At 46.9% G+C, this 144,179-nt stretch overlaps 1 pseudogene; it reads right to left on the reverse strand.

Moving 5' to 3' along the window:
* Window positions 1–11,060: 11,060 nt before the first annotated feature.
* LOC140912858 (up-regulator of cell proliferation-like) lies at window positions 11,061–90,431 on the reverse strand (annotated as a pseudogene).
* Between the last annotated feature and the right edge of the window lie 53,748 nt (window positions 90,432–144,179).

Consider the following 144,179-nt stretch of genomic DNA (forward strand, 5'->3'; position numbering starts at 1 on the left):
GATGAAGGAATTCATCAGCTATCGCATCTATTAAAATCTGAACCCTATTATTATTACTAGCACTTGTCCTCCAGTCTATATCTGGGAAGTTAAAGTCTCCCATGAGCGCACAGTTCCCATGAGTATTTACTTCATTAAAAACATTAAAGAGGTCTCTATCCATAGTGTGGAAGAAAACATGAGTTTTTCATTGTGTCCTCCACCGCTTGGGTCACCACCACTGCTGCCTCTGTGTCTGTCTTTCCCTTCTCACCTCAGTCCTTCTCCTCCAGCAGAACTCCCCCTCAACCTCCCCTGTCTCCAGCTCTGGTGGCTGGCTCCTCTGCCGCTGCAGCCACCTACACTCCTTCCGGCCAGATGAGGGATTTCAAAACGTTCTGAAGAGTGCGCAGAAATGGGTAGAGGAGCTTCACACTGAAGCTATTTCCCCACCCATTCAAGAATACAAGAGTCACCAAAGAAGACGACATTTTGTATATGAGGCACGGGAGAATCTCATAAGAGACCCCAAACAACAATTCAAAGCTGAATTCTTTAACCGGGTGCTAGACTGTGCGATACAATCCGTTGTAGAACGTTTCATGCAGCTCAAGGATCACAGCAGCATATTTGAGATGTTGTAGGATGTTCCCTCCTCACTGTACTGTACTCCTCACTGTACCTGAAGAAGACCTAAACCAGCAATGCAGGGCACTAGAGACCGTGTTGACACATGACGACATGTGCGATATTGATGCAAGTGATATAGGTGATGAACTGAAAGCCCTTTTCAGATACATTCAACAGGATCAACTCCAAAGGCTGTTCTGGAATATACGTGCACAAATAAGATGACCACCATCTTTCCAAATTATTTTGTGGCTCTGTGCATACTTCTAACACTTCCTGTAACAGCTGCCAGTGGAGAACACAGCTTCTCCAAGCTGAAATTAGTAAAATCACATCTACGCTCCACAATGACCCAGGAGAGGCTAGTCGGCCTTGCAACCATCTCAATAGAGTATGAGTTGGCCCAGACTGTGGACCTTGAGGAAGCAGAAGCAGTTCAAATCTCTGCAACTAAGAAGGCACGGAAGCACCACTTTGATTATTCAAACATCAAAATGCCAGTGTTAACTTTCAAATGCCTGAACAGCAAATGTAACTTTTCTTGTCTGCATAGTAAAGTGTACTGACAATTTTTGAACAAGGCATTTAAAGTTGTTAGTTCTCCTTTATTGGGGTAGGTAGCAGAGCAGTACCACGGGCGGAGTAGAACAGAAAGAAGGCAGAATTGAGACCTTTCAAAGTTTTGGCCCAAGCAAGGGGGCATGGGGGTGTCATTTGAGCTCCCCGCCTGATAGGGTGACCAGACAGCAAATGTGAAAAATCAGGAGAGGGGGTGGGGGGTAATAGGAACCCATATAAGAAAAAGACCCAAAAGTCGGCACTGGCCCTATAAAGTTGGGACATCTGGTCACCCTAATGCCTGAGGTGCCAAAATGTTGTGGGCCGGCCCTGCCGGCAGGTGCAGTGTATTGAATAAAACAAACACATACAAAACAGGATGTGATTGAAGAGAATTAGTCATTAAATAACTTATTTCTCTTCTGTTTATCTTGATGGAGGTATTAAATCAGGAATCACAGACTCTGCGAGCCCCAAAGCTGTGGGAGAAAGGTGGCATAAATCCCGAGTTGGAATTAGACTTTCAACAAACCAGAGAGCCGGAGGAGACAGACCTTCCCCAAGACAATGTCCTCTTATCGCCCTTTGTTCTGTAGTGGCAGTGAACATGGTTAGAAGAGATTGGCACTGCCAGGTGTGAATGGGGCTTGTGAGAGTGAACTATTTTCATTGTATTCTGCAGATAATATCGCTCAGATTCAAAAGGAGATGCCGAGTTAACTCGAGCTACACCTCATGCATTGCCCTAACTCGACTCCTGTCCACACAGAAAAACCCTTAAGATGTGCTGCTAATAACTCAAGTGAGCTGGCCCCTCGGGGCACAGGCTAAAGCCTAAGTTAGCACAACTCACCAGCTAACATGATCTTTCTGTAGTATGGATGCACGCTAGCTGCACTTGAGTGCTTCTAATTCTCCAATGCCTTCCCCCTCTTCCCCCTGTGTCCCAAGAAAGGACAGACAAGTTCTCCCACCATCCACTGGGAAAGAATCCATACAGTGGCTCAGCTCACTGCTGGGCAAAGAGCCTTGGGATGAGCTCCTAAAAGTCTCAGTGCCCCACCTGAGTGAGTGCAGTGCCAGTCTGGAAACAGCAGGACCTTTGTTTATTCACAGTGTGGCTCTTCTCATGTGAGAGAGGCTGACTCAAGCCCAGTAACTGAGTGTAGAAAACTCAGGTTAACTCTGCAGTGAAGACAAAGCCTCAGATCTTTCAGCTGACAGGGATCTATTCTACCACAGTGGTTCTCAACTGGGGGGTCTGTGGCCCTGTTGGAGGGGGGGGGGGTCACAACAATAAAGAGAGACTGGGAGTGGCTACGTCATTATGGAAGGTAGCCTATTTCCCCTTGTTTTTTCCTACCCACCCCCCCGACGTTCTGGTTAAACTTGGATTTAAACTTGGAGAGCGGTCAGTTTGGATGAGCTATTGCCAGCAGGAGAGTGAGTTTGCGTGTGTGGTTTTTGGAGGGGGGTGAGGGGATGAGAGAACCTGGATTTGTGCAGAAAATGGCCCACCTTGATTATCATGCACATTGTGAAGAGAGTTGTCACTTTGGGTGGGCTATTACCAGCAGGAGAGTGAGTTTGTGTGGGGGGGTGGAGGGTGAGAAAACCTGGATTTGTGCTGGAAATGGCCCAACTTGATGATCACTTTAGATAAGCTATTTCCAGCAGGACAGTGGGGTGGGAGGAGGTATTGTTTCATGATCTCTGTGTGTATATAAAGTCTGCTGCAGTTTCCACGGTATGCATCCGATGAAGTGAGCTGTAGCTCATGAAAGCTGATGCTCAAATAAATTGGTTAGTCTCTAAGGTGCCACAAGTCCTCCTTTTCTTTCTCCCTACACATTTACTGTAATAACTCTAACTTCCCTTTTAACTAGAAATCCCCCTGCATTCAGCTTCCCTCAGTGCCGTTACAGCCTCTCCCACCCCAGCAGTTACCGAGCTGTGGCCCGTTGTGCCTGGGCACCCCAGCAGGAGCCACCGAGGTTCAGGGCTCCCTGGAGCCTTTTTACTGCCCCAGCGCCCCCATCCCCTGTGCTGAGCTGCTCGGAGAGTGCAAACCTTTCTTCTAGACTGGATGGATGTTCTTCAAACTGTTATTAACATGAAAGATCAGTGAACTGAGGGTGTGTCTGTGTCTCTCCAGCCTCTCGCTCTCCAAAACAGAGGACTGTATGTTTCTGAGCGTGTCTTCTCTCAGTTCGGAGACGTTCCTTCACATTCCCAGGCCAGGCCGTGTCGGTAGCAGTCAGAGAGACGGGGGTCAATGGCAGCAGGAGGGGATGGCTCTCTTTCACTGAATGAGAATGTGGGAGGCTTGCAACCCATGAAACAAAGAGCTAAAAATAATGAGGTGTTTTATGAAAGGGGCCCCCGCTGTTACCCCAGCATTATGACTGAGACTGGGGTATGAATGAAGCCCAGTTTGTCCTCCCTTACAGGGGGGATCCCAAGCGTGTGACAAATGATCCAGACCTCTCCCCTGGAGCCCCACAGAGGGGGAGCTGCAGTGACTGGGGCCTCTTGTACCCAGCTCTTGCCCCACCCTGCGCAGCACCAGAGCCTCCCGCTTCCCCTGCCGGCTCTGGGGCTGGGCCCAGACCCCTCCCTGACCCTGCAGCCTGGGCTCCCAGCACAGCCACAGCCCTGCCCAGCCCTGAGGAGCCCTTTATAGCCCCCCCGGCACCCAGGCCAGCCCCTGATTGGCTGTTCCATTATCCTCTGTGCAAATTAGCTCCCACCCCCGAGGCTAATGAGGGCCCAGGTGGCTGTAAGGGGGGAGGGGAGCTTGGCATGTCCTGGGGTGACAGTTAAACCGACACAGCAGAGTCACCCTGTGGAGCTGGGGGTCACTAGGGAAGGGAGGGGGCAGTTCAGGGGGGGGCTGAGGTGCAGGAGGGGCTGCAGGGGTCAGGAGGTGGGTTCAGGGGAGCAGAGGGGGTTGGGGGTTCATACAGGGCTCATTAGGGGGACTGAGGAGGGGGCCAGGATGGGGGAGGGGCAGAGTCCAGGCATGGGGTAGATTTGGGGGGCAGAGTTGAGGGGATTGTTGAGGAGGGGGAAGTTCAGGGGCAGTTTACAGGGGTCAGTGTTGGGGAGGGGGAGAAGTTCAGGCTGACTCCCTCCCTCCCCAAGGCAGGGCTGTGGGGCACAAACTGGCTTTATTAGCAGGCAAGGACTTTCTCCTCCTCCCAGCCCCATGCGGTTTGGGGCTGGGGGCACAGAGGTTGGAGCAGGGGAGGGGTGTTATCAAGCCAAAGGGCGGGGGGTTGTTTGCTTCAGGGCAGGGAGCAGAATGGGGCGGGTGCCGTCCAAAGGGCAAGCGAAGGAGATGGAAGCAGGAGGCGGCAGGTGGCAGTTCAGGGGGCATGAGGGGCAGGAGGGGGAAAAGGCTTTTTGGGGGTGACTGAAGGGCAGGAGGTGCAGGGCGAGGCAGGGTGTCAGGAGGCGGATTCAGGGGAGTAGAGAGGATTTGGAGGGGTTAGTAGAAGACCCATGGGGAGATTTGTGGGGGGAGGGTGTGGGAAAGGTCAGATTACAGGAACTGTTGCTGCTTCCCCCTGCCCCCCCTCCCCCCAAATCAGCCCAGCTGGGCCCCTCTGCCCTGGGGTGGGGAACTCGCACGATGGGGCTGCTTGCACTGCAGCCCCAGCCCCTGCTAGGGTGCCCAGATAGCAAGTTTGAAAAATCGGGACAGAGTGTGTGTGGGGGGTAATAGGCACCTATAGAAGAAAAAGCCCTGAATATTGGGACATCTGGTCACCCAAGCCCCTGCAGCGTCCCTGCCCCAGGAGACCTGTTGCCCCATCACCCCCAGGCCGAGCTGTGGGAAGGGAGACCTGAGCCGCCCCAAGGAGGGAGGCCGGAGAGCCTCAGTGCAGCAGCAGGGGAGAAGAGCCCAGTGCTGGGAGCAGCGGAGAGACAGAGCCCATATGTGAGGTGTAAGAATTGGATGGGGAGAGGTGGGAATTAATGATCACCTGGAGAGTGGGAGGCCCTGAGTGGCAACACTAGGATTGGTCGTGTTCTGTGTGTTTATTTTTGACCTGGAATAATGGACTAAAAACTTGAGATAGGAAAACTTGCCCGGGCCACCGAATTCTTTTGTTTGGGTGGATTGTGAGGAATTTCAAAAAGAGCTTGATAATGTCAGGCAACATTCAATGTGTCTGTGCAAGGTGCTGCCTTTCAAGAAGGCTGACTTAAGAAAATTCAGGGAGTTGGTAGGTAAGATCCCTGGGTAGCAAGTCTAAAGGGAAAAACAGTTCAAGAGTTGGCAGTTTTTCAGAGACATTATTATGTGCCTGTAGCAAGGCGAAGGCTCACCGGCATAGCGCCTCCTGCTGGTCATCTTGGAAGTTAGCTCTTCAGCACTGGGAGCCCCCTCTGCAGGCTGGTGTCTTGCCTGCCTTAGGGCCCCCATATCCCTCCTGGACCGCAGTGCCCTTTTACCTTGGGGTGCTGCCCCCTAGCTGTACCCCCACACTCTGGGTCTCCCCTCCCAGGGGAACCCCCAACCCTCTAAACCCACCTTGCCTCAGTGGCTACTGCCAGTCATCATCTAGCCCCTGCTCACTGGGGCAGACTGCAGTCTGTAATGGCTACTCATCATTGGCGAGGGGGTAGGACCTGCTGCCTTTGCCTATCCCCAGGCTGCCCCTCTGCCTCCCCAGTACCTTTCTTAGGCCTTCAACAAGGCCTCAGCCTGGGGATTTAACCAGGCTGCTGCTCCCCAGCTCCCTTTGCCCTTCCCCAGCACTGCTCCACTTCAGGTACATTGCTCCCAGGCAGCTAGCCCTTCTCCCTCCAGGGCTAGAGTGATACTCCTCTCACTTCTGGCCCCAAGCCCTCTTATAAGGGCCAGCTGGACCCTGATTGAGCTGGCCACAGCTGTGGCTGCTTCCCAAATCAGCCTAGCCCAGCCACAGCCCTCTCTAGGGATGCTTTTAACCCCTGTTTTACTGGAGTGGGGCAGTTGCCCCACTACAAGGCCTAAAAGCAAACTATTCCACTGCATAGGAAAGATAGGAAGTATAGCCAGAGACCATGCTGGCTTAACCAGGAGATCCTCAATGATCTAAAAATCAAAAAATTGTTGTACGTAAAGTGGAAACTAGGTCAAATTACGACAAAGGATGAACATAAATAACACAAGTATGTAGGGACAAAACGAGAAAGGCCAAGGAACAAAACAGATCATAGCTAGAGACTTAAAGGGTGACAAGAAAACATTCTACAAATACGTTAGAAGCAAGAGGAAGATCAAGGACAGGGTAGGCCCATTACTCAATGAAGAGGGAAAAAACAATAACAGAAAATGTGGAAATGGCAGAGGTGCTTAATGACTTCTTTGTTTCAGTGTTCAAGAAGAGGGTTAGTGGTAATTGGACATCTAGTATACTGAATGCCAGTGAAAATGAGGTGGGATCCGAGGATAAAATAGGAAAAGAACAAGTAAAAAATTTAGACCAATTAGATGTCTTCAGGTCACCAGGGCCTGATGAAATGTATCCTAGAATACTCAAGAAGCTGACTGAGGAGATATCTGAGCCATTAGTGATTATCTTTGAAAAGTCATGGAAAACGGGAGAGATTCCAGAAGACTGGAAATGGGCATCTATAAAAAGGGAAATGAGGACAACCTGGGGAAATACAGACCAGTCAGCTTAACTTCTGTACCTGGAAAGATAATGGAGCAAATAATTAAGCTCTAAATTTGCAAACATCTGGAAGATAATCAGGTGATAAGTAATAGTCAGCATGGATTTGTCAAGAACAAATCGTGTCAAACCAACCTGATAGCTTTCTTTGACAGGGTAACGAGCCTTGTGGATGGGGAGAAGCAGTAGATGTGGTATATGTTGACGGTAGTAAGGCTTTTGATGCAGTCTCACCTGACCTTCTCATAAACAAACTAGGGAAAGACAACTTAGATGGAGCTACTATAAGATGCGTGCAAAACTGGTGGAAAACCATTCCCAGAGAGTAGCTATCAATGGCTAACTTCCTGTCAGGGTGGTTAAGCACTGAAATAAATTGCCTGAGGGGTTCTGGAATCTCCATCAGTGGAGATTTTTAAGAGTAGGTTAGACAAACACCTGTCCGGGACGATCTAGATAATGCTTAGTCATGCCATGAGTGCAGGGGACTGGATTAGATCAGTGGTTCTCAGCTGGGGGTCAGTGAGCCCTTTCAGGGGGGCCGCGGAGCCCCACGGCTGAAACCTGGAGCCCCAGTGCTGAAGCCTGCCCCCCCCTTCCCCCTAAGCCAGGAGCGGTGCGGGTCTGAAGCCAGTGGGCCCCCTGCTCTAGTTAGGAGCGGCGCGGGGCTGAAGCCCGCGGTGCCCTCCCCATCCCACCCAAGCCAGGAGTGGCACAGCCAGAAGCTAGGTGGGGCTGAAGCCGGCAGGGTCCCCACACCCCCTCCAAGCCAGGAGCAACGCGGTGCTCGAGCCGACAAACCTCCCCTCCCCCACAAGCCAGGAGCAGCAGGGAGGCTGAAGCCAGGAGACCCAGTGACTTGCCCCTGAAGCTGGGCATTGCACTGGAAGCCCCCCTGCCTGCATACAGCCCATAGCTACCCCCTGCCTGCACCCTGAGCTACCCCCTGCCCATACACAGCCCTTAGCTATCCCCTCCCTGTACCCTGAGCTACTCCCCTCATTTCACACAGCCCCTAACTAACCTCCTGCCCGCACCTGAGCGGTTTTAAAACTTTTTGAACTGAGTCCCCCCTTTCAGTTACATTTTTGGTTGCATCCCCCCAGAGCCCAGACAAGCTGGGTGCCCTCCTGAGCGAGTCAGGGGGTGGAGATGGCACATCCTCCCTGGACCCTGCTGTGTGGAGCTGGGATGAGCCATGCCAGGCCTTCCTTACCCCCCCGCCACCAAAAAAAAATTGAAGTAAAACTATGCCTATGCCCAAGTGTGTCCCCCTGGCCTGGAGCCCACGCTTACCCCCTGCCGGGCCCTCTTGTTCTTATAGGATGTTGAATGGGGCCACAGCAAGAAAAAGGTTGAGAACCCCTGGATTTGATGATCTCTCAAGGTCCCTTCCAGTCCTATGATTCTATGTGGAAAGGAACAATTGAAACCGGGTGACATGGGCAAATCCACTGAGCAGCTGGGCTGACAGATAGAGTACGGCAACTGCGTGGCATGTGGCAATGAAGAGAAGAGATTCCCCCGTGGGACAGTACACGGAGCCACTGCCCAATCCAGCTACACTCACAGCCCCACTGCCGAGAAGGGACACAGAGAGGGAGTGTCACGGGTTGGGGTCACTACAGAGAGTTTGGGCCATCAGTGTTGTTACTGGGGATTTCTAACCCTACATATTTCGGTCTGTTTGTGTGTATGTGTGTATAGTTATCTAATTTCCCTTGTAACTGTGGAAAATCCAGTCTTTGGGTTGGGGTTGAACTGCTTCACCTGGGGGTTGCTCCATTGACTCCACAGCTGGCCCTGCCTATCCCACCACAGCGGTTACTAACTTGTGCCGCATTGGGTCTCCACCCCCCCACCCCCTCCCCAAGTGAGAGCTCAGGGCTCCATGAAATGTTCTCACTGTTTAAATGAGAAAACAAAGCCCATTTTTCATGAGGTCAGTCGTTCTTATCAGCATCAGGCCTCTCAGAAGGGCTCATTTAAATGTTAAGGGGTCCTGTATTGCTTGGGATCTTGGGTTTGTACTTTGGAAGCATCACATCTCCTGAAATGTTTGTTGACCTCACCCACTATCCTTCCTCTCAGGGCTAAATAAAACAAAAAGTTTCAAGGCAACATTTCAAAATAAATAAGCCACCACAAAAAAGTCTGTTCCCAAGTTTATTTTGTTTAACTGTAAATGGTTTTCTGTTGCTTCTTATGCGTGATTACATTAAAACAAGAATACTAATTTCTTAATGCACAATAGGGAGAGTAAATGACAGTCATGCTCTAAATATAGCAGTTTAATTGTCTTCAACAGATTCTTATTTGGGGGGGAGAGACTCAGTTTAAACACTCAACATACATGCCAATCATTTATCTGTGTTTACAGCCTATTCTAAAGTAATTACTTCCTACTATGTAATACTCAGGTCCTGAATCTGCCCTTGTCTTGAATAAAGAAAGTTTCACTGATGTAACTTAGGCTATGTCTACACTGTCAGATGTACAGCTCCAGGAGCTGCAGTGCCCCTCAGAGAGCGCTGCAGGGAAAGCGCTGCTGTGTGTTCACAATGCCAGCACAACGGCAGCTCTTGCAATGGCCACAGAGCAGTGCATTGTGGTAGCTATCCCAGCATGCAAGTGGCTGCAACATGCTTTTCAAATGGGGTGGTGTTGGGTGGAGTGTGACAGGGAGTGTGTTGTGTGTATGTGGGGGGAGAGAGAGTGGGTTTGGGGGGGGGATGAGAGCATGTCAGCATGCTGTCTTGTAAGTTCAGACAGCAGCAGACTCCCCTCTCCCTGCCTCTCAAGCAACATTCCACAGTAATGGTTTGCTTTGTCCCAGAGCAGATAAGCATTCCAGCTGTCAGAAACGGCGCTTTGAAAGGACATATCCGCATTCCTACAGCCGATTCCAAACAATGACAAGAGTGGCCACTTGACTTAAGGGGATTAGGGGACGTTTCTGGAGGCGGATCAGAGCGCAGTAATGCAACACCTCGTTCACACTGACGCTGGGGCGTTTCAGCCGAGATGCACCAAGCATTATGCTTCTGGTGGAGGTGGATTTCCAGGGGCACTCCCGCTACAAACTCCAGGTGCTCTACGTGCCTTGACAGTGTGGATGGGTCATGAGTTAGGGTGCCCGGGGTTGCTTTTAATGCACTCTAACTCACAAGTGTAGCCAAGTCCTTAGTGATTTTCAGCTATTAGGCTGGGCAGAAATGCTGTCCTGCCACAAGTAATTGTCAGCTCTTTTGAGCACTTAAAATAACAAAAGGCCCTATCTTCTGAACAGTGGGGAGAAACAGGTTAAACCAGACCAGGGACCCTTAGGGAGAGTTCACTCCTCCTGGCAGAGATACCTCTCCTCACCCCTCTTACTTTCGCAGGAGTCAGGCATTCAAGCACCTGGCTTAATGAGTCCTTTCAGCTGAGGGTGACCCCTCATTTGAGACAGGTTAAGCACAATTCTGCTCCCCTTTACTTATACAATAAATGCAACAACACTGACAACAACATTTCACTACCCCTTCATTCAGTACTAAAGTGATCTGTAACCCAACACAAGTCAATATTGATCACTTTGAGCAACACCTCTATATCTGCTGGATATCTAGGCAGAGTAGGTGAGTTCATGTAAATACAATTTCCTCCTAAAGTCTCTCCCGCTAACAGCTAGCTGTCATGGGAGAACTCATTCGGACCCTGTTTACAAAGTTATGTTAGGAAGAAGCTTCTCCTCTAAAAACGTTTCTATACAATTTCCATTAGATGGTTTCTTGCACCTCCCACTGAGACATCTTGTAATGGCCACTGTCAGAGACAGGATGGATCACTGGTTTGATCCAGTACAGCAGGGAGATGAGATACCGAGCTAGATGGCCTTTAGGTCTGATCCAATACAGCAAGGATGTGGGATACTAGGCTATATGGGTGATTGGTCTGATCCAGTACTGCAGAGAGGTGGGGATACCAGGCTAGATGGGCTGTTATTCTGGTTCAGCAAGGACACAGGGATACATGGACTATCAGTTTGCTTTGGTATGGCTGTTCCTGTGCAGCAGCCTTGCACTAACTGGAAGAAGTGACCTGCAATTGATTTTTTTTTTTTTTAGTTTTCAATTTAAAAAACGGTATAGGCTGTCAGATTGGTTCATATTCCATTTTTTAAAATTAAGGGTTTTGTTTTGTTGAAGTGTATCCTATTTAAAGAGACTCTTGGCATGTCTATTATTTCATGTAAAACACTTCCTTTAGGCTCTTCAGCGCCTGCTCTTTAGTTAGATTTTTCCAGTCTCCTGGAAGATCTGCTGCTTTAGCACCATACGCTCTAGCTAACTGGTCACTGAATGATTTGAAAACAAATTTCCTGAAATCAGAAGCATCAATATTGGGACCAGTCTGAATGTGCCAGTCTGGGTAGTAATGGCGGTAATCTTTGAAAGGCTGAAATTTCCCATCTGCGGCTGCAGTTTGGAATTCACGATTGGAAACCACATCAGAGGAGCATATGGAATGCTCAAGCTTTTGTGAATCACAATCCCTGAAGTTCCCTAACCCTTTGGGTCGATGGACTGATACAAAATGCTCTTTATGGTCAGTGCCTCCTGCTTCACAGGGGGCTTCACAGAACGGACACTGCTTCCCACAGCCAAACACTCGCTTGAAGATCTCATCCTGGGGTTTCACTGGCAGGCTGGAGAGTTTGGTCTCAAGTTCCAAATGATTAAACTGGGTTAAGATTTGTTGTTCCAGCTCCAGAAGGAAGATTTCAATGTTACCAGAAAGCTGCTCAATTTTTGCTGTGGTTTTAAACTGTACTCCAACTAAGCTATTGCTGGAAATGGCCAGGTCCTGCTGCAGCTCTTTGCAAAAGCTGTCTAAAAAGGCAGAAACTGTGTTATTGTTTTTATTTATGGAGTTTTTCAGAACTCCCTTGATTTTATTTATTATTCTGGATAGAATCCCTTTCTCCAAATCCCTCAAACTTGCCTTCCCTCCATAGTGGTCTATCAGACATCTCTGTATCCAGGATTTGACAAACTCTTCATAGTTACTTTTCTATTTCACATAGTTGTCAAAGTTCATCTCTTCCAGCAGCTTCTTTAGCAAAAAGAACTGAAAGAAGCTTCGGCTGGTGTATTCAAGGGCCTGTTCACTGCTGAGAAAATTGTCAACTATTTCTAGTCCGAGCCTTTTGTTGACATAACCCACCAGGGCAGGTTTGAGACACTGATCACAGAAATTCCTCGCCCTCGTTTGGCTCTCTTTCTTTTCCAAATGGAGATCAGTAAATATGGAGAAATAATGAGGTTTCAGCTTCTCCAGATGTTGCTGAGGATCATTTTCTTTGATAAAATCTTCATGCATCTTCTGAAATGCCCAAGCTGCTTCCCCCAAACGTGAAGCTTCAGGTCAACTTCAAACAAAGGAGAAGTGTGAAGTTTCTCAATCTCCTCCTCTTTTAACCTCTCATTAACCATATGCAGCAGTTCTCCACAATAGGTTTCATCATAGTCTGTTTTGGATTTAACTTTTTCTTCAATGTATTTCTTGCATTCAGTCATTAAAGATAGAGCAAGCTCTTCAGTTTTACAGTAACATTCCTGTGAGAAGTATTCTGCAACTGCTCTGGTCCATTTTAGGTTTAAGTATTCCTTCTTCATTGTGAAAGACTTCATTCTATAATCCAGCAGGCTTTTTGCATGTTGCAGTATCTGTCTGACAGCACCCCCTCTGTGCTTCAGATCCTTTCTCAGCTGGAGATCCATATCTTCAACAACTTGACATTTCTGTAAAGTACAGAGCGTTAACTCTGACAAGGTTTCTCGCCACATCGTTTCAAATTCTTTTTTCAGTTTCTCATTGTCTAGTTTATCTTCTCTGTTTCGGCATTCAGCCAAGAGTCTGTCAACTTCCCCTTCAATTTTCTGCTTGTACCCAGACTGGATATTGTCTATCTTGTGCTGTCCTCTTCGTATTCGAATTGCTTCCTCACAGTTACTGCTTGAATAATTTTCAAGTTCTCTTTTGAGGCTATTTGTGCTCCTTTTGAAATCTTCTCTGTACTTTTCTATCAGGTTCAAATTTGGAGCTTCACCTTTAAAATACTGTTCTAAGTTATTCAAGAGCTTCTGTTCTCCCTGCTGTAGTTTCCCTTGTGCTTCCATTTTTAAGCTGTGAAAGAGATCACCCTCTAGTGTCTCTGGCAGCTGATTCTGGATAAAAGTTTCTTTTTCAGATATCCAGAGATACATCTCCTTGCGGAAACCTCATTCCCATTCAGAATACTTCACAGACAGCTGGTGATAGGCTTCAGCTACAAGGCTGTTTCTAAAGCTAAAGATGAAGTTCTCATGTTTCACTGACTTCCACAGGCTCTTCAACCATACAATAAAATCAGGAATATCCTTTCCAGCCCTTATCCGTGAACGGTTCTCTATGAATTCAAACAGGTATTTCTTTAGCTCACACACACTCTCACTGTATCCAGTGTTTACGGGAGCCATGAGAGGGACTCCATGCCGCAAGCCAGGCATGTACCAATTGTGTTTTTCTGGGTCATACTCCATAATATCAGAAAATGTCATTTCCCTGCTTTGCTTTTCCATCCTTGCTGCAGCTTTGGTCATTTCATTCAGCTGCTCCAGGAGGTGTTTCCTGTCCCTCATATTTTGATCATGAGCAGACACATCACTGACATTCTGGTGCACAAACTGGCAGTTTGGCTGTTTTCCTATTTCCTCCATTCTGAGAAATGCATGGACCACAATTTGCAGAACATCCTTCATTTCTGTGGCATTCTCCATGGCCATGTTAACGATGGTGATGTCACTCAGTCCAATCACCAGAGTGGCCAGCTCATTGTCATGTTGATAACTGTCTTCCAGTGCTGTTAGTTCAGGGGCCTTCAGACCTTCAGTGTCTATCACCAGGATGAAATCACAGCCAAGCAGCTCCTGAACAGCTTCTGTAACTTTAATGAGTGTCATGAACGCTCCTCGCGTACATCGATCGCTACTCACTGCAAACTGCAGGCCGAACATGGTGTTGAGAAGAGTGGATTTCCCAGTGCTCTGCACTCCCAGCACTGTTATAACCACCATTCTGGATCTACCCCCTAGTCTGATATGGAGATGAGTTAGAACATCTACTACCCAGTTCATGGGGATGTTGGAGGCATCTCCATCGATCAGCTCCACAGGAAACCCTTCCAGCATCAGGTCAGCTGCTGTGCATGGGAGATGGGAGAATTGTCTTTGGCTTTCTTCCATTTTCCCTTCTTTATCCAGGCTAAATTTCATCCATTTCAGAAAGTAATGTTTCTCCACTGGATTCAACTGTACTATTCCATTGATAAACTTAGTCAAACCATTAGTACGGTCACACTGATTCTGCTGTCTACGTATCTCTAACCATTTCTGTTTCAGTGCAGATTTATAGTCTTCAATGGCCACGTCCCCTTGCCTTTTCATTAGGCACATCTCTTTTTCCAATTTAGCCAAGTTTTTCCATGGGTCTCCTTGCAGGCTCAGCATTTCCCTTTTGTATTTTGCCCCATCTCTTATTTCTGCAGTGATTTCTTCAGTATATTTCCTCGCACACTGACATGCCTGACACTCCTCATCCACCTGGATTCCCAGGTCACGTGCCGTCACAGCCATGGCTCCCAAACTCACTGTCTTCGGAGATGAATTCACTATGGTTCCTATGGTGGACTTCACCTTTTTCCACAAATCCTGCATTATTCATGATACTATCTTTCACCAGTACTAGTGATTTGCTCAGTTTCAACACTGAGGACAGCTTATTAAGAAATCCCAGAGTTTCTTTGGGTTTCTTATTCTTGCAGTTGAGGATGAAGTAATATTTAGAGCTGGATTTTTTCAGAGATGACAACAGCTCGTATTCTTTCTCACCGATGCTCTCGGTAACTATGAACACTGCGGAGGAGACCGCTGTTAAAAAGCTAAACTGTAGCCAGTGGGACTCAATGTCTCCATGCAAATTTGTAACTGCAATGGGTTCTGGGAAAAGATCAGAATTTTCCGTCCCCCCAGGGAAATACCAGGAAATCTCAACCAGCCCATCTGCGATTTTCTGAAGGAAGTTCCCAGACTCCATGTCCCGATGGATAAAGAAATCATGGTGCTGCTGGGAGGGGCTGAGAACCTCATTGAGGAGTTGGGACTTGGAGAAGCTGTAGCTCCCCATCCACACAAAAGAAATCGTTGGCATTTCTGTGAGCACCAGGCTCTCCTCTCTGAACCCTCTGCTCTCTGCCAGGGAGTGCGGCCTCCACTTCCTCACAATGTCCCTCATGGCCCACAGTAATAGGGTGCCCTTGGGGGTGTTGAGGGTGGGTAGCAGCAGAGGGAGGGCAAACTGGCACATGGACATTTTGGACAGGATCTCCTGCTGTAGGAAACTGAGCAAAGCAGAACAGCACAAAGAACATCAAGAGATTGCAGAGAAACTTTCATCTCAGTGTCACTAAAACAGAAACTGCCATCAGTATGCAGTTTCTCCTCATAATCATCCATTTCTTCTGCAGGAGCCTTGTGCCCAATGCTTGTATTTCTGGCCGTCCCATTCAGAGCTATGACCTTCCTCAGGAAATGCCAAGGTAAATCACCTAATGCCTCTGGAATCCTGTTCTTGATGCTTTCTGGGCAGATCTCCAAAACATCCCTCAGCCTGATCTTGATGCTTCTGTGCTTCTCCAGGTTTAATCTGGACAGAACATCTTGAAATGCTTTACTTCTTTCTGCAGAAGGAAGTTAAAACAAACCAAAATTTCAGAGTAGAAAATGGTGACTTTATATACAGTTTACTCATTCCATAGACAGCCTGATGTTTGTAATTTAAAGAAAAGCAGTACCCAGTAAGTAACAGATGACTTATACATCCTGGATTCAATTCTTCTCTTACTTATATTGGTTTAACAAAAATGAAGCCAATGGGATTACTTCCATGCAAATAAAACATAGTTCTGGCCCACTTTGAACTCCACTAGGTTGGTTTGCATTGTTTGATCCCAATCCTTATCCTCAGCGCAGTGCAAAGTCCACTTTAAAATGGCTTAAGTGGCCAACTGAGAATTTCCTCGAAAATCTTCCAGTATAACCAGCTCTATGACATCCCAGCTCACAGCTACTGGAGGAGGGGGCATAGACTCAGGACCCTGTCTCTGTGGTGATCCCAGAAGCTGGAATGATCCCTTGGCTGCTCTAAGCTGCTGCTCAGGATCAGACTGGTGCCTGGCAGTCTGAGGATCAGGTGGCTGTGATGGTAGCCTTCACCCCTCACCCTGAGCTGTGCTGGGCATCAATGGCTCATCCGGAGGATCTGACCCTTTATTTCCCTTTCAGCAGTCAGTGCAGATTACACCTTCTGGGAAGACTTATTTTTGATTTTCTTCATATCTTCCTCCATCTCTTTGCTGGGACATGTCTTTTACAGGCGTAGCTAACAGCACTGTGGCTTTGCTTACTTCCCAGCGACCAAATCAGTCCCTTCACTCACGCTACTTCCTCTGTCCTTTTGGGGAGCTGTGAGTACTGTCATTACTTACAAAGCAAATTTACCCACATTGCAACATGGGGAGCTAATGCGAAGACACCTCCAGGCCAGTCCTGGTACGGTAATGTCTCCAGTGCAGTGTTAGGGTATTTGGACCTGATAAAAAATTAACCCATTTATTATGTGTTATAGAGACATTATTAAGGTCACAAGAGCAAACTATTCCACTGCACAGGAAAGATAGGAAGAGTGGCAAGAGACCATCCTGGCTTAACCAGGAGATGTTCCATGATCTAAAAATAAAAAAAAGAGTCCTACAAAAAGTGGAAACTAGGTCAGATTACAAAGGATGAATACAAACAAACAACACAAGTATGTAGGGGCAAAATTAGAAAGGCCAAGGCACAAAAGGAAATCAAACAAGCTAGAGACATAAACGGTAACAAGAAAACATTCTACAAATACATTAGAAGCAAGAGGAAGACCAAGGACAGAGTAGGCCCATTACTCAATGAAGACAAAAAAGCAATAACAGAAAATGTGGAAATGACAGACGTGCTTAATGACTTCTTTGTTTCGGTTTTCACCAAGAAGGTTGGTGGCAATTGGATGCCTAACATAGTGAACACCAGTGAAAATGGGGTAGGTTCAAAATAGGGAAAGAGCAAGTTGAAAATTACTTAGACAAGTGAGATGTCTTCAAGTCGATAGAGCCCAATGAAGTGCATCCTAGAATACACAAGGAGTTGACTGAGGAGATATCTGAGCCATTAGCTCTTATCTTTGAAAAGTCATGGAAGATGGGTGATATTCCAGAAGACTGGAAAAGGGCACATATAGTGCCTATCTATAAAAAGGGAAATAAGAAAAACCCAGGGAATTACAGACCGGTCAGCTTAACTTCTGTACCCGGAAAGATAATGGAGCAAATAATGAAGGAATCAATTTGCAAACATCTAGAAGATAATAAGGCAATATGTAATAGTCAGCATGGATTTGTCAAGAACAAATCATATGAAACCGACCCGATAGTTTTCTTTGACAGGGTGATGGCCTTGTGGATAGGGGGAAGCGGTAGATGTGGTATATCGAGACTTTAGTAAGGCATCTGATATAGTCTCAAATGACCTTCTCATTAAAAAGCTAGGGAAATACAACTGAGATGGAGCTATTATAAGGTTGGTGCATAACTGGTTGGATAACCATTCCCAGAGTAGTTATCAATGGCTCACAGTCATGCTGGAAGGGCACAACGAGTCGGCTTCTGCAAGGATCAGTTCTGGGTCTAGTTCTATTCAATACAGTCATCAATGATTTAGATAATGGCATAGAGAGTACACTTATAAAATTTGCAGACGATACCAAGGTGGGAGGAGTTGCAAGTGCTTTGGAGGATAGGATTATAATTGAAAATGATCTGGACAAACTGGAGAAATGGTCTGAGGTAACTAGGATGAAATTCAATAAGAACAAATGCAAAATATTCCACTTAGGAAGGAACAATCAGTTGGACATGTACAAAATGGAAAATGACTGCCTGGGAAGGATTACCGCAAAAAGGGATCTAGAGGTCAGAGTGGACCACAAGCTAAATATGAGTGAACCGTGTAAGACTGTTGCAAAAAAAGCAAACATCATTCTGGGATATATTAGCAGCAGTGTTGTAAGCAAGACATGAAAAGTAATTCTTATGCTCCAGTCCACGTTGATTATGCCTCAACTGGAGTATTGTGTCCAGTTCTGGGTGCCACATTTCAGTAAAGATGTGGACAAATTGGAAAAAGTCCAGAGAAGAGCAACAAAAATGATTAAAGATCTAGAAAACATGACCTATGAGGGAAGATTGAAAAAATTGGGTTTGTTTAGTCTGGAAAAAAAAAGACTGAGAAGGGACATGATAACAGTTTTCAAGTACCTAAAAGGTTGTTATAAGGAGGAGGAAGAAAAATTATTTTCCTATCCTCTGATGATTGGACAAGAAGCAATTGGCTTAAATTGCAGCAAGGGAAGTTTAGATAGGAAATTTTTCCTAATGTCCGAACTGTCAGGGTGGTTAAGCACTGGAATAAATTGCCTAGGGAGGTTGTGGAATCTCCATCATTGGAGATTTTTAAGAGCAGGTTAGACAAACACCTGTCTGGGGTGGTCTAGATGGTGCTTGGTCCTGCCATGAGGGCAGGGGACTGGACTTGATGACCTCTCGAGGTCCCTTCCAGTCCTATGATTCTGTAATGAAGCACCAGCTCTGCTTTAGTTTAGGTTGAGAAGCCCTTTCTACTTAAATGTTAATTCTTCTAAGTGCTGTAAGATCTCCATGCTTACTTGGACTGACTTGAAATTTGTTGTCTCATGGGGGAACAGGATAGGGTTAGTGACCCAAATTTTGGGGTCATTTGAGCAAGGAGTTCCCCAGACACAGCTCGTCAAAAACACAGCATTTTGCAAAATCAGCAGTCTTATAATGGAGGGGATTGTGCACCACAGAGCTCAACATCCCCTACTTGATCTCAGTCACTCATCGTTTATTTCAGCCAGTGTGTGGCACTGACTGCCCGTTTGAGGAAGCAATACTGAAAACATCTATTAAAGGAAACCTTTGGCTTTCTAGAACACTGCATGCAAACACACATGAGCCAAAGAGATTGAAACGTGCATGTGCTGTGAGCCTAGGCAAGAGTCTTTCCAGACAGTCCACTCTCACAGTAGCTGGATGGCTCAAGTACATTTGAGCCCTACTCTACTCCACAGTATTAACAACCTTCCTCAGAATACCATCCTTGCCACCATGGATGTCACTTTCCTATACACCAATATCCCTCACAATGACAGGATAGCTGCCTGCCCCAAATATTTAAAAGACAATGGACAACCATCAATTATCCATCCCAAACACATACCAAACTCATCCAGTTCATCCTCGCCTGTCATAGATTTACCTTCAACAATAAACATTTTGTCCAAAGCATGAGAACAGCCAGGGGTACTAGGATGGCTCCCCAATATGCTAACCTCTTCATGGGTCATCCTGAAGAAGAATTTCTGGAGAAGTGCATCATGAAACCAGTGATATACCTGAGAAATTTTCATCCTATGGGAAGACAGCTTAAACTCCCTCAGACTTCCACCACAACTTCAACAACCACCACCCATCCATTAAACTCTCTCTGGAGCTTTCCCACACTAGCATCAACTTCTGGACACCACAATCAGCTTCAACAATGGAACCCTACAGACAACCATATACAAGAAACGCATGGATCACCACACCTACCTTCATAGATCTAGTAACCACCCCAACCATACCAAGAAATATGTTATTGAAAGCCACTCAGATACCACAGAATGTGCTCTGAGGAGAAAGTAAGTGATATATACCTTAATGAAGGGATAACCTATTTTTTGTCAAGGTCCAAATTTCTTGGTCAAGGTATAGTCAAGGTCCAGACTCCAAGAAAAAAAAATTGAGAAACCCATAATGATAATAAACAAATAAAAACATTGTGGGATCCATTCAAAAGCATCTCACAGTCCGGATTTGGCCCATGGTCCGCCTATTGACTATCCCTGGCTTAACACACTTGTTGTCGATATTGTGAAGGCCAAGACTATAACAGTGGTCAAAAAAGAGCTAGGTAAATTGATGGAAGATAGGTCCATCAATGGCTATTAGCCAGGATGGGCAGGGATGGTGTCCCTAGCCTCTCTTTGCCAGAAGTTGGGAATGGGTGACAGGGGATGGATCACTTGATGATTACCTTTTTGATTCATTCCCTCCGAAGCACCCGGCATTGGCCTCTGTCAGAAGACAGAATACTGAGCTAGATGGACTTTGGTCTGACCCAGTATGGCCGTTCTTATGTTCACTTAAAACCACCTTCACCAAACAAGGACACTCCATCAGAGAAGTAGATTGCATCATGCAACAGGCCACCCAAATACCCCAGGAGAACCTGCTTCAGTACAGAAATAAACCCCCTTCTCACTGCATACCCCTATTTGTCACCTACCACCCCGCACTGGAACCCATACAGTAAAGCTAGTGTAACCACCAATGGGTGTAAACAACTACACCCCATACGCGATGGGTACCCCATCATGAAAGAAATATTTCAAGAATCATCTCTTCTGGTCTTCAAACAATCTCTTCAAACTCATTGTTGCCCTGGTTTGAGGGATATGTATACCCCATTATGTGATCAAACTAATTGCAACCATATTATGTGCATTCTGCCAATAGGAATTAATGAAATAGAACACCACATAGTTAAGGGTTCAGTTGGAGAGAGGCTTTTAGAAGCGAGGTCATATCTAGCTGATAGTTTTTGCTAATCAGAATGGGAGGAGGGGACAGACAAGTAAACAACTGAGACTGAAAACCTTGGTGGTTGGAAAACTTTGAATCTAGGCACCTCTGATATGAAAAGTTGACTGAAAGTTAGAAAAGAGATGATCCAGTTGGGGTCATTATGACCTATGTGTTTTGTAGAAGTTAGTTATAAAAGATTAGCTAATAGAGTATATTGTGGAGCAGTCCTCTGAAGCCATCTTGAGACACTTTTTTCTGACACCCTTTCTCCCTGGTGGGTGAGCAACTGGCCACTACAAACCTGCTGTTAATTACTCAATACCATTCGAGATGTTAGGAAAAATATCTGGGATGTTCTAAACCTATTGCTTATGTCTCTGTATGCTTAAATCTAATAAACTGCAGTGTTAGATAAGAGCATACTTACTTGCATTTAATCCTTGATCAGACAGAACTGCTGTGTTCCTATTGATTGATTCCTGACACTGCATGGAGTGAAATAGTTAAGTTGCCCCTGTTGTGGGTTCTGAAAACCCCAGATAACACTCGTCATCAAGAGGAAGCTCCCCACAGACCAGGACACACCCACTCAAAGCAGCACCAGACTCTGCCAGAACAATAGATGCAAAACTTGCAGACATATCTCCATTACTATCATGATCAACACTCCACACAAAACACCTTTCAAGATTCCAGGATCTTATACATGCCTATCACATGTAGCACACTTCATCCAGTGCACTAAATGCCCGAATAATGATTATATGGATGAAACAGATAACCACTATACACTCAAATGAATATACACAGGAAAATGATAAAAGACAAAAACACCCTATCACCTGTGGGTGAACACTTTTCATAAAGTAATCACTCTATATCTGACCTATCAGTCCCAATCCTCAAAGGAAACTTGCCCAGCATTGTGAAAAGAAGAACCAGGGAGCTTACATTCATTACTCTGCTGGACACCAAATCGTGGATCATGGACATCATGGATTGAACAGAGACACTAGATTTATGGTTTATTAAAACAATCTGTAATCCACTAACGCCCTCTTTTTTTCCTATGTTTGCAGAGGTGCTAATGGCCCACTCTACTTTGAATGGTCCCTTACAATATGTGCTAACTACTTATGCTAAACAATCTGTTCCATCTTGCATTTTGCTCTGACATTGGGAGTAATGTTCCCAGACCCGAAGAAGAGCTCTTTGTGGCTCAAAAGCTTGTCACTCTCACCAACAGAAGTTGGTCTAAGAAAAGATATTTCCTCACCCACATTGGCTTTCTAATATCCTGGGATCTACCCAGCTACAACTACGCTGCAGACAACCCTATGCTTGTCAGAAATCTGAGAATAATCTCTAGGAATATTGACAGGTTTCAGAGTATCAGCCATGTTAGTCTGTATTTGCAAAAAGAAAAGGAGTCCTTCTGGCACCTTAGAGACTAACCAATTTATTTGAGCGTAAGCTTTCGTGAGCTACAGCTCACTTCATCGGATGCATTCAGTGGAAAATACAGTGAGGAGATTTATGTACACACAGAACATGAAAAAATGGGTGTTATCATACACACTCACTTAAGATGAGCTATTACCAGCAGGAGAGTCAGGGCGGAGTGGGGGGGGGAGAAAACCTTTCTTGATAACTGCTGGAAATGGCCCACCTTGCTTATCACTACAAAAGGTTTTCTCCTGTGCCCCCCCCCCAGTGGTAATTATTATTTTCTGCGGGTATCTGCTGCTGTTCTTGTGACACAGTGCCCTCTGGTGGGCAAAAGGTGGAATGCAGCAACATTTTGGCAGAAGCTTTTTTTTCTACACAAAAAATTAAAGATATGCATGGCTCATTAATTATGCATGCCTACAGTAGTACAGAATTCCTCCAGGAGTAATATTTGGAGAAAACCTGATTTCACAACAGCTGGTCCTTTGTAGAAGATTTTCTTCTTTGATGAAACACAAATGCCTCATAATTAAAAAAATCCCATTCCCTATGCACCAGGTGAACCCTCCAAGGTTGAAATGCAGTAGCATTCAAGTTCAAAATCTTGGTCTTTATCTTCAAGGTGTTCAATGGCCTTGGCCTAGTGTATCTAAAAAATCAACTAACGCTACAGGACAAAGACTGTGGTCAACATTTACTCTTGTCTGCCACAATGAAATGGAATTCTTTACAAGGGTAAAGCTCATCTAGGTAGGAGACAGAGTTTCCTTGAAAAGGTGACCAATAATTTAAGTCTGATTGAATATCAGATTTGGAGTGAGCAGAGGGATTCAAAGAGAAAAGTGATGGGTTCAAATCAACAGGTAGAGAACGTGCTTTTAGCAGCTCAACCTCAATACATTATTTCTTGAAAAAAATGCTTATGGATACACTGGACACAGAAATATTTTGGATTGCTTTTTCCCAAAAATGGCTTTTCTGAATTGTTTGGGATATATACTCAATGTGTGTCCACCTCAGATACCCATCCTACCTGACCTTAAATGAAATTGATGAGTTCAGCATTAAAAATTAAACATTGTTTTAAAATTAAGTATTTTAAATACTTGTGGCACCTTAGAGACTAACAAATTTATTTATATGCTCAAATAAATTGGTTAGTCTCCAAGGTGCCACAAGTCCTCCTTTTCTTTTTGCGAATACAGACTAACACGGTTGCTACTCTGAACCCTATTTTAAATACGTTATTCTTCCTCTATAATGTGGTCATGGCCTTTCCAGTGTGCAGTAAATCTGAAATTACTGAAATTGAAAATTTCTGAAGCTTACTTTTACCAGCTTAGGTTAAAACTTCCCCAATGTACAAAATTATTTTACCCTTGGATTTCCACTTGTCAAGGTTCCTTTCCCACTCTGAACTCTAGGGTACAGATGTGGGGACCTGCATGAAAACCTCCTAAGCTTACTTTTACCAGCTTAGGTTAAAACTTCCCCAAGGTACAAAATTATTTTACCCTTGGATTTCCACTGCCACCACCAAACTTTATCTGGGTTTCTGAAAAAATGGAGTTTGGGCACGTCTTTCCCCCCAAAATCCTCCCAACCCTTGCACCCCACTTCCTGGGGAAGGTTTGGTAAAAATCCTCACCCATGTGCATAGGTGACCGCAGACCCAAACCCTTGGATCTTAGAAGAATGAAAAAGCATTCATTTTCCTTACAAGAAGACTTTTAATAGAAGTAAAGGAATCACCTCTGTAAAATCAGGATGATAGAAACCTTGCAGGGTAATTAGATTCAAAACATAGAGAAAAATCCCTCCAGGCAAAACCTAAAGTTACAAAAAAGACACACAGACAGGAATAGTCATTCTATTCAGCACAGCTCTTTTCTCAGCCATTTCAAGAAATCATAATCTAACACATACCTAGCTAGATTACTTACTAAAAGTTCTAAGACTCCATTCCTGTTCTGTCCCCGGCAAAAGCATCATACAGACAGACAGACCCTTTGTTGTTCTCCCTCCTCCCAGCTTTTGAAAGTATCTTGTCTCCTCATTGGTCATTTTGGTCAGGTGCCAGCGAGGTTACCTTTAGCTTCTTCACCCTTTACAGGTGAGAGGATTATTCCTCTGGCCAGGAGGGATTTTAAAGGGGTTTACCCTTCCCTTTATATTTGTGACAACTATTCATCGAAAGAAAGAAAGAAAGAAAGAAAGAAAGAAAGAAAGAAAGAAAGAAAGAAAGAAAGAAAGAAAGAAAGAAAGAAAGAAAGAAATTAGTAGTCCTTACATATCCTGCTTTCTTTGTATGTGTCCATCTTCTTTAGATCATAAAGTCTTTGTATTGTTAAGGAAAAGTTAGCACATGTGACTCCATTTTGGTTTGGGGCCCACCATTGTCTAAAAGCAAGCACATCATGCACCAGGAGGAGTGTTCCTTAGACACTGCATCCCTGTGAAAATCCTCCTCCTTGTCTCCAGCCTGCCTTGACTCCCAGTATCTGGTTTTTGTCAGTCTCTAACTCCCTATCTCCTGGCCTGTGATGTGAGGCCTCCCATCCTGATGATAAAAGTTCCTGATGCATGGCTTTAGTACCATGCTGTGTAATTAACATACTGGTTTAGCACGAGGAATGCACCAAGCAGGGATAGGTGGTAGATAAGAAAAGGGTTTGTTTATTGGCTAAGGTTTCCAATGCAGGAGGGCAATATGCTTTTCTAAAAAGTATATAATCTTTGTATAATCTGTATTCGAGGTCCCCTCCTGGCTAGCAGGGAGGCACCACGCTCGAGCGCAATAAACTTGGTGTTTTGTGGGAACTCTGCAGTTGTGGACTTTGTTTATGTGCCTCAGCCTAGATTCGAACTGTGTGTGACCTATCAGGTATAATTCATAACAGCATTTGTGTGCGTGTCCTACCAGGTGTAATTCGTAGCATTTGTGTGCGTGTCCTACCAGGTATAATTCGCAGCAGTTGTGTGCGTGTCCTATCAGGTATAATTCGTAACAGTTTTAGGGAGTGTCCTTACTTTTTCTATTTTGTTAAGCACACACGATTGGTACTGAAGAGATAAATAACGGATACATCACCAAAAAACAAACAAAAAACAAAAGAAAACCCACCTTTGTCATAAAGGTTGGTCTCCTCAGTAAAGTAAGCCATAAAAATTAGGACAAAGGCTACGAAGTCAAGTACTCTCAAGTTAGGAAATACCAGAATGAGTATTGCCCATGAAACATTAACTCTGCAATAAATGAGGCAGGGATCCTGCAGACAACAGACTCCTTCAATACACAGCCCCAGAGCAGAGAATTCTGTGCACTGAATAAGGCAGGAGTCGCGAGGGAAAAAAATAACATGGGATCATGTAATTAACGTCTCCATCATCGGGCAAAGGCACAAAAGGACTGAATTAAGGGTACCACGGCAACACTTATTTGGACATTTGCTAACCTAAAAATGCTAAACTTTGTAACCTTTTAATCCTTTTTAAACCTTGACTTTGTATTTCCTAATTATTTGATGGTTTAATTTATTGATGAAAGCTAACCTAAGAAGTGTTAAATGAAGGGTTTTTGGTTTCTTAATTTCCTTTGTTTTTGAATAGAAAGAACATCTGTTATATATGTGCGGTTTAAGCAATAAAGCTCTTACTCATCTGTTGTTTTCAGTATATATTTTATTGCCATTCTTATCTTTGTGAAGGTCCCTTTTCACCTCTCCGTGCTGTGTTGATCAGAGTATAGAAAGTAATGAAATTAAACTGTATTAAAATAAAACTCATTTTCTGCAACTTCAGTATCAGTGAAAGTTCTAAGCTCTAATCCTCAATTTGTAAGAAGCAGATAAACAATATCCAAGTAAAAGAGCAGGAATTTTGCATCTTATTTTCACTGAGCCTTTACAAAGGAAAGTAGCAAACAATTGCTCTTTGAAAAGAAACACTGTAGAGTACCACAGTACAAACCCAAATGAGCCCAGCAGGAGACTGTCCTGCTTATCCAAATCTGGTCCTGTTTCATTACAAACTTCCTTTCTGTGATGATGTTCTGGTAAGAAGGGGACAATCAGTTGTCAAAGGTAGCTGTTGCCAATGCAGCCAGGGGGCTAGTCATTCTCCCCAGGTGTGACAAGGAGCTGGAGGCAGGGAGTGCTGAGTGGTGGATTATCTCTGATGTCACAATGCTACTGCTCAGGCAGCACCAGTGGGCAGCAAATGTGCAGTGTGTGTGTCGGGGGGGGGGGGGGGAATAGGCTTTCCCAGTGCTCCCGTTTCCCCAGATTTCCTAAAGAAACCTACAACATAACACCGAATGCACAGTAGTGATTGTTCCACACGCATGCTAATTAGTAGCTGAAATTTGATTCAAATTCCCGATGGCATGTTTAGAAACCAGTGTTCCAAAACAAGGAGAGACCTTGTAAAACAGAAAATTTGGATGCTCTGGTGTATTTGTGGTTGTGTTAAAATTGCATATTGTGACTTTAAATTTTGGGCACGGTTCCTGGACCTACTTGCATGCTAAGCAGCTCAGTGGGGGTGTAGCAGCAGTCAGTCAGCAGGTACCCAGTGAATTGTGCCTCTCTGTTATAGGCAGAAGCTTACATTCTCTCCTTCTGATTCTGGGGTTCTTATGTGTTTTTATTCTGGTCTTAAGAAACAAATTAGCGAGACATTGCAAACTTCCAGCAAGAATCATTTATGTTTTTCTCTAACTGCTCTGCTTGTGTGCCAGACAACCTAAAAGACACAATCTCATAAAAAAATGAAATAAAATTCTGCAGCCAAAAGTCCTAACTTCCCCCATACTAATTTCCCCCTATTCTTACTGACACCTTCTGGTCAACTGTTTGAAATGGGCCACCCTCATTGCCACGACAAAAGTGATTTTTCCTCCTCTGGTATCCTACTCTTAATTGAATTGTCTCGTTGGAACATGTCCATCTCAATGATATTTCGTTTGCTGGGAGTCCCAACCAAAATGGGATCGTGGGGGAGTTCAGAGGTTGTTGTAGGGGGGTTACAGCATTGCCACGCTCACTTCTGTGCTGCCTTCAGACCTGGGCTCTGAGGGCAGCAGCCAAGAATCTTTCTGAAGTTAGAGGAGGTTCTAAGATGTGCGGATGGGTCCCTGCTACTGAGAGCACCTCAGCTGGGGGCTCCTACCTACTAGTCCCCTGGCAAATTAATGCAAGGACCAATTTGGGGGCATCCTTAAAAATGGACCCCTGAGCCCCAGAAGGAACTGCAAGGGATGCCCTGAGCCCCAGCTGCAGATGCCAGGCAGACACCCAGAGTGCCGAGAGCAGTGGGGAGGGGCATGAAAGTCCTGAGCTCAGCACCCCAGCCTTGGCTGCAGCCACGGGGGTCAGAAGCCCCTAGCCCAGACACCCAGAGACGTGGCTGGAGCAGAAGTTGCCAAGGCCAAACCCCTGAGCCCAACGCCGGGCTGATGAACTCACTTCTGCATGCCTCTGGTGCACCTGACATCCCCAGCCCAGCAGACAAACAGCTAGGAGGCCCCTACTGGGTTCTCCTGGCTGGAGGGATCCCAGCAGGACAGGGAGATCGGATTTCATGGGGCAGGGCTAATTCGATCTTGCCAAGAAAGGCAAAACAAGAACCAACAGCTGTCAGTTGAAGCCAGAGAAATTCAGATGAGAAGTAAGGCACACATTTTTGACAGTGAGGGAGACTAACATCTGGAACAAACAGAAAAGGAGGACTTGTGGCACCTTAGAGACTAACACATTTATTTGAGCATAAGCATTCGTGAACTACAGCTCACTTCATCAGATGCATGCAGTGGAAAATACAGTGGGGAGATTTCATATACACAGAGAACATGAAACAATGGGTGTTACTATACACACTGTAATGAGAGTGATCAGGTAAGGTGAGCTATTACCAGCAGGAGAGAGGGAAAAAAACAAAAAATAAAAAATCTTTTGTTGTGATAATCAAGGTGGGCCATTTCCAGCAGTTGACAAGACCATCTGAGGAACAGCGGGTGCTGGTGGGGGGATAAACATGGGGAAATAGTTTTATTTTCTGTAATGACCCATCCACTCCCAGGCTATATTCAAGCCTAAATTAATTGTATCCAGTTTGCAAATTAATTCCAATTCAGCAGTCTCTCACTGGAGTCTGTTTTTGAAGTTTTTCTTTGTTGAAGACTTGCCACTTTTAGGTCTGTAATCGAGTGACCAAAGAGATTGAAGTGTTCTCCAACCCAGTTTTTGAATGTTATAATTCTTGACATCTGATTTGTGTCCATTTATTCTTTTACATAGAGACTGTCCAGTTTGGCCAATGTACATGGCAGAGGGGCATTGCTGGCACATGATGGCATATATCACGTTGGTATATGTGCAGGTGAACGAGCCTCTGATAGTGTGGCTGATGTGATTAGGCCCTATGATGGTGTCCCCTGGATAGATATGTGGACACAGTTGGCAACGGCCTTTGTTGCAAGGTTAGGTTCCTGGGTTAGTGGTTCTGTGGTGTGGTGTGTGGTTGCTGGTGAGTATTTGCTTCAGGTTGGGGAGTTGTCTGTAAGCAAGGACTGGCCTGTCTCCCAAGATCTGTGAGAGTGATGGGTCATTCTTAAAGATAGGTTGTAGATCCTTGATGATGCATTGGAGAGGTTTTAGTTGGGGGCTGAAGGTGATGGCTAGTGGCGTTCTGTTATTTTCTTTGTTGGGCCTGTCCTGTAGTTGGTAACTTCTGGGTACTCTTCTGGCTCTGTCAATCTGTTTCTTCACTTCAGCAGGTTGGTATTGTAGTTGTAAGAATGCTTGATAGAGATCTTGAATGTGTTTGTCTCTGTGTGAGGGGTTGGAGGAAATGCAGTTGTATCGTAGAGCTTGGCTGTAGACAATGGATTGTGTGGTGTGGTCTGGATGAAAGCTGGAGGCATGTAGGTAAGCATGGCGGTCAGTAGGTTTCCGGTATAGGGTGGTGTTTATGTGACCATCCCTTCTTAGCACCGTAGTGTCCAGGAAGTAGATCCATTGTGCGGACTGGTCCAGGCTGAGGTTGATGGTGGGATGGAAATTGTTGAAATGATGGTGGAATTCCTCAAGGGCTTCTTTTCCATGGGTCCAGATGTTGAAGATGTCATCAATGTAGCGCAAGTAGAGTAGGGGCATTAGGGGACGAGAGCTGAGGAAGCATTGTTCTAAGTCAGCCATAAAAATGTTGGCATACTGTCAGGCCATGCGGATACCCATGGCAGTGCCGCTGATTTGAAGGTATACATTGTCCCAAATGTGAAATAGTTATAGGTGAGGACAAAGTCACAAAGTTCAGCCACCAGGTTTGCCATGACATTATCGGTGATACTGTTCCTGATGGCTTGTAGTCCATCTTTGTGTGGAATGTTGGTGTAGAGGGCTTCTACATCCATGGTGGCCAGGATGGCCTTTTCTTGAAGATCACCGATGGATTGTAGTTTCCCCAGGATGTCAGTGGTGTCTCGAAGATAGCTGGGAGTGCTGGTAGCGTAGGGCCTGGGGAAGAGGTGGATTCTCTGTTTCCTGGTATCCTCCCATCACAACTGGTTATCATTCTGGAAGGTGCCATGGCACCTTTTTGTGAATGACAAGCAATTGGGCTTAATATGGTGGTAAGCGTGTGAAATGTCATAGCCAGTGAAATAGAGGCCGGATTAGGAGATCAAATAGTTTCACAACCGATGCCTCTATGAAAAACTCAGTGTGGGGTGAGGCATAGACTCTGCTGTTTTACTGGGTGGCCTGCTCGCTCCCCAGAATCAATAAGGAGGAAGTGGGGTGATCCAGGGTGCAGCTGAAACATCCAGCCAGGCTGGCCAGGGGCAGACATCAGGCCTGCAAGGGAAAGGTGAGTGTGGCAGTGACTTCACAAAGGCCTTTGGCAGGAACTCAGCCTATTGGGCAAAGATGATGAGGCGGGTGTGACCCCACAGAGCTCCCTTGACAACAGCCCGGCAGGACAGGGGTGCGGGGCAGGGGGAACCTCGGAGACCCCTGTAGCCTTGCTGCAGCAAGCCTCCATCTCGCGGTCTCTCAGTGAGGACCAAGAGACGGTTGGTGTGGAGGAGATTCTCGGGATTATTTTTATGACTGTATTGATTGTGTGGAAAGAAATCGTCATCTGTGTAGAAGGTAAGAAAAAATATAGGCTCTAAGTAGAAGATGGGGGACCCTATCCTAGCAGATTCAAAGGCATCCCCACCCTCCCAGTGAAAAAGTTTTTCCTAATATCCAAGCCTTCCACACTGCAACTTGAGATCATTGCTCCTTGTTCTGTCGTCTGCCAGCTCTATGAATTTCATGAGAATCAATCTTTCATTAGGAAAATAATTCAAAAATACAAAGACAAAACACGTGAAGTGAAATCAATCCATCCTGATCTTCAGTGTCTGGGGGGGTGTGGGCCTCGGAGGCCAGACTGAGACCCTCATTGGCTAGGGACACCCAGGAAGCCAGTAAAAAAATTCCAGTCCTCTTTGCAACCAAGTCTCCATAATCCAAGGAACACCAGAGGGCTGGGGGAGATAAAGGAGTGCTGAGAATGTCTAACTCATAATTGAAAATACAGAGATGTTTATTGGCTTTGGATGGGGGACAAGTATCAAATCCGTTGGGGTTCTTGCCCCAAACAACAATCACCCATTGTCCTTTAGAGCACAAGGGCTCTCACACGCCTGACGTGCTCAAATCTCTTGCCTGCTAGGACTTAGAGAATTTTCTCCATCTCCATGATAGAGAGGGAAAGAGAAAAGAAGTGACCTCTCTTTGGTCACAAACCACGGTCATGCTGGAGCTAGAAAAAGAAGCATAAGAAAAAAGTTGTATGAAAATGTTTTGCATTTAAAACTGATTTCTTCAACAAAGGAAATTTGAAGTGTGGTTAGTGAACTAAAATGATACGTTCTCGTTTTCACGTGTTTCTAGATTTATGAACTAGTATATCCATCCCCTCACACCTAGTTTTTATCCATAGATTGAGGGAGGAGAACAAGTTTGCCTGTTTTGTGAACTCTCAATGGCTTTCTTGAATTTCAACGAACGAGTCATTGAACTGAACTCTTTGAATAAACTGAAAAGAAGACAATAGTTTCTGCACCTTCCAAGGAAGCTATTGCTGTCCAAAGCTGGCTTAGCATTTCAGCTAACTTTGCTTCCAGGGCTTTAGCTATCACGTCAGTGGTGTGACTCTCTCAAAAACTTGGCAGTGAACATGTTCGATTTCATGTTATTTTTTCCTCTTCTCTTTAAATTATTGAAGAGATTTTCATAAATTTTGCCCTTAATTTAAAATAGATGATTTTTTTGTCAAGCTGGGCCTTACAAATCTCTAAGGATGAAGATTCCACCACCTCCATAGGTCACACTCAGGGCCAGGGAGACTGGGAATAGAAGAAAATCACCAGTGAAAGCCAGGAGTCCAGATTCCCACCCCCCTGCCTCAGTCACAATAACAAGTCACGCTCAGAGCTATGGAGACTCGGAATCGAGTCCCGCTGGCACTTCGCAGCTCTGGAAGGGACTGTTCCTCTAGTGGTTAGTGCAGGAGCCTGGACAAAGGCTCCATCCCCGGCTCTATCCCTGACTCCCTCAACGACCCTGAGGCAGTGGCTTCTCCTGCACAGGCCTCTGTTTCCCACACTGGGGCTAGGGACACTCCCCTACAGCCCTTGGGTCATCACGCTTCAGGAATGTGCTTGAGATACGAGGAGACCTGGAGATGGGAGGTGTGCTGCTGGCCATAGGTCAGTGTTGTAAACCCCTGGTTGCTAGGCTGAGTTTATCCATCCCCTGACAATAAAACGTCATCTTGTTTTCACAGCCACTTTCGATCTGCAGGTTTCTACTCCCTGCTCTGCTGGCAGGGCATTGGGCAGCACCCTTTCCAGCCCACCTGGGTGCAGGAGATCAAGGAGGAGGGCAAGAGACTAGGCCTCGGTGAGTATCTGCCACCCAGCGCTTTCCCATCTAGAGCAAGTGAGTGGAGTTCTCCAGAGCCATCCCCAGTGTGGTGGGAATGGGCCAGCAAGAGGGCTCCCAGCCCTTCCCTTGCAGGAGATTGTTCCCCACGTCGAGAGTCTTTGGGGAGGGCAGAACCTGCCGGGTGCTGAACACCCACAACCGCAATCAGTGAAATCAGCGGGAACTGAGGGCGACTCCTCCCTCCCAGCATTGGCACCTTGTGAACTTTCGCTGGGGACTGTCCGGGTGCTGCTCTTTCCCTGGCCTGGGAGGGAGCGGGACCTTCTGGGGTGGAGGGAGTTGCTTGTTCAAACTAACAGAGAGCCCCACTGCTCCGAAAGGACGAGACTCCCCTGGTGTCACAGGGCCCCAGGCGTGAGGGGGAACGTTGGGAGCAGCCTGTGCTGTGAGCTGCTGCCAGTGGGTGTGGACGGCAGCCCCCATGCCCCGGGATGGGGTGTGTGGTGAGGAGAAATTGTCTCAGCGGAGGGGAGGTGGATGGAGGAACAGGCAGGCACATTAATGAGAGGCTGCCTTGAACCCAGACTCATGGCTGCTCCCCACTCATTCCCAGGATGCATTGGCTGAGGCGGATGCTGAGGAGGAAGGCCGGGCTGGTGGCTCCGGAGCCGGTAGGGAGCAGCGGCCAGCTTTCCCAGGAGGAGAGCGGCCCCTCTGTCCCCGCGGGCGGGGAAGAGGCCAGTGGCCAGGCGAGGAGGAGGAGCTCCCTGGCTTTCTGGAGGAGGAGGAAGACACCAGCTCCCTTAGCATGCCCTGAGGCCCCTTCTGGTCCCAAATGGAGGTGGCCCAGGGTGATGCTATGTAGGAGGGACCCAGGAGAGGGTGGGAGCCTGGGAAGGTGGCTCAGCAGCTTCCTTCACAGGAAGCGGAGGAGCCAGGAGCCGCACCCCAGTGCCCAACCGGAGCCATCCACCAGCCTGGCCACCGAGGAGCCCCCAGCCAGCCCAGAGCAGGAGCTGGGCGACTCTGGCACGGGGACCAGCAGCTCCTCCTTCTCCCGAGGGGCCACCAGCCCCTCTGTGGGGTCTGAGAGCCCTGAGGCTGAAGGCTCCCTCTGTGCAGGTGAGGGGAGACCCACGGGACAGGGTGGAGGACAGGGGCAGCGGGGGACTAGTAACACCCTGTCAAGGTTTCTTCCCTACTCTGAACTTTACGGTACAGAGGTAGGGACGTGCATGAAAGACCCCTAAGCTTATTTTTACCAGCTTAGGTTAAAAAAAAACTTTCCCAAGGTATAAACTTTGCCTTGTCCTTGAAGAGTCTGCTGCCACTACGAAGCATTTTAAACAAAGAACAGGGAAAGAGACCACTTGGAGACGTTTTCCCCCAAAATATTTCCCCCAGCCCTACACCCCCTTTCCTGGGGAAGGCTTCATAATAATTTTTACCAATTGGTAAAGGTGAACAGAGACCCAAAGTCTTGGATTTTAAGAACAATGAAAAATTAATTAGGTGTTTAAAAGATGAATTTTAATTAAAGAAAAGAGAAAAGAATCACCTATATAAAGTTAGGATGGTAAATACCTTACAGGGTAATTAGATTTAAAACAGAGAATTTCTTGAGGCAAAACCTTAAGTTACAAAAAGACACAAAAACAGGAATATACATTTCCTTCAAAGTTAGTAACAGCCCGTTTGTTGAGCCATTTATGAAACAGATTTGTTATTTGGTTTACATAAGCCACATTAGTTCAGGCCTTTTTTAAGGGTTTGAAATTTTACTTTGTACGTTTTAGGTGTAACTTGAAATTGGCGATTTGGCTGTATTGCACAACAAATGGCCTGTAATATCTGGCCAAGCCTAAGAAGGATTGGACCAGTTTTTTTTTTTTTTTTACTTTGGGACAGGCCACTTTTGGATAGCATTCACTTTGGCCTGTAGGGGGTTGATAGTTTCTTGACCCACCTGATGTTCAAGGTAAGCTACTCTGTTTAGGCCTATTTGACACTTTTTAGTCTTAACAGTTAGTTTTGCCTCCCTTATGCGCTTGAAGACTTTTTGTAGGTGTTCCAGGTGTTTTGCCCAGGATTCCAAAAATATGGCCACATCATCAAGGTCTGTGACTGCACATTTTTCCAATTCCGCTAGGAGACCATCTACAAGTTTTTGGAAGGTGGCGGGTGCATTCTGCAGCCTGAAAGAGAGCACATTAAATTCATACAGCCCGACATGTGTGATGAAGGCGGACCTTTTCTTGGCGGATTTATTTAGCGGTACCTGCCAGTACCCCTGGGTTAAGTCCAAGATAGGGATGAACTGGGCCCGTCCCAGTTTCTTCACTAGTTTATTTGTTCGTGGCATTGGATAGTTGTTTGGGAGCGTTACAGCATTCAGCTTATGGTAGTCCATGCAAAAACGTATTTCCCCATCTGGGTTGGGAACTAGAACCACTGGAGATGCCCATGCACTGCCAGAGGGGTGGATTACTCCCATTTGTAGCATATCCTGGATCTTCCATTATATAGCAGTTTTAGCTTGAAGAGACACCCGGTAAGGTCGGGCTCTAATTGGGTGAGCATTACCTGTGTCAATGGAGTTGTATGCCCGTTCAGTCAGTCCTGGGTGGCTGAGAACGTCGGCGTGTAGCTAGTGCACAGCTCCTTGATTTGCTGTCGCTGCATATGCCCAAGGGTCATGGAGAGGTTTACCTTTTCCACACCACCATCACTTTTTCCTTTGTAGTAGACACCTTTAAGCCACTCAGTGTTATCTCCTCCCTGGGCTGTAAACTGACAAATCTTTAATTCTTTGGAATAAAAGGGCTTTAGAGAATTAATATGGTACACCTTAGGCTTTCGGTTGGAGGTGGGGAATTCTATGAGATAATTGCAAGTACTGGATTCAGTGCTGGCAATGGTTCTGATGCTGTTTTTTTTGCCGGTTCCAGTTCTGGGACTGGCTCTGTCTGGGTCTCTGTGACTGGATTCACTACTGCTGTTGCAAACGTTGGTATGGGGTCTGGTTCCAACATCTTTGAGTGCGTCCTGGTAGAAGTCTCCAGAACAGAGCTAGGTGTGACAGCTTGCTTAGCCTGGCTGCGGGTGACCATTCCCACCTTCTTGGCTAGCTTCACATGATTGGCCAAGTCTTCCCTCAACAGCATGGGGATGGGATAATTATCATAGACTGCAAAAGTCCACGTTCCTGACCAGCCCTTGTACCAAACAGACAACTTGGCTGTAGGCAAGTCAAAAGAGTTGGACTTGAAGGCTTGAATCATTGCTTGGACCTCTGGGTCGATTAAATTGGGGTCCACTAAGGAAGCCTGGATAGCCAACACTCCGGTGTCCCTCCATTTTGTGACCTTCTTCCTGCCCACACTCACAGTTTCCCTCTGCTCTGAGGGTGTCTGGGAGGCATCTGGGCCTGAGGACCTCTGGTGTGATTTCGCTGCAATGAACTGTAATTTCCAGGGGTTCTTGGGGCAGTTGGCCTTTACATGTCCCGGCTTGTTACATTTAAAACTTTGCCCAGCTAACTGGTTACTGGGGCGAGGTGGGTTGCTGGAGAACGGTGTAGTGGGACAACAAGGTGTCTGGAGTGTTCCTTGGAGAATAGTTGGGGCCTTGGGCTGCCCCGGGTAGTAGGGTGTGGTCTGAGGGTGTCCCTTCTGGTATCCGCTCCAACTGTGATCAGGGTTGTTCCTCTCTCCTCCCTCCACCCGTTTTGTTCCGGTTTGCCCCGCCTCTCTGGCAGTCTGGGACTGCTTGTATAGATCAGCATAAAAAGCAAGACTTCCTGCTGAGTCCATTTTTTGATCCCATAAACACTGCTTTCTATCATCCTTGGACATATTCAGGAATTGCTCCTGTGTTATCAAATCCCGTATTCCTCCAAAGCTAGTTACATCCTGTCCATTGAGCCATTTCTCAAACAGATCTGTTCTCTGGTTTACATAAGCCACATTACTTAGTCCAGGTCCTCTCTTAAGGGCTTTCACTTTTACTCTGTAAGTTTCAGGTGTAACTTGAAATTGTTTTAAAACCAAACCCTTGGATTTATTATAGTTCGAAGCCTCCTCAATCACCATCTTATTGAATATGTCCAGAGCTCTTCCAGGCAATTTTGCGGCCGACCTGGTCATCTTGTGAGCTTCAGGGATTTGATGGAGTGTGCACAGTCTCTCAAAGGTGAGAAAATAATCAGCAATATCACTGGATTCATTATACTGTGGACATAGTGTAATGGATTGTTGGGGAAGGATTGTTAGGGTTATTTGGTATATTCTGCCGAGCCTTTGCCTTCTCCATCTCCAGTGTATGCTTCCTCTCTTTTTCCTTCTCCTCCTCTGCATGCTTCCTTTCTTTTTTCCTTTGCCTCCATTTCTTTTTCCTTTGCCTTCATTTTCTCTGTCTGAGTTCGACCCATCTTTTATGTTCCTTTTGTTTTTCCTCAGCCTCAAATCTGGCTAATTGCAGCTTCTGTTGAACATGGCATTCTGTCCTCCTAACCTCTCTGTTTTTAACTCACTTTACACCCAGGAGTTAGAAATAAAGCAAAAAAACCCAAAAACCCTGACTTGTAAAATTTTGCTGTGCTGTAACCTGATACCTTTCTTCTTTGATAGCTGTTCTCAGCCTACAGAAAACTCCTACAGAAAAATTAATTAGGTTTTTAAAAGAATTTTAATTAAAGTAAAGGTAAAAGAATTACCTCTGTAAAATCAGGATGGTAAATACCTTACAGGGTAATCAGATTTAAAACATAGAGAATCCTTCTAGGCAAAACCTTAAGTTACAAAAAGACACAAAAACAGGAATATACATTCCCTCCAACACAGCTTATTTTACCAGCCATTAAACAAAAGAAAATCTAACACACTTGCGAGTTAGATTACTTACTAGCTTAGCAAGAGTTGGAAGGCTTGCATTTCTGATTTGTCCCCAGCAAAAGCATTACACAGACAGACAGACCCCTTTATTTATTTAGCCCTCCGCCCCCCTCCAGATTTGAAAGTATTTTGTTCCCTCATTGGTCATTTTGGGTTAGGTGCCAGCGAGGTTATCTTAGCTTCTTAACCCTTTAGAGGTGAAAGGGTTTTGCCTCTGGCCAGGAGGGATTTTATAGCACTGTATACACAAAGGTGGTTACCCTTCCCTTGATCTTTATGACACACCCTGTGCCCATTGGCTCACCAAGGCGCCAGGACTGAGCCACGGGAGCCCCACTGACACCAGTGGGAGTGGCCCAGCCACACTCCATGGCAGGAGATGCTGGGCAGAGTTGGGGGAGCTCCAGCCTCCCCTGATAATATTGGGTGGGGGCTGATGGCCACGGGGCCCTGAGGCTGATGGGGCTGAGGTCATCTCTGGGAAGGGCAGGGTGGGGACCTCAATGCCATGAGGTTCCTTTTTGAGGATGGGGGACATTGAGCCATTTCTCCACCCTGCATTCTCACAGCAGTCGCATAAATGATGCTTTTCTCCTTCTCTCCCTGGTGCAGAGACCCTCAGTGCCCAGCTGGAGGAGGAGGAGGAAGAGGAGGATGTGTCCCCTGAACAAGACACCATCAGGGTCATCCAGCAGCACCTCCAGGGCAGAGTTGAGGTACAAACATCTTCCAGCTGCACTGCCCCCAAGTCTGTCCTGCCCCTTGTTCCATCCCCACCCACATTCGGGGTCTTGTCCCAGAGAATCCATCACCCGCAATGGGGGGCACTTCTCCCCTGTTACCTGGCACCCCAAAGTGGGGGTATTCATCTCATGCAGGCCAAGGTGTCCGCTCCCCGCCGACACTGCCAAGTTACAACCCCAGTCTGTGCAGGGTGACACTGGTTTTGGGAAGAGGGGCGGCTTTCCCTGTCCAACTCCAGGGAGGTCCTGAGACCTGGAGCTTTTGTAGGTGGGGTGGGGAGGTCCCTACCTGACCATCTCTCTCTCTCTCTCCCCCAACCCCACTCTTAGTGGGTGGAGGACAGGGCCAAACAGCTCCGCTTCCTCCACGCTGTCCCACGTCTGTGCTTGTCGGCACAGCAGCAGGGGTGGGACACTCTGGAGCCGCACTTCTCCAAAGCGGCCCTTGTGGAGAGCATTGCGGTGAGTGGGACCCCGTGCCCGGCTCCTGGGGTGAGGGAGCCCAACATGGGAGGAAGAGTTAGTGGGGCTGGAGGGGGAAGCAGAGGACAGGGGTTCCTGGGGATGAGGACTAGGGAGCAGGGAAAGAGGAAATTCTGATACTGATGGGGAACTGGCAGTGGGGAAACTGTAAGGCCGGAGGGGCAGCTGAGGCTGAGGGGAGGGAAGAATTGGGTGGGAGAGGAGGAAGGAAAGAGTAAGTTTGATGGATGGGAGGAATGGGGAGGCCAGCTGGTTGCGGGTGGGGGTGACACTGACTGTTTCTGCAGAGCACTTTGGCCTCCTCCCTGGGAAGCGCCTGTGGGTCGACAGGGCCTGAATCTCACATGCAATTTTATCTCCTTGGGGTCTCTCAGGAGCTGATTGAAGATCTGACAATGGTGTCTGAGCCGAGCTCCATCATCTCCAGCTCCATGGCCGCGGTTTGCAGCCTCAGGTACCAGGACCCTCCCATCCAGCTGCTCTAACCCTGGTGCAGATCCTCTCAGGCCTAGATTAACCCCAGCCGTGTCTGTTTGCATCCCCCAGCAGAGGAGGTGGGAACATCCCCTCTTTCCTGGCTGGGGGTGATTTCACTCCTGTAACGTTACAGTGGCCATAGGGAGGGATCATTGCAGGGGAGGAGGGTCATGTGCATGACACTGCCAGCGCCACTCCGGTGCTGCCAAGCATAACACGGGCTCCTCTTTCCCTCCAGCAAACTGAAGCCACCACTTGCCCTGGAGCTGGAGTCACGCCTCCTGCGGGCTCTACAATACACCATTTTCACCATGGGCACGGGGCAGGACACCACCCACTTCCGGGTAGGTCATGATCCTACTTCTCTGTCCCAGGAGCAGGAGCGGCCTCTGGTCCCTGCTCCCTCCGTTTGATGGAGCTGCTGAGAATAGGGGAGGGGTGAGCAGAGCGGGGGGCAAGCCCGGGCAGGGCGTGGGGGCTGGGGATGACACAAACCGCAAGGGAGGGCCCCTTCCCTCCAGTGAGGATTGCGTTACCCCTCTGTGGCTGATCCCAGCCTTCCCTCTTCTCCTCATTGTGTGCTCTGCTGCCTGGACTTTCCCAGGGATCCTACCTCCCACCCATTGCGGTTTGGTTTTTCCATATTCTGCTGGGTACCAGGCCCTGCGCAGAGAACTGCTAAGGACAAGGATTGAAGAGCCAGCAGGCATCCAGCTATGAACTCTTGCTAAGTGTCCCTGCAGTGATGTGAATGGCAGAGGCCAGGATGTACCTTTTGGGTCTGGCCAGGGCTCCCCAGAGAACCCTCCTTGTCCCCTGAGAGGGGTAGCCCCATGTCCCATGACTGACGAGGGCTCCCTCTTCTTGCAGGCTGTCAAGGTTCCTTCCCCACTCTGAACTGTAGGGTACAGTTGTGGGGACCTGCATGAAAACCTCCTAAGCTTACTTTTACCAGCTGAGGTTAAAACTTCCCCAAGGTACAAAGTATTTTACCCTTTGCCCTTGGATTTCCACTACCACCACCAAACTTTATCTGGGAAAAAGTAATTTGGACACACCTTTCCCCCCAAAATCCTCCCAACCCTTGCACCCCACTTCCTGGGGAAGGTTTGGTAAAAATCCTCACCCATGTGCATAGGTGACCACAGACCCAAGCCCTTGGATCTTAGAAGAATGAAAAAGCATTCAGTTTCCTTACAAGAAGACTTTTAATAGAAGTAAAAAGAAAAGAATTACCTCTGTAAAATCAGGATGGTAAATACCTTACAGGGTAATTAGATTCAAAACATAGAGAATCCCTCTCGGTAAAACCTTAAGTTACAAAAAAGACACACAGACAGGAATATTCATTCTATTCAGCACAGCTCTTTTCTCAGCCATTTCAAGAAATCATAATCAAACACATACGTAGCTAGATTACTTACTAAGTTTTAAGAGTCCATTCCTGTTCTGTCTCCGGCAAAAGCATCACACAGACAGACACAGACCCTTTGTTTTTCTCCCTCCTCCCAGCTTTTGAAAGTATCTTGTCTCCTCATTGGTCATTTTGGTCAGGTGCCAGCGAGGTTACCTTTAGCTTCTTAACCCTTTACAGGTGAGAGGATTTTTCCTCTGGCCAGGAGGGATTTTAAAGGGGTTTACCCTTGCCTTTATATTTATGACACAGGCTCTGCACAACACCTACTTAGAGAGCCTGGACACCATGCTCGGGGGCCTGCTGGCAGAGACCCCCACCACGGACAAGCTGCAGCACCTCTTGGAGGTGAGCAGAATGGGAGGGTCTGGGGGGGAATTTCCCATGAACCCCGTGGGAGGGCTGCAAAGGAGAGACTAGAAGAACCATGTTTCCATTGTGTCCTCCCAGCTTGGACCCAGATGGCCACGCTTTCCCAGAGCCATCAGTGCAGTTGAATGTTGGGACCCTTCCGCCATCTGGGGTAGCGGTGGCGGGGAAGGGGCGGGGGCAGAGGGAAGGAGCTGGGACTGTCAGCCAGAGCTCTGCATGGTTCCATTGAGCACTAACAGTGAGCACCAGGCCTGGCTGGGGACTGACAGACTGAAACCCCTGTGCGATATGGGACACAGGCCTCTGAGAAAAGTTACTGGCTCCTTTCTAGGGAGACCCTGAGATACAGGAGAAGACTGAGGGAATCAGCTCTTCTGTCCTAGGGACACGGCAGTTCCTGGAGTGATTGTCCCCACGGCCCCTCCATCCATCCTACCAAGGCCTGTGGAGCTGGGGTCTGGGGGCACAGGGCATGTGCCTCGATCCTGATGGGCTGTTGATGGATCAGGGGTTCAGAGCAAATAGACCAGCCCCAAGGCTGAGCTTTGTCCCAGGCTGGAGAGACAGTGACAGCTTGTGCCCAGCAAGATGTGGGCAGTGTCATGAACCCCCACATGAGGAGTCAGATATTGCACCCTGAGCACAAGTTCTCTGCCCCATGTGGAGTGGGAGAGGCTCGTTTGTAGAGCATGTAAGCCTGCCGGCTGACTGTCCCCTGCCTTCTTCTCCCGCAGCACCTCCTTTTCTGGCTCGACTCCAGAAACACCCAGGAGAGAGCTAGGGCCATACGGAGCAGCGCTGCCCTGCTCCGATTTGCCACCTCCCTCTCCGGATTTGACGTAAGTGACCTTTGACCCCAGCATCCTGCAGAGCCAGGGCTTGAGTCAAATTCCTCATCCCCTGGTTAAGTGGTCCCCCCTGGCTCCATAAGGGACTGCAACATTCCATAGGCCACTGGCTGGCAGGGTCGTGCCTGGCCTCAGTGCCCTTGTTACTCTGGAGAAGCCTGGAAGCTAGTGCTCATAGAGGGCCCAGGCCGTGGGTCCCTTTGCTCCAAGCTCCCTTGGGGGCAGAGAGAAAGAGGGCTCTAGTTCCTCTCCCTCAGTGCCTCCTACAGATGGATGGGAGCAGAGCTCTAGCCCCGGGGAGCTGGGGAGGTGAAGGCAGAATGTTGATGGATTCCCCCCTTCTCCTCCTCCACCAGACCTCCTCCGATTTCCCCAAGGCGGGCAACTTTGTGCTGCGGCTGGGTCTCTACCTCTCTGACCCAGCCGATGACATCAGCCGGCAAGCCAGGGCTGGGATCTATTGGCTGCAGAGGCTCCTGCTGCAGACGAGGGGTAAGAAACTCAGCTGGGCAATGGGACCCCATAGAAATGAGTCCCTTGGAGACTAGCTCCAGCTGGCCATTGGGACACCAATAGAACTAAGGCCTCTGCTCTTAGACCAACTGCAGGAGGGCAGAGGGACCCCAATGGAAAGAAGGCCCCTGTTTTGGGCCCCCCACTTACTGGCCAAGGGACCCTACAGAAAGAAGCTCCCTCCTCTGAGACTGACCCCAGCTTAGAGGATGACTCACACTCATCTCCCTAATTCAGGGAGAGAGGAAGGGGACGAAGATGCCAGGGAAATTGGCTGCTTTACCTCATAGCCTGGCTCTGTCCCCCAGTCCAGAGAAATCAGCACCCCCAGGGGGCTGCCAGCTGGTGAGGGGACAGGAACGGACCTATTGAGACACATGGAGGGAAAGAGCCCATCATGAAGGCAGGGGCAGGGACCACAGGGGATGGACACAAAGCTTGTAGAATGTCACCAGTTGGGTAGCTGGGGCCAGATCCTGAAGTCAGTGGCTGTGGGGCGTTTTCAGCATTAGCAGCCACCATTAACAGGCACCCATGCCCAGAGCAGAATGACCGTAAGGGTCACCTGATTACTGTGACGAATGAGACAAATCCCCCTTCAGGTACTAAAGCACCTGTTGGGGACCCTGCCAGTCCATTTTGCCGTGGATGCCATGAGAACCCCAGCCAGTGTTCACCCAGCAAAGGGAAGAGAAGGAAACAGGCATTAAAGCCAGATGCCAAACCTCCCCAATGGGTGTGTCTTTCTCCCCCAGGGCTGAACATCAGAGAGGAGAGCGATCTGTGGTGTCGGGACGGGCTCCAAGACACCGAGCGCCTGGCGTACAGAAACATGGCCAGGGTGGGGGAGGTAAGGACTCTCCGCCAGGGCATTGCAGTAGCTCAGGTGTGGAGCTGTCTCCCCCTGCAGTGAGTGTGTTCTGTAGGGGGAGGGATATCTCAGTGGTTTGAGCATTGGCCTGCTAAACCTAGAGTTATGAGCTCAATCCTTGAGGGGGCCATTTAGGGACCTGGGACAAAAATCTGTTGGATGATTTAGTTGGGGATTGGTCCTGCTTTGAGCAGGGGGTTGGACTAGATGAACTCCTGAGGTCCCATCCAAACCTGATATTCTATGATACTTATTTCCAGCAGACAGTGTTTGGCTGCAAGAGGCCGAGGAGCCTGGGCTGGACCCTTGCTAACGGTCCAGGCTTGTGTGTGTTGCATGGATCCATGGTTACATGGCATAAAAGGGATCCTCTGGTGGGTTGAGTTAATGAAGGATTGTATCTCCAGGAATCTGGCTCTGCTCACTGTCTCCCTGGCTGACACCCTGGTGTCTGAGAGGTGAGCCCCTGGGTCAGTGAGTTGGGAAGCTCATACCAGCAATTGCTGGACCAGATCCTTGTTGGATTCCCTGCACCTCTGGAAGCACAGGCAGGGTGTGGGGTTTGCCGAGCACCAGGGCGAGTCAGGATGCAGAACCTGCCCCTGCCCTGGACCTTGTGTGAGGGACACTGAGCTCCTTTCCTGGGCTGAGTCACTGCAGCATATGTGACGCTCGTGGGATTGTCGGTGGGATGGGGAGCAGGAACAGAAGCAGATCGAAAAGGCCCCTAACCTCTAGCGGGTGAGCTGCAGGAAATAGCGCTGCTGGGAGCAGTAGCGGGTCCTTTGTTGTCTTTGTGAGCTGGGTTCCAGAGCGCGCAGACACGTTCCCAGCATGTCATGGCACCTGTGGTGACTCCCGCTCCAGAAAGAGCTATTCCTCAGTGCCTGCAACCTCTTCCTGAAGGGGGTTCCTTGGTCCATGGGACCCCAAAAGTTGGCTGCACAAGGAGGACTCTTGTCCACCTTGTGAGATACTAGAGGGATTTGGAGCCTGGTTCTGGACAATTGACAAGGGCTCTGGTGCTGTTGGTTTTAGGTCTTTGGAGAGATCTTCACGGAAGGCCAGAAAAGATCTTTCCTCCAGACAGCGCTTCTGGCCATACATGACCCCCAGCTCCGTGTCAGCCAGGCTGGGCTTGTGCTGACATATTCTATCCTGGGGGAAGCCGGCCAGCTGATCGGGAATGAGGTAACCAAAGAAGGATCAATTGGGGAGGGACACCCAGGGCCTTTCACCTCCAGGCCATTGACAGTCACTCCCATCCCATCCCCTTGCACTGACCTGGGAGCAAGGAGAGGATGAACCCGGGCAGGTGCCATTGGTAGGTGTCAGCTTCTCCCCTGAGCAGCTCAAAGCAGAGCAGACCCAGCTCGGCTATTTCCTAACAGGTGTCACATCAACATGACACGCTGCTATTGCTCATGCTAGGGGCTGCCAACTCCCCCTGTGAGAGTTTCATACCCCTCCCGGCCTCAGGCTGGTTCCTAGGGCCCTAGTATCATGTTATCCCAGCCACCACCTGCTCTGGGAGAACTGGAGGAGTCAGTCAGCAGAGGCTGCTGAAGTGCCCCATTCCCCAGAGCTACTGTCCATGGCATCATCTTAATAACGGGGGGGGGGTCCCCTTGGGAAAGGTTTCCACCTCCTCTCACCCCACAGCACTGCTGCCCAGAGCCTTCCAGCCCCTCAGCTGGAGCGGGAGAGGGTGGATGAGGGGATTGTGGGGAGTGGAGCTTAATCCCCGGCTGGGTTGGGAGGTAGAATAGCTCTCACAGGGCGACTGAGAGGAAGGGGACAGGAGTTCATTCCACAGTGGTGGGAGTGGGGTTGGAGGTCACTCGAGAGGAGACAAGATTTCGTCTCGGAGGGTTGGGTGCGGGAATCTGTCCCTTGGATGTGGGGAGGGTTGGGGTGGAAATTTTGCTGGCTCCCAGTGCCGTTCATGCCCTTCATTGCCATGGGTGTCGGAGGCTCTGACCAATCCTTGTTCCCTTGCAGCAGGAGGACGTGACAGCGGCGATCATGGCGCACCTGTTCTACATCCGGTGCTTGCGCCAGGTGCCCAAAGCGCTGCAGGGGCTGTGCTCCGTGGGACAGCCTTGAAGGGCCCCCCCTTCCCATGCCCAGAAGCTCCCACTCCCTGCCGCAGGTAATGCTCTTTCTTGCTGTGCCTGGGGGAGAAGGGCTAGGGGGAGGGGCCATAAACCCCACAGCACTGAGAGAAACCCAGGCCGAGCAGCTCACTCTCACCACCCTGCCCCACCCTGACCCCTGGAGCTGGGGCCAGGCCACATACGGTCCCTGCCCCCATGCCCAGAGGCCAGTTTCAGAAGCATCAGGCTTTCAGGGCCATGGGACTGGCCCAGAAATGGGAGCATCGAGAGCCAGGGTTTATCCTCAGTAACCATTGCAGTCTGGGAGGGGTGGCCCGATATGGAGCCCTCCCCTGTCGTCACTGCTCAGACCTCCCCATGGCCCATGTTGCCCCGTCGCAGTGAATGTCTGACCATCCCCCACCTGGGGCCCAAGCCACACACATAGTATCTGAACCCTTCCCAGACAGGAATGAAACTCCCCCGTAACACCTTGGGGCAAGGAAGGATCCTCTCCACCTGGCAGGTGGGGACTGAGACACAGAAGAAGGGTTGCGATCCTGGTCACATACTCCTGGGGGTAGATCTGGGAACTGGAGTGGATCCCAGGCTAGTCCCTTTCCCCAAGAGGCAACTTCACTTTCTGTCCTTTATTCTCCCCTCCTGCTGGGGGGTCGGGTCTCTGAGTGTGAAATGAACCAGGAGGGTGATGGGGTCCTGGCACAATGCTTGGGTGGGAGCTCCCCTTGGCTTGGACCCCAGGGTCAGAGACATCTTTGTCATCTTGCTCTCCTTCTTTTATTCCTAGGAAGGGAGTTCCCCGATTAGGGGTCTCTAGGGATCCAGCTGGGCAGTGCCTAGGAGAACCTGTAAGTCATCCTGGTTCCCGCCTGCATGCACCACCCTGTCCTGCCCTGCCCTCCGGTTCTTCATTGTTGACTCTGCTTTGACCCTTGGCTCCGGTCTCTGATTATGACTTTGGCGTGACCCTTCTTGGCTCCAGATTTTGCCTGCCCACCTTGATTCCATATCTCCTTGCCCTTCTTTAGCCCCACTCCAGGCCCTCCACTGACCCGCTCCAGCATTGCCTTCTCCTCCAGATCTTCCCCAACCACTCGGACGTTGACTACCCGGCTTTGACCCTCGGCCTGTATCTGGACTCTGGCTTGACACTGACTTGGCTGATCTTTGCTCTCTGACTACCGGGCTGTGACCTTTGGCATGGATTTAGACTCTGGCCCTGGTTCTGCTTCTGCTTTGTCGATGGACTCTGATCTCGGTTTTGACCCTGCTGTGTCCCTGGACCTTGATTCTAGTACCACTCTTAGCCTCGGCACAATCCTGCACCTTGCTGCGACCTGTGCTCCCACCCCTGGGCATCATTATCAGATGCAGTACGTGACATTAGGTGGTGCAACTTTTTGGAGAAAAGCAGGATCTCCGCAAGTCAGTGGCCTGTATGCAACAGGGACACACCACACCAGGTGTGAACCAGGGCCTCACTACATGAGCCTGGCCCGATGATGTCCCTGCTGCAGCTGCACAATGGAAAGGACTGAAAATGTCGGGGTTCCTTGAACCAGCCTCTGCCTCTGGACCTACTCCACCTTCTTGACTCGGACACCCGGCATTCCTGATCAATACCCGGATTACCTGGATACCTTTGAAAGAAATGGGGACTCGTTGCCTCGGCACCAGGACTATGACTGCCCTCTTGACCTGCAACCTTGGTTGAAAGTTGCCTTCACCAGTATTTACACATTGGTGGAACCAGAATTAGTGGCTCTCCCTGCGTACAGGCTTGAAAACCGGTCCTAAGAGTTTGAGCAAATTAGCATTTCCCATGGGTGCCCAGGCCCTTTTGGGGAAGAAGAAATGTGGGACTCTACTATGTCTCTCTTTAGACAATCAGCCCCTGAAAAAAAGGATCGTTTGGAACCATAACCCCCTGTTGGGAATCCCACAATTGTTGGCTCGCAGGAAATCTGCAAAGTTGTTCATCAAACTTCATCTGTGAGGATTTCCAATCTAACACTCATTTGGGCAGGGGACAAATGGAAGGCAGATTTCAAAGCACACTATGGACATTTTAACTGTCAGACATGCCATTTCAGCTAACTAACGGTCCCCTGTCCTTGCAACACTTCATCAGTGATGTATTTGGGGCCATTGTGGATCTGCACAGTGTCATCTATTCAGGTGACAGACTTCTTTTTTTTGGAGAACCAAGAGCAGCATGCCCACCACACCTGAACCTGGAGAGGTTTCGGCAGCATGGTCTCAGCACAGAATTGGAAAAGCGTACCTCCAGCCAACTCTCCACAGAGTTTTTGGGCTACATCCTCTCCCCGGAAAATGTTACGATTGATCCAAATAAGGTGGAAGCCATTCATAGATGGGACGAAGTTTGAAGTCCTCAAGAAGACCAGCGCTTCCTAGACTTCACCCACTTTACTGCTGCTTCGGCCCAGGGTTCTCAGAGCCAATAACACCCAAGAGAGCTCTCCTCCACATAATGGCCACTTTTGTTTGGTCACCCAAGTTCCAAAAAGCCCACAAACAGCTCACAACTGCCTTCACTACTGCACCTATTTGGAGGCGCAGTGCTCATCCTGGAAGTAGACGCATCTACTATGACCACCAGGGTCTGCTTCACTTGCTGGTGCCAGATGTGGGCTGAAATTCAGACTTAGCTTGACTGATGTGACTTCTGCGCTTTCAGCAAGGCACCACGCACCAAACTCCTTGGCATTTCAGGCCTCTGGAGACCCTGCCCTGGCCATGGGCAGCCATTGCCAGGAATTTTACCGAATCAAATGGTCACATGATGGAACTGACTCTCATAGATCACCTGACCACGATGGCGTGCTTCATCCTCTTCTGAACATGTACCGTGGATTGATAGGACAGATCAGTTCCAAATTTGCAAAGGCCAATGAAACCTTTATTTTGCTAAATGTAGATTTCCCACTGATTTCATGTCATGCTACAAATGACCTCTCCGAAATTCCCAGCTATCGACCTGGGTCAACGAATCCATCACCTGCAAGAAGAATGAAGGGAGCCCCTTCAGGACACTTGGAAGGAGTTCAGATACTGTATGGACTGCTGATGACAAGAGGGAAGCCGTTTGCTGAAGGGAGGTACAAAGTCCCTGGCACTGACCAAATCCCTAAGCTCTGTCCATGGCAGCAGTTCCTGGCCCATCCCCTTTGCTGACCTTCTGATAACATCTTCCTCCCCTGGGTCTAGGGAGCAAACTCTGGGTCCCTTCCCTCACTCTGGCACAATCTGTGCCCAGAGTGTCTGAGTCCCTCACCGAAAATGGGTCTCTCCTCCCTTCTCCTTCCTGTGTGTGTGTGGGGGGGGAACTTGTACCCCCATTTTACAGACAGGGAATGAAGGTGAGGAAGTGACCTGTCCAAGGTCACACCGAGCAATGTGGGGGAGAGATGGGAACTGACTGGGTTCTACAGGAGTGCCCTCCCCAGAGGGGCAGCTTCACTTTCTGCCCTTCCTCCTCTCCTTCCCTCTTGACCCGTCTTTGAAGGGGGCTCTGAAAGGGAAATGAGCAAGGGTTTCCTCCCCGCTCTGTCTTCCAGGTTCTGGGATCTGTCCATGTCGCCAACAGCAATGCAGCCTGCAGCTGGCCCGGCTTGGGGAGCCATGGCCTCATCCTGTGAAATCGAGAAGTACTGGCTCTCAGGGATGCTTAGATGGAAAACCACACACCCCACCCGGAGGTAGGAGACACCCATTCCCAGGTTGTCCTGAGGAGCCGCAATGCCTCCAGGAGCTGGGGAAGGGCACAGTGATCAGTTTATCAAAAGGTAGGGAAGAATTTTGTAAGAAAAAGGTCTCAGAGAGAAGGAGCATGAGCTACTCTCTGTATTTGGGCATGGCAGGGATCAAGAGAAGGGACAGGGGCTGTTAGAGGGCAATGGTGAGGTACAAGGGGTGTCAGAGGTGGGGGCAAGGCCTGAAAAGTTCAGATACATTAGAACAATTGTGCCAGAGACTCACCGGTTGAGGTGCTGAAAGCTCTGAACTAGGGCTGGCCAAAATCATCCTCCTCAGATGGGAACATCCCAAAAGTCTGTAGAAGCTCAGCCTCTGAGGTGAATGTTGTGGCCCCAACCTCTCTCTGCTCTGTACCTCACAGGATTCCCACTGGCTGTTCCAATCCAGGATGAAAACTATGCCACCGAAGACTCACAGCACCTGGGCAGTGAAGTGGCCACTTAAACCCACTGTGATGCACAGACCTTGCCCTGGCTGTCTGCACAGGGCTGAATTTCACCCATTCAGAGTGTAAGGAAATAATTGGCTGAAGGCCTTTTTCTGCTCAGATGTGGTTCTACGGGGAAAGAACCATGGAGATTTTTAACCTGTATTGCTCCCGGGACTGGTGCTGCAGTGATGAAGAGAAGTGCTGATGCACTGGATTTCTTTTGGATTTCCCTCCCCCCCCCCCGCTATTAATCCACTCTCTTCCTCTCTTTTAACTGGTATTCTAAGGGCACCCCATGCTTCATGTGGGTATTCTTGGGTGGGCAGATTGCATCAGACCTGCACCACAATAAATACTAGTGAATGACATATGCAGACACTAAAGTTCTGCAGCCTAATTCTCAGAAACTTTCCTCTTCAATGTAGAATCAGGATTTTGTTTTTAATTTATTTTTTGAAGGTGCGAAGCAGATGCTACCCGGTAATAAGAGGAAACAGAAGCAAAAACGGAAAGAATGTTACTTAAACCAATGAACAGATGCAGAGAGTGGAAACACAGCAAAGCAAGCGAATGTATCCTGTGAGTAAATAACCTGGAAGCAAATGGGGGAGAAAACCTCATCTGGGTAATTGTGGTTCTTGGGATAAAGATCAGGTTCCTGGCGCGTAGCCTGGCTGAGATTCTGCCTTTTCCCTGGATCCCAGACCTGGGCTTCACACGTCATTCTCCTTATTTTATTCCTAGGGAAAAAGGATCCCAAAGGAGGTGTGAGGATCTTCGACTAATGTCTGCAAGAAGCTTCAGCCACCTTCACTGGTAGAAGTCACTTTCTTTCCTACAATGCCACTAGTGCCCTTTCTGCTCTCCAGGCCTGCTCCCTGCAGCAGGACAGAGACACCCCTTAACTCCCCGAGTCCTGATTTCCTGCCATTCAAGGGGCTGGGGGCTTGCATTGCCCCCACCATCAGATACTTTTCCGATGGGAATCTCCCTAGAGCAGGGGAGAAATCTGTTCTTCCCTTAGAACCAGTCTGCTCAGTAAATCAACCCACACTGACCTCATCTTGGCTGCTTTGTTTATCCATGATTAGTGGTGTTGCTGGCACCCAGTGCCGAGAGGCTGGGACAGAGAGAATAAAATCTCAAATCCTGCACACAGAGCAGGAAGTTACACAGGCTTTTATACATTCTTTTTTCCAGCATACTTATCCAATAGCAAGCTGCCCCAAGTATCCATATAGCCAGCCAATCCAGTTCCCAGCTAGTTCCCTGATTTTCTGTATCATTTGTTAAACTATACATAAAGCTGCTTTATTTAGCATTGTTCTTCCATCTTTCCCCTGTTTGGCCTTGCTTAGTTGCAGGCAGTCTGACTCTGCAACATATTGTTGCAGATTCTTAGCATAACTGCTGTGTGTGCCTCCAGGCGGGGGGTGGGGGGGGCAAGGACACTTGGGCCTAGTACGCAGAGCTGCTGCGAGTGCCTCCAGGCAGGAGGGGGGGCCAAGGACACCTGGGCCTAGTGCGAGGGGGCTTTATCGACAGTCGTGGTCTTCCATCCCCTCGAGTTACCTAGTGGCCATGCCCCAGTGTCCCCAACAGTGGTATCTTTGGAAATTCCTTCGCGTGTGGGGGAGAGAGCTGGAGTGGGGGATACGGGAGCTCCAGCAGATTCTCCTGAAGACCACCACCCTGTCTTTCTCTGGTCAGGGTCAGACTAGCCGTCCATTGCAGAGGTGAAGACCAGATGGGAGCTGCTGGATTGACCTTGATATGCCATGTCCTTGTGTGGATGAAGGACCTACATCTCAGGGATGGCCAGCAGCAGATGTATCATGTGTCCAGGAATAGTCTGAACAACCTACACTGACAGGTAAGTAAAGTCGTGGCCACATGCAGTGGTGAGCTGGAGCCGGTTCGCACGAACCGGTTGTTACATTTTGAAGCCATTTTAGAACCAGTTGTTAACCCGCTTCCCTGCAGGGGGCGCTGAGGCTTTGATGGGCTCCGGCCGGGAAGTGATGTAATTCCTCCTCCGGCCGCCGGGGGCGCTGCACTGTGGGAGCCACGTGGGCTGCCGCCTGGCCCTGGGCATGAGCCCTGGGGCTGCTGCTGCTCCCCTGGCCCTGGGGCTCCCACTACTGCCTTCTGGGTCCCTGGCTGCTCTGCTGGGCCTGGGCTGCGTCCTGCTGCTCTCCCCGTGAGCACCCACCACCCTGCCCGCAGCCAGCCCCCGTCTCCAGCCACCCCCTGCTGCTCCCACCCCCACATCCACTGGTGCCCTGCTGTTCCCAGGGCAATAACCCTGCACAGCTGCTTCAATGAGGGGGGGAGGGAGCAGCTGGGACCTACACATGTGCACACCCTATGGTGACCAGAGAGCAAGTGTGAAAAATCAGGACATGGGGTGGGGGGTAATAGGAGCCGGGGGGTAATAGGAGCCTATATAAGAAAAAGACCCCAAAATCAGGACTGTCCCTATAAAATCAGGACATCTGGTCACCCTAGCACACCCCCAGGGAGTGGCAGGGACCCACACATGTGAAACTTGTTTCTGAAATTTCTAGTACAGGCCCATCTTTTTAAAAAAGAACTTTAGGCAGGATTAATATACATCCATATTTTCCCAGACAGGTGAGGCTTTTTGGTTCTTAAATCGCCGTCCAGGAATACAGACGTATGCTGATCCTGTTTGTACAAAAAATACATACTGGGGCACATCCCTTTAATCAGAACTTTTTATAGGGAACCGGTTGTTAAGATTTTGGCAGCTCATCACTGGCCACCTGTAGACACCACAGGAATTGGGGGGATTGAACCAGGGTCCTTTAGCACAAGCTCCGCTCACTCATTTCCAACCAATCCAGCTCCACCCACTAGAACTCACCCCCTTTCACAGTCACAGAATCCAGGAGCCCTAAGTCTCAGATCCATGCCTCACATCACAAGGCCAAACCTCCTCCCAAAATGGGTGCTGTAGAAGGGACCATCTGCACAGACCCCTCTACATTCCCCATCAGAGACTGCAGCCACTGGTGACCAGTGAATGAGCAGAGATCTCCCCTGTGGGAATCAGAGGGGCTGCACATTTGGGGTTTCACAGGGAAGGCGTCTGGCAGCCATTAACAGAGTGACCCTGTGAAGAGATTTTCCATCTCTAACGAAGGGTTTCTGTTCCCCCAGATCTCAGCCGCTCAGCAGAATGCAGGAGAGCCGAGTGCTGATGGGCTAGAGGGGTCACAGGAGTCACCGTGCAGCAGCTGTGGTGTCTACAGTCAGCATGGGCCAAACCCTGTGCTCCAGGCTGTTTCTCTGGATTGCGAAGGGGAGTTTGGCTTGGGGAATCGGTTGCTGGTGCCTGTGTCCACAACTGGGATGTTTTCAGGTGGCTACTCAATGGTCCATGAAGCGCCATCCAAGCAAGTGGAGAGTGGACATTAAAGAGCGAGGCTGGGACCTCCGCAGAGCTGCTGCAGTCCACCATCCACAGCCAGAAGAGAGACAATGGGAAAGGTACGGAGATGGCTGGCCACAGCAGCAGCTGCCATCTCATAAACCTCTGCTCATGCTCTACACAACAGAGGCAGGACAAAGAGCCACACAGTGAGAGCTTGGGTTGCAATGAGCAATACACCATTCTTTCTTTATCTAAGCAGGAAGGAGCTCTCCTGAGATACGTAGACACAAATGTTCACAGTGAGCCTTCCGGCCCCAGTAAGGGTGTGAGTGGTGAGGAGATACCTGATCTTCCAGTTAGTCAGAGTGCAGGTGACCTGGCAGCTACTGCAGCGTCCCTATCTGCATCTCCAATGGATGTAACCATGCACGTTCCTGAAGAAAAGTGTAGATCAGAGAAGAGTGTGGTGGAGGCGCAAGAAACTGCTGCTGCTGAGTTGAATTCCTTGAGTCTAGATGATCCAGGACTGTGGACCCACTTGAGCAGTAGCCTGAGGGACTTCCTTGTACTGCATGGGCCACAGCAAGTGAAAAACTTCATGTTCCCCAAAGACAATGAAAATAGTAGTTCCCATCCAACACATTACTGGCATGAAATCCCCAATGGTGACAAAGTGGAGAGGCCACGGCTTATGTATTCAAAAATCGAGAATACTGCATTCTAATGTTCCAGCCTCTTTGGGCTCTACAGAAACAAAGGACTGGAAAAATCTGGCTAGAAATCTGGCATGCCATGAGAAGGCAGCAAATCACCAGAGAGCATTCCATAGGTGGAAAGAGCTTGAGATGAGACTAAGGTTAAAGGCCACCTTAGATGATCAGTATCAAGAGAAGATTGCATCAGAGTCTCTTTCCTGGCAAAATGTTCAGAAAAGGCTCCTTGCCATTGTGAGAATGCTTGCTACCCAAAACCTAGCACTGCGTGGCATTTCAGTTCAGCTGTATGTGCCAAAGAATGGAAACTTCCTTAAAATTGTGGAGCTGATGGCTGAGTTTGGTGCTGTACTCCAGGAGCTTCTAAGAATTGTCAACACCCAAGAAATGTACACACACTGCTACCTTGGAAAACCATTCAAAATGGGATCATTCAGGTACTGGCAACAAAAGTCAAATGGATGATTGTGGGAGATCTTAAGTCAGCAAGATATTACCCTGTTATTCTGGACTGCACACCTGACATCAGCCATACGGAACACATGCCTTTAATGGCGAGTGTTGTGTGCAGGCCACAGAATCTCACCCACCCACTCTTGCAATAAACCTCTCACCTGCGTCTGAGCCACTGAAGTCCTCCAATCATGGTTTAAAGACTTCAAGGTGCAGAGAATCCTCCAGCAAGTGACCCGTGCCCTGTGCTGCAGAGGAAGGCAAAAGAACCTCAGGGCTTCTGCCAGTCTGCCCTGGGGGAAAATTCCTTCCTGACCCCAAATATGGCAATCAGCTGAACCCTGAGCATGTGGGCAAGATTCTCCAGCCAGATAATACAGAGAATTCTTTTCTGGGTAACTCACATCCCATTCCATCCAACATCCCATCCCAGGCCACTAGGCCCCATCTACCTCAAACAGTCAAAGATCAATTAATTGCCAAAATCATGTTAACCCATCATACCATCCCTCTACAAATTTATCAAGCTTAATCTTGAAACCAGCTAGGTCTTTTGCCCCCACTGCTTCCCTTGGAAGGCTGTTCCAGAACTTCACTCCTCTGATGATTAGAAACCTTCATCTAATTTCAAGTCTAAACTTCCTGTGGAAGTAACAAAAAGGGATTTAAGTGCAGCCATCTTAGTTCTGTTGAAAAGAAAGCAAAAGTCAGGCTAACTCTAATGCAAAACTTGTAAAGGCAAAACTGGTAAGCGTATAAAAAGTGCAAAGCAAAGTTGGTTTTAACCTTGCCTTACAATAACAATAAAATGTAATTGTTTAACATTTTTTGCTACAAATAAAATATAAACAAGTATAAACAAAACAAAGCTTTATTATTACATAAATAATAAAAAGCTATAAATACTTGCTTTACATTTTTTATACTTTAAAAATTTGCGTAAGGACACTCTGTCCAAACGGACGTCTTCCTTCTTGCAATTGCCTAAAAATAAAACTGTCTCTAACTTGTTGCATCCAAACTAAAAGTAAGAACTTGTTTTCTTCCACAATTTGGTGCCGTGACTCGGATAACGATGCCCGGCTAAAAAGCAGCAACTACTACAAACCATTCCCCTTCAAAGCCCAAAGCACCAAACAAAAGGTAAAAAAAACCCTATAAAAATCGATACTGGGGTATCAAAAAAAAAATCCTAACCATGGGACTATCTGTCCCTTTGGGCTCACGCCATGCAAACTTATTTATTATGCAACAAAGCCAAATGCACAGTGGTGCTGAAAAACTTTTTTCCGCACCCCCAATATGAGGTTGAGGTCAAACCTAATCAAAGTTAAAAATTTTTGCTGCCTCAATAAGGGTGTATTACGTCCAAACATAAAACATTGAGGTTATAGATTAAAAAAATGCATCTAAAGATAAAAGTAAATAAAATAAAAGTAACTAATAAATGTGTAAAAAGTAAGTGCCGTTATCGAGGTCTGGGACTTACGCTAACTTCAGGCACACCAGGGCCCTCACTCTCTAAGTAAAAAAGTTCTAAACATAAGGGGGGAGGGGTCAGCCAAACCTCATGACCCAGCAAACAGTGCAAAAAAGTAAAAGCCTTTCCTACTTATAAGCTGCTACCCCGCAAACCCTTTCCCTAAAGTATTTAAAAATCTTTTTAGCTTTTAAGTAGCTAACACAGCAAACAAAATAAACGGGGGAAACTATTTTATAAGTCGCTAAGTGAACAAAATACTCCCTTGTGTAATTAAAATTTTTACATAATAATCCCTCTAAACAATTCCCACTAAAAGGTACCTTCAATTTAAATAAAATCATACACGTCAAAAAGAAAGCTACAAAAACCTCCATAAGTCTCAAGTGCAAAAGCCAAAAAACTCCCTCCCCAAATTAAAAACTCAAGTATAAAATTTAAAACCTAAATGTAATGCAACCAAATGCCTCCCTACCCAAACTATATTGTTAACCCTCTCAGCTCTTTCATATCCCCAATTAGTTAAAGCTAAATGAAAATAAATAAATAAATAAATAAATAAAGGGCGGGGGGGGGGGAGGTTAATTTAAAAGTCAGTTTGGCCTAAAAATAAAAAAAGCTGCCCTGCATTCAAAAATCAAAAAACAGAGACCAAGCCAAGTAGAAAAAAACTGCTTTCACACCCAGCTGGCTGTAAAAAAAATATAAACACACATAAAACAAAAAGCAAATAAGTTGCAAAACTAAAATTACATTTGCAAAGATTGGCTGCCCGGTAAAACCCAACAGTCTGCCTTTGCAACCCTAAAGCCAGAATGGTTTGAAAAGGCTAAAAAGGAAACAAAGAGCCGGCCTAAACTAAAATACCAAGCAAAGATCCCTAAAAGGAACGCCCCAAAAAACCCAGGGCATAAAAATCCCTCCCAAAAGGAAAAGCAAGTTAAAAAATTTTGCAGCGTACCTCTAAACAATCTATACACAAAACAACCTACCATCCACCGCTCTCTCTCTCTCTCTCTCTCTCCTACCCCCAGGGCTGGCTAGCCCGGGCAGCGTGTGTACATGTATAAAAGTGGGTCAAGGTTTAAGTATTAACATTTTTTCTTCCTTTAAGTAACGTAAAAGCAGTTCCTACACTCACCACTGTGTTAGTTTATTAATAAAGATTTAAAATTCAGTCACATGGTGTGTGCTCTTCATCTCCGCCCCTGCGATCCTGTGGTCTTAGCCTAATTAACGAAGGCACAGGCAAATTGGTAACAAAAAATCTGAGACAGTTTAAGAAAAAATTGCAAAGGGAAAAAGCCCTGAACAGTGCACACCATCTATCTGTTTTATCCTTGTTATTTTACGTTTGCTTTGTTTGGCACTGTTGGTATTATAGGTTAAAAATTGCATTATTAAAAATAAGCCCCACTCTCCATTGTAGTATGCCTAAAAAACAAAACACAACAAAACGGTTTAGCATTCCGCTCTCCACCCCGGGCTGCAAACAAAGGGTGCAGGTGGGTCTACCCCAAGTCATAGCAAAACTAATCAATAAAAAAAAAATTTAAAAAATATGTGTACCCAACAGCTCAAAAAAATGAAGCAACTGAAAGCATAAATCACTATCCAAGCAGCAACTCAAACCTCCGCCCAAAACAAGTTGCAAGCCTTAAAACTAAACTTCCAGGCAAAAAAAGCGGAACGCACATGCCTGAAGCCCTGGCTAAGCAAGTACCAGCCCTTCAGGAACATGTGAAAATGTAACCATGTGTGCTCAGCATATGCCGCAATGGCCGTGTGTCTGCCGTAAAAAAACATGAAACAGTGACAACGCCAATTGGCCATGCATTCTGCCCAGGTGGCCAGCCTCACACGCCACCACCCGGGTAGCCCTTGGAAATAAAAATGTTTCCAAAAAATAAGCCAAAGGGGTGGGGGCTAGTTAAAAAGCCCACCCTCCTTGCTAAAGTGGTAATAAAACAAGGCTTGTACCCATAAAAAGGAACGGTTCCGCAAAAAAAGCAAAATCGGGCCCAAGCAAGCAACACAACATTTTTTTTTAAAGTTAAAAACTTTAAAAGCATAGCTAATTACAAGCATCAAAAATTTAAATCCCTAGAACAATTAATTAACTTAGATTTTACTATTTTAAGTGTCATTTTAAAAAATAAGTAATTTAAAAAAACTAAAGTTAACTCTATAATTGTTACAAAAATTAAGCAGATAAATTTTACAAAATGCTGGAAAAAAAAAAGAAATTCTTGTTTTTTTTGCAGCCAGTCGAAAAAAAAAAGGGGCCCTTTTCCAAAAAAAGGTCTGCAAATAAATCCAGGCAAAAAAATGATTAAATTAAAATCATTTGGCCATAAACATTTTAGTCAAATGAGCTAAAAATACATAAGGGGTTTTATTAAAACCTAACTGCCCCAAGAAAAAAACGGGGGCTTAAAATGGGTCCAAGCAGCCGTAAAATCTGGAGAACACTGCCAGGCATTAATAAAATGTGTTAGGTCTCTGTATTCACAGGTAAGAAAAGTCCTGCTCCAAGAAACCTCAACCAATCTGCTATTGGTTAAAAAACAGGTAACTGGGTCTACGTACAGGTCCATCAACACAAAACTGCTCTGGCCCCACTCTAAAAAGGCCCTTAGCAAGTCCTGCTAACTACCAACACTGCTGTAAAGTGCCAAGATCTCACTGCCTGAACCCATGCTTCTTTCTGCAAAAAAGCCCCTTGGCCTCAAAATAACTCCACTTCAACTACTAATCAGCCGCTCCTTCCTTCTGGTATTGCTTTTCCTCCTTCTGGACAGCAAAACTAACAAACAAACAAACCAACAAACTGAAGTGCTAGTAACCGCTCACTTGTCCAGTAATGAAATTACCACACAGCCAGCATTTGCCAAAAAAACACAGACCACTGCAGGGTAACGTGCTGGTAACTTCTCCCCTACATGGTACTAAACCACAACTGCTTCGAACAAAAAAACCCGCTCTCTCTGCTAAAACTGCCAACGTCCAAAAATTCCTAACTACAAAAAATATTAAAAACTAACCCTGGTAAAAAAACAAAAAAATATACACTGGCCAAAAAAGCCTTGTAAAACCCATGCTTAACAAAGTGGTGTTAATTAAATGTGGGGCTTTATTCCACAGGCTGCGCCCTGTGTTTTTAAATAAGTATCTTCAGCATGTATTGTCCTTTCTGATTTGCTGTTAAATAACAAATACCAGAAGGGCCTTGTTGCCACTGCCCCCGCCATTTTCTCCACTATACTATCCCCCGTAACACATCCAAGTACAAACAATACCATATAGTCTAAAAACACCCAATAGCCAAGGCCTTCCCACTTTAGTAATTTATTTAAATATTGTTTAAAAAATATTTTTAATGTTCAAAATGTCCCATGTAAGCAAACAATTAAATAAAACAAACTGGTCAGTAAAAGTAAAGGTATATCACATGACTACAAATAAGCCTAAAAAATTTAAAATGTAAATTAGTGGTGTTTATAATGGGGTTAATATAATGGCCATTCCAGGGGTCTGCAGTATATATATATATAAATTGGGTCCTTACTGTTTGTGGTGACCCAATTAGTTAATAATCAAATTCATATTTAAAAAAGGTGTGTTCTGCCACCAAAAATTTACCTGTACTAAAATAGTCCCAGTAATTAATAACCTAATCTGTACCATATTGCAATATACCCCTTCCTATGCTATTTATGTCAATGCTTCTTAAAGGTACATGAAACATTTTAAACAAATGTGGTATCGTATTTATTAAAAAAAAGTTTTAAAATACTAATTAACAGTAATTAATGTTACATTAAAAATTGTAAAATTTGTTTGGCCCTATCTCATTTCAGGTCAATTTTATATATCCAAACTGCTCCAAGGGGGCTGCTGTTCTGTTGGCACAACAAAGGCCCTGGGTCTCCTCTAGAAAAAGGAAATCTGGTAAAACACCTATAAAATGGTGCCAGGAGTGCAGCAGCAATTTAAAACATTTCAAGGCCAACAGCATAATAAAAAATTAAAACAGCTAAAAAAGGCCACTGGTCTTATTACTAAAGGACAGTTAACCGAGGTACAGGCTAAAGTTGGTAAATTACACGTTATCTCCACCCTTAGTTCAAGGACCCAAAAGCGGTTAACAAAAATGGTATTAAATATCACTAAGGCAAAGAAAAAAATGCAGTAAAATCTGGCATATTCAAACATTCAGAATTTCCCAGATAACCAGCTAACAGCCATTCAAAGTAACCTTAAGCATCAGGCTTGGTCCACTGCCCTTATTAGTGCTTCCAAAGTGCCATCTGATCTGTGGCCGTAAAAACAAACTTAAACGTTTTCAGGGTAAAGTTGCAGGCATTCGCAGTGCTCCTGCCAAGCCTACGGGCCGGTGAAAGGGGTGTGGGCTCCCACCTACCAAATCCTGCAGGTCCGTAAAAAAATGCATAGAACATGAAACAATTCACGGTAATATTAAAAAAAATTAATTCCCCTGGTATGCCTAGCCAATTTATAGTCAGTGCTCCTAAAATAACACCTAATGTTTAAGTAAAAATAAAAAATTAATAAACACTTTGGCCTTTAAAGCTCCCACAGCTTCAGTGCATACAAAAGGTAAAGCCAAAAAAAGTCGTCACTGTTTATAACAATGGTTGTTAAAAAGGTAGAAAACAGAAAACGATCCGAACAAAACACCTAATTTCCCAGTTAGTAACAGCCGTGTAAATGTTGAGGCCACCACTTTGTAAAATGTACATTTTAATCTCATCACTGCTGCCAACAATTCCGTTATTGGCCTGCAAATAAAGTTCTACAATTAAATCTTAGGTTTCAAATACCTTTGAATTAAACTACCTTCATACCAAACCAATTCCAAAACCTACACTCACTCCTACCAAAGGTTCAAAAAATCTCTAAATTACAAGGTCAAATTTATGTACTTCAAGTTATATTGTATTTATGTACTTCATTGATGTACATATATATTTATGTACTTCAAAGTATATTATATTATACTTCAAATTATATATTCAATTAAAAACCATGCATTCCACAGTTTATAAAGTGTCTATCATAATGTAGTGTGTTATGTAACTAAGGCTATAAATCAACCCCAGCAGATTGTTACAATAAAAACAGTAATGTTTATATTGTTTTTCTGTAGTTTAAAAATATGTTGTTGTAAAAAATGTAAAAACAAAAATACCTTTCATGTTCAAACAGTATGCTTTGTTGTTATGTCCAGTCACAGTTGATAAGGCTAACCATTTAATCTAAAATCAAAAATACAAAATCTAATAAAAATAAAAAATTTAAAATGGTAGTTGTGCTAAAAAATGCCCAAAAGTGGGGGGGGGAGTGTAAAAACAAAATTAAAAAACATTAAATGTCGGCCTCTCAGTTGATTGAAAAACAAAGCAACAGTCAGGCTAAGGCAGAACCATAATAACGCAAAATTTGTAAAGGCAGACCTGGTAAAGCGTATAAAAAACTGCAAACAAAGCTGTTTAACCTTGCCTTAAAATAAAAATAAAATGTAATTGTTAACAAAAAAATTTTAAAACAAATAAAATATCAAAAAAGTATAAACAAAGACACCATCTTATATAATCAAAGGGTATAAATATTGCTTTATATTGTTTATACTTTAAAAAACTACTAAGGCAAAGGTATTCTCCGTCCATTGTATTTCTTCCCTTGCAATTGCTTAAAAATAAACTCTTTTTGACTTGTTGCATTCAAACTAAATATATATATATATTTTTTCCACAGTACTAAACCACAATTGCTCCAAAACAAACAAACAAACAAAGCCGCTCACTCTGCTAAAACTGCTAAAGTCCAAAAATTCCTAACTACAAAGAACATTAAAAACTGGCCCTGGTAAACAAGGCGTAGCGTTATACACTGGCAAAAAAAAAAAACCCTTGTAAAATCCATGCTTAAAAGTGTGGTATTAATTGGGTTTGGGGGTTTATTCCAAGGCTGCGCCCTGTGTTTTTCAATAAGTACCTTCAGCATGTATTGCCTTCCCTACTTCGCTTTCAGATAACAAATACCAAAGGTGCCTTGTTGCCACTGCCCCTGCCATTCCCTCCATGATACTTCTACCCCCGTAACACATCCAAATACAAACAACATCAGATATTGTAATAAAACCCAATGGCCAAGGCCTTCACATTTTAATAATGTATTTAAATATTGTTTAAAAAATAGGTTTAAGGTTCAAAATATCCTATCTAAGAAAACAATTAAATAAAAAACAAACTAGTCCATAAAAAGAAAAGTATACAATATCACTACAAATAAGCCTCAAAAATCTAAAATTAAAAGGAGTGGATTTTATAGCGGGGTTAATATAAAAGCCATCTTAGGGGTCTATAATATGTCATAAAAAGGTCCTTATTGGTTTTGGTTGCCCAATTAGTAAATAATCAAATTCATATTTAAAAAAGGGTGTGTTCTGCCACCAAAAAATTACCTGTACTAAAATAGTCCCAGTAATTAATAACCTAATCTGTACCATATTGCAATATACCCCTCCTATGCTATTCATGTCAATGCTTCTTAAAAGTATTTTAAACTATATAAACAACAAATGTGATATGGTACTTTACGAAAAGAAATGTGTTAAAATAATAGTAATTAATGCTATATTAAAAATGATAAAATTTACCCTTGCCCTATTTAGCTTTCAGGTCACGTATATCTATCCCAACTGCTCCGAAAAAGCTGCCATTAGGTTAGCAGAGCAAAGCGCCCGTGTCTCCTCTAAAAAAATATTTGGTCAAACACCTGTCAAGTGGGGCCAATAATGCAGCAGCAATTGAAAACATTTATAAAAGCCAACAACATAATAAAAAATCAGGGCAGCTAAAAAAGGCCACTAGTCTTATGACTGAAGCACAGTTAACCCAAGTGCAAGCTGAAATGGGTAAATTACATGTTATCTCCGCCCTTAGGTTAATAACCCAAAAGCTGTTAATAAAAATGGTATTAAATATCACTAAGGCAAAAAAAATTGCAGTAAAATCTGGCATGTTCCAAATTTCCTAAATAACCAGCTAACGGCCATTCACAGTGACCTTAAGCACCAGGCCTGGCACACTGCCCTTACTAGTGCTTCAAAAGTGCCATCTGATCTGTGGCCGTAAAAACAAACGTAAACGTTTTCAGGGTAAAGTTGCAGGCACTCGCAGGGCTCCTGCCAAGCCTACGGGCCGGTTAAAGGGGTGTGGGCTCCTACATACCAAATCCTGCAGGTCCGTAAAAAAAATGCATAGAACATGAAACAATTCACGGTAATATTAAAAAAATTAATTCCCCTGGTATGCCTAGCCAATTTATAGTCAGTGCTCCTAAAATAACACCCAATGTTTACATAAAAATAAAAAGCCAATAAACATTTTTGGCCTTTAAAGCCCCCACAGCCTCAGTGCGTACAAAAGCTAAAGCTAAAATAAAATTTGTCACTGTTTCTAACAGCATTTGTTAAAAAAGTAGAAAACAAACACCCACCCTAACAAAACACCTGCTCTTCCAAGCTCGTTACAGCTGTGTAAACGTTAAGGTCACCATTTGCAAAACATACATTTTAATTTCACCATTGCTGCAAAAAATCCTTATCTATTGGCCTGCAAATAAAATCCTATAATTAAATCTTAGGCTTCAAATACCCTTTCATTAAACCACCTTAATACCCGACCAATTCCAAAACCTACACTCACTCCTACCAAAGGTTCAAAAAATCTCTAAAATACAAGGCCAAATCTATGTGCTTCAAAATATATATCAAATTAAAAAACATGCCTTTCATATCATCTATAAAGCATTTATCTTATGGACTAATTATAATATTGTGCTATGTAACTAAGGCTACAAAATAACTCTAGCATATTATTACACTAAACACATTAATGTTTGTATTGTTTTTGTTTAATTAAAAAATATGTTATTGTTGTTATAAAAAACAGAACAACAAAAATACTTTTCATGTTCATACTAATTATGCATTATCGTTACATCCAACCAAAAGTTATGGAGCTGATCCTTTTAATCTAATATCAAAAATACAAGCTCTAATAAAAATAAAAGTTTAAAAATGATGGTTGTGCTAAAAGCACTGAAGAGGGGAGTGTGAAAGTAAAAAAGGGCATTTAAGTACAGCCATCTTAGTTCTGTTAAAAAAAGAAAGAAAAAGTCAGGCTAACTCTAACTCCTAAGAACTCAAAACTTCTAAAGTCAAAACTGGTGTAAGCGTACAAAAATTGCAAAGCAAAAACCTTACCTTAAAAGAACAATAAAATGTAATTGTAGCAAAAACATGTTAAAAACAAATACAATATAAAAAATGTATAGACAAAGCAGAGCTTTATGTAATAAAAAGGTATAAATACTTGCTTTACATTGTTTATACTTTAAAAATTTGCATAAAAACAGACACCCTGTCCAAACGGCTGTCTTCCTTCTTGCAATTGCCTAAAAATAAAACTGTCTCTAACTTGTTGCATGCAAACTAAAAGTAAGAACTTGTCTTCTTCCACAGTATCCATTTGTTCTTGTGTCCACATTGGTACTGAGCTTAAAGAATTCCTCTCCCTCCATGGTATTTATCCCTCTGATGTATTTATAGAGAGCAATCACATGTTCCCTCAGCCTTCTTTTGGTTAGGCTAAAGAAGCCAAGCTCCTTGAGTCTCCTTTCATAAGACAGGTTTTCCATTTCTCGGATCATCCTAGTAGCTCTTCTCTGTACCTGTTCCTGTATCCTTCTTAAACATGGGAGATCAGAACTGCACACAGTCTTCCAGATGAGGTCTCACCAGTGCCTTGTAGAACGGTACTAACACCTCCTTATCTCTACTGGAAATACCTCGCCTGATGCATGCCAAAACCGCATTAGCTTTCTTCACGGCCATATCACATTGGTGGCCCATAGTCATCCTGTGGTCAACCAATCCTCCAAGGGCCAAGTTTGGCTTCTACCTCGGATATGGTAATCTCTACCTCCATAGCCTCATTCCCATTTGTCATGCTACCATTACCCTAAGATCCTCATTAGCCTCATTAAAGACAAAGGCAAAGTACTTGTTTAGATATTGGGCCATGCCTAGATATCCTATGATTCTATGATTATCCTTAACTTCCACTCAGTCCTCAGTGTTTAACTGTCCCACTTCTTCTTTCTTTGTTTTCTTCTTATTTATATGGCTATAGAACCTTTTACTATTTGTTTTAATTCCCTTTGCAAGGTCCAACTCTACATGGCTTTTAGCCTTTCTCACTTTATCCCGACATGTTCGAACCTCAATAAGGTAGCTTTCCTTGCTGATCCCTCCCATCTTCCACTCCCTGTATACTTTCTGCTTTGTCTTAATCACCTCTCTGAGATGCTTGCTCATCCAGCTTGGTCTACAAGTCCTGCCTATGAATTTTTTCCCCTTTCTTGGGATGCAGGCTTCTGACAGCTTCTGCAACTTTGACTTGCAGGAATCCCAGGCCTCCTCTGCCTTTAGATCCATAAGTTCTTCAGTCCAATCCACTTCCCTAACTAATGTCCTTATTTTTTTTTTAAGTTAGCCCTTTTGAAATCAAAAACCCTACTCACAGATCTATTTTTTGTTATCCTTCCCTTCAGGTTAAGGTGAATTAGCTCATGATCACTGGAACCCAGGGTGTCCCCTACAACCATTTTTTCTAGGAGGTTCTCACAACTTACCAAAACCAAATCTAAAATGACATCCCCAGTTGTTGGTTCAGCAACTACTTGATGAAGGAATTCATCAGCTATCGCATCTATTAAAATCTGAGCCCTATTATTATTACTAGCACTTGTCCTCCAGTCTATATCTGGGAAGTTAAAGTCTCCCATGAGCGCACAGTTCCCATGAGTATTTACTTCATTAAAAACATTAAAGAGGGCAACAATGGAAGAAAACATGAGTTTTTCATTGTGTCCCCCACCGCTCGGGTCACCACCACTGCTGCCTCTGTGTCTGTCTTTGCCTTCTCACCTCAGTGCTTCTCCTCCAGCAGAACTCCCCCTCAACCTCCCCTGTCTCCAGCTCTGGTGGCTGGCTCCTCTGCCGTTGCAGCCACCTACACTCCTTCCGGCCAGATGAGGGATTTCAAAATGTTCTGAAGAGTGCGCAGAAATGGGTAGAGGAGCTTCACACTGAAGCTATTTCCCCACCCATTCAAGAATACAAGAGTCACCGAAGAAGACGACATTTTGTATATGAGGCATGGGAGAATCTCATAAGAGACCCCAAACAACAATTCAAAGCTGAATTCTTTAACCGGGTGCTAGACTGTGCGATACAATCAGTTGCAGAACGTTTCATGCAGCTCAAGGATCACAGCAGCATATTTGGGATGTTGTAGGATGTTCCCAAACTCCTCACTGTACCTGAAGAAGACCTAAACCAGCAATGCAGGGCACTAGAGACCGTGTTGACACATGACGACATGTGCGATATTGATGCAAGTGATATAGGTGATGAACTGAAAGCTTTTCAGATACATTCAATAGGATCAACTCCAAAGGCTGTTCTGGAATATACGTGCACAAATAAGATGACCACCATCTTTCCAAATTATTTTGTTGCTCTGTGCATACTTCTAACACTTCCTGTAACAGCTGCCAGTGGAGAACACAGCTTCTCCAAGCTGAAATTAGTAAAATCACATCTACGCTCCACAATGACCCAGGAGAGGCTAGTCGGCCTTGCAACCATCTCAATAGAGTATGAGTTGGCCCAGACTGTGGACCTTCAGGAAGCAGAAGCAGTTCAAATCTCTGCAACCAAGAAGGCACGGAAGCACCACTTTGATTATTCAAACATCAAAATGCCAGTGTTAACTTTCAAATGCCTGAACAGCAAATGTAACTTTTCTTGTCTGCATAATAAAGTGTACTGACAATTTTTGAACAAGGCATTTAAAGTTGTTAGTTCTCCTTTATTGGGGTAGGTCGCAGAGCAGTACCATGGGCGGAGTAGAACAGAAAGAAGGCAGAATTGAGACCTTTCAAAGTTTTGGCCCAAGCAAGGGGGCATGGGGGTGTCATTTGAGCTCCCCGCCTCATAGGGTGACCAGACAGCAAATGTAAAAAATCAGGACGGGGGTGGGGGGTAATAGGAACCCATATAAGAAAAAGACCCAAAAGTCGGCACTGGCCCTATAAAGTTGGGACATCTGGTCACCCTAATGCCTGAGGTGCCAAAATGTTGTGGGCCGGCCCTGCCGGCAGGTGCAGTGTATTGAATAAAACAAACACATACAAAACAGGATGTGATTGAAGAGAATTAGTCATTAAATAACTTATTTCTCTTCTGTTTATCTTGATGGAGGTATTAAATCAGGAATCACAGACTCTGCAAGCCCCAAAGCTGTGGGAGAAAGGTGGCATAAATCCCGAGTTGGAATTAGACTTTCAGCAAACCAGAGAGCCGGAGGAGACAGACCTTCCCCAAGACAATGTCCTCTTATCGCCCTTTGTTTTGTGGTGGCAGTGAACATGGTTAGAAGAGATTGGCACTGCCAGGTGTGAATGGGGCTTGTGAAAGTGAAGTATTTTCATTGTATTCTGCAGATAATATTGCTCAGATTCAAAAGGAGATGCCGAGTTAACTCGAGCTACACCTTATGCATTGCCCTAACTCGACTCCTGTCCACACAGAAAAACCCTCAAGATGTGCTGCTAATAACTCAAGTGAGCTGGCCCCTCGGGGCACAGGCTAAAGCCTAAGTTAGCACAACTCACCAGCTAACATGATCTTTCTGTAGTATGGATGCAAGCTAGCTGCACTTGAGTGCTTCTAATTCTCCAATGCCTTCCAACTCTTCCCCCTGTGTCCCAAGAAAGGACAGACAAGTTCTCCCACCATCCACTGGGAAAGAATCCATAGAGTGGCTCAGCTCACTGCTGTGCAAAGAGCCTTGGGATGAGCTCCTAAAAGTCTCAGTGCCCCACCTGAGTGAGTGCAGTGCCAGTCTGGACACAGCAGGACCTTTGTTTATTCACAGTGCGGCTCTTCTCACGTGAGAGAGGCTGACTCAAGCCCAGTAACTGAGTGTAGAAAACTCGAGTTAACTCTGCAGTGAAGACAAAGCCTTAGCTCTTTCGGCTGACAGGGATCTATTCTACCACAGTGGTTCTCAACTGGGGGGTCTGTGGCCCTGTGGAGGGGGGTGGGGTGTCACAAGCAGGCTTCAGAGGATCTGCCCAAATAAACCAGAGAGCATGGCTGGCCTTAGACTCGGAAGCTTCTCTATCAAGCCTTAAAACCCACAGATTGTGTTAATCACTCTTATTGATGGACCTGGCGATTCCACAGGCTACTGCCCACTACCTCCAACTGTAACACAAACTTTAACTGTGACATCAGCAACATTAACATGAGCTTTCTAGAAATGTGAAGATACATGATCTATTCTTTTCGTGTGGGGGGAAGTATGAATTCAGAGTTAAGGTTTTGTGTTGCAGTTCAAGCTAAAGGCATTTTTTGTGTGTATTGTATTTCTTTATAGTGTTGCCTCTTGGTCCAAGTGGATAGCAGTATTCGGGGCCTCTCCAGGTTGTTTCCATTAAGAGGAGAAATTGATTATAAATGTCCCATATTTCTTGGTACAATCTTGTTTACTTAAGAAGAAGGTGCACACAGCTCTGTTTCCCTGAACACATTAGAAATGCAAACTTGCTTGTAGCCAGTCCTGTGCCCTAACAAAGGCTTTTTCTTGGCTTCCTCCACAGCCACATTATCAAGGCTTCTCTGGGTTTCTGCTGGCTTCCTTATTCCTTTCGATAGTTATCTGCAACATAAATCCATTCCCCAGCCCCTGCATTTTTTCAATCAGTCCTAGGGTTCTCCTCAGCCTGCTTGTCTCACCTACTACTCAGGCCTTGCCATGCTGGTCCATGCCTTGGGTGGTGGGTTCTGTTGTTTTTGCTCCCACTAAACCATGGGGTATTTAACTGCTCCCATATTTAGCCTAACTGAAAGGGTGCTTTGTCCACACCTGAACTTCAAAGGTGGCTATCAATGGACGGGATATATTTGACCTCCTTGTAGGAGGTGGAGAGAAGAAGAAACTGCAGTCGTAGGTGGGGAGGGAGAAAGAGCACAGATCCTAGCTCAGCTGCAAAGGCCTCCTTTGCCTTTCACAAAGATCATCAGTGACGGGGATCCCCAGTGATTGAACTAAGGATCTCTTGTACCATGGGCCAATCATCAGGGAGAGAACTCCTGACTAAGGATGCATGACATTAATGGTGGGGGCATTTACAGAGGTTATAGCTGCCCCCACCATTCCTTCTCTCCCATGGTCCTCCCAGATATTCCTGCTCCCCCAGTCCTTCCATAGCATAGGCCAGAAGGGCCTCTCCTTGCCCCCCAGTAACCTCCCTTTGCAGCTGGGGAGGTGTCCCATCAGCACTGGCCCCTCAGAGCAGGACATCCCTGCCCGCAAGCCGCAGGAGAAGCTCTCGGAGAAGCAGAACTGGCACGTGAGCTCTGGAAACCGCTTCAGGGACAAGTTTCTTCTCTCAATTTGACAAGGGGGCAGGAAGAAGAGGCATAAATCCCTGGAGCTGTGTCAAGAGCTGGAGGAAAGGACTGTGTGTCCATGGCTGAAGGTGGGAGGGGAATGGATGGAGATGTGGTTCTCTGCTCTCTCACACGGAACGTGTCAGCCAGCACAGCTGAGCCATCGTGGGGTTCTGTTAATTTTCTGCTGTTAGATGCCTGCCCTAAATTACTGCCTCCCATCTGAATGAAGGCAAAGCAAGAGGGGCACTGTGCCCTCACCCTTGTCTGGACTTAGGGGATGTCTTCACCACCAAGCGTGGCAACGCTTTAACGTGGCTCTGTAGTCGCAGCACCAGCGCTGGGAAAGAGCTCTCTCAGTGCTGCAAAAAACCCACCCTGACCAGGGGAGTAGCTGCCAGTGCTGGGAGCATTTCCCCACCCTCGTGTCCCACCCAGCTACCAAGTGGCGGGATCTTTTACCAGCAATGGAGGGTGGGGAACCCTGGTGGGCCAGCTTATATTCCATCTTAGTTCTGGTGAAGACTTGCCACTTTTAGGTCTGTAATTGAGTGACCAAAAAGATTGAAGTGTTCTCCAACCAGTTTTTGCATGTTATAATTCTTGACATCTGATTTGTGTCCATTTATTCTTTTACGTAGAGACTGTCCAGTTTGGCCAATGTACATGGCAGAGGGGCATTGCTGGCACATGATGGCATATATCACATTGGTAGATGTGCAGATAAACGAGCCTCTGATAGTGTGGCTGATGTGATTAGGCCCTATGATGGTGTCCCCTGAATAGATATGTGGACACAGTTGGCAACGGGCTTTGTTGCAAGGGTAGGTTCCTGGGTTAGTGGTTCTGTTGTGTGGTATGTGGCTGCTGGTGAGTATTTGCCTCAGGTTGGGGGGCTGTCTGTAGGCAAGGACTGGCCTGTCTCCCAAGATTTGTGAGAGTGATGGGTCATCCCTCAGGATAGGTTGTAGATCCTTGATGATGCATTGGAGAGGTTTTAGTTGGGGGCTGAAAGTGATGGCTAGTGGCGTTCTGTTGTTTTCCTCATTGGGCCTGTCCTGTAGTAGATGAATTCTGGGTACTCTTCTGTCTCTGTCAATTTGTTTCTTCACTTCAGCAGGTGGGTATTGTAGTTGTAAGAATGTTTGATAGAGATCTTGTAGGTGTTTGTCCCTGTCTGAGGGTTTGGAGCAAATACAGTTGTATCGTAGAGCTTGGCTGTAGACAATGGATTGTGTGGTGTGGTCTGGGTGAAAGCTGGAGGCATGTAGGTAGGAATAGCGGTCAGTAGGTTTCCGGTATAGGGTGGTGTTTATGTGACCATCGCTTATTAGCACCGTAGTGTCCAGGAAGTGGATCTCTTGTGTGGACTGGTCCAGGCTGAGGTTGATGGTGGGATGGAAATTGTTGAAATCATGGTGGAATTCCTCAAGGGCTTCTTTTCCATGGGCCAGATGATGAAGATGTCATCAATAGAGCTCAAGTAGAGTAGGGGCAATAGGGGACGAGAGCTGAGGAAACGTTGTTCTAAGTCAGCCATAAAAATGTTTGCATACTGAGGGGCCATGCGGGTACCCATAGTAGTGCCACTGATTTGAAGGTATACATTGTCCCCAAATGTGAAATAGTTATGGGTGAGGACAAAGTCACAAAGTTCAGCCACCAGGTTAGCCGTGACATTATTGGGGATACTGTTCCTGACGGCTTGTAGTCCATCTTTGTGTGGAATGTTGGTGTAGAGGGCTTCTACATCCATAGTGGCCAGGATGGTGTTTTCAGGAAGATCACCGATGGATTGTAGTTTCCTCAGGAAGTCAGTGGTGTCTCGAAGATAGCTGGGAGTGCTGGTAGCGTAGGGCCTGAGGAGGGAGTCTACATAGCCAGACAATCCTGCTGTCAGGGTGCCAATGCCTCAGATGATGGGGCATCCAGGATTTCCAGGTTTATGGATCTTGGGTAGCAAATAGAATAGCCCTGGTCGGGGTTCCAGGGGTGTGTCTGTGCAGATTTGTTCTTGTGCTTTTTCAGGGAGTTTCTTGAGCATATGGTGTAGTTTCTTTTGGTAACTCTCAGTGGGATCAGAGGGTAATGGCTCGTAGAAAGTGGTGTTAGAGAGCTCCCGGGCAGCCTCTTGTTCATATGCTGACCTATTCATGATGACAACAGCACCTCCTTTGTCAGCCTTTTTGACTATGCTGTCAGAGTTGTTTCTGAGGCTGTGGATGGCATTGTGTTCTGCACAGCTGAGGTTATGGGGCAAGTGATGCTGCTTTTCAACAATTTCAGCCCATGCACGTCAGCGGAAGCACTCTATGTAGAAGTCCAGTCTCTTGTTTCGACCTTCAGGAGGAGTCCACCTAGAATCCTTCTTTTTGTAGTGTTGGTAGGAAGGTCTCTGTGGATTAGTATGTTGTTCAGAGGTGTGTTGGAAATATTCCTTGAGTCGGAGACGTTGAAAATAGGATTCTAGGTCATCGCAGAACTGTATCATGTTCGTGGGGGTGGAGGGACAGAAGGAGAGACCCCGAGATAGGACAGATACTTCTGCTGGGCTAAGAGTATAATTGGATAGATTAACAATATTGCTGGGTGGGTTAAGGGAACCATTGCTGTGGCCCCTTGTGGCATGTAGTAGTTTAGATTGTTTAGTGTCTTTTTTCTTTTGTAGAGAAGCAAAGTGTGTGTTGTAAATGGCTTGTCTAGTTTTTGTAAATTCCAGCCACGAGGAAGTTTGTGTGGAGGGTTGTTTTTTTGTGAGAGTATCCAGTTCTGAGAGCTCATTCTTAATCTTTCCCTGTTTGCTGTAGAGGATGTTGATCAGGTGGTTCCGCAGTTTCTTTGAGAGCGTGTGGCACAAGCTGTCAGCATAGTCTGTGTGGTATGTAGATTGTAATGGATTTTTTACCTTCAGTCCTTTTGGTACGATGTCCATCTGTCTGCATTTGGAAAGGAAGATGATGCCTGTCTGTATCTGTACGAGTTTTTTCATGAATTTCCGATCTTCCAGTTTTGGACAGTTAAGATAGCGACCTTCATGTCTGTGATTGCGTGACCACAGAGATTGAAGTGTTCTCCGACTGGTTTATGAATGTTATAATTCTTGACATCTGATTTGTGTCCATTTATTCTTTTACGTAGAGACTGTCCAGTTTGACCAATGGACATGGCAGAGGGGCATTGCTGGCACATGATGGCATATATCACATTGGTGGATGTGCAGGTGAACGAGCCTCTGATAGTGTGGCTGATGTTATTAGGCCCTTTGATGGTGTTCCCTGAATAGATATGTGATAGATTGTGTGACCAGAGATCAGATATCACCATCGGCCCTTTACATGCTCCTCCTCCCACTGTCCTCTCCCTGCTTTGCCCCTTCACCCCCACAAGTCCTGCTGCTCCTCCATATCAACCCCCACCCCAAACACACAGCAGGACATATCCCACTCCCAGCGCTGTGCGGAGAACCAGCTCCTGTTTGGAGCCCTGCACTTATTAACAGTATGGCCGGCAGACTCCTTCCTTCCCCCACTGCCTCTGGCTGGGCCAGCACCCTGGGAAAGCCCAAGACCCTCCAACCCGGGCCACTGGCCAGGAGGAGCCAAGCCCTGCGTGTGTCAAAGCCCTGGGCAATGCATGCATGGGGAAGCCGCTAAGCTCTGGACTGGGGTGGGAAACAATTTCCAGCCTGTTCCCAACCTGACCCTGCAGGCTTCACAGCAGCCCCCGGACAGGGGTTTAGTGCCCTCTTTGCCCTGCGGTCCAGCCCCCAAGGAGCGTGGGGCTGCTCTGTCCCCTAGGCACCCTCCCCTGCTGAGCTACCTCTCTGGCCGGGTTCTCTGAAGCCTCTGCAATCAGGTTACCTGGGCCCTGGTGCACAGTGCATTCTTAAGGCTTAACCCCTTCCTTCCCACGCTGTAGCCGGGGGGGACAGAAGGCATCTAGGTTGGTGGCCAGCAGAAGCATGGAGGTCTTAGCTAATTTATGATACTGTGTGGGCAGTAAGGGACAAGCTGCTTCCAGCCACGGTGGGGGGAACAAGATGAGATGAGCTCTGCAAAGACAAGGGCCAGGTCATCACTTCCCCTCTACTCCTCCTCTGTGGCTGGAAGCAGCTCCTAGCCCTTCCCTCCTGCACAGTGCCAAAAGGCTGCTGGTGGCCACATGCCATATTTTGGTATAAGCCCTTGCAGAAATGGGGGGAGGCATGTGAGCCTGCGTGCCCCCATCCATGTGTTGCCTTGGTAAGATGTGGCACCAGGTACCAGGAGCGGCAGGTCTGACCCGGGGGCCCAGCAAGGCATGGAGGGCAAAGAGCACCAGGCAGGGAAAGGGCCAAGTCTGTCAGTCACACACACATACACCCGTGTGAGAGAGGTGTATGGGCATGTGTGTGTGTCACCTCACCCTGCAGGTGTGGGAAGGTGTGTGTGGGGGTGTCACACACCCCTAAATGTGAACCCTAAAGCCTTAAAGATAAGAAGGTAAATAAAAAGAATCCAACTAGGCAGTATTTCTTTTTAATGGAGGCTCAGTCAACTTGATGTTAATTTGAATGTTTGTACTGCATAGTTCTGATTGATTGCCAGTGAACTCACTAGTAATTTTACGAGGTGTTCATACCCAGCACAGGGAAATATGGTCACCCTAATTATAAAACACACCACCATGTTGGTCTCTCTGACCTATTTTCTGACAGTCTGCCCTGAGATTGGCACTCACAGTTGTGAGCCACTCCAGACAGCATGAAATTAGGAGAACCTGGTATAGGGGGAAGGGGGCACATAGCACCCCTAGCATGGAGGGAAGTTGGGAATGGGGGGCAGACAGAGCTGGCCTGAGAGTGAAGGGGGGCCCTGGTTTAGAGGGAGGGAGTAATGGGGGGCACACAGAGCTCCTGGTGGGGGGAAGATTAGGGAAGTCTGGTATGGAGGGAGTGAAGGAAAATGGGGGGGTAGGGGAATGGGAGCACATTCAGAACCCCTGCTATTGGGGGAGGAATGGGGGGAGTGAGGAATGGGGTACACAAAGCCCCTGGTATGGGGGGAATGGGAGTCACACAGAGCTGCTGTCATTGGAGGGGGAAACGGGGGGGGTGTAGTATGGGAGGAGGAGGGACTTTGGGGGGCACACAGAGCCCCTGAAATAGAGGGGCATGGGAGCGTGGCATGCAGGAAGCTTGTGCGAGGGATGTGAGGGAATGGAGGGATGTGAGGATCCTCTGGGGTGTGAAATAAGTTCACCCGACAGTAGCAACCTAGTGTGTGACCCCCTTCGACACATACACTAAACCCAGAACATAAAGTTTGCAACATCAGCCTTATCCACAGGCCTGTGTCGGGGTACTGATATGGCAGGATGTACGAGGCTGCACAGGGTGACTGTTGAAAAAATAAATGAGAAAACTGAATGAGGTGATGGGGCTGGCTGCCTAGACAGGGAAAGGTACTTGGACAGAGCAATGCTGGGGAAGGTCAGGGGGAGCTAGGGTAGCTCTGGCCTGACCAACTCCCAGGCTGAGGGCCTGATACAGGGCCTGGAGGAGGTATTAGAGCTGCGGAGGGGCAGCCGGGGAGGAAGAGGCAGCAGGTCCACCCCCCTTGCTGATGATGAGTGGCCAGTTCAGACTGCAGTTTGCCCCTGAGGGAAGGGGCTAGGTGAAGAACGGCAGTGGGTCACTGAGGCGAGTGGTGGGATTAGGGGTAGCCAGTTCCCTGGAGGGGCAGCACCCAGAGAGTGGGGCACCGCCAGAGGGCGGTACCCCAGGAAAGTGCACCATGGTCTGGGAGGGATGCAGGGCCTAATGTGGTGGAGCTTGGAAAAGGGCAGGTAATTATGGGCAAGACACCACCTGCAGAGGGTGCTCCTGAGTGGCGAGAGCTAATTCCCTAGGTTGGCCAGCCTCGTATCTACCTCACAGTCTGTGTGAGAATCTAAAGAGATCCCATCCCCCAACGAAGTGTCTGTATTATGCAGTGGACGCTTATAGTAAGTCAGACATTTCAAGAAGTATTTTGGGGAGAGCCGCTGGCTGGTGTCCCTCTGGGTTTACAGGAAATTGGCAGAAGAGAAGAAGTCACGTCCCTAAAGAGCGCACATCATCCCCCTCTCCTGTGACCCTTGGCACCATCACAGGCTCTATTTGTATCCAGTGGTGAACCAAGATGAAACTGAAAGGGTTTAAGCTCAGGTTCAGACTGTCCTTCATCAGAGAGTGTCACTGGCAGGGCAAGAGCAGCTGTTTCGGGACACTGATATCTTTCTGCTCTCCCCCTGCTCCCAGGGACGTGCTCCCAGCCAGGATGCTGGTATGGCAGGGCCAGGTCACTACTGAGCTGTGACTAAGTCTACAGAATTAACAGTTTTCAGAGTAACAGCCGTGTTAGTCTGTACTCGCAAAAAGAAAAGGAGTACTTGTGGCACCTTAGCGACTAACCAATTTATTTGAGCATGAGCTTTCGTGAGCTACAGCTCACTTCATCGGATGCATACCGTGGAAACTGCAGCAGACTTTATATATACACAGAGAATATGAAACAATACCTCCTCCCACCCCACTGTCCTCCTGGTAATAGCTTATCTAAAGTGATCATCAGGTGGGCCATTTCCCACACAAATCCAGGTTTTCTCACCCTCCACCCCCCCACACAAATTCACTCTCCTGCTGGTGATAGCCCATCCAAAGTGACAACTCTTTACACAATGTGCATGATAAACAAGTTGGGCTATTTCCTGCACAAATCCAGGTTCTCTCACATCCCCCCCACCCCCATACACACACACACAAACTCACTCTCCTGCTGGTAATTAACAGTGATGATCAGATTGTGTCTGGCAAAACTGAACTGAGTTTATCAGAGTGGGTTCAGTCCAGACCTAGGCCAATCACATCACTCCCTTTCCCCTCAGGCACAGCCCTGGATCAGTTATTAGCAATCAGGTTAGAGTTCCACTCTTGGGGAGGTGACTCATTTATTAGCCTAGTCAGTCACTAGGGTTGCCAATTTTAGTTAGATGTATTCCTGGAGGTAAACTCCTCATGTTACATATCTTTAATTCAAGATTAATCTTTAATTCCTGGAGACTCCAGGGCAATCCTGGAGGGTTGGCAACCCCAGAGGGTTGGCAACCCTACAGTCAATCTGTAATTATATGCTACTGACACACCTAAGAGATGTGGGGAGTGTTTGTTCCCCACATTTCTAGTCACATGCCATCATGCCATGCAGTAGAGAGTCCTCCTTAACTTGGGGTCTTGAAACAAATGACCTGTTCTTTTATCACTGAGATTAATAACAAAGGGGAAGAAGTTTCAGTCATGTGTGTTGCAGTCGTACCTAGTGACCAACCGAGATCGGGGCCCCATTGTACTGGAAACTATACAAACAGAGGATGGCAGACAGTGCTAGTCTGAGGAACAATTCTAAATAGACCAGACAAAGACAGGGTAGGGGGAAGCGATATAACTCTCAGACAGAACCATCAATGGGATGGCAGCAGACCCCATGTTAGTGCCAGTGGGATGTGTGTTTTTTGGCAGTGGTGGTGCTGGGTTTAATTAGGAAGGGAGAAACTAAACAGAAAGACAAGAGAAGGGAGGATGCAGTGAGGAGGAAGGTCTGAGGGGCAGCAGTTTTGTGATATTACAGTCATTTTCTTTTTATCTCCATTATTATTTGAATCAGGTTCCGCACAGCCCGAGTGCCTCCCTCCCACATTCCCGGCTGCAGTGTACAGCCCAGTGAGCCTTAGCCCTGCTCTGGGGAGTGGGGTACACGAGTAGGACTTAGATTTGCTCTCTAGCTAACACCTATGCTATATATTTTTATTGGAGGTCGTTGGGCTTCTTCACAAGCAATATTATCACAAGCAGTAAGGTATAAACCCTTATAACTGTTACAAAATCTTCCTCTCCAGTCACCCACAAGGGAGAAAGCTTGGAAGCAAGTGCTGTGTTGGAGTTAAAATTTTGATCCCACCAGATCTTTTATACAAATATCCATCGTCAGAGAGTTACATATTAAATATAGACATTGCAGCTGTCACTTCTCTGTCTGCTGGGCTATGGGAGCCAAGAAACCCTTGGCAAACTTCCAGCCATGTTAGACAGAAGAGAGCAGGACCAGCCGGTCAGATATAAACATTTATAAACAGCCTCAGAGTAACTGAGGATTAAGGTTCGTGTTGATGTGATTAGATCAGCCACTGACCTCGCCACTGTTGATCATGACATGCTGTGAACTCACCTGTGTATGTTATTAGTAGGTTTTCACACACTGTGGACCAAAGCAGGGGTGGTCAGGGCTGCTCGTGGGTGGCTCCATCCCTACCTTTGCTGAGAGAAAAGGAGTACTTGTGGCACCTTAGAGACTAACCAATTTTTTTGAGCATAAGCTTTTGTGAGCTACAGCTCACTTCATCGGATGTGTACAGTGGAAAATACAGTGAGGATGTTTTTATACACACAGACCATGAGAAAATGGGTGTTTATCACTTCAAAAGGTTTTCTCTCCCCCCACCCCACTCTCCTGCTGGTAATAGCTTATCTAAAGTGATCACTCTCCTTACAATGTGTATGATAATCAAGGTGGGGCATTTCCAGCACAAATCCAGGGTTTAACAAGAACATCTGAGGAACGGGGGGCAGGGGGGGGGGGAGGAGGAAGGAATAAACAAGGGGAAATAGGTTACTTTTTATGATGACTCAACCACTCCCAGTCTCTATTCAAGCCTAAGTTAATTGTATCCAATTTGCAAATTAATTCCAATTCAGCAGTCTCTCGTTGGAGTCTATTTCTGAAGTTTTTCTGTTGTAATATCGCAACTTTCATGTCTGTAATCGCGTGACCAGAGAGATTGAAGTGTTCTCCGACTGGTTTATGAATGTTATAATTCTTGACATCTGATTTGTGTCCATTTATTCTTTTACGTAGAGACTGTCCAGTTTGACCAATGTACAGGACAAAGGGCCATTGCTGGCACATGATGGCATATATCACATTGGTAGATGTGCAGGTGAACGAGCCTCTGATAGTGTGGCTGATGTTATTAGGCCCTGTGATGGTGTCCCCTGAATAGATAGGTGGACACTGTTGGCAACGGGCTTTGTTGCAAGGATAGGTTCCCAGGTTAGTGGTTCTGTGGTGTGGTATGTGGTTGCTGGTGAGCATTCGCTTCAGGTTGGGAGGCTGTCTGTAGGCAAGGACTGACCTGTGTCCCAAGATTTGTGAGAGTGATGGGTCGTCCCTCAGGATAGGTTGTAGATCCTTGATGATGCGTTGGAGAGGTTTTAGTAGGGGCTGAAGGTGATGGCTAGTTCAGCAGGTGGGTATTGTAGTTGTAAGAATGCTTGATAGTGAAGAAACAGATTGACAAGCCAGAAGAGTACCCAGAAGTCACCTACTACAGGACAGGCCTAACAAAGAAAATAACAGAACGCCACTAGCCATCACCTTCAGCCCCCAACTAAAACCTCTCCAACGCATTATCAAGGATCTACAACCTATCCTGAAGGAGCTCACAAAAGCTTATGCTCAAATTAATTGGTTAGTCTCTAAGGTGCCACAAGTACTCCTTTTCTTTTTGCAAATATAGACTAACACGGCTGCTACTCTGAAACATGCCTTAGAGTGATTTAGCTTAACAAAGAGAAGGTGAAGGGGTGACTTGATTACAGTCTATAAGTATCTAAATGGGGAACAAATATTTTCTCTAGCAGAGATGGTATAACTCGCTCCAATGGATGGAAGTTGAAGCTACACAAATTCAGACTGGGAATAAGTTGTACATTTTTGACAGTGAGGGTAATTAGCCACTGGAACAATTTACCAAGGGTCATGGTGGATTCTCTATCACTGATCATTTTTAATTCAAGTTTGGCCATTAAAAAAAAAATCTGCTCTATGAATTATGGGGCAGTTCTCTGGCCTGTGTTATACAGAAGGTCAGACTAGACTAGACAATCACAATTGTCCCTTCTGGCCTTGGAATCAATGAATAAGCCCATCAGGAACTGATTAAATACTTAGGTTCCTGGGCAGGGTAAAGGGATGTACAGTAGGGAGAGGGCTGATGGGAGTTGTTGTGCCCTCATTAGCAAAGCCATCATACTTGTAAAGTATCCTTTTCCCATGTCTATCTTTCACAGTTCTGTTAAAGTTCTCCACATCTCCTTGCTGATGAAGAATGTAAGCCATACTTACAGGATGGGGGACTCTATCCTGGGAAGGGTACCAATATCCCACCTTCATTAAATAAGTCATTATTGACTAGAGCCTAAGCTACTTACACAGTTTTACTTAGGGTACGTTTACACTTCAAGCTGGGGGTCTGATTCCCAGCTCAGGTAGAGATACACACACTAGCTCTGATCCAGGTTGGGCACTAAAAATAACATTGCTGCAGCAGTGTGAGTGGCAGGAGGGACTAGCTGCCAGAGGATGTGGCTAGCATCGTGGATGGGTGTTTACACCTAGCCACTTGTGCCCCTACGACTACACTCTGGTTTTAGTGCACTAGAATGGGTTAGTGTCCTCGAGCTTGGAATCCTGAAAATGTAGCCAAGCCCCCACTAAAACTTACTGAGGCAACTGCCATTTGAAATCCTGAGTAAGGAGTTCAGGGTTTGAGCCATGTGTCTTTATTCTGTGCTCTGTCAGCATCTAGAGATCCCAACAAAGTGCCTGCTCTGCTTGATATACAGCAAGATCTCAGGCTGTCAGAAATGTAAATCAATTTAAATTTAGTAAATGAGTCAGGAACAGGATATGGAGAGGAAGGTATTTTGGGCAGAGTGGACAAACAGCTTTTCCCAGGGTTTATGGGAAATCACTGCAAGAGAATCATAGAATATCAGAGTTGAAAGGAACCTCTGGAGGTCATCTAGTCCAACCCCCTGCCCAGAGCAGGACCAATCCCCAATTAAATCATCCCAGCCAGGGCTTTGTCAAGCCTGACCTTAAAAACTTCTAAGGAAGGAGATTCCACCACCTCCAAAAAGAACGCATTCCAGTGTTTCACCACCCTCCGAGTGAAAAAAGTTTTTCCTAATATCCAACCTAAACCTCCCCCACTGCAACTTGAGACCATTACTGCTTGTCCTGACATCTGCTATCACTGAGAATAGTCTAGATCCATCCTCCTTGGATCCACCTTTCAGGTAGTTGAAAGCAGCTATCAAATCCCCCCTCATTCTTCTCTTCTGTAGACTAAACAATCCCAGATCCCTCAGCCTCTCCTCATAACTCATGTGTTCCAGACCCCTAATCATTTTTGTTGCCCTTCGCTGGACTCTCCAATTTTTCCACATCCTTCTTGTAGTGTGGGGCCCAAAACTGGACACAGTACTCCCGATGAGGCCTCACCAATGTCGAACAGAGGGGAACGATCACGTCCCTCGATCTGCTCGCTATGCCCCTACTTATACATCCCAAAATGCCATTGGCCTTCTTGGCAACAAGGGCACACTGTTGACTCATATCCAGCTTCTCGTACACTGTAACCCCTTGGCCCTTTTCCGTAGAACTGCTGCCTAGCCATTCGGTCCCTAGTCTGCAGTGGTGCATTGGATTCAGTCAGAAGGATGGGGGTCGATGCCAGCAGGAGGGGACGGCTCTTTCACTGGATGAGAATGTGGGAGGCTTGCAACCCATGAAACGAAAAGCTAAAAATAATGAGGTGTTTTATGAAAGGGGCCCCCGCTGTTACCCCAGCATTATGACTGAGACTGGGGTATGAATGAAGCCCAGTTTGTCCTCCCTTACAGGGGGGATCCCAAGCGTGTGACAAATGCTCCAGACCTCTCCCCTGGAGCCCCACAGAGGGGGAGCTGCAGTGACTGGGGCCTCTTGTACCCAGCTCTTGCCCCACCCTGCGCAGCACCAGAGCCTCCCGCTTCCCCTGCCGGCTCTGGGGCTGGGCCCAGACCCCTCCCTGACCCTGCAGCCCGGGCTCCCAGCACAGCCACAGCCCTGCCCAGGGGTCTGCAAGCCCTGAGGAGCCCTTTATAGCCCCCCCGGCACCCAGGCCAGCCCCTGATTGGCTGCTCCATTATCCTCTGTGCAAATTAGCTCCCACCCCCGAGGCTAATGAGGGCCCAGGTGGCTGTAAGGGGGGAGGGGAGCTTGGCATGTCCTGGGGTGACAGTTAAACCGACACAGCAGAGTCACCCTGTGGAGCTGGGGGTCACTAGGGAAGGGAGGGGGCAGTTCAGGGGGGCTGAGGTGCAGGAGGGGCTGCAGGGGTCAGGAGATGGGTTCAGGGGAGCAGAGGGCGTTGGGGGTTCATACAGGGCTCATTAGGGGGACTGAGGAGGGGGCCAGGATGGGGGAGGGGCAGAGTCCAGGCATTGGGTAGATTTGGGGGGCAGAGTTGAGGGGATTGTTGAGGAGGGGGAAGTTCAGGGGCAGTTTACAGGGGTCAGTGTTGGGGAGGGGGAGAAGTTCAGGCTGATCCCCTCCCTCCCCAAGGCAGGGCTGTGGGGCACAAACTGGCTTTATTAGCAGGCAAGGACTTTCTCCTCCTCCCAGCCCCATGCGGTTTGGGGCTGGGGGCACAGAGGTTGGAACAGGGGAGGGGTGTTATCAAGCCAAAGGGCGGGGGGTTGTTTGCTTCAGGGCAGGGAGCAGAATGGGGCGGGTGCCGTCCAAAGGGCAAGCGAAGGAGATGGAAGCAGGAGGCGGCAGGTGGCAGTTCAGGGGGCATGAGGGGCAGGAGGGGGAAAAGGCTTTTTGGGGGTCACTGAAGGGCAGGAGGTGCAGGGCGAGGCAGGGTGTCAGGAGGCAGAATGCTTCCCCCTGCCCCCCCCCAATTAGCCCAGCTGGGCCCCTCTGCCCTGGGGTGGGGAACTCCCAGGGGCTGCTAGGGTGCCCAAATAGCAAGTTTGAAAAATCGGGACAGAGTGTGTGTGGGCTAATAGGCACCTATACAAGAAAAAGCCCTGAATATTGGGACATCTGGTCACCCAAGCCCCTGCAGCGTCCCTGCCCCAGGAGACCTGTTGCCCCATTGCCCCCAGGCCGAGCTGTGGGAAGGGAGACCTGAGCCACCCAAAGGAGGGAGGCCGGAGAACCTCAGTGCAGCAGCAGGAGGGGAGAAGGGCCCAGTGCTGGGAGCAGCGGAGAGACAGAGCCCATATGTGAGGTGTAAGAATTGGATGGGGAGAGGTGGGAATTAATGATCACCTGGAGAGTGGGAGGCCCTGAGTGGCAACACTAGGATTGGTCGCGTTCTGTGTGTTTATTATTGACTTGGAATAATGGACTAAAAACTTGAGATAGGAAAACTTGCCCGGGACACCGAATTCTTTTGTTTGGGTGGATTGTGAGGAATTTCAAAAAGAGCTTGATAATGTCAGGCAACATTCAATGCGTCTGTGCAAGGTGCTGCCTTTCAAGAAGGCTGACTTAAGAAAATTCAGGGAGTTGGTAGGTAAGATCCCTGGGTAGCAAGTCTAAAGGGAAAAACAGTTCAAGAGTTGGCAGTTTTTCAGAGACATTATTACTTGCCTGTAGCAAGGCGAAGGCTCACCGGCATAGCGCCTCCTGCTGGTCATCTTGGAAGTCAGCTCTTCAGCACTGGGAGCCCCCTCTGCAGGCTGGTGTCTTGCCTGCCTTAGGGCCCCCATATCCCTCCTGGACCTCGGTGCCCCTTTACCTTGGGGTGCTGCCCCCTAGCTGTACCCCCACACTCTGGGTCTCCCCTCCCAGGGGAACCCCCAACCCTCTAAACCCACCTTGCCTCAGTGGCTCCTGCAAGTCATCATCTAGCCGCTGCTCACTGGAGCAGACTGCAGTCTGTAATGGCCACTCATCATTGGCAAGGGGGTAAGATCTGCTGCCTTTGCCTATCCCCAGGCTGCCCCTCTGCCTCCCCAGTACCTTTCTTAGGCCTTAGCCTGGGGATTTACCAGGCTGCTGCTCCCCAGCTCCCTTTGCCCTTTCCCAGCACTGCTCCACTTCAGGTACATTGCTCCCAGGCAGCTAGCCCTTCTCCCTCCAGGGCTAGAGTGATACTCCTCTCACTTCTGGCCCCAAGCCCTCTTATAAGGGCCAGCTGGACCCTGACTGAGCTGGCCACAGCTGTGGCTGCTTCCCGAATCAGCCTAGCCCAGCCACAGCCCTCTCTAGGGATGCTTTTAACCCGTTTTACTGGAGTGGGGCAGTTGCCCCACTACAAGGCCTAAAAGCAAACTATTCCACTGCATAGGAAAGATAGGAAGTATAGCCAGAGACCATGCTGGCTTAACCAGGAGATCCTCAATGATCTAAAAATCAAAAAATTGTTGTACGTAAAGTGGAAACTAGGTCAAATTACGACAAAGGATGAACATAAACAACACAAGTATGTAGGGACAAAACGAGAAAGGCCAAGGAACAAAACAGATCATAGCTAGAGACATAAAGGGTGACAAGAAAACATTCTACAAATACGTTAGAAGCAAGAGGAAGATCAAGGACAGGGTAGGCCCATTACTCAATGAAGAGGGAAAAAAACAATAACAGAAAATGTGGAAATGGCAGAGGTGCTTAATGACTTCTTTGTTTCAGTGTTCAAGAAGAGGGTTAGTGGTAATTGGACATCTAGCATACTGAATGCCAGTGAAAATGAGGTGGGATCTGAGGATAAAATAGGAAAAGAACAAGTAAAAAATTATTTAGACCAATTAGATGTCTTCAGGTCACCAGGGCCTGATGAAATGCATCCTAGAATACTCAAGAAGCTGACTGAGGAGACATCTGAGCCATTAGTGATTATCTTTGAAAAGTCATGGAAAATGGGAGAGATTCCAGAAGACTGGAAATGGGCATCTATAAAAAGGAAAATAAGGACAACCTGGGGAAATACAGACCAGTCAGCTTAACTTCTGTACCTGGAAAGATAATGGAGCAAATAATTAAGCTCTAAATTTGCAAACATCTGGAAGATAATCAGGTGATAAGTAATAGTCAGCATGGATTTGTCAAGAACAAATCGTGTCAAACCAACCTGATAGCTTTCTTTGACAGGGTAACAAGCCTTGTGGATGGGGAGAAGCAGTAGATGTGGTATATGTTGACGGTAGTAAGGCTTTTGATGCAGTCTCACATGACCTTCTCATAAACAAACTAGGGAAAGACAACTTAGATGGAGCTACTATAAGATGCGTGCAAAACTGGTGGAAAACCATTCCCAGAGAGTAGCTATCAATGGCTAACTTCCTGTCAGGGTGGTTAAGCACTGAAATAAATTGCCTGAGGGGTTCTGGAATCTCCATCAATGGAGATTTTTAAGAGTAGGTTAGACAAACACCTGTCAGGGATGATCTAGATGATGCTTAGTCATGCCATGAGTGCAGGGGACTGGATTAGATCAGTGGTTCTCAGCTGGGGGTCAGTGAGCCCTTTCAAGGGGGCCGCGGAGCCCCACGGCTGAAACCTGGAGCCCCAGTGCTGAAGCCTGCCCCCCCCTTCCCCCTAAGCCAGGAGCGGTGCGGGTCTGAAGCCAGTGGGCCCCCTGCTGTAGTTAGGAGCGGCGCGGGGCTGAAGCCCGTGGTGCCCTCCCCATCCCCCGCAAGCCGGGAGTGGCGCAGCCAGAAGCTAGGTGGGGCTGAAGCCGGCAGGGTCCCCACATCCCCTCCTAGCTAGGAGCAACGCGGTGCTCGAGCCGGCAAGCCTACCCTCCCCCACAAGCCAGGAGCAGCGGGGAGGCTGAAGCCGGGAGTCCCAGTGCCTTGCCCCTGAAGCTGGGCATTGCACTGGAAGCCCCCCTGCCTGCATACAGCCCATAGCTACCCCCTGCCTGCACCCTGAGCTACCCCCTGCCCATACACAGTCCTTAGCTATCCCCTCCCTGCACCCTGAGCTACTCCCCTCATTTCACACAGCCCCTAACTAACCCCCTGCCTGCACCCTGAGCGGTTTTCAAACCTTTTGAACTGAGTCCCCACTTTGAGATATATTTTTGGTTGCATCGCCCCAGAGCACAGACAAGCTGGGTGCCCTCCTGAGTGAGTCAGGGGGTGGAGATGGCACATCCTCCCTGGACCCTGCTCTGTGGAGATGGGATGAACCATGCCAGGCATTCCTCCCCCCGCCCCCCCAAAAAATAGAAGTAAAACTATGCCTATGCCCAAGTGTGTCCCCTTGGCCTGGAGCCCACGCTTCCCCCCTGCCGGGCCCTATTGTTTTTATAGGATGTTGAATGGGGTCTCAGCAAGAAAAAGGTTGAGAACCCCTGGATTTGATGATCTCTCAAGGTCCCTTCCAGTCCTATGATTCTATGTGGAAAGGAACAACTGAAACCGGGTGACATGGGCAAATCCACTGAGCAGCTGGGCTGACAGATAGAGTACGGCAACTGCGTGGCATGTGGCAATGAAGAGAAGAGATTCCCCCGTGGGACAGTAGACGGAGCCACTGCCCAATCCAGCTACACTCACAGCCCCACTGTCGAGAAGAGACTCAGAGAGGGAGTGTCATGGTTTGGGGTCACTGCAGAGAGTTTGGGCCATCAGTGTTGTTACTGGGGATTTCTAACGCTACATATTTCAGTCTGTTTGTGTGTGTGTGTGTGTGTGTGTATAGTTATCTAATTTCCCTTGTAACTGTGGAAACTCCAGTCTTTGGGTTGGGGTTTAACTGCTTCACCTGAGGGTTGCTCTGTTGACTCCAGAGCTGGCCCTGCCTATCCCACCACAGCGGTTACTAACTTGTGCCCCATTGGGTCTCCACCCCATCCCCCCCAGTGATAGCTCAGGGCTCCGTGAAATTTTCTCACTGTTTAAGTGAGAAAACAAAGCCCGTTTTTCATGAGGTCAGTCATTCTTATCAGCATCAGGCCTCTCAGAAGGGCTAATTTAAATGTTAAGGGTTCCTGCATCACTTGGGATCTTGGGTTTGTTCTTTGGAAGTATCACATCTCCTGAAATGTTTGCTGACCTCACCCACTATCCTTCCTCTCAGGGCTAAATAAAACAAAAAGTTCCAAGGCAACATTTCAAAATAAATAAGCCAGCACAAAAAAGTCCGTTCCCAAGTTTATTTTGTTTAACTGTAAATGGTTTTCTGTTGCTTCTTATGCGTGATTACATTAAAACAAGAATACTAATTTCTTAATGCACAATAGGGAGAGTAAATGACAGTCATGCTCTAAATATAGCAGTTTAATTGTCTTCAACGGATTCTAATTGTCTTCAACTAAGCTATTGCTGGAAATGGCCAGGTCCTGCTGCAGCTCTTTGCAAAAGCTGTCTAAAAAGGCAGAAACTGTGTTATTGTTTTTATTTATGGAGTTTTTCAGAATTCCCTTGATTTTATTTATTATTCTGGATAGAATCCCTTTCTCCAAATCTCTCAAACTTGCCTTCCCTTCATAGTGGTCTATCAGACATCTCTGTATCCAGGATTTGACAAACTCTTCATAGTTACTTATCTATTTCACATAGTTGTCAAAGTTCATCTCTTCCAGCAGCTTCTTTAGCAAAAAGAACTGAAAGAAGCTTTGGCTGGCGTATTCAAGGGCCTGTTCACTGCTGAGAAAATTGTCAACTATTTCTAGTCCGAGCCTTTTGTTGACATAACCCACCAGGGCAGGTTTGAGACACTGATCGCAGAAATTCCTCACCCTTGTTTGGCTTTCCTTCTTTTCCAACTAGAGATCAGTAAATATGGAGAAATAATGAGGTTTCAGCTTCTCCAGATGTTGCTGAGGATCATTTTCTTTGATAAAATCTTCATGCATCTTCTGAAATGCCAAGCTGCTTCCCCCAAAACGTGACGCTTCAGGTCAACTTCAAACAAAGGAGAAGTGTGAAGTTGCTCAATCTCCTCCTCTTTTAACCTCTCATTAACCATATGCAGCAGTTCTCCACAATAGGTTTCATCATAGTCTGTTTTGGATTTAACTTTTTCTTCAATGTATTTCTTGCATTCAGTCATTAAAGATAGAGCAAACTCTTCAGTTTTACAGTAACATTCCTGTGAGAAGTATTCTGCAACTGCTCTGGTCCATTTTAAGTTTAAGTACTCCTTCTTCATTGTGAAAGACTTCATTCTATAATCCAGCAGGCTTTTTGCATGTTGTAGTATCTGTCTGACAGCACCCGCTCTGTGCTTCAGATCCTTTCTCAGCTGGAGATCCATATCTTGAACAACTTGACGTTTCTGTAAAGTACAGAGCGTTAACTCTGACAAGGTTTCTCGCCACATCGTTTCAAATTCTTTTTTCAGTTTCTCATGGTCTAATTTATCTTCTCTGTTTCGGTATTCAGCCAAGAGTCTGTCAACTTCCCCTTCAATTTTCTGCTTGTACTCAGACTGGATATTGTCTATCTTGTGCTGTCCTCTTCGTATTCGAATTGCTTCCTTACAGTTACTGGTTGAAGAATTTTCAAGTTCTCTTTTGAGGCTATTTGCGCTCCTTTTGAAATCTTCTCTGTACTTTTCTATCAGGTTCAAATTTGGAGCTTCACTTTTAAAATACTGTTCTCAGTTATTCAAGAGCTTCTGTTCTCCCTGCTGTAGCTTCCCTTGTGCTTCCATTTTTAAGCTGTGAAAGAGATCACCCTCTAGTGTCTCTGGCAGCTGATTCTGGATAAAAGTTTCTTTTTCAGATATCCAGAGATACATCTCCTTGCGGAAACCCCATTCCCATTCAGAATACTTCATAGACAGCTGGTGATAGGCTTCAGCTACAAGGCTATTTCTAAAGCTAAAGATGAAGTTCTCATGTTTCACTGACTTCCACAGGCTCTTCAACCATACAATAAAATCAGGAATATCCTTTCCAGCTCTTTTCCGTGAACGGTTCTCTATGAATTCAAACAGGTATTTCTTTAGCTCACACACACTCTCACTGTATCCAGTGTTTACGGGAGCCATGGGAGGGACTCCATGCCGCAAGTCAGGCATGTACCAATTGTGTTTTTCTGGGTCATACTCCATAATATCAGAAAATGCCATTTCCCTGCTTTGCTTTTCCATCCTTGCTGCAGCTTTGGTCATTTCATTCAGCTGCTCCAGGAGGTGTTTCCTGTCCCTCATGTTTTGATCATGAGCAGACACATCACTGACATTCTGGTGCACAAACTGGCAGTTTGGCTGTTATCCTATTTCCTTCATTCTGAGAAATGCATGGACCACAATTTGCAGAACATCCTTCATTTCTGTGGCATTCTCCATGGTCATGTTAACGATGGTGATGTCACTCAGTCCAATCACCAGGGTGGCCAGCTCATTGTCATGTTGATAACTGTCTTCCAGTGCTGTTAGTTCAGGGGCCTTCAGACCTTCAGTGTCTATCACCAGGATGAAATCACAGCCAAGCAGCTCCTGAACAGCTTCTGTAACTTTAATGAGTGTCATGAACGCTCCTCGCGTACATCGATCGCTACATTGATCAACTGCAGGCAGAACATGGTGTTGAGAAGAGTGGATTTCCCAGTACTCTGCACTCCCAGCACTGTTATAACCACCATTCTGGATCTACCCCCTAGTCTGATATGGAGATGAGTTAGAACATCTACTACCCAGCTCATGGGGATGTTGGAGGCATCTCCATCGATCAGCTCCACAGGAAACCCTTCCAGCATCAGGTCAGCTGCTGTGCATGGGAGATGGGAGAATTGTCTTTGGCTTTCTTCCATTTTCCCTTCTTTAACCATTGAGCATTCAGCGTCATAGAACTGTCCCAACTCACGCATGAAATGCTCCACCCCCAAGGAACTATCAGATATTAATTTATCTAATTCCTCCAGCTGTTTTCGGTCCACTCCTGGAGTTTCACATTTCTCTTTATAGTCTGCCCACATTTCAGAAAGATTCCCCCTAGCAATATTATCCAGGCTAAATTTCATCCATTTCAGAAAGTAATGTTTCTCCACTGGATTCAACTGTACTATTCCATTGATAAACTTAGTCAAACCATTAGTACGGTCACACTGATTCTGCTGTCTACGTATTTCTAACCATTTCTGTTTCAGTGCAGATTTATAGTCTTCAATGGCCACGTCCCCTTGCCTTTTCATTTGGCACATCTCTTTTTCCAATTGAGCCAAGTTTTTCCATGGGTCTCCTTGCAGGCTCAGCATTCCCCTTTTGTATTTCGCCCCATCTCTTATTTCTGCAGTGATTTCTTCAGTATATTTCCTCGCACACTGACATGCCTGACACTCCTCATCCACCTGGATTCCTAGGTCACGTGCCGTCACAGCCATGGCTTCCAAACTCACTGTCTTCGGAGATGAATTCACTATGGTTCCTATGGTGGACTTCACCTTTTTCCACAAATCCTGCATTATTCATGGTACTATCTTTCACCAGTACTAGTGATTTGCTCAGTTTCAACACTGAGGACAGCTTATTAAGAAATCCCAGAGTTTCTTTGGGTTTCTTATTCTTGCAGTTGAGGATGAAGTAATATTTAGAGCTGGATTTTTTCAGAGATGATAACAGCTCGTATTCTCTCTCACCGATGCTCTCGGTAACTATGAACACTGCGGAGGAGACCGCTGTTAAAAAGCTAAACTGTAGCCAGTGGGACTCAATGTCTCCGTGCAGATTTGTAACTGCAATGGGTTCTGGGAAAAGATCAGAAATTTCCGTCCCCCCAGGGAAATACCAGGAAATCTCAACCAGCCCATCTGCGATTTTCTGAAGGAAGTTCCCAGACTCCATGTCCCAATGGATAAAGAAATCGTGGTGCTGCTGGGAGGGGCTGAGAACCTCATTGAGGAGTTGGGACTTGGAGAAGCTGCAGCTCCCCATCCACAGAAAAGAAATCATTGGCATTTCTGTGAGCACCAGGCTCTCCTCTCTGAACCCTCTGCTCTGTGCCAGGGAGTGCGGCCTCCACTTCCTCACAATGTCCCTGATGACCCACAGTAGTAGGGTGCCCTTGGGGGTGTTGAGGGTGGGTAGCAGCAGAGGGAGGGCAAATGGCACATGGACATTTTGGACAGGATCTCCTGCTGTAGGAAACTGAGCAAAGCAGAACAGCACAAAGAACATCAAGAGATTGCAGAGAAACTTTCATCTCAGTGTCACTAAAACAGAAAGTGCCATCAGTATGCAGTTTCTCCTCATAATCATCCATTTCTTCTGCAGGAGCCTTGTGCCCAATGCTTGTATTTCTGGCCGTCCCATTCAGAGCCATGACCTTCCTCAGGAAATGCCATGGTAAATCACCTAATGCCTCTGGAATCCTGTTCTTGATGCTTTCTGGGCAGATCTCCAAAACATCCCTCAGCCTGATCTTGATGCTTCTGTGCTTCTCCAGGTTTAATCTGGACAGAACATCTTGAAATACTTTACTTCTTTCTGCAGAAGGAAGTTAAAACAAACCAAAATTTCAGAGTAGAAAATGGTGACTTTCTATACAGTTTACTCATTCCATAGACAGCCTGATGTTTGTAATTTAAAGAAAAGCAGTACCCAGTAAGTAACAGATGACTTATACATCCTGGGTTCAATTCTTCTCTTACTTATATTGGTATAACAAAAATGAAGCCAATGGGATTACTTCCATGCAAATAAAACATAGTTCTGGCCCACTTTGAACTCCACTAGGTTGGTTTGCATTGTTTGATCCCAATCCTTATCCTCAGCGCAGTGCAGAGTCCACTTGAAAATGGCTTAAGTGGCCAACTGAGAATTTCCTAGAAAATCTTCCAGTATAACCAGCTCTATGACATCCCAGCTCACAGCTACTGGAGGAGGGGGCATAGACTCAGGACCCTGTCTCTGTGGTGATCCCAGAAGCTGGAATGATCCCTTGGCTGCTCTAAGCTGCTGCTCAGGATCAGACTGGTGCCTGGCAGTCTGAGGATCAGGTGGCTGTGATGGTAGCCTACACCCGTCACCCTGAGCTGTGCTGGGCATCAATGGCTCATCCGGAGGATCTGACCCTTTATTTCCCTTTCAGCAGTCAGTGCAGATTACACCTTCTGGGAAGACTTATTTTTGATTTTCTTCATATCTTCCTCCATCTCTTTGCTGGGACATGTCTTTTACAGGTGTAGCTAACAGCACTGTGGCTTTGCTTACTTCCCAGCGACCAAATCAGTCCCTTCACTCACGCTACTTCCTCTCTCCTTTTGGGGAGCTGTGAGTACTGTCATTACTTACAAAGCAAATTTACCCACATTGCAACATGGGGAGCTAATGCTAAGACACCTCCAGGCCAGTCCTGGTATGGTAATGTCTCCAGTGCAGTGTTAGGGTATTTGGACCTGATAAACAATTAACCCATTTATTATGTGTTATAGAGACATTATTAAGGTCACAAGAGCAAACTATTCCACTGCACAGGAAAGATAGGAAGAATGGCAAGAGACCACCCTGGCTTAACCAGGAGATCTTCCATGATCTAAAAATAAAAAAAAAAGAGTCCTACAAAAAGTTGAAACTAGGTCAGATTACAAAGGATGAATACAAACAAACAACGCAAGAATGAAGGGGCAAAATTAGAAAGGACAAGGCACAAAAGGAAATCAAACAAGCTAGGGACATAAAGGGTAACAAGAAAACATTCTACAAATACATTAGAAGCAAGAGGAAGACCAAGGACAGAGTAGGCCCATTACTCAAAGAAGACAAAAAAGCAATAACAGAAAATGTGGAAATGGCAGACGTGCTTAATGACTTCTTTGTTTCGGTTTTCACCAAGAAGGTTGGTGGCGATTGGACGCCTAACATAGTGAACACCAGTGAAAATGGGGTAGGTTCAAAACAGGAAAGAGTAAGTTGAAAATTACTTAGACAAGTGAGATGTCTTCAAGTCACTTGAGCCCAATGAAGTGCATCCTAGAATACACAAGGAGCTGACTGAGGAGATATCTGAGCCATTAGCTATTATCTTTGAAAAGTCATGGAAGACGGGTGATATTCCAGAAGACTGGAAAAGGGCACATATGGTGCCTAACTATAAAAAGGAAAATAAGGACAACCCAGGGAATTACAGACCAGTCAGCTTAACTTCTGGACCCGGAAAGATAATGGAGCAAATAATGACGGAATCAATTTGCAAACATCTAGAAGATAATAAGGCAATATGTAATAGTCAGCATGGATTTGTCAAGAACAAATCATATCAAACCGACTCGATAGTTTTCTTTGACAGGGTGACGGCCGTGTGGATGGGGGGAAGCAGTAGATGTGGTATATCGAGACTTTAGTAAGGCATCTGATATAGTCTCAAATGACCTTCTCATTAAAAAACTAGGAAAATACAACCAAGATGGAGCTATTATAAGGTAGGTGCATAACTGGTTGGATAACCATTCCCAGAGTAGTTCTCAATGGCTCACAGTCATGCTGGAAGGGCACAACGAGTGGGCTTCTGCAAGGATCAGTTCTGGGTCTAGTTCTGTTCAATATAGTCATCAATGATTTAGATAATGGCATAGAGAGTACATTTATACAATTTGCAGACGATACCAAGGTGGGAGGAGTTGCAAGTGCTTTGGAGGATAGGATTATAATTGAAAAAGAGCTGGACAAACTGGAGAAATGGTCTGAGGTAACTAGGACAAAATTCAATAAGAACAAATGCAAAATATTCCACTTAGGAAGGAACAATCAGTTGGACATGTACAAAATGGAAAATGACTGCCTGGGAAGGATTACTGCAAAAAAGGGATCTAGAGGTCAGAGTGGACCACAAGCTAAATATGAGTTAACAGTGTAAGACTGTTGCAAAAAAACCAAATATCATTCTGGGATGTATTAGCAGCAGTGTTGTAAGCAAGACATGCAAAGTAATTCTTCTGCTCCAGTCCACGTTGATTATGCCTCAGCTGGAGTATTGTGTCCAGTTCTGGGTGCCGCATTTCAGTAAAGATGTGGACAAACTGGAAAAAGTCCAGAGAAGAGCAACAAAAATGATTCAAGATCTAGAAAGCATGACCTATGAGGGAAGATTGAAAAACTTGGGTTTGTTTAGTCTGGAAAAGAGAAGACTGAGAAGGGACATGATAACCGTTTTCAAGTACCTAAAAGGTTGTTATAAGAAGGAGGAAGAAACATTATTTTCCTATCGTCTGATGATTGGACAAGAAGCAATTGGCTTAAATTGCAGCAAGGGAAGTTTTGATAGGAATTTTTTCCTAATGCCCGAACTGTCTGGGTGGTCAAGCACTGGAATAAATTGCCTAGGGAGGTTGTGGAATCTCCGTCATTGGAGATTTTTAAGAGCAGGTTAGACAAACACCTGCTAGATGGTGCTTGGTCCTGCCATGAGGGCAGGGGACTGGACTTGATGACCTCTCAAGGTCCCTTCCAGTCCTATGATTCTATAATGAAGCACCAGCTCTGCTTTAGTTTAGGTTGAGAAGCCCTTTCTACTTAAATGTTATTTCTTCTTAGTGCTGTAAGATCTCTATGCTTACTTGGACTATCTTGAAATTTGTTGTCTCATGGGGGAACAGGATAGGGTTAGTGACCCAAATTTCAGGGTCATTTGAGCAAGGAGTTCCCCAGACACAGCTCGTCAAAAACACAGCATTTTGCAAAATCAGCAGTCTTACAATGGAGGGGATTGTGCACCACAGAGCTCAGCATCCCCTACTTGATCTCAGTCACTCAGCATTTATTTCAGCCAGTGTGTGGCACTGACTGCCCGTTTGAGGAAGCAATACTGAAAACATCTATTAAAGGAAACCTTTGGCTTTCTAGAACACTGCGTGCAAACACTCATAAGCCAAAGAGATTGAAACGTGCATGTGCTGTGAGCCTAGGCAAGAGTCTTTCCAGACAGTCCACTCTCACAGTAGCTGGATGGCTCAAGTACATTTGAGCCCTACTCTACTCCACAGTATTAACAACCTTCCTCAGAATACCATCCTTGCCGCCATGGATGTCACTTTCCTATACACCAATATCCCTCACAATGACAGGATAGCTGCCTGCCCCAAATATTTAAAAGACAGTGGACAACCATCAATTATCCATCCCAAACACATAGCCAAACTCATCCAGTTCATCCTCGCCTGTCATAGATTTACCTTCAGCAATAAACATTTTGTCCAAAGCATGGGAACAGCCAGGGGTACTAGGATGGCTCCCCAATATGCTAACCTCTTCATGGGTCATCCTGAAGAAGAATTTCTGGAGAAGTGCATCATGAAACCAGTGATATACCTGAGAAATTTTCATCCTATGGGAAGACAGCTTAAACTCCCTCAGACTTCCACCACAACTTCAACAACCACCACCCATCCATTAAACTCTCTCTGGAGCTTTCCCACACTAGCATCAACTTCTGGACACCACAATCAGCTTCATCAATGGAACCCTACAGACAACCATATACAAGAAAGCCATGGATCACCACACCTACCTTCATAGATCTAGTAACCACCCCAACCATACCAAGAAATATGTTATTGACAGCCAGGCACTCAGATACCACAGAATGTGCTCTGAGGAGAAAGTAAGTGATATATACCTTAATGAAGGGATAGCCTATTTTTGTCAAGGTCCAAATTTCTTGGTCAAGGTATAGTCAAGGTCCAGACTCCAAGAAAAAAATGTTTAAAAACCCATAATGATAATAAACAAATAAAAACATTGTGGGGTCCATTCAAAAGCATCTCGCATTCCAGATTTGGCCCATGGTCCGCCTATTGACTATCCCTAGCTTAACACACTTGTTGTTGATATTGTGAAGGCCAAAACTATAACAGTGGTCAAAAAAGACCTAGGTAAATTGATGGAAGATAGGTCCATCAATGGCTATTAGCCAGGATGGGCAGGGATGGTGTCCCTAGCCTCTCTTTGCCAGAAGTTGGGAATGGGTGACAGGGGATGGATCACTTGATGATTACCTTTTTTATTCATTCCTTCTGAAGCACCTGACATTGGCCTCTGTCAGAAGACAGAATACTGAGCTAGATGGACTTTGGTCTGACCCAGTACGGCCACCCAGTATGGTCACTTAAAACCACCTTCACCAAACAAGGACACTTCATCAGAGAAGTAGATTGCATCATGCAACAGGCCACACAAATACCCCAGGACAACCTGCTTCAATACAGAAATAAACCCCCTTCTGACTGCATACCCCTATTTGTCACCTACCACCCCACACTGGAACCCATACAGTAAAGCTAGTGTAACCACCAATGGGTGTAAACAACTACACCCCATACGCGATGGGTACCCCATCATGAAAGAAATATTTCAAGAATCATCTCTTCTGGTCTTCGAACAATCTCTTGAAACTCATTGTTGCCCTGGTTTGAGGGATGTGTATACCCCATTATGTGATCAAACTAATTGCAACCATATTATGTGCATTCTGCCAATAGGAATTAATGAAATAGAACACCACATAGTTAAGGGTTAATTTGGAGACAGGCTTTTAGAAGCGAGGTCATATCTAGCTGATAGTTTTTGCTAATCAGAATGGGAGGAGGGGACAGACAAGTAAACAACTGAGACTGAAAACCTTGGTGGTTGGAAAACTTTGAATCTAGGCACCTGTAATATGAAAAGTTGACTGAAAGTTAGAAAAGAGATGATCCAGTTGGGGTCATTATGACCTATGTGTTTTGTAGAAGTTAGTCATAAAAGATTAGCTAATAGAGTATATTGTGGAGCAGTCCTCTGAAGCCATCTTGAGACACTTTTTTCTGACACCCTTTCTCCCTGGTGGGTGAGCAACTGGTCACTGCAAACCTGCTGTTAATTACTCAATACCATTGCAGATCTTAGGAAAAATATCTGGGATGTTCTAAACCTATTGCTTATGTCTCTGTATGCTTAAATCTAATAAACTGCAGTGTTAGATAAGAGCATACTTACTTGCATTTAATCATTGATCAGACAGAAGTGCTGTGTTCCTGTTGATTGATTCCTGACACTACATGGAGTGAAATAGTTAAGTTGCCCCTGCTGTGGGTTCTGAAAACCCCAGATAACACTCGTCATCAAGAGGAAGCTCCCCACAGACCAGGACACACCCACTCAAAGCAGCACCAGACTCTGCCAGAACTATAGATGCAAAACTTGCAGACATATCTCCATTACTATAACGATCAACATTCCACACAAAACACCTTTCAAGATCCCAGGATCTTATACATGCCTATCACATGTAGCACACTTCATCCAGTGCACTAAATGCCTGAATAATGATTATATGGATGAAACAGATAAGCACTATAAACTCAAATGAATATACATAGGAAAATGATAAAAGACAAAAACAACCGATCACCTGTGGGTAAACACTTTTCAGAAAGTAATCACTCTGTATCTGACCTATCAGACCCAATCCTCAAAGGCAACTTGCACAGCATTTTCAAAAGAAGAACCAGGGAGCTTACATTCATTACTCTGCTGGACACCAAATCGTGGATTATAGACATCATGGATTGAACAGAGACACTAGATTTATGGTTTATTAAAACAATCTGTAATCCACTAACCCCTTCTTTTTTTTCTATTTGCAGCGGTGCTAATGGCCCATTCTACTTTGAATGGTCCCTTACAATATGTGCTAATTAATTATGCTAAATAATCTGTTCCATCTTGCATTTTGCTCTGACATTGGGAGTAATGTTCCCAGACCTGAAGAAGAGCTCTTTGTTGCTCAAAAGCTTGTCACTCTCACCAACAGAAGTTGGTCTAAGAAAAGATATTACCTCACCCACATTGGCTTTCCAATATCCTGGGATCTACCCAGCTACAACTACGCTGCAGACAACCCTATGCTTGTCAGAAATCTGAGAATAATCTCTAGGAATATTGACAGGTTTCAGAGTAGCAGCCATGTTAGTCTGTATGCACAAAAAGAAAAGGAGTCCTTCTGGCACCTTAGAGACTAACCAATTTATTTGAGCGTAAGCTTTCGTGAGCTACAGCTCACTTCATTGGATGCATTCAGTGGAAAATACAGTGAGGAGATTTATGTACACACAGAACATGAAAAAATGGGTGTTATCATACACACTCACTTAAGATGAGCTATTCAAGTTGCAGTGGGGGAGGTTTAGATTGGATATTAGGAAAAACTTTTTCACTAAGAGGGTGGTGAAACACTGGAATGCGTTACCTAGGGAGGTGGTAGAATCTCCTTCCTTAGAGGTTTTTAAGGTCAGGCTTGACAAAGCCCTGGCTGGGATGATTTAACTGGGAATTGGTCCTGCTTTGAGCAGGGGGTTGGACTAGATGACCTTCTGGGGTCCCTTCCAACCCTGATATTCTATGATTCTATGATTCTATGATTACCAGTAGGAGAGTGGGGGCGGGGGGTGGGGGGAAGAAAACCTTTCTTGATAACTTCTGGAAATGGCCCACCTTGCTCATCACTACAAAAGGTTTTCTCCCGTGCCCCCCCACCCCCCCGGTGGTAATTATTATTTTCTGTGGGTATCTGCTGCTGTTCTTGTGACACAGTGCCCTCTGGTGGGCAAAAGGTGGAATGCAGCAACATTTTGGCAGAAGCTTTTTTTTTTTCTACACAAAAAAATTAAAGATATGCATGGCTCATTAATTATGCATGCCTACAGCAGTACAGAATTCCTCCAGGAGTAAGGTTTGGCGAAAACCTGATTTCACAACAGCTGTTCCTTTGTAGAAGATTTTCTTCTTTGATGAAACACAAATGCCTCGTGATCAAAAAAATCCCATTCCCCATGCACCAAGTGAACACTCCAAGGGTTGAAATGCAGTAGCATTCAAGTTCAAAATCTTGGTCTTTATCTTCAAGGTGCTCAATGGCCTTGGCCTAGTGTATCTAAAAAATCAACTAACGCTACAGGACAAAGACTGTGGTCAACATTTACTCTTGTCTGCCACAATGAAATGGAATTCTTTACAAGGTAAAGCTCGTCTAGGTAGGAGACAGAGTTTCCTTGAAAAGGTGACCAATAATTTAAATCTGATTGAATATCAGATTAGGAGTGAGCAGAGGGATTCAAAGAGGAAAGTGATGGGTTCAAATCAACAGGTAGAGGACATGCTTTTAGCAGCTCAACCTCAATACATTATTTCTTTAAAAAAATGCTTATGGATACACTGGACACAGAAATATTTTGGATTGCTTTTTCCCAAAATTGGCATTTCTGAATTGTTTGGGATATATACTCAATGTGTGTCCACCTCAGATACCCATCCTACCTGACCTTCAATGAAATTGAGGAGTTCAACATTAATAATTAAACATTGTTTTAAAACTAAGTATTTTAAATACTTGTGGCACCTTAGCGACTAACAAATTTATTTATATGCTCAAATAAATTTGTTCATCTCTAAGGTGCCACAAGTCCTCCTTTTCTTTTTGAGAATACAGACTAACACGGCTGCTACTCTGAACCCTATTTTACATACGTTATTCTTCCTCTATAATGTGGTCATGGCCTTTCCAGTGTGCAGTAAATCAGTTACTGAAATTGCGAACTGATGGTAGTTGGCTTATTTAGGCACATTATGGTGCCTTTCCTCAGTCCTCAAGTCCATGCAGTTCCATCCCCCCTCTTGAGTCACATGAGCTTGGGGAGGAGAGAAACTACGGAGACAACCCAGAAACTCAGCTGAGGGGGACTGGGGCATGCAGCTCTAATGAGGACCTGCAGATTCGGATGGTGTCATCAATCACACGTTCATAGAATCATAGAATATCAGGGTTGGAAGGGACCTCAGGAGGTCATCTAGTCCAACCCCCTGCTCAAAGCAGGACCAATCCCCAATTAAATCATCCCAGCCAGGGCTTTGTCAAGCCTGACCGTGAAAACTTCTAAGGAAGGAGATTCTACCACCTCCAAAGGGAACGCATTCCAGTGTTTCATCACCCTCCGAGTAAAAAAGTTTTTCCTAATATCCAACCTAAACCTCCCCCACTGCAACTTGAGACCATTACTCCTTGTCCTGTCCTCTTCTACCACTGAGAATAGTCTAGAACCATCCTCTCTGGAACCACCTCTCAGGTAGTTGAAAGCAGCTATCAAATCCCCCCTCATTCTTCTCTTCTGCAGGCTAAACAATCCCAGTTCCCTCAGCCTCTCCTCATAAGTCATGTGTTCCAGACCCCTAATCATTTTTGTTGCCCTTCGCTGGACTCTCTCCAATTTATCCACATCCTTCTTGTAGTGTGGGGCCCAAAACTGGACACAGTACTCCAGATGAGGCCTCACCAATGTGGAATAGAGGGGGACGATCACGTCCCTCGATCTGCTTGCTATGCCCCTACTTATACATCCCAAAATGCCACTGGCCTTCTTGGCAACAAGGGCACACTGCTGACTCATATCCAGCTTCTCGTCCACTGTCACCCGTAGGTCCTTTTCCGCAGAACTGCTGCCTAGCCATTCGGTCCCTAGTCTGTAGCTGTGCATTGGGTTTTTCCGTCCTAAGTGCAGGACCCTGCACTTATCCTTATTAAACCTCATCAGATTTCTTTTGGCCCAATCCTCTAATTTGTCTAGGTCCCTCTGTATCCTATCCCTGCCCTCCAGCATATCTACCACTCCTCCCAGTTAGTATCATCCGCAAATTTGCTGAGACTGCAATCCACACCATCCTCCAGATCATTTATGAAGATATTGAACAAAACCGGCCCCAGGACCGACCCCTGGGGCACTCCACTTGACACCGGCTGCCAACTAGACATGGAGCCATTGATCACTACCCGTTGAGCCCGACAATCTAGCCAACTTTCTACCCAACTTATAGTGCATTCATCCAGCCCATACTTCTTTAACTTGCTGACAAGAATACTGTGGGAGACAGTGTCAAAAGCTTTGCTAAAGTCAAGAAACAACACATCCACTGCTTTCCCTTCATCCACAGAACCAGTAATATCATCATAGAAGGTGATTAGATTAGTCAGGCATGACCTTCCCTTGGTGAATCCATGCTGACTGTTCCTGATCACTTTCCTCTCATGCAAGTGCTTCAGGATTGAATCTTTGAGGACCTGCTCCATGATTTTTCCGGGGACTGAGGTGAAAACCCGTTGTGGGTTTTTTATATATTTTCACTCTAGACATTAGTATTATACAGCTCAATAGGATTCATCAATATATATATTTTTACAGGTTTCCACACCCTCTTTTGTCCTCCAGTTTCATATGTTGACACATACACATTTGGCACTGTTGACCATTTTTGAAGGAAAAAAAAGTATTTTTTCCTTTTCACAAGGCATGTTTATTAGAGATGACCTGAAGAAGTCTTCTTCTGAAAGCAGTGAAATTGAGAAAGCCTTTACAAAATACATACTCCACAGGAAGCTGAGTATTTTGTACATTGTGCAAAATGTGTTTTGCCAGGGGAAAAAAAGACAAATGATTATTTTAAATACAAAGTATATGGTTCTCTTTAAAACCATGGAGATAAACTGCAAGTTACCACCCAGGCATGGCAAACGTACCCTGGGAAAACACAATTCTTTTGGGAGGCTTTTGAGGATGCTATCAAAAAGCCCAGAAGTTTCTGCTGGTGGATTTAAATGTTTTAGCACCCGAAGCCTACAGGTTAAGAACAAGCATTTCTCCCCCAGACTGGCCCTACGTATACACCTTGAAAAAAAAAGAAAAGTAGTAATTTTTTTAACAATCCTTAGCCATTTTTAAAAAAAGAGCATCCCCCTGATAAGCATGTCTAGCCATGTACACAGAAACCTAGCTCTTTTGAAACTCCTCATCAAAGCCAGACCGCATCAAAGGAAGGTTATTCTGTGCTCAGCCTCTGACAACCTGGTAGTGGCCAGCTCAGAAATAGCACTCAACTCTGTAAAAGGAAAAGTCCCCCAGAAACCCTAACAAGTAAGCATGCTAAAAAGAAAATGGGGGATTAGTAAAACACTGAGCGATTATAAAAAACTGTTCCTCAAATAATAAAAGATGATTGTAAAACAGATCAGGGGTTTTATCAAACCTTTGTTGAGCTTTGCTGTCAGGCATTTTAAATAACATGGTTGAAAAATTGTACCTCGTTCCTAGCCATCAGCTAGAACAAACACGCCTCTAGTGATGAAACATGCCTCTAGTGATGAAGAAAATATCAGAACCACTGCTCCTCACCAATTGGATTCAGAGATGAAAGACGTTCTTCAAAGATCCAGTTTATCAGACTCTGAAAAGGCTAAACTTTACGAGAGGGTCCTACAAAGGTATCTGGTATTGGCCAAGAAGGGTGAAGAAAAAAGACTAAAAGAAGTCTCTTTCTCCCAGAGTAAGAGGAGCAGGGGGCTGGGCCCATGGCCAAAAGGCGGAGGGTCATGGCCCCTTGGCCTCCCCATCTTCCAGCATCCCTGTCACCATGTGGTCATTTTCTGGCAGGGGCATGCCTATGGACAGAACTCTAAGGCTTTCAAGCCATGTGTAGGGCAGCTTGTGTTTGGAACAAAGGAAGCACAGGCTGCATGGCAAAAGACTATAAAAGGCAGCTGCATCTTCTCCATTTTGTCTTCAGTCCTGCTTCTTATCTCTGGGTGAACTTTGCTACAAAATGAAGCTCTGAACAAAGGACTGAATGACCCATCCTAGCTGGGGTTGTGTTCCAGAGGGACATTCAAGCCAGCAAACTCACAAGTACTGATAGGAGCCTGATATATGGACTTTCAAATCTTTGTATATATGTAACTGCTTTACCATTTAACATCTATCTTCTTGTTCTTTCTTTTTTCTTTATAATAAACCTGGCTGGCAGAGTGGTATTTTGGGTAGTATCCAAACCTATACTGGCCTGGTGACATGGCTGACCCTTTGGGGTCAGAAGAACATTTTGTATATGTGAGCAGAGTTTTTAGATAACTTCTCACTGTACTGGACGTAGGTGTTGATTGGGAGCCAGAGACTGGAATGCAATTAAGGGGCTGTGTGATTTCATTTTTGCTTCTTGATAACCAGTGTGGGGGATTGGAAGCACAGTTTGTGACTGGTTGGGGAGTTTAACTTCAGTGTTACCCACCAGTCTGGGGAGTATCTGCTCTCCCCTTTGCAGCCTGCCCTGACATTGGCATTTCCAGTGAGGGGTTCCCCTCGCACTGCTGGTCACACCCCGTTTGGACTGTATCAGTTAGTCACCATGCCTTTTGGTTTCTGTGCGGCCGCAGCCACATTTCAGTGACTTACGGACAGGCTGCTGCAATCTCACCACCTATATGCAGCAGCCTACATAGACAATATAGTTGTAGACAGCCTCATGTGGGAAGAACATCTCCAACACCTCACAACCATCTTGCAAGCTATAGGGGAAGCCGGGCACACCATCAACCTAGTCAAGTGCCATCTTGGGCAGCGAGAGGTAACATAGTTGGGGTTCAGTGTGGACCGAGGTACCCTACACCCCCAGTTGGATAAAGTACAAGCCTTAGGGGACTGCCCGGCCCCTATGACAAAAAGGCCGGTAAGCCAAGTCTTGGGCCTAGCAGGATACTATTGCTACTTTCTGCCAAACCTTGCAACGCTCATGTCACCCTTACCCGACCTAAAAAAGAGCTTCCAGCTTCACAAGGTACAGTAGTCAGCAGAGTGTGAGAGAGCTTTCCTGGAACTGAAGGATCGACTAACTAGGGATCCCATCCTATTCCACCCAGACTTTGACAGAGCCTTCATATTACAGACTGACGTGTCAGAAATGGGATTGGGAGCAGTGTTTTCTCAAGAAGCTGAGGGAGAGGAGCGTCCAGTCCTTTATTTGAGCAGGAAGTTGTTTCCCTGAGAGCAGAAGTATTCAACGATAGAAAAGGAGGTGTTGGTGGTGAAGTAGGCAATCAATGCACTTAGGTATCATCTACTGGGGAACCCCTTCCATTTGGTCACTGACCACATGCAACTTCGATTGCTTAACATTATGAAGGACATCAATGCCCGGGCCATGAGGTGGTAACTTTCACTGCAGCCCTACGATTTTCAAGTTGGCCACCGACCCGGTAAGGCCCATGGAAATGGCAGACTTCTTTTCCCGAGTGGGCAGTAAAAACCCAGAAGAGAGACCACAACCAGATTCCCTCTTAAAGAGAGGTGTGCATGACGGGGCGCAGTGGTTGCCCTTGTAAGAACCATGATAAGTGCAATGTAAGTGAACTTAGCCAGTATGCCATGGTACCAACTCTTATTGTGAATTTAGAGTTACATGGTGTCTTTGTAAAGTCCAATAGGATCTCCTTATTCCTGGCTTTAAAATCCTGAAATTTCCCATATTAGAAATAATCGCTGTCTCCCATTACTTGAAATGAGATTGATGTCAAACTGCCCTGGGATGAGACGACTATCATTCACTGCAGGCTTTGCATGTGGAAGTAAGGCTGCCCCAAATAGAGATGGCTGCCATCTCCCACAGTTTTCCATTACACTGAAGCCAGGGTGCCCTCAGAGACAATGGCTACTTTCTGGACTCTGTGGTTAATGGCTGGACAAGTAACTCTGAGGAACTGGGAGGAACGTGGGAAGCAGGAGACATCCTCATAAGGAGAAGAGGCTATTCAGAGAGGTGGGGGGGAGGACTGAGGAGATCTCAGGGAAATAGGGGGTGAAAGAGGGAAAATGTGAGGGGTAAGATACTGTAAGGGCAGGGGAGAGGGTGGGAAAATGTGGGGGCAAGTGAATGCAAGGTGGCACTGGGGACAGAAGCCTCTGGGGGCAATGGGAGGAGTGTGGAGTGGAGGAGGGGACTTAGTGGGGCAGGGAGGGGAAGGGGATAGGATAGGGGTAAGGGAGAGAGATGAAGAGGCACAAAATGGCAGCTCCACCCTTGCAGGGGTTAGGAGTAGATAAGGGGAGTCATCTTCAAGCAGATGGGGGGAAGTCTGCAGTTTGCATATTTGTTTAGTGTTGAATTTGACCCTAAGGCACTCCACAGACTAAAGCAGGAGGCAGCTTTCCCCTAAAGGCTCACAAACCAGACAAGAAATTTACAAACCGTGAAGTATAGTATAATTATAGTTTTACTCTTGTGATATTTAGGCCAATCTCATGAGTATTTGGTTTTTGAAGGTCCTAATGGATCATTTTTGTAAACTTAAGTGAAGCATGTTGGGTGAAATTCTGGCTCCACTGAAGTCAGTGACAAATTCCTGTTGGAGGAGAGAGGTTCTTCAACAGCCACCCAATAGGAGAAGTGGGGGGAAACAACCTAACTAGTTTGAAGATGGAGCTTGAAAAGTTTATGAATGAAATAATGTCATGGGGTTGCCTATGACAGCAGGGACTGAATTCGATGACCGAGGAGATTCCTTCAAGTCCTATGTTCTATTGACTTCAAAGGCACCAGAATTTCACCCACTGAATTTAGGTACAGTGCAAAAATTATGAGAGGAAATACCGTGAAGTCCTTCTGTCTCCTCCAGCTCCAGGACCGGCTCAATGAACCCTTCTTGCTCCAGCTTTAAGACATCTTTCTGCCTTGACTTTGGAGCTCTCTGTGTCGCTGAATCTTGCTCCTGATTTAAACCATCTGATAGTGAAATGAAAGAAAATAAATTATCGGTACTTCATCAATAATTGACTTTCTCACTAGACACAAACAAATGTATTTTCTTCTCCGGTTTGTGTGAATACAAACAAACTGAAAATGTGGAAGGATCACTGCTAATTTCCTTGTAATAATCTGAGAAGTGCAATGTATAAGATGGAGTCCTCAGCTATTTGTAGGGAATTTTACTATGAAATCCTGGGCCATATATGAAATAGATGAAGATGCAAAAATGCAACCTTTACTTCTGCAAAAATATATTAAGTGTTGGGTTTGTTTGTGGGGGTTTTATTATTGTTTTGGTTTCACTCAAATAATTTTAAAAGCAGCTGAAGATTGCAGGTGAAAATTTCTTAGGAGGCTTTTCTATTCCTCACTGAGGCCCAATACCCAGGTTAATTTAGAAAAAAAAGAGGTGTTAAATAATAACAGTTATAACCAAAAGAAAAAAAAATGTTTTTGTCATACGGTAGAATGAAATGTCTTCTAAATTCAGAGGTGCTTTCCTATTTATAGGACTACTGAATGTCACACAGGTTACACGTTGCTATTTTACTGGGACGTTCTGCAAGCTTCATACACTTTTGACTTTGTGCAACTGTACAAGTACATAGTGAAATCAGGATAGACCGTTTTGTTTGTTTTTTGCTTGAGTTTATTTTATTTCTTTTTTCCCTGGGGAAAAAAAAAGCACTGGGTGATATTTTCATTCCTGCTCTGGACGCTTTATGCTGGGTAAAAGGGCCAGAGGAATGGTTCCAGCGGAGGGAGAATCCCCTCTATACAGGAAGTGATGCTTTGCCACTGTTAAAAAAAATTACAACTGTTTCTTTGAGAAGGTCTAACAGCTCCATACTTGAGAACAGGGACTTGACATTTGGAGCAAGGGGGCCTTTCGCTGTCTCTCAGAAAATTCTTCCAGAACTACCCAATTTATACGCCTCTGAAAATAACTCTTGGCACATGCTCAGTAGAGGCTTGTTAGAAGCTGGCAGCCAAAATCTAAGATTCCATCCTCACTGAGCATGATCCATCCCCACACAACTCCAAGTTAACCTTAGTGAATGCACTCCATCCCTGAAATTCTCTGTGCCAACCGCACTGAGCATGATCTGCCTGCAAAGAACTCACAGAGTATGCTCTCGCCCAGGGCTTGAGGCTGACAAAAACTTTCCCTGCAATTGCTCCTTGCAGTTGCTGGTGGCCACCATGGCATCGGGCATTGAACTGCTAGCAGGGTGAGTGTCTGCTGTGGTCTCAAAGCTCCCCCTGCTGGCACCCTGGCAGTGAGGATGAAAGCCTGATTCCACTGTAGATGGGGTGAGATGCAGAACAGGGACTGGGGCAGCTGGAGGATATTAATGGAATGTGGCAGAACACAGTGTAATGGGAATCAGAGGCAGAATGGTGTAGGCGCCCCCAGTATCCGTCCCCTTTCTACCACCCCACCCAAAAAAACCTCATCCTCTTATACCCACAAGCTGCCTGTGATGGCCCCCGATTTCCACGAGTTGCTTCAGGCTCCCAGCATTGCCGATAGTGCACCCGTCACAGTTCCTGGGAGTGAGGAGTAGAGCCCCAAACCAAGTGGGAAGAGTCCCACTTACCTATAGATCCTTTGCTTTTTCTACGGAATGGGGAACATGGAAAGCATCCTTTTTTCTTCTTCCTTTTCCATTTTTCTTTGGGCTCTAGTGTCTCCTTAGCTAATAAAGAAGAACAGATTAAAAGAGTATTCAGTGGTTACCCTTGTAATAGGCATGATAAGTGAGATGTAAGTGAACTTGGCCAGTATACCATGTTGCCAACTCACATTGTGAATTTAGAGTTACATGGTGTCTTTTAAAAGTCCAATAGGATCTCCTTATTCCTGGCTTAAAAATCCTGAAATTTCCCATATTAGAAATGATTGCTGTCTCCCATTACTTTAAATGAGATTGACACCAAAATGTCCTCAGACGAGAAGATTATCATTTACCACAGGCTTTGTGCTGGGTAAAATGTCCAGAGGAGTGTTTCCAGCTGGGATAGAATCCCCTCTACACAAGAACTGATGACAGCCGCAGGACCAAGGGTGCGGTCTGAATCCCTAGGGTAGGAGGCATACCCGGGGTGGTGCTGCAGGCAATCAAAACATATCAGGGATGGACCCACAAAATGTAGCTCTGCAGAGATTGTGGGAAGTCTTGCTGCTCACAGGCAGTCAGGGACAGGCTGCTATTACTTAGAAAGCCCCTGCCTTGGAAGATGTTTTGGCCCCAGAGTAGCCCACAATCAGGAGTTTGTAAAGGTGGTTTAAAGCCATCTTGTCCTCCTCTTCATGGACTGCAAATAAAGGGCAGCACGGAATCTAAACCCATATGATCAATGTTACTATTTAATATTATTAATCATGTTTATTACATCAGTAAGAAGGGCCTAAGGCAGGGGTAATCAATAGGCAGACCGCAGGCCAAATCCAGACTGCCAGATGCTTTTGAATGGAACCCCAAATCTTTTTATTTTCTTCTTCTTATAATTTTTTTTATTATTATTTCCTCTGGAGTCTGGACCTTGACTATACCTTGACCAACAAATTTGGACCGTGACAAAAAAATAATTGACTATCCCTGGCCTAACGTCTAACCGGAAGAAGCCCCATTGTGCTAGCAGACAGTCCCTGCCCTGAAGAGCTTGTAATTTAACTAGTCCGGACATGCCAGCAGAGTGAACAATGTAATGGCAGCAAACATGTTAGTTCCAAGATATATTTTTTGAGGGGGTATTTAGGAGGGGATCTATTAAATGTAAAGAAAAGGGCACAGGGTATGGGAGAGGCAGGTAGGAGGCAGGCGTGATACTGTGGTGAAGAGACTGGGAGGGAGGGTTGGAACAAACAGCCAATTAAGGGACTGCTGCACTAAGGTGAGGGGATAAAATTGGACCCCGTCAAGACTAACCCTCCCTCCAGTACCGGGACACAGAATGTGCCGTGGAAGTTAAGGTTAATATGAGAAGTTAAGGTTAATATGAGAATCTTAACTTGAGCATTTCTCGACTTTATTAAAAATTGTAACCTTAATATTACATTAATGTAATCTGTGTGTACACGTAGTGATGATAATTGTGAGACAAGTTATAGAGGGAGCTAGTAACAAACCCTTTATTTAGATTGCCTCACTATAAAAGATTCTCATGATTCCCTCTCCCCGCCACACACAATATCTAAGACCTCCATTGTTGGAAGCAGAACAGAAAGATAGTCCCTGCCCCAAACAGCTGACAATCTAAATATAAGACAAGATGGTGCAGTAAGTACTTTAGCTTTCAGCCAAAAACTTTTTCTTTCTAATATGGACACATTTCTTTCTCAAACATATATACAATTACTGATAGCTCAGAATTATACTGGATGAAGATCATGACAGGCAATGATAGACTTACCCCATTCGTACCTTTTACAAAAGACCAGGTCTAAACTTTTGACTGAAATGTTCCAACTGGAAAGTTTGGTTTGGATATAATCAAACTTTTTTTTTTTTTGAAACTCAAAAGCCACTCCTGGAAAACACTAGTGAGTAAGGCAACAATTACAAGGGTACTATGAAAGGAGGTTTATTAATTGAGGATAGTCCTTTAACTATATCTTAAAAATACCTTTTAATATTTTATTTATATGCTAGTTTATATCATATTTGGGGAGGTGTCAAGGTTCCTTCCCCACTTTGAACACTAGGGTACAGATGTGGGGACCTGCATGAAAACCTCCTAAGCTTACTTTTACCAGCTTAGGTTAAAACTTCCCCAAGGTACAAAATTATTTTACCCTTGGATTTCCACTGCCACCACCAAACTTTATCTGGGTTTCTGAAAAAATGGAGTTTGGACACATCTTTCCCCCTAAAATCCTCCCAACCCTTGCACCCCACTTCCTGGGGAAGGTTTGGTAAAAATCCTCACCAATGTGCATAGGTGACCACAGACCCAAAGCCTTGGATCTTAGAACAATGAAAAAGCATTCAGTTTCCTTACAAGAAGACTTTTAATAGAAATAAAGGAATCACCTCTGTAAACTCAGGATGGTAGAAACCTTGCAGGGTAATGAGATTCAAAACACAGAGAAAAATCCCTCTAGGCAAAACCTTAAGTTACAAAAAAGACACACAGACAGGAACAGTCATTCTATTCAGCACAGCTCTTTTCTCAGCCATTTCAAGAAATCATAATCTAACACATACCTAGCTAGATTACTTACTGAAAGTTCTAAGACTCCATTCCTGTTCTGTCCCAGGCAAAAGCAGCATACAGACAGACACAGACCCTTTGTTTTTCTCCCTCGTCCCAGCTTTTGAAAGTATCTTGTCTCCTCATTGGTCATTTTGGTCAGGTGCCAGCGAGGTTACCTTTAGCTTCTTCACCCTTTACAGGTGAGAGGATTATTCCTCTGGCCAGGAGAGATTTTAAAGGGGTTTACCCTTCCCTTTATATTTGTGACAACTATTAATCGAAAGAAAGAAAGAAAGAAAGAAATTAGTAGTCCTTACATATCCTGCTTTCTTTGTATGTGTCTGTCTTCCTTAGATCATAAGGTCTTTGTATTGTTAAGGAAAAGTTAGCACATGTGACTCCATTTTGGTTTGGGCCCACCATTGTCTAAAAGCAAGCCCATCATGCACCAGGAGGAGTGTTCCTTAGACACAGCATCCCTGTGAAAATCCTCCTCCTTTTCTCCAGCCTGCCTTGACTCCCAGTATCTGGTTTTTGTCAGTCTCTAACTCCCTATCTCCTGGCCTGTGATGTGAGGCCTCCCATCCTGATAAAAAAAGTTCCTGACGCATGGCTTTCGGACCATGCTGTGTAATTAACATACTGGTTTAGCACGAGGAATGCACCAAGCAGGGATAGGTGGTAGATAAGAAAAGGGTTTGTTTATTGGCTAAGGTTTCTGATGCACGAGGGCAATATGCTTTGCTAAAAAGTATATAACCTTTGTATAATCTGTATTCGGGGTCCCCTCCTGGCTAGCAGGGGGTCACCACGCTCGAGCGTAATAAACTTGGTGTTTTGTGGGAACTCTGCAGTTGTGGACTTTGTTTATGTGCCTCAGCCTAGATTCGAACTGTGCGTGTCCTATCAGGTGTAATTCACAGCATTTGTGTACATGTCCTACCAGGTATAATTCGCAGCAGTTGTGTGCGTGTCCTATAAGGTATAATTCGTAACAGTTTTAGGGAGTGTCCTTACACTTTCTGTTTTGTAAAGCACACACGATTGGTACTGAACAGATAAATAATGGATACATCACCAAAAAACAAACAAAAAACAAAACAAAACCCACCTTTGTCATAAAGGTTGGTCTCCTCAGTAAAGTAAGCCATAACAATTAGGACAAAGGCTACGAAGTCAAGTACTCTCAAGTTAGGAAATACCAGAATGAGTATTGCCCATGAAACATTAACTCTGCAATAAATGAGGCAGGGATCCTGCAGACAACAGACTCCTTCAATACACAGCCACAGAGCAAAGAATTTTGTGCACTGAATAAGGCAGGGGTTGCGAGGGAAAAAAATAACATGGGATCATGTAATTAACGTCTGCATCATCGGGCAAAGGCACAAGAGGACTGAATTAAGGGTGCCACGGCAACACTTATTTGGACATTTGCTAACCTGAGAATGCTAAACTTCTTAACCTTTTAATCCTTTTTAAAACCTTGACTTTGTATTTCCTAATTATTTGATGGTTTAATTTATTGATGAAAGCTAAGCTAAGAAGCGTTAAATGAAGGGTTTTTGGTTTCTTAATTTCCTTCATTTTTTAATAGAAAGAACATCTATTATATATGTGCTGTTTAAACAATGAAGCTCTTACTCATCTGTTGTTTTCAGTATATATTTTATTGCCATTCTTATCTTTGTGAAGGTCCCTTTTCACCACTCAGTGCTGTGTTGATCAGAGTATAGAAAGTAATGAAATTAAACTGTATTAAAATAAAACTCATTTTCTGCAACTTCAGTATCAGTGAAAGTTCTAAGCTCTAATCCTCAATTTGTAAGAAGCAGATAAACAATATCCAAGTAAAAGAGCAGGAATTTTGCATCTTATTTTCACTGAGCCTTTACTAAGGAAAGTAGCAAACAATTGCTCTTTGAAAAGAAACACTGTACAGTACCACAGTACAAACCCAAATGAGCCCAGCAGGAGACTGTCCTGCTTATCCAAATCTGGTCCTGTTTCATTACAAACTTCCTTTCTGTGAGGATGTTCTGGTAAGAAGGGGACAATCAGTTGTCACAGGTAGCTGTTGCCATGGCAGCCAGGGGCTAGTCATTCTCCCCAGGTGTGACAAGGAGCTGGAGGCAGGGAGCGCTGAGTGGTGGATTATCTCTGATGTCACAATGCTACTGCTCAGGCAGCACCAGTGGGCAGCAAATGTGCAGTGTGTGTGTCGGGGGGGGGGGGGGGGGAACAGGCTTTCCCAGTGCTCCTGTTTCCCCAAATTTCCTAAAGAAACCTACAACATAACACCGAATGCACATTAGTGATTGTTCCACACACATGCTAATTAGTAGCTGAAATTTGATTCAAATTCCCGATGGCATGTTTAGAAACCAGTGTTCCAAAACAAGGAGAGACCTTGTAAAACAGAAAATTTGGATGCTCTGGTGTACTTGTGGTTGTGTTAAATATTGAATACTGCGACTTTAAATTTTGGGCACGGTCCCTGGACCTACTTGCATGCTAAGCAGCGCAGTGGGGGTGTAGCAGCAGTCAGTCAGCAGGTACCCAGTGAATTGTGCCTCTCTGTTATAGGCAGAAGCTTACATTCTCTCCTTCTGATTTTGGGGTTCCTATGTGTTTTTGTTCTGGTCTTAAGAAACAAATTAGTGAGACATTGCAAACTTCCAGCAAGAATCATTTATGTTTTTCTCTAACTTCTCTGCTTGTGTGCCGGAAAACCTAAAAGACACAATCTCATAAAAACTGAAATAAAATTCTGCAGCCAAAAGTCCTAACTTCCCCCATACTAATTTCCCCCTACTCTTACTGACATCTTCTGGTCAACTGTTTGAAATGGGCCACCCTCATTGCCACGACAAAAGTGATTTTTCCTCCTCTGGTATCCTACTCTTAATTGAATTGTCTCGTTGGAACATGTCCATCTCCATGATATTTCGTTTGCTGGGAGTCCCAACCAAAATGGGATAGTGGGGGAGTTCAGAGGTTGTTGTAGGGGCGTTACAGCATTGCCACGCTCACTTCCGTGCTGCCTTCAGACCTGGGCTCTGAGGGCAGCAGCCAAGAAACTTTCTGAAGTGAGAGGAGGTTCTAAGATGTGCGGATGGGTCCCTGCTGCTGAGAGCACCTCAGCTGGGGGCTCCTACCTACTAGTCCCCTGGCAAATTAACGCAAGGACCAATTTGGGGGCATCCAGAAAAATGGACCCCTGAGCCCCAGAAGGAACTGCAAGGGAAGCCCTGAGCCCCAGCTGCGGATGCCGGGAAGACACCCAGAGTGCCGAGAGCAGTGGGGAGGGGCATGAAAGTCCTGAGCTCAGCACCCCAGCCTTGGCTGCAGCCACGGGGGTCAGAAGTCCCTAGCCCAGACACCCAGAGACGTGGCTGGAGCAGAAGTTGCCAAGGTCAAACCCCTGAGCCCAACGCTGGGCTGATGCAGTGCACTCACTTCTGCATGCCTCTGGTGCATCTGATATCCCCAGCCCAGCAGACAAACAGCTAGGAGGCCCCTACTGGGTTCTCCTGGCTGGAGGGATCCCAGCAGGACAGGGAGATCAGATTTCATGGGGCAGGGCTAATTCGATCTTGCCAAGAAAGGCACAACAAGAACCAACAGCTGTCAGTTGAAGCCAGAGAAATTCAGATGAGAAGTAAGGCACACATTTTTGACAGTGAGGGAGACTAACCACTGGAACAAACAGAAAAGGAGGACTTGTGGCACCTTAGAGACTAACACATTTATTTGAGCATAAGCATTCGTGAACTACAGCTCACTTCATCAGATGCATGCAGTGGAAAATACAGTGGGGAGATTTCATATACACAGAGAACATGAAACAATGGGTGTTACTATACACACTGTAATGAGAGTGATCAGGTAAGGTGAGCTATTACCAGCAGGAGAGAGGGAAAAAAACAAAAAATAAAAAATCTTTTGTTGTGATAATCAAGGTGGGCCATTTCCAGCAGTTGACAAGACCGTCTGAGGAACAGCGGGTGCTGGCGGGGGGATAAACATGGGGAAATAGTTTTATTTTCTGTAATGACCCATCCACTCCCAGGCTATATTCAAGCCTAAATTAATTGTATCCAGTTTGCAAATTAATTCCAATTCAGCAGTCTCTCACTGGAGTCTGTTTTTGAAGTTTTTTTTTGTTGAAGACTTGCCACTTTTAGGTCTGTAATCGAGTGACCAAAGAGATTGAAGTGTTCTCCCACCCAGTTTTTGAATGTTATAATTCTTGACATCTGATTTGTGTCCATTTATTCTTTTACATAGAGACTGTCCAGTTTGGCCAATGTACATGGCAGAGGGGCATTGCTGGCACATGATGGCATATATCACGTTGGTAGATGTGCAGGTGAACGAGCCTCTGATAGTGTGGCTGATGTGATTAGGCCCTATGATGGTGTCCCCTGGATAGATATGTGGACACAGTTAGCAACGAGCTTTGTTGCAAGGATAGGTTCCTGGGTTAGTGGTTCTGTGGTGTGGTGTGTAGTTGCTGGTGAGTATTTGCTTCAGGTTGTGGGCCTGTCTGTAAGCAAGGACTGGCCTGTCTCCCAAGATCTGTGAGAGTGATGGGTCATTCTTAAAGATAGGTTGTAGATCCTTGATGATGCGTTGGAGAGGTTTTAGTTGGGGGCTGAAGGTGATGGCTAGTGGTGTTCTGTTATTTTCTTTGTTGGGCCTGTCCTGTAGTAGGTAACTTCTGGGTACTCTTCTGGCTCTGTCAATCTGTTTCTTCCCTTCAGCAGGTTGGTATTGTAGTTGTAAGAATGCTTGATAGAGATCTTGAAGGTGTTTGTCTCTGTGTGAGGGGTTGGAGGAAATGCAGTTGTATCGTAGAGCTTGGCTGTAGACAATGGATTGTGTGGTGTGGTCTGGGTGAAAGCTGGAGGCATGTAGGTAGGAATAGCGGTCAGTAGGTTTCCGGTATAGGGTGGTGTTTATGTGACCATCCCTTCTTAGCACCGTAGTGTCCAGGAAGTAGATCCGTTGTGCGGACTGGTCCAGGCTGAGGTTGATGGTGGGATGGAAATTGTTGAAATCATGGTGGAATTCCTCAAGGGCTTCTTTTCCATGGGTCCAGATGTTGAAGATGTCATCAATGTAGCGCAAGTAGAGTAGGGGCATTAGGGGACGAGAGCTGAGGAAGCATTGTTCTAAGTCAGCCATAAAAATGTTGGCATACTCTCAGGCCATGCGGATACCCATGGCAGTGCCGCTGATTTGAAGGTATACATTGTCCCAAAGTGAAATAGTTATAGGTGAGGACAAAGTCACAAAGTTCAGCCACCAGGTTTGCCATGACATTATCGGTGATACTGTTCCTGATGGCTTGTAGTCCATCTTTGTGTGGAATGTTGGTGTAGAGGGCTTCTACATCCATGGTGGCCAGGATGGCCTTTTCTGGAAGATCACCGATGGATTGTAGTTTCCCCAGGATGTCGGTGGTGTCTCGAAGATAGCTGGGAGTGCTGGTAGCGTAGGGCCTGGGGAAGAGGTGGATTCTCTGTTTCCTGGTATCCTCCCATCACAACTGGTTATCATTCTGGAAGGTGCCATGGCACCTTTTTGTGAATGACAAGCAATTGGGCTTAATATGGTGGTAAGCGTGTGAAATGTCATAGCCAGTGAAATAGAGGCCGGATTAGGAGATCAAATAGTTTCACAATCTATGTCTGTGTGGAAAACCCAGTGTGGGGTGAGGAATAGACTCTGCTGTTTTATTGGGTGGCCTGCTCGCTCCCCAGAATCAATAATGAGCAAGTGGGGAGATCCAGGGTGCAGCTCAAACATCCAGCTGGGCTGGCCAGGGGCAGACATCAGGCCTGCAAGGGAAAGGTGAGTGTGGCAGTGACTTCACAAAGGCCTTTGGCAGGAACTCAGCCTATTGGGCAAAGATGATGAGGCGGGTGTGACCCCACAGAGCTCCCTTGACAACAGCCCAGCAGGACAGGGGTGCGGGGCAGGGGGAACCTCGGAGACCCCTGTAGCCTTGCTGCAGCAAGCCTCCATCTCGCGGTCTCTCAGTGGGGACCAAGAGACGGTTGGTGTGGCGGAGATTCTCGGGATTATTTTTATGACTGTATTGATTGTGTGGAAAGAAGTCGTCATCTGTGTAGAAGGTAAGAAAAAATATAGGCTCTAAGTAGAAGATGGGGGACCCTATCCTAGCAGATTCAAAGGCATCCCCACCCTCCCAGTGAAAAAGTTTTTCCTAATATCCAAGCCTTCCACACTGCAACTTGAGATCATTGCTCCTTGTTCTGTCATCTGCCAGCTCTGTGAATTTCATGAGAATCAATCTTTCATTAGGAAAATAATTCAAAAATACAAAGACAAAAAATGTGAATTGAAATCTATCCATCCTGATCTTCAGTGTCTGGGGGGTGTGGGCCTCGGAGGCCAGACTGAGACCCTCATTGGCGAGGGACACCCAGGAAGCCAGTAAAAAAATTCCAGTCCTCTTTGCAACCAAGCCTCCATAATCCAAGGAACACCTGAGGGCTGCGGGAGATAGAGGAGTGCTGAGAATGTCTAACTCATGATTGAAAATACAGAGATGTGTTATTGGCTTTGGATGGGGGACAAGCATCAAATCCGTTGGGGTTCTTGCCCCAAACAACAATCACCCATTGTCCTTTAGAGCACAAGGGCTCTAACACGCCTGACGTGCTCAAATCTCTTGCCTGCTAGGACTTAGAGAATTTTCTCCATCTCCATGATAGAGAGGAAAAGAGAAAAGAAGTGACCTCTCTTTGGTCACAAACCACGGTCATGCTGGAGCTAGAAAGAGAAGCATAAGAAAAACGTTGTATGAAAATGTTTTGCATTTAAAACTGATTTCTTAAACAAAGGAAATTTGAAGTTTGGTTAGTGAACTAAAATGATACGTTCTGGTTTTCACATGTTTCTAGATTTATGAACTAGTATATCCATCCCCTCACACCTAGTTTTTATCCATAGATTGAGGGAGGAAAAGAAGTTTGCCTGTTTTGTGAACTCTCAATGGCTTTCTTGAATTTCAACGAATGAGTCGTTGAACTGAACTCTTTGAATAAACTGAAAAGAAGACAATAGTTTCTGCACCTTCCAAGGAAGCTATTGCTGTCCAAAGCTGGCTTAGCATTTCAGCTAACTTTGCTTCCAGGGCTTTAGCTATCAATTCAGTGGTGTGACGCTCTCAAAAACTTGGCAGTGAACATGTTCGATTTCATGTTATTTTTTCCTCTTCTATTTAAATTATTGAAGAGATTTTCATAAATTTTGTCATTAATTTAAAATAGATGATTTTTTTGGTCAAGCTGGGCCTTACAAATCTCTAAGGATGAAGATTCCACCACCTCCATAGGTCACACTCAGGGCCAGGGAGACTGGGAATAGAAGAAAATCACCAGTGAAAGCCAGGAGTCCAGATTCCCACCCCCCTGCCTCAGTCACAATAACAAGTCACACTCAGAGCTATGGAGACTCGGAATCGAGTCCCGCTGGCACTTCGCAGCTCTGGAAGGGACTGTTCCTCTTGTGTTTAGTGCGGGAGCCTGGACAAAGGCTCCATCCCCGGCTCTATCCCTGACTCCCTCGGCAACCGTGAGGCAGTGGCTTCTCCTGCCCAGGCCTCTGTTTCCCTCACTGGGGCTGGGGACACTCCCCTACAGCCCTTGGGTCATCACGCTTCAGGAATGTGCTTGAGATACGAGGAGACCTGGAGATGGGAGGTGTGCTGCTGGCCATAGGTCAGTGTTGTAAACCCCCGGTTGCTAGGCTGAGTTTATCCATCCCCTGACAATAAAACGTCATCTTGTTTTCACAGCCACTTTCGATCTGCAGGCTTCTACTCCCTGCTCTGCTGGCAGAGCATTGGGCAGCACCCTTTCCAGCCCACCTTGGTGCAGGAGATCAAGGAGGAGGGCAAGAGACTAGGCCTCGGTGAGTATCTGCCATCCAGCGCTTTCCCATCTAGAGCAAGTGAGTGGAGTTCTCCAGAGCCATCCCCAGTGTGGTGGGAATGGGCCAGCAAGAGGGCTCCCAGGCCTTCCCTTGCAGGAGATTGTTCCCCACGTCGAGAGTCTTTGGGGAGGGCAGAACCTGCCAGGTGCTGAACACCCACAACCGCAATCAGTGAAATCAGTGGGTACTGAGGGCGACTCCTCCCTCCCAGCATTGGCACCTTGTGAACTTTCGCTGGGGACTGTCCGGGTGCTGCTCTTTCCCTGGCCTGGGAGGGAGCGGGACCTTCTGGGGTGGAGGGAGCTGCTTGTCCAAACTAACAGAGAGCCCCACTGCTCTGAAAGGACGAGACTCCCCTGGTGTCACAGGGCCCCAGGGGTGAGGGGGAACGTTGGGAGCAGCCTGTGCTGTGAGCTGCTGCCAGTGGGTGTGGACGGCAGCCCCCATGCTCTGGGGTGGGGTGTGTGGTGAGGAGAAATTGCCTCAGCGGAGGGGAGGTGGATGGAGGAACAGGCAGGCACATTAATGAGAGGCTGCCTTGAACCCAGACTCATGGCTGCTCCCCACTCATTCCCAGGATGCAGCGGCTGAGGCGGATGCTGAGGAGGAAGGCCGGGCTGGTGGCTCCCGAGCCGGTAGGGAGCAGCGTCCGGCTTTCCCAGGAGGAGAGCGGCCCCTCTGTCCCCGCGGGCGGGGAAGAGGCCAGTGGCCAGGCGAGGAGGAGGAGCTCCCTGGCTTTCTGGAGGAGGAGGAAGACACCAGCTCCCTTAGCATGCCCTGAGGCCCCTTCTGGTCCCAAATGGAGGTGGCCCAGGGTGATGCTATGTAGGAGGGACCCAAGAGAGGGTGGGAGCCTGGGAAGGTGGCTCTGCAGCTTCCTTCACAGGAAGCGGAGGAGCCAGGAGCCGCACCCCAGTGCCCAACCGGAGCCATCCACCAGCCTGGCCACTGAGGAGTCCCCAGCCAGCCCAGAGCAGGAGCTGGGCGACTCTGGCACGGGGACCAGCAGCTCCTCCTTCTCCCGAGGGGCCAGCAGCCCCTCCGTAGGGTCTGAGAGCCCTGAGGCTGAAGTCTCCCTCTGTGCAGGTGAGGGGAGACCCACGGGACAGGGGGGAGGACAGGGGCAGCGGGGGACTAGTAACACCCTGTCAAGGTTTCTTCCCTACTCTGAACTTTATGGTACAGAGGTAGGGACCTGCATGAAAGACCCCTAAGCTTATTTTTACCAGCTTAGGTTAAAAAAAACTTTCCCAAGGTATAAACTTTGCCTTGTCCTTGAACAGTCTGCTGCCACCACAAAGCATTTTAAACAAAGAACAGGGAAAGAGACCACTTGGAGACGTTTTCCCCCAAAATATTTCCCCCAGCCCTACACCCCCTTTTCTGGGGAAGGCTTCATAATAATTTTTACCAATTGGTAAAGGTGAACACAGACCCAAAGTCTTGGATTTTAAGAACAATGAAAAATTAATTAGGTGTTTAAAAGACGAATTTTAATTAAAGAAAAGAGAAAAGAATCACCTATATAAAGTTAGGATGGTAAATACCTTACAGGGTAATTAGATTTAAAACAGAGAATTTCTTGAGGCAAAACCTTAAGTTACAAAAAGACACAAAAACAGGAATATACATTTCCTTCAAAGTTAGTAACAGCCCGTTTGTTGAGCCATTTATGAAACAGATTTGTTATTTGGTTTACATAAGCCACATTAGTTCAGGCCTTTTTTAAGGGTTTGAAATTTTACTTTGTACGTTTTAGGTGTAACTTGAAATTGGCGATTTGGCTGTATTGCGCAACAAATGGCCTGTAATATCTGGCCAAGCCTAAGAAGGATTGGACCAGTTTTTTTTTTTTTTTTACTTTGGGACAGGCCACTTTTGGATAGCATTCACTTTGGCCTGTAGGGGGTTGATAGTTTCTTGACCCACCTGATGTTCAAGGTAAGCTACTCTGTTTAGGCCTATTTGACACTTTTTAGTCTTAACAGTTAGTTTTGCCTCCCTTATGCGCTTGAAGACTTTTTGTAGGTGTTCCAGGTGTTTTGCCCAGGATTCCAAAAATATGGCCACATCATCAAGGTCTGTGACTGCACATTTTTCCAATTCCGCTAGGAGACCATCTACAAGTTTTTGGAAGGTGGCGGGTGCATTCTGCAGCCTGAAAGAGAGCACATTAAATTCATACAGCCCGACATGTGTGATGAAGGCGGACATTTTCTTGGCGGTTTTATTTAGCGGTACCTGCCAGTACCCCTGGGTTAAGTCCAAGATAGGGATGAACTGGGCCCGTCCCAGTTTCTTCACTAGTTTATTTGTTCGTGGCATTGGATAGTTGTTTGGGAGCGTTACAGCATTCAGCTTATGGTAGTCCATGCAAAAACCTATTTCCCCATTTGGGTTGGGAACTAGAACCACTGGAGATGCCCATGCACTGCCAGAGGGGCAGATTTCACCCATTTGTAGCATATCCTGGATCTTCCATTCTATAGCAGTTTTAGCTTGAGGAGACACCCGGTAAGGTCGGGCTCTAATTGGGTGAGCATTACCTGTGTCAATGGAGTTGTATGCCCGTTCAGTCAGTCCTGGGTGGCTGAGAACGTCGGCGTGTAGCTAGTGCACAGCTCCTTGATTTGCTGTCGCTGCATATGCCCAAGGGTCATGGAGAGGTTTACCTTTTCCACACCACCAGCACTTTTTCCTTTGTAGTAGACACCTTTAGGCCACTCAGCGTTATCTCCTCCCTGGGCTGTAAACTGACAAATCTTTAATTCTTTGGAATAAAAGGGCTTTAGAGAATTAATATGGTACACCTTAGGCTTTCGGTTGGAGGTGGGGAATGCTATGAGAAAATTAACAGCTCCCAGGAGCTCTTGGACCATTAATGGCCCTTCCCACAACGCTTTTATTCTGTGGGCCTAGAGTGCCTTCAAGACCATGACCTGGTCCCCTACACTGAAGGAATGCTTTCTGGCATGTTTATCATACCAGGCTTTTGGCTCTTTTTGAGCATCCTGTAGGTTTTCTTTGGCAAGGGCTAAAGAGGTTTGGCAGGTGTTTTGCAGGTTAGTTACAAAGTTCAGAATGTTAGTTCCTGGAGAAGGTGTAAACCCCTCCCATTGCTGCTTTACCAACTGTAATGGCCCCTTAACCTTGTGGCCATATACAAGTTCAAATGGTGAAAACCCTAAACTGGGATGTGGTACAGCTTTTTAGTCAAAAAGCAACTGCTGCAACACTAGGTCCCAATTATTGGAGTGCTTATTTACAAATGTACATATTATGGCTTCCAAAGTTTCATTAAACTTCTCCACCAGGCCATTTGTTTGATGGTGGTAAGGAGTGGCAACCAAGTGGTTCACCCCATGAGCTTCCCAAAGGCATTCCATAGTTCCTGCCAGGAAATTAGTTCCTGCATCTGTAAGGATGTCGGAGGGCCAACTTACACTGGCAAAAATGTCTGCTAGTGCCTGGCACACACTTTTAGCCCTGGTGTTGCTTACAGCTACTGCTTCTGGCCATGGGGTGGCAAAATCCATGAAAGTCAGTATGTACTGCTTTCCTCTGGCTGTCTTTTTTGGAAAAGGAGCCAGAATATTTACAGCTACTTGCTGAAATGGAACCTCAATGATGGGGAGTGGCTGGAGAGGGGCTTTGACCTGGTCTTGGGGTTTTCCCACTCTGTGGCACACCTCTCAAGGCCGGACATAGGTAGAAACATTCTTGCCCATTCCCTCCCAGTGGAACGACTTTCCCAAATGGTTTTTGGTTCTGTTCACCCCAGCATGGCCACTAGGATGATCATGGGCTAAGCTTAATAGCATTACCTGGTACTTAGTTGGAACTACCAACTGTCTCTGAGGATGCCAGTTTTCCTCGTATCCACCAGAAAGAGTTTGCTTGTATAAAAGTCCTTTTTTTACAACAAACCTGGATTGATTCGAAGAGCTGAGAGGCGGTGGGTTGTTCCGTGCCGCCGTCCAAGCTCTCTGGAGGCTTTGATCTGCTTTCTGTTCGGTCTGGAACTGTTCCCTTGATGCTGGAGACATCAATTCCTGATTGGATTGTGGACCTGGGCTTGGTCCCTCTGGAAGCGATGCAGGTGATGGGGCTGTTTTAGTTGACTGTGAACCGCTCTTGGCTGGTGCACTATGTTGGGGTTTAGGCTCTGGCTGAGCCTCTTGTGTGGGGTTATCTGCTGTTGCCAGTGCAGGTTGGGTGGGGCCCTCTGGTGTTGGGGTTGCAAGTACTGGATTCAGTGCTGGCAATGGGTCTGGTGCTGTTTTTTTTTGCCGGTTCCAGTTCTGGGACTGGCTCTGTCTGGGTCTCTGTGACTGGATTCACTACTGCTGTTGCAGACGTTTGTATGGGGTCTGGTTCCAATATCTTTGAGTGCGTCCTGGTAGAAGTCTCCGAAATAGAGCTAGGTGTGACAGCTTGCTTAGCCTGTCTGCGGGTGACCATTCCCAACTTCTTGGCTAGCTTCACATGATTGGCCAAGTCTTCCCTCAACAGCATGGGGATGGGATAATTATCATAGACTGCAAAAGTCCACGTTCCTGACAAGCCCTTGTAGCGAACAGACAACTTGTCTGTAAGCAAGTCAAAACAGTTGGCCTTGAAGGGTTGAATTGTCACTTGGACCTCTGGGTCAATTAAATTGGGGTCCACTAAGGAAGCCTGGATAGCCAATACTCCGGTGTCCCTCCATTTTGTGACCTTCTTCCTGCCCACACTCACAGTTTCCCTCCACTCTGAGGGTGTCTGGGAGGCGATCTGGGCCTGAGGACCTCTGGTGTGATTTTGGTGCAATGAACTATAATTTCCAGGGGTTCTTGGGGCAGTTGGGCTTGACATGTCCCGGCTTGTTACATTTAAAACTTTGCCCAGCTGACTGGTCACTGGGGCGAGGTGGGTTGCTGGAGAACGGTGTGGTGGGACAACAAGGTGTCTGGAGTGTTCCTTGGGGTGTAGTTGGGGCCTTGGGCTGCCCCGGGTAGTAGGATGTGGTCTGAGGGTGTCCCTTCTGGTATCCGCTCCAACTGTGACCAGGGTTGTTCCTCTCTCCTCCCTCCACCCGTTTTGTTCCGGTTTGCCCCGCCTCTCTGGCAGTCTGGGACTGCTTGTATAGATCAGCATAAAAAGCAAGACTTCCTGCTGAGTCCATTTTTTTATCCCATAAACACTGCTTTCTATCATCCTTGGACATATTCAGGAATTGCTCCTGTATTATCAAATCCCGTATTCCTCCAAAGCTAGTTACATGCTGTCCATTGAGCCATTTCTCAAACAGATCTGTTCTCTGGTTTACATAAGCCACATTACTTAGTCCAGGTCCTCTCTTAAGGGCTTTCACTTTTACTCTGTAAGTTTCAGGTGTAACTTGAAAGTGTTTTAAAACCAAACCCTTGGATTTATTATAGTTCGAAGCCTCCTCAATCACCATCTTATTGAATATGTCCAGAGCTCTTCCAGGCAATCTTGCGGCCGATCTGGTCATCTTGTGAGCTTCAGGGATTTGATGGAGTGTGCAAAGTCTCTCAAAGGTGAGAAAATATTCAGCAATATCACTGGATTCATTATACTGTGGACATAGTGTAATGGATTGTTGGGGAAGGATTTGTGGATTGTTGGGGAAGGATTGTTCGGGTTATTTGGTATATTCTGCCGAGCCTTTGCCTTCTCCATCTCCACTGTATGCTTCCTCTCTTTTTCCTTCTTCTCCTCTGCATGCTTCTTTTCTTTTTTCCTCTCCTCCATTTCTTTTTCCTTTGCCTCCATTTCTTTTTTTGCCTTCATTTTCTCTGCCTGAGTTCGACCCATCTTTTATGTTCCTTTTGTTTTTCCTCAGCCTCAAATCTGGCTAATTGCAGCTTCTGTTGAACATGGCATTCTGTCCTCCTAACCTCTCTGTTTTTAACTCACTTTACACCCAAGAGTTAGAAATAAAGCAAAAAACCCAAAAACCCTGACTTGTAAAATTTTGCTGTGCTGTAACCCGATACCTTTTTTCTTTGATAGCTGTTCTCAGCCGACAGAAAACTCCTTTTGTTATGCCTGCTGCTCTGTCCCCCAGACAGAGAGACAAAATCTACAGCTGCAATCACCTTTTACAAAACCTTTTAAAATCCTGCTGTGCTTCTGGTCCAAAATGATCCCACCACTGCCACCATGTCAAGGTTCCTTCCCCACTCTGAACTTTAGGGTACAGATGTGGGGACCTGCATGAAAGACCCCCTAAGCTTGTTTTTACCAGTTTAGGTTAGAAACTTCCCCAAGGTACAAACTTTGCCTTGTCCTTGAACAGTATGCTGCCACCACCAAGCATTTTAAACAAAGAACAGGGAAAGAGACCACTTGGAGACATCTTCCCTCAAAATATCCCCCAAGGCTCTACACCCCCTTTCCTGCAAAGGCTTAATAATAATCCTCACCAATTGGTACAGGTGAACCGAGACCCAAGCCCTTGGTTCTTAAGAACAATGAAAAATTAGTTAGTTTTTTAAAAGAAGATTTTAATAAAAGTAAAGGTAAAAGAATTATCTCTGTAAAATCAGGATGGTAAATACCTTACAGGATCATCAGATTTATAACACAGAGAATCCCTCTAGGCAAAACCTTAAGATACAAAAAGACACAAAAACAGGAATATACATTCCCTCCAACACAGCTTATTTTACCAGCCATTAAACAAAAGCAAATCTAACACATTTGCTAGTTAGATTACTTACTAACTTAACAGGAGTTGGAAGGCTTGCATTTCTGACTTGTCCCCAGCAAAAGCATTACACAGACAGACAAAACCCTTGATTAGTCCCCCGCCCCCCTCCAGATTTGAAAGTATTTTGTTCCCTCATTGGTCATTTTGGGTCAGGTGCTAGCGAGGTTATCTTAGCTTCTTAACCCTTTAGAGGTGAAAGGGTTTTGCCTCTGGCCAGGAGGGATTTTATAGCACTGTATACACAAAGGTGGTTACCCTTCCCTTGATCTTTATGACACACCCTGTGCCCATTGGCTCACCAAGGCGCCAGGACTGAGCCACGGGAGCCCCACTGACACCAGTGGGAGTGGCCCAGCCACACTCCATGGCAGGAGATGCTGGGCAGAGTTGGGGGAACTCCAGCCTCCCCTGATAATGTTGGGTGGGGGCTGATGGCCACGGGGCCCTGAGGCTGATGGGGCTGAGGTCATCTCTGGGAAGGGCAGGGTGGGGACCTTGATGCCATGGGGTTCCTTGTTGAGGATGGGGGACATTGAGCCATTTCTCTACCCTGCATTCTCACAGCAGTAGCATAAATGATGCTTTTCTCCTTCTCTCCCTGGTGCAGAGACCCTCAGTGCCCAGCTGGAGGAGGAGGAGGAGGAGGATGATGATGTGTCCCCTGAACAAGACACCATCAGGGTCATCCAGCAGCACCTCCAGGGCAGAGTTGAGGTACAAAAATCTTCCAGCTGCACTGCCCCCAAGTCTGTCCTGCCCCTTGTTCCATCCCCACCCACATTCGGGGTCTTGTCCCAGAGAATCCATCACCCGCAATGGGGGGCACTTCTCCCCTGTTACCTGGCACCCCAAAGTGGGGGTGTTCATCTCATGCAGGCCAAGGTGTCCGCTCCCCGCAGACACTGCCCCAGTTACAACCCTAGTCTGTGCAGGGTGACACTGGTTTTGGGAAGAGGGGCGGCTTTCCCTGTCCAACTCCAGGGAGGTCCTGAGACCTGGAGCTTTTGTAGGTGGGGTGGGGAGGTCCCTACCTGACCATCTCTCTCTCTCTCTCCCACAACCCCATTCTTAGTGGGTGGAGGACAGGGCCAAACAGCTCCGCTTCCTCCACGCTGTCCCACGTCTGTGCTTGTCGGCACAGCAGCAGGGGTGGGACACTCTGGAGCCGCACTTCTCCAAAGCGGCCCTCGTGGAGAGCATTGCGGTGAGTGGGACCCCGTGCTCGGCTCCTGGGGTGAGGGAGCCCAACATGGGAGGAAGAGTTAGTGGGGCTGGAGGGGGAAGCAGAGGACAGGGCTTCCTGGGGATGAGGACTGGGGAGCAGGGAAAGAGGAAATTCTGACACTGATGGGGAACTGGCAGTGGGGAAACTGTAAGGCCGGAGGGGCAGCTGAGGCTGAGGGGAGGGAAGAATTGGGTGGGAGAGGAGGAAGGAAAGAGTAAGTTTGATGGATGGGAGGAATGGGGAGGCCAGCTGGTTGGGGGTGGGGGTGACACTGACTGTTTCTGCAGAGCACTTTGGCCTCCTCCCTGGGAAGCGCCTGTGGGTCGACAGGGCCTGAATCTCACATGCAATTTTATCTCCTTGGGGTCTCTCAGGAGCTGATTGAAGATCTGCCCATGGTGTCTGAGCCGAGTTCCATCGTCTCCAGCTCCATGGCCGCAGTTTGCAGCCTCAGGTACCAGGACCCTCCCATCCAGCTGCTCTAACCCTGGTGCAGATCCTCTCAGGCCTAGATTAACCCCAGCCGTGTCTGTTTGCATCCCCCAGCAGAGGAGTTGGGAACATCCCCTCTTTCCTGGCTGGGGGTGATTTCACTCCCGTAACGTTACAGTGGCCATAGGGAGGGATCATTGCAGGGGAGGAGGGTCATGTGCATGACACTGCCAGCGCCACTCCGGTGCTGCCAAGCACAACACGGGCTCCTCTTTCCCTCCAGCAAACTGAAGCCACCACTTGCCCTGGAGCTGGAGTCACGCCTCCTGCGGGCTCTACAATACACCATTTTCACCATGGGCACGGGGCAGGACACCACCCACTTCCAGGTAGGTCATGATCCTACTTCTCTGTCCCAGGAGCAGGAGCGGCCTCTGGTCCCTGCCCCCTCGGTTTGATGGAGCTGCTGAGAATAGGGGAGGGGTGAGCAGAGCGGGGGGCAAGCCCGGGCAGGGCGTGTGGGGTGGGGGGGATGACACAAACTTGAAGGGAGGGCCCCTTCCCGCCAGTGAGGATTGCGTTACCCCTCTGTGGCTGATCCCAGCCTTCCCTCTTCTCCTCATTGTGTGCTCTGCTGCCTGGACTTTCCCAGGGATCCTACCTCCCACCCATTGCGGTTTGGCTTTTCCATATTCTGCTGGGTACCAGGCCCTGCGCAGAGAACTGCTAAGGGCAAGGATTGAAGAGCCAGCAGGCATCCAGCCATGAACTCTTTTTAAGTGTCCCTGCAGTGATGTGAATGGCAGAGGCCAGGATGTACCTTTTGGGTCTGGCCAGGGCTCCCCAGAGAACCCTCCTGGTCCCCTGAGAGGGGTAGCCCCATGTCCCATGACTGACGGGCGCTCCCTCTTCTTGCAGGCTCTCAAGGTTCCTTCCCCACTCTGAACTCTAGGGTACAGTTGTGGGGACCTGCATGAAAACCTCCTAAGCTTACTTTTACCAGCTGAGGTTAAAACTTCCCCAAGGTACAAAGTATTTTACCCTTTGCCCTTGGATTTCCACTACCACCACCAAACTTTATCTGGGTTTACTGGGAAAACAAAGTTTGGACACGCCTTTCCACCCAAAATCCTCCCAACCCTTGCACCCCACTTCCTGGGGAAGGTTTGGTAAAAATCCTCACCAATGTGCATAGGTGACCACAGACCCAAGCCCTTGGATCTTAGAAGAATGAAAAAGTATTCAGTTTCCTTACAAGAAGACTTTTAATAGAAGTAAAAAGAAAAGAATTACCTCTGTAAAATCAGGATGGTAAATACCTTACAGGTTAATTAGATTCAAAACATAGAGAATCCCTCTAGGTAAAACCTTAAGTTACAAAAAAGACACACAGACAGGAATATTCTTTCTATTCAGCAAAGCTCTTTTCTCAGCCATTTCAAGAAATCATAATCTAACACCCACCTAGCTAGATTACTTACTAAGTTCTAAGACTCCATTCCTGTTCTGTCTCCGGCAAAAGCATCACACAGACAGACACAGACCCTTTGTTTTTCTCCCTCCTCCCAGCTTTTGAAAGTATCTTGTCTCCTCATTGGTCATTTTGGTCAGGTGCCAGAGAGGTTACCTTTAGCTTCTGAACCCTTTACAGGTGAGAGGATTTTTCCTCTGGCCAGGAGGGATTTTAAAGGGGTTTACCCTTGCCTTTATATTTATGACACAGGCTCTGCACAACACCTACTTAGAGAGCCTGGACACCATGCTCGGGGGCCTGCTGGCAGAGACCCCCACCACGGACAAGCTGCAGCACCTCTTGGAGGTGAGCAGAATGGGAGAGTCTGGGGGGGAATTTCCCATGAACCCCGTGGGAGGGCTGCAAAGAGGAGACTAGAAGAACCATGTTTCCATTGTGTCCTCCCAGCTTGGACCCAGATGGCCACGCTTTCCCAGAGCCATCAGTGCAGTTGAATGCTGGGACCCTTCCGCCATCCGGGGTAGTGGTGGCGGGGAAGGGGCGGGGGCAGAGGGAAGGAGCTGGGACTGTCAGCCAGAGCTCTGCATGGTTCCATTGAGCACTAACAGTGAGCACCAGGCCTGGCTGGGGACTGACAGACTGAAACCCCTGTGCGACCTGGGACACAGGCCTCTGAGAAAAGTTACTGGCTCCTTTCTCGGGAGACCCTGAGATACAGGAGAAGACTGAGGGAATCAGCTCTTCTGTCATAGGACACGGCAGTTCCTGGAGTGATTGTCCCCATGGCCCGTCCATCCATCCTACCAAGGCCTGTGGAGCTGGGGTCTGGGGGCACAGGGCATGTGCCTCGATCCTGATGGGCTGTTGATGGATCAGGGGTTCAGAGCAAATAGACCAGCCCCAAGGCTGAGCTTTGTCCCAGGCTGGAGAGACAGTGACAGCTTGTGCCCAGCAAGATGTGGGCAGTGTCATGAACCCCCACATGAGGAGTCAGATATTCCACCCTGAGCACAAGTTCTCTGCCCCATGTGGAGCGGGAGAGGCTCATTTGTAGAGCATGTAAGCCTGCCGGCTGACTGTCCCCTGCCTTCTTCTCCCGCAGCACCTCCATTTCTGGCTCGACTCCAGAAACACCCAGGAGAGAGCTAGGGCCATACGGAGCAGCGCTGCCCTGCTCCGATTTGCCACCTCCCTCTCCGGATTTGACGTAAGTGACCTTTGACCCCAGCATCCTGCAGAGCCAGGGCTTGAGTCAAATTCCTCATCCCCTGGTTAAGTGGTCCCCCCTGGCTCCGTAAGGGACTGCGCCATTCCATAGGCCACTGGCTGGCAGGGTCGTGCCTGGCCTCAGTGCCCTTGTTACTCTGGAGAAGCCTGGCAGCTAGTGCTCATAGAGGGCCCAGGCCGTGGGTCCCTTTGCTCCAAGCTCCCTTGGGGGCAGAGAGAAAGAGGGCTCTAGTTCCTCTCCCTCAGTGCCTCCTACAGATGGATGGGAGCAGAGCTCTAGCCCCGGGGAGCTGGGGAGCTGAAGGCAGAATGTTGATGGATTCCCCCCTTCTCCTCCTCCACCAGACCTCCTCCGATTTCCCCAAGGCGGGCAACTTTGTGCTGCGGCTGGGTCTCTACCTCTCTGACCCAGCCGATGACATCAGCCGGCAAGCCAGGGCTGGGATCTATTGGCTGCAGAGGCTCCTGCTGCAGAGGAGGGGTAAGAAACTCAGCTGGGCAATGGGACCCCATAGAAATGAGTCCCTTGGAGACTAGCTCCAGCTGGCCATTGGGACACCAATAGAACTAAGGCCTCTGCTCTTAGACCAACTGCAGGAGGGCAGAGGGACCCCAATGGAAAGAAGGCCCCTGTTTTGGGCCCCCCACTTACTGGCCAAGGGACCCTACAGAAAGAAGCTCCCTCCTCTGAGACTGACCCCAGCTTAGCTGATGACTCACACTCATCTCCCTAATTCAGGGAGAGAGGAAGGGGACGAAGATGCCAGGGAAATTGGCTGCTTTACCTCATAGCCTGGCTCTGTCCCCCAGTCCAGAGAAATCAGCCCCCCCAGGGGGCTGCCAGCTGGTGAGGGGACAGGAACGGACCTATTGAGACACATGGAGGGAAAGAGCCCATCATGAAGGCAGGGGCAGGGACCCCAGGGGATGGACACAAAGCTTGTAGAGTGTCACCAGTTGGGTAGCTAGGGCCAGATCCTGAAGTCAGTGGCTGTGGGGCGTTTTCAGCATTAGCAGCCACCATTAACAGGCACCCATGCCCAGAGCACAAGGACCGTAAGGGTCACCTGATTACTGTGATGAATGAGACAAATCCCCCTTCAGGTACTAAAGCACCTGGTGGGGACCCTGCCAGTCCATTGGGCCGTGGATGCCATGAGAACCCCAGCCAGTGTTCACCCAGCAAAGGGAAGAGAAGGAAACAGGCATTAAAGCCAGATGCCAAACCTCCCCAATGGGTGTGTCTTTCTCCCCCAGGGCTGAACATCAGAGAGGAGAGCGATCTGTGGTGTCGGGACGGGCTCCAAGACACCGAGCGCCTGGCGTACAGAAACATGGCCAGGGTGGGGGAGGTAAGGACTCTCCGCCAGGGCATTGCAGTAGCTCAGGTGTGGAGCTGTCTCCCCCTGCAGTGAGTGTGTTCTGTAGGGGGAGGGATAGCTCAGTGGTTTGAGCATTGGCCTGCTAAACCTAGGGTTATGAGTTCAATCCTTGAGGGGGCCATTTAGGGACCTGGGACAAAAATCTGTTGGATGATTTAGTTGGGGATTGGTCCTGCTTTGAGCAGGGGGTTGGACTAGATGAACTCCTGAGGTCCCATCCAAACCTGATATTCTGTGATACTTATTTCCAGCAGACAGTGTTTGGCTGCAAGAGGCCGAGGAGCCTGGGCTGGACCCTTGCTAACGATCCAGGCTTGTGTGTGTTGCATGGATCCATGGTTACATGGCATAAAAGGGATCCTCTGGTGGGTTGAGTTAATGAAGGATTGTATCTCCAGGAATCTGGCTCTGCTCACTGTCTCCCTGGCTGACACCCTGGTGTCTGAGAGGTGAGCCCCTGGGTCAGTGAGTTGGGAAGCTCACACCAGCAATTGCTGGACCAGATCCTTGTTGGATTCCCTGCACCTCTGGAAGCACAGGCAGGGTGTGGGGTTTGCCGAGCACCAGGGCGAGCCAGGAAGCAGAACCTGCCCCTGCCCTGGGCCTTGTGTGAGGGACACTGAGCTCCTTTCCTGGGCTGAGTCACTGCAGCATATGTGATGCTCGTGGGATTGTTGGTGGGATGGGGAGCAGGAACAGAAGCAGATCGAAAAGGTCCCTAACCTCTAGCGGGTGAGCTGCAGAAAATAGCACTGCTGGGAGCAGTAGCGGGTCCTTTGTTGTCTTTGTGAGCTGGGTTCCAGACTGCGCCGACACGTTCCCAGCCTGTCATGGCACCTGTGGTGACTCCCGCTCCAGAAAGAGCTATTCCTCAGTGCCTGCAACCTCTTCCTGAAGGGGGCTCCTTGGTCCATGGGACCCCAAAAGTTGGCTGCACAAGGAGGACTCTTGTCCACCTTGTGAGATACTAGAGGGATTTGGAGCCTGGTTCTGGACAATTGACAAGGGCTCTGGTGCTGTTGGTTTTAGGTCTTTGGAGAGATCTTCACAGAAGGCCAGAAAAGATCTTTCCTCCAGGCAGCGCTTCTGGCCATACATGACCCCCAGCTCCGTGTCAGCCAGGCTGGGCTTGTGCTGACATATTCTATCCTGGGGGAAGCCGGCCAGCTGATCGGGAATGAGGTAACCAAAGAAGGATCAATTGGGGAGGGACACCCAGGGCCTTTCACCTCCAGGCCATTGACAGTCACTCCCATCCCATCCCCTTGCACTGACCCGGGCAGGTGCCATTGGTAGGTGTCAGCTTCTCCCCTGAGCAGCTCAAAGCAGAGCAGACCCAGCTTGGCTATTTCCTAACAGGTGTCACATCAACATGACACGCTGCTATTGCTCATGCTAGGGGCTGCCAACTCCCCCTGTGAGAGTTTCATACCCCTCCAGGCCTCAGGCTGGTTCCTAGGGCCCTAGTATTATGTTATCCCAGCCACCACCTGCTCTGGGAGAACTGGAGGAGTCAGTCAGCAGAGGCTGCTGAAGTGCCCCATTCCCCAGAGCTACTGTCCATGGCATCATCTTAATAACAGGGGGGGGGTCCCCTTGGGAAAGGTTTCCACCTCCTCTCACCCCATAGCACTGCTGTCCAGAGCCTTCCAGCCCCTCAGCTGGAGGGGGAGAGGGTGGATAAGGGGATTCTGGGGAGTGGAGCTTAATCCCTGGCTGGGTTGGGAGGTAGAATAGCTCTCACAGGGGGACTGAGAGGAAGGGGACAGGAGTTCATTCCACAGTGGTGGGAGTGGGGTTGGAGGTCACTCGAGAGGAGAAAAGAGTTCGTCTCGGAGGGTTGGGTGCGGGAATCTGTCCCTTGGATGTGGGGAGGGTTGGGGTGGAAATTTTGCTGGCTCCCAGTGCCGTTCATGCCCTTCATTGCCATGGGTGTCGGAGGCTCTGACCGATCCTTGTTCCCTTGCAGCAGGAGGACGTGACAGCAGCGATCATGGCGCACCTGTTCTACATCCGGTGCTTGCGCCAGGTGCCCAAAGCGCTGCAGGGGCTGTGCTCCGTGGGACAGCCTTGAAGGACCCCCCTTCCCATGCCCAGAAGCTCCCACTCCCTGCTGCAGGTACTGCTCTTTCCTGCTGGGCCTGGGGGAGAAGGGCTAGGGGGAGGGGCCATAAACCCCACAGCACTGAGAGAAACCCAGGCTGAGCATCTCGCTCTCACCACCCTGCCCCACCCTGACCCCTGGAGCTGGGGCCAGGCCAGATACGGTCCCTGCCCCCATGCCCAGAGGCCAGTTTCAGAAGCATCAGGCTTTCAGGGCCATGGGACTGGCCCAGAAATGGGAGCATCCGCAGAGCCAGGGTTTATCCTCAGTAATCATTGCATTCTGGGAGGGGTGGCCCGATGTGGAGCCCTCCCCTGTCGTCACTGCTCAGACCTCCCCATTGCCCATGTTACCCCGTCGCAGTGAATGTCTGACCATCCCCCACCTGGAGCCCAAGCCACACACATGGTATCTGAACCCTTCCCAGACAGGAATGAAACTCCCCCCTAACACCTTGGGGCAAGGAAGGATCCTCCCCATCTGGCAGGTGGGGACTGAGACACAGAAGAAGGGCTGCGATCCTGGTCACACACTCCTGGGGGTAGATCTGGGAACTGGAGTGGATCCCAGGCTAGTCCCTTTCCCCAAGAGGCAACTTCACTTTCTGCCCTTTATTCTCCCCTCCTGCTGGGGGGGCGGGTCTCTGAGTGTGAAATGAACCAGGAGGGGGATGGGGTCCTGGCACAATGCTTGGGTGGGAGCTCCCCTTGGCTTGGACCCCAGGGTCAGAGACATCTTTGTCATCTTGCTCTCCTTCTTTTATTCCTAGGAAGGGAGTCCCCCGATTAGGGGTCTCTAGGGATCCAGCTGGGCAGTGCCTAGGAGAACCTGTCAGTCATCCTGGTTCCCGCCTGCATGCACCACCCTGTCCTGCCCTGCCCTCCGGTTCTTCATTGTTGACTCTGGTTTGACCCTTGGCTCCGGTCTCTGATTATGACTTTGGCGTGACCCTTCTTGGCTCCAGATGTTGCCTGCCCACCTTGATTCCATATCTCCTTGCCCTTCTTTAGCCCCACTCCAGGCCCTCCACTGACCCGCTCCAGCATTGCCTTCTCCTCCTGATCTTCCCCAACCACTCGGACGTTGACTACCCGGCTTTGACCCTCGGCCTGTATCTGGACTCTGGCTTGACACTGACTTGGCTGATCTTTGCTCTCTGACTACCGGGCTATGACCTTTGGCATGGATTTAGACTCTGGCCCTGGTTCTGCTTCTGCTTTGTCGATGGACTCTGATCTCGGTTTTGACCCTGCTGTGTCCCTGGACCTTGATTCTAGGACCACTCTTAGCCTCGGCACAATCCTGCACCTTGCTGCGACCTGTGCTCCCACCCCTGGGCATCATTATCAGATGCAATACGTGACATTAGGTGGTGCAACTTTTTGGAGAAAAGCAGGATCTCCGCAAGTCAGTGGCCTGTATGCAACAGGGACACACCACACCAGGTGTGAACCAGGGCCTCACTACATGAGCCTGGCCCGATGATGTCCCTGCTGGAGCTGCACAATGGAAATGATTGAAAATGTTGGGGTTCCTTGAACCAGCCTCTGCCTCTGGACCTACTCCACCTTCTTGACTCGGACACCCGGCATTCCTGATCAATACCCGGATTACATGGATACCTTTGAAAGAAATGGGGACTTGTTGCCTCTGCACCAGGACTATGACTGCCCCCTTGACCTGCAACCTTGGTTGAAAGTTGCCTTCACCAGTATTTACACATTGGTGGAACCAGAATTAGTGGCTCTCCCTGCGTACAGGCTTGAAAACTGGTCCTAAGAGTTTATGAGCAAATTAGCGTTTCCCACGGGTGCCCAGGCCCTTTTGGGGAAGAAGAAATGTGGGACTCTACTATGTCTCTCTTTAGACAATCAGCCCCTGAAAAAAAGGATCATTTGGAACCATAACCCCCAGTTAGGAATCCCACAATTGTTTGCTCGCAGGAAATCTGCAAAGTTGTTCATCAAACTTCATCTGTGAGGATTTCCAATCTAACACTCATTTGGGCAGGGGACAAATGGAAGGCAGATTTCAATGCACACTATGGACATTTTAACTGTCAGACATGCCATTTGAGCTAACTAACGGTCCCCTGCCCTTGCAACACTTCATCAGTGATGTATTTGGGGCCATTGTGGATCTGCACAGTGTCATCTATTCAGGTGACAGACTTCTTTTTTTTTGGAGAACCAAGAGCAGCATGCCCACCACACCTGAACCTGGAGAGGTTTCGGCAGCATGGTCTCAGCACAGAATTGGAAAAGCGTAACTCCGGCCAACTCTCCACAGAGTTTTTGGGCTACATCCTCTCCCCGGAAAATGTTACGATTGATCCAAATAAGGTGGAAGCCATTCATAGATGGGACACCCGCTTTACTGCCGCTTTACTGCTGCTTCGGCCCAGGGTTCTCAGAGCCAATAACCCCCACGAGAGCTCTCCTCCACATAATGGCCATGTTTGTTTGGTCACCCAAGTTCCAAAAAGCCCACAAATAGCTCACAACTGCCTTCACTACTGCACCTATTTGGAGGCTCAGTGCTCATCCTGCAAGTAGATGCATCTACTATGACCACCAGGGCCTGCTTCATTAGCTGGTGCCAGATGTGGGCTGAAATTCAGACTTAGCTTGACTGATGTGACTTCTGCGCTTTCAGCAAGGCACCACGCACCAAACTCCTTGGCATTTCAGGCCTCTGGAGACCCTGCCCTGGCCATGGGCAGTCATTGCCAGGAATTTTACCGAATCAAATGGCCACATGATGGAACTGACTCTCATAGATCACCTGACCACGATGGCGTGCTTCATCCTCTTCTGAACATGTACCGTCGATTGATAGGACAGATCAGTTCCAAATTTGCAAAGGCCATTGAAACCTTTATTTTGCTAAATGTAGATTTCCCACTGATTTCATGTCATGCTACAAATGACCTCTCCGAAATTCCCAGCTATCGACCTGGGTCAACGAATCCATCACCTGCAAGAAGAATGAAGGGAGCCCCTTCAGGACACTTGGAAGGAGTTCAGATACTGTATGGACTGCTGATGACAAGAGGGAAGCCATTTGCTGAAGGGAGGTACAAAGTCCCTGGCACTGACCAAATCCCTAAGCTCTGTCCATGGCAGCAGTTCCTGGCCCATCCCCTTTGCTGACCTTCTGATAACATCTTCCTCCCCTGGGTCTAGGGAGCAAACTCTGGGTCCCTTCCCTCACTCTGGCACAATCTGTGCCCAGAGTGTCTGAGTCCCTCACCGAAAATGGGTCTCTCCTCCCTTCTCCTCCCTGTGGGGCGGGGGAGACTTGTACCCCCATTTTAAGGACAGGGAATGAAGGTGAGGAAGTGACGTCTCCAAGGTCACACCGAGCAATGTCGGGGAGAGCTGGGAACTGACTGGGTTCTACAGGAGTGCCCTCCCCAGAGGGGCAGCTTCACTTTCTGCCCTTCCTCCTCTCCTTCCCTCTTGACCCGTCTTTGAAGGGGGCTCTGAAAGGGAAATGAGCAAGGGTTTCCTCCCTGCTCTGTCTTCCAGGTTCTGGGATCTGTCCATGTCGCCAACAGCAATGCAGCCTGCAGCTGGCCCGGCTTGGGGAGCCATGGCCTCATCCTGTGAAATCGAGAAGTACTGGCTCTCAGGGATGCTTAGATGGAAAACCACACACCCCACCCGGAGGTAGGAGCCACCCATTCCCAGGTTGTCCTGAGGAGCCGCAATTCCTCCAGGAGCTGGGGAAGGGCACAGTGATCAGTTTATCAAAAGGTAGGGAAGGATCGTGTAAGAAGAAGGTCTAAGAGAGAAGGAGCATGAGCTACTCTCTGTATTTGGGCGTGGCAGGGATCAAGAGAAGGGACAGGGGCTGTTAGAGAGCAATGGTGAGGTACAAGGGGTGTCAGAGGTGGGGGCAAGGCCTGAAAAGTTCAGATACATTAGAACAATTGTGCCAGAGACTCACCGGTTGACGTGACTGAAAGCTCTGAACTTGGGTTGGCCAAAATCATCCTCCTCAGATGGGAACATCCCAAAAGTCTGTAGAAGCTTAGCCTCTGAGGTGAACGTTGTGGCCCCAACCTCTCTGCTCTGTACCTCACAGGATTCCCACTGGCTGTTCCAATCCAGGATGAAAATTATGCCACCGAAGTCTCACAGCACCTGGGCAGTGAAGTGGCCACTTAAACCCACTGTGATGCACAGACCTTGCCCTGGCTGTCTGCACAGGGCTGAATTTCACCCATTCAGAGTGTAAGGAAATAATTGGCTGAAGGCCTTTTTCTGGTCGGATGTGGTTCTAGGGGGAAAGAACCATGGAGATTTTTAACCCGTATTGCTCCCGGGACTGGTGCTGCAGTGATGCAGAGAAGTGCTGATGCACTGGATTTTTTTGGATCCCCCCCCCCACTATTAATCCATTCTCTTCCTCTCTTTTAACTGGTAGTCTAAGGGCACCCCATGCTTCATGTGGGTATTCTTGGGTGGGCAGATTGCATCAGACCTGCACCACAATAAATACTTGTGAACGACATATGCAGACACTAAAGTTCTGCAGCCTAATTCTCAGAAACTTTTCTGTTCAATGTAGAATCAGGATTTTGTTTTTAATTTATTTTTTGAAGGTGCTAAGCAGATGCTATCCTGTAATAAGAGGAAACAGAAGCAAAAACGGAAAGAATGTTACTTAAACCAATGAACAGATGCAGAGAGTGGAAACACAGGAAAGCAAACGAATGAATCCTGTGAGTAAATAACCTGGAAGCAAATGGGGGAGAAAACCTCATCTGGGTAATTGTGGTTCTTGGGATAAAGATCAGGTTCCTGGTGCGTAGCCTGGCTGAGATTCTGCCTTTTCCCTGGATCCCAGACCTGGGCTTCACATGTCATTCTCCTTATTTTATTCTTAGGGAAAAAGGATCCCCAAAGGAGGTGTGAGGATCTTCGACTAATGTCTGCAAGAAGCTTCAGCCACCTTTACAGGTAGAAGTCACTGTCTTTCCTACAACGCCACTAGTGCCCTTTCTGCTCTCCAGACCTGCTCCCTGCAGCAGGACAGAGACACCCCTTAACTCCCCGAGTCCTGATTTCCTGCCATTCAAGGGGCTGGGGGCTTGCATTGCCCCCACCCCCACCATCAGTTACTTTTCCGATGGGAATCTCCCTAGAGCAGGGGAGAAATCTGTTCTTCCCTTAGAACCAGTCTGCTCAGTAAATCAACCCACACTGACCTCATCTTGGCTGCTTTGTTTATCCATGATTAGTGGTGTTGCCGGCACCCAGCGCCGAGAGGCTGAACAACAGCTTGAGTTGGTTCGTTACCTGGTGTGCTGCACCCAATAATCACAACGGGGTGGAGAAACAGAAAAGTTTATTTGCAGCTGCAAAAAGGTACAGGGAGAATAAAATCTCAAATCCTGCACACAGAGCAGGAAGTTACACAGGCTTTTATACATTCTTTTTTCCAGCATACTTATCCAATAGCAAGCTGCCCCAAGTATCCATATAGCCAGCCAATCCAGTTCCCAGCTAGTTCCCTGATTTTCTGTATCATTTGTTAAACTATACATAAAGCTGCTTTATTTAGCATTGTTCTTCCATCTTTCCCCTGTTTGGCCTTGTTTAGTTGCAGGCAGTCTGACTCTGCAACATATTGTTGCAGATTCTTAGCATAACTGCTGTGTGTGCCTCCAGGCGGGGGGTGGCGGAGGCAAGGACACTTGGGCCTAGTACGCAGAGCTGCTGCGAGTGCCTCCAGGCAGGAGGGGGGGCCAAGGACACCTGGGCCTAGTGCGAGGGGGCTTTATCGACAGTCGTGGTCTTCCATCCCCTCGAGTTACCTAGTGGCCATGCCCCAGTGTCCCCAACAGTGGTATCTTTGGAAATTCCTTCGCGTGTGGGGGAGAGAGCTGGAGCGGGGGATACGGGAGCTCCAGCAGATTCCCCTGAAGAACACCACCCTGTCTTTCTCTGGTCAGGGTCAGACTAGCCGTCCATTGCAGAGGTGAAGACCAGATGGGAGCTGCTGGATTGACCTTGATATGCCATGTCCTTGTGTGGATGAAGGACCTACATCTCAGGGATGGCCAGCAGCAGATGTATCATGTGTCCAGGAATAGTCTGAACAACCTACACTGACAGGTAAGTAAAGTCGTGGCCACATGTTGTGGTGAGCTGGAGCCGGTTCGCACGAACCGGTTGTTACATTTTGAAGCCATTTTAGAACCAGTTGTTAACCCGCTTCCCTGCAGGGGGCGCTGAGGCTTTGAAGGGCTCCGGCCGGGAAGTGATGTAATTCCTCCTCTGGCCGCCGGGGGCGCTGCACTGTGGGAGCCACGTGGGCTGCCGCCTGGCCCTGGGCATGAGCCCTGGGGCTGCTGCTGCTCCCCTGGCCCTGGGGCTCCCACTACTGCCTGCTGGGTCCCTGGCTGCTCTGCTGGGCCTGGGCTGCGTCCTGCTGCTCTCCCCGTGAGCACCCACCACCCTGCCTGCAGCCACCCCCTGCCGCACCCCCTGCCCGCAGCCAGCCCCTGCCGCACCCCCTGCCCGCAGCCAGCCCCTGTCTCCAGCCACCCCCTGCTGCTCCCACCCCCACATCCACTCGTGCCCTGCTGTTCCCAGGGCAGTAACCCTGCACACCTGCTTCAATGGGGGGGGGAGGGAGCAGCTGGGACCTACACATGTGCACACCCTAGGGTGACCAGACAGCAAGTGTGAAAAATCAGGACATGGGGTGGGGGTAATAGGAGCCGGGGGGTAATAGGAGCCTATATAAGAAAGACCCCAAAATCAGGACTGTCCCTATAAAATCAGGACATCTGGTCACCCTAGCACACCCCCAGGGAGTGGCAGGGACCCACACATGTGAAACGGAGCTCATTTCTAGTACAGGCCCATCTTTTTAAAAAAGAACTTTAGGCAGGATTAATATACATCCATATTTTCCCAGACAGGTCAGGCTTTTTGGTTCTTAAATCGCCGTCCAGGAATACAGACGTATGCTGACCCTGTTTGTACAAAAAATACATACTGGGGCACATCCCTTAAATCAGAACTTTTTATAGGGAACCGGTTGTTAAGATTTTGGCAGCTCATCACTGGCCACATGTAGACACCACAGGAATTGGGGGGATTGAACCAGGGTCCTTCAGCACAAGCTCCGCTCACTCATTGTCAACCAATCCAGCTCCACCCACTAGATCTCACCCCCTTTCACAGTCACAGAATCCAGGAGCCCTAAGTCTCAGATCCATGCCTCACATCACAAGGCCAAATATCCTCCCTTTATGGGTGCTGTAGAAGGGACCATCTGCACAGACCCCTCTACATTACCCATCAGAGACTGCAGCCACTGGTGACCAGTGAATGAGCAGAGATCTCCCCTGTGGGAATCAGAGGGGATGCACATTTGGGGTTTCACAGGGAAGGCGTCTGGCAGCCATTAACAGAGTGACCCTGTGAAGAGATTTTCCATCTCTAACGAAGGGTTTCTGTTCCCCCAGATCTCAGCCGCTCAGCAGAATGCAGGAGAGCCGAGTGCTGATGGGCTAGAGGGGTCACAGGAGTCACCGTGCAGCAGCTGTGGTGTCTACAGTCAGCATGGGCCAAACCCTGTGCTCCAGGCTGTTTCTCTGGATTGCGAAGGGGAGTTTGGCTTGGGGAATCGGTTGCTGGTGCCTGTGTCCACAACTGGGATGTTTTCAGGTGGCTACTCAATGGTCCATGAAGCGCCATCCAAGCAAGTGGAGAGTGGACATTAAAGAGCGAGGCTGGGACCTCCGCAGAGCTGCTGCAGTCCAGCATCCACAGCCAGAAGAGACAATGGGAAAGGTACGGAGATGGCTGGCCACAGCAGCAGCCGCCATCTCATAAACCTCTGCTCATGCTCTACACAACAGAGGCAGGACAAAGAGCCACACAGTGAGAGCTTGGGTTGCAATGAGCAATACACGGTTTTTCAGTAGATTATGCTGCCCTGACAGTCTACTGCCTGTAATGTGCACATCCAGCCTCCCAGGCTGACCTCAGTGGGAGTTAGGTGCTCTGTGCCCACAGGACACGGCTGGCCTTACTAGGAGGTGAACTGAGGTGGTCGACTCAGGTGCCAGACTGTGGGGGGCGCCACTAGGACCCAGAGTGTAGAAAACTGTGTCTGCTGCTGGTGCATGTGGATTCTCTCTGCTCGAGATGCACAGAGAGGGTGGAGTGCTGTGCTGGAGGAAGGAGGGCACAAGAGACATAACAAGCAGGCAGGAGAAAAGGTGAGAGAGAATCACAGAAAGCAGCAGGAGCTGCAGGGAGAGAGAGGAGGAGGAGCCTCTTATGTACCTCTCTAGCATCCCCAGGAGCCTGGACTGATTAACCCCAGCTTCTCAGGGAGCTTCCTGTTTCCTGCTGCTTCCCTGAACCCACCTGAGGAGAACAGGAAGTCAGCTGAGGTAGTAGGAGCCAGTTAGGCCCTTAAGATGCTGATTTCTTCCCTCACTCAGGCCCTGCTACCAGCCTGCTTATTTGTCCCCTTCAACTGAGTGTTGAGAGCCACTATAGCTGGCACAGAACAGCAGTCATGAGTGAAAGAAGAAAACGTCCCTCTGAGGCAGCATTCAGAAAAAGAGAAATGCTTCTTTTGCTTTCTTTATCTAAGTAGGAAGGAGCTCTCCTGAGATACGTAGACACAAATGTTCACAGTGAGCCTTCCAGCCCCAGTGAGGATGTGAGTGGTGAGGAGATACCTGATCTTCCAGTTCATCAGAGTGCAGGTGACCTGGCAGCTACTGCAGCGTCCCTATCTGCATCTCCAATGGATGTAACCATGCACGTTCCTGAAGAAAAGTGTAGATCAGAGAAGAGTGTGGTGGAGGCGCAAGAAACTGCTGCTGCTGAGTTGAATTCCTTGAGTCTAGATGATCTAGGACTGTGGACCCACTTGAGCAGTAGCCTGAGGGACTTCCTTGTACTGCACGGGCCACAGCAAGTGAAAAACTTCATGTTCCCCAAAGACAATGAAAATAGTAGTTCCCATCCAACACATTACTGGCATGAAATCCCCAATGGTGAGAAAGTGGAGAGGCCACGGCTTATGTATTCAAAAATCGAGAATACTGCATTCTAATGTTCCAGCCTCTTGGGGCTCTACAGAAACAAAGGACTGGAGAAATCTGGCATGCCATGAGAAGGCAGCAAATCACCAGAGAGCATTCCATAGGTGGAAAGAGCTTGAGATGAGACTAAGGTTAAAGGCCTCCATAGATGATCAGCCTCAAGAGAAGATTGCATCAGAGTCTCTTTCCTGGCAAAATGTTCGGAAAAGGCTCCTTGCCATTGTGAGAATGCTTGCTACCCAAAACCTAGCACTGCGTGGCATGTCAGATCAGCTGTATGTGCCAAACAATGAAAACTTCCTTAAAATTGTGGAGCTGATGGCTGAGTTTGGTGCTGTACTCCAGGAGCTTCTAAGAAGTGTCATCACCCAAGAAATGTACACACACTACTACCTTGGAAAACCATTCAAAATGGGATCATTCAGTTACTGGCAACAAAAGTCAAATGGATGATTGTGGGAGATCTTAAGTCAGCAAGATATTACCCTTTTATTCTGGACTGCACACCTGACATCAGCCATACGAACACATGCCTTTAATGGTGAGTGTTGTGTGCAGGCCACAGAATCTCACCCACCCACTCCTACAATAAACCTCTCACCTGCATCTGAGCCATTGAAGTCCTCAAATCATATTTTAAAGACTTCAAGGTGCAGAGAATCCTCCAGCAAGTGACCCGTGCCCTATGCTGCAGAGGAAGGCAAAAGAACCCCAGGGCTTCTGCCAGTCTGCCCTGGGGGAAAATTCCTTCCTGACCCCAAATATGGCAATCAGCTGAACCCTGAGCATGTGGGCAAGATTCACCAGCCAGATACTACAGAGAATTCTTTTCTGGGTAACTCAGATCCCATTCCATCCAACATCCTGTCCCAGGCCACTAGGCCCCATCTACCACAAATAGTCAAAGATCAATTAATTGCCAAAATCATGTTAACCCATCATACTATCTCCTCCATAAATTTATCAAGCTTAATCTTGAAACCAGCTAGGTCTTTTGCCCCCACTGCTTCCCTTGGAAGGCTGTTCCAGAACTTCACTCCTCTGATGGTACTCTCCTCTAATTTCAAGTCTAAACTTCCTGTGGAAGTAACAAAAAGGGATTTAAGTTCAGCCATCTTAGTTCTGTTGAAAAGAAAGCAAAAGTCAGGCTAACTCTAATGCAAAACTTGTAAAGGCAAAACTGGTAAGCGTATAAAAATTGCAAAGCAAAGCTGGTTTTAACCTTGCCTTACAATAACAATAAAATGTAATTGTTTAACATTTTTGCTACAAATAAAATATAAACAAGTATAAACAAAACAAAGCTTTATTATTACATAAATAATAAAAAGGTATAAATACTTGCTTTACATTTTTTATACTTTAAAAATTTGCGTAAGGACACTCTGTCCAAATGGACATCTTCCTTCTTGCAATTGCCCAAAAATAAAACTGTCTCTAACTTGTTGCATCCAAACTAAAAGTAAGAACTTGTTTTCTTCCACAATTTGGTGCCGTGACTCGGATAACGATGCCCGGCTAAAACAGCAGCAACTACTATAAACCTTTCCCCTTCAAAGCCCAAAGCACCAAACAAAAGGTAAAAAAAAACCTATAAAAATCGATACTGGGGTATCAAAAAAAAAATCCTAACCATGGGACTGTCTGTCCCTTTGGGCTCGCGCCATGCAAACTTATTTATTATGCAACAAGGCCAAATGCAAAGTGGTGCTGAAAAACTTTTTTCCGCACCCCCAAAATGAGGTTGAGGTCAAACCTAATCAAAGCTAAAAATTTTTGCTGCCTCAATAAGGGTGTATTACGTCCAAACATAAAACATTAAGGTTATAGATTAAAAAAATGCATCTAAATATAAAAGTAAATAAAATAAAAGTAAATAATAAATGTGTAAAAAGTAAGTGCTGTTATCGAGGTCTGGGACTTAAGCTAACCTCAGGCACACCAGGGCCCTCACTCTCTAAGTAAAAAAGTTCTAAACATAAGGGGGGAGGGGTCAGCCAAACCTCGTGACCCAGCAAACAGTGCAAAAAAGTAAAAGCCCTTCCTACTTATAAGCTGCTACCCCGCAAACCCTTTCCCTAAAGTATGTAAAAATCTTTTTAGCTTTTAAGCAGCTAACACAGCAAACAAAATAAACTGGGGAAACTATTTTATAAGCCGCTAAGTGAACAAAATACTCCCTTGTGTAATTAAAAGTTTTACATAATAATCCCTCTAAACAATTCCCACTAAAAGGTACCTTCAATTTAAATAAAATCATACACATTAAAAAAAAAAAGCTACAAAAACCTCCATAAGTCTCAAGTGCAAAAGCCAAAAAACTCCCTCCCCAAATTAAAAACTCAAGTACAAAATGTAAAAACTAAATGTAATGCAACCAAATGCCTCCCTACCCAAACTATATTGTTAACCCTCTCAGCTCTTTCATATCCCCAATTAGTTAAAGCTAAATGAAAAAAAAAAATAAAGGGGGGGGGGAGGGTTAATTTAAAAGTCAGTTTGGCCTAAAAATAAAAAAAGCTGTCCTGCATTCAAAAATCAAAAAACAGAGACCAAGCCAAGTAGAAAAAAACTGCTTTCACACCCAGCTGGCTGTAAAAAAAATATAAACACACATAAAACAAAAAGCAAATAAGTTGCAAAACTAAAATTACATTTGCAAAGATTGGCTGCCCGGTAAAACCCAACAGTCTGCCTTTGCAACCCTAAAGCCAGAATGGTTTGAAAACGCTAAAAAGGCCACAAACAGCCGGCGTAAACTAAAATACCAAGCAAAGATCCCTAAAAGGAACGCCCCAAAAAACCCAGGGCATAAAAATCCCTCCGAAAAGGAAAAGCAAGTTACAAAATTTTGCAGCGTACCTCTAAACAATCTATACACAAAACAACCTACCATCCAGCTCTCTCTCTCTATCTCTCTCTCCTACCCCCAGGGCTGGCTAGCCCAGGCAGCGTGTGTACATGTATAAAAGTGGGTCAAGGTTTAAGTATTAAAGTTTTTTCTTCCTTTAAGTAACGTAAAAGCAGTTCCTACACTCACCACTGTGTTAGTTTATTAATAAAGATTTAAAATTCTGTCACATGGTGGGTGCTCTTCATCTCCGCCCCTGCGATCCTGTGGTCTTAGCCTAATTAACTAAGGCACAGGCAAATTGGTAACAAAAAATCTGAGACAGTTGAAGAAAAAATTGCAAAGGGAAAAAGCCCTGAACAGTGCACACCATCTATCTGTTTTATCCTTGTTATTTCACGTTTGCTTTGTTTGGCACTGTTGGTATTATAGGTTAAAAATTGCATAATTAAAAATAAGCCCCACTCTCCATTGTAGTATGCCTAAAAACCAAAAAAAAAAAAAAAAAAAAAAAGTTTAGCATTCCGCTCTCCACCCCGGGCTGCAAACAAAGGGTGCAGGTGGGTCAACCCCAAGTCATAGCAAAACTAAGCAATAAAAAAAAATTAAAAAAATATGTGTACCCAACAGCTCAAGAAAATGAAGCAACTAAAAGCATAAATCACTATCCAAGCAGAAACTCAAACCTCCACCCCAAACAAGTTGCAAGCCTTAAAACTAAACTTCCAGGCAAAAAAAGCGGAATGCACACTCCTGAAGCCCTGGCTAAGCAAGTACCAGCCTTTCAGGAACATGTGAAAATGTAACCATGTGGGCTCAGCATATGCCGCAATGGCCGTGTGTCTGCCGTAAAAAAACATGAAACAGTGACAACGCCAATTGGCCATGCATTCTGCCCAGGTGGCCAGCCTCACACGCCACCACCCGGGTAGCCCTTGGAAATAAAAATGTTTCCAAAAAATAACCCAAAGGGGTGGGGGCTAGTTAAAAAGCCCACCCTCCTTGCTAAAGTGGTAATAAAACAAGGCTTGTACCCATAAAAAGGAACGGTTCCGCAAAAAAAGCAAAATCGGGCCCAAGCAAGCAACACAACATTTTTTTTTAAAGTTAAAAACTTTAAAAGCATAGCTAATTACAAGCATCAAAAATTTAAATCCCTAGAACAATTAACTAACTTAGATTTTACTATTTTAAGTGTCATTTTAAAAAATAAGTAATTTAAAAAAACTAAAGTTAACTCTATAATTGTTAAAAAAATTAAGCAGATAAATTTTACAAAATGCTGGAAAAAAAAAGAAATTCTTGGTTTTTTTGCAGCCAGTCGGAAAAAAAAGGGGCCCTTTTCCAAAAAAAGGTCTGCAAATAAATCCAGGCAAAAAAATGATTTAATTAAAATCATTTGGCCATAAACATTTTAGTCAAATGAGCTAAAAATACATAAGGGGTTTTATTAAAACCTAACTGCCCCAAGAAAAAAACGGGGGCTTAAAATGGGTCCAAGCAGCCGTAAAATCTGCAGAACACTGCCAGGCATTAA

Source organism: Lepidochelys kempii, chromosome 6, assembly GCF_965140265.1.
Source record: "Lepidochelys kempii isolate rLepKem1 chromosome 6, rLepKem1.hap2, whole genome shotgun sequence".
NCBI classification, from domain to species: domain Eukaryota; kingdom Metazoa; phylum Chordata; order Testudines; family Cheloniidae; genus Lepidochelys; species Lepidochelys kempii.